The following is a 144,179-nucleotide window of genomic DNA, read 5'->3' on the forward strand; positions in this document are numbered from 1 at the left end:
GGAAAGCCCTGACCACTTTCAAGGGAATTGCACCGAGTCATTGGTTCAGATATGTGAATGACACTTGGGTTAAAATTCATAAACAAGAGTTACAGGCTTTCACCGACCACATCAACTCAGTGGATCATAACATCAATTTTTTGACGCGGGAAGATATGCAGAACAACAAACTGGCGTTTCTGGACTGTCTTATAACAGTGGAAGAGGGAAGGAAGCTGGGAATAGAGGTCTATCGAAAACCAACACACACAGACCAGTACCTGCTATTTGATTCCCACCATCCTCTAGACCACAAACTGGGAGTCATCGAGACCGGGCAGAGAAAATCCCCACCAGCACAGAGGCCAAGGAACTCAAACACCTCAGAGGGGCACTTAAAACTTGTGGGTATCCAGTTTGGGCCTTTGTCAAAACAGAAGGAAGGAGAAGAAAGACCACCAAGACTACCAGTGAGGGCGAGAAGCATGACAGACGCAAGAATATGGTTATCCCATATGTAGCTGGGGTGTCTGAGAAACCCAAAAGGATTTTTAATAAACATCACATTCCTGTTTGCTTTAAACCCAGCAACACACTGAGGCAACAACTGGTTCACCCCAAAGACCCAACGCCTAAACACAAGATGGACAACATTGTGTACGCTGTCCAGTGCAACGAGGAATGCTCAGAACTGTATATCGGCGAAACAAAACAACAACTACATCAGCGTATGGCTCAGCATAGAAGAGCCAAAACCTCTGGTCAAGATTCAGCCGCGTACTTACATCTAAAAGGAACAGGTCACACCTTTGAAGACAGTCAAGTACGTGTTTTGGATAAGGAGGCCGATTGGTACAAACGAGGCGTGAAGGAGGCCATCTACGTAAAAATGGAGAAGCCAAGCTTGAATAGAGGTGGGGGGGTTAGACATCTATTGTCTGCCACATAAAATGCTGTCTTGACACCTTTTTCTGGGAAGTCTTTATCACCTACTGACTCTAATTAGGATAATGGAATCAACACCTTTCACATAATGCTGGGTATAATTACCAGATGTGGATTCAGTTACATATTTATTCCCAGAATTTTTGTACAATCACTCAGAATTGAGAAAGCTCGTTGGAAGAACGAGTGAAACGCTTTCAAGAAATCTACAATACGTCCAGTTGCCTTGATTTGTTCTTTACAGATATATCCTCAATAAGAGTATCATTTAAGCGCCACGTCCATGATTTAGAAGGGAGGTCCCTTAGTCGTCTATTACAGAGGAATATATAGTCCAGGCATCTGTATGAGCCATGAACTGATGAGTAGTAAGGGTAATCTCTTCCCTCAGGATGGAATATTCTCCAAACATCCGATACACTCAGTTCTGACAGCGCAATTTGTAGCTTGCGTATCTGCGCTTGGGGAACGAGAGAGGCAGAGGAAGTAGAATCCATTGTATGATCTAATGTCAGGTTAAGATCTCCCCCCAAAATTAACATACCTTCTGTGAAGGTTTTCAGTAGATCCAACCTCTTCAATAGCCACTGGACTTTTTTAATGTTGGGGACATATACATTAGCAAAAGTGACTGAGGTATTTTAAATTTTCCCCTTAAGGAATATGTACCTTCCTTCCGGGTCAATCAGTTGAGATCCCAATGTAAATGGGACATTCTTACCGATACCAATAGAAACTCCCCTGGCCGCAGAAGAGCAAGAGGCATGATACCACTTTGGGAAACATTTACTTATCGTATTAGGTATGTGTCTGTGCCTGAAATGGGTTTTTTGAAGAAAGGTGATATCTGCCCTCTCTCTCCTCAGTGTATGGTATATCTGACTGTGTTTCTGTGGGATATTCATACCATTAACATTAAGGGATATGAGGGTAATCTCAGCCATATTGCATCTGTTGGGTGGGCCTACCAAGCCACCATGAAAAATCAACTGGGTTCAAGGGTTGCATAAGGGACACTGAATGGTTAAAGAGAAATATAAACAAGTAGAGGGAGCTCATCAGCCCCACGCACAGAGGCGTAATGCTACATAACAAAACATGAGATAAAGATGCGGGGGGGGGGGGGGGGGGAGTGAAGTTATCCAAATGAGATCAGGATCTGCACCCGCTCAGTCCTTTCAATGTAAGACATAATCTATCTAAAGCGACTAATATAGGACTGGAAGGAGAGGAGTCAGAGGCGGGCAGCCGCCACCAAGAACCAGGAGTGAGCCCCTGTTCCCTCTCAGCAAGGGTAATCGTAACATCTTTCAACCTGAAAAGATAAAGGCAAGTTATACATCAACATCTGAGAACATTCAAGGTATACAACCTGTTGTTTAAACTTTTAGTGGTTTAAAAAGAAAACCTTCATACTTGAAATTAACCAGTCTCAGGATAACTATGTGGGTGCCTTCAGTCCTTGGAGGAGGGCTTCAGCCTAGGAGATTCGAATCTAGTCAAGGAGTGCAATCTCTGGGGAAAGGCCATAGATGGTAAGTCCTCCATGGAAGCGGAAGGTAGCCAAGAAGGTATATCCAACGGGGACATCTCCAAAGCCTCCCATATCTTGGTCAGGTCATCAGGGTGTCTCATCGCCATCTGTCTGCCATTCATGGTAGTACTGAGTCCGAATGAGAATAGCCACCTTATGGGCAGTTTCTTTGATCTTAACACATCTGATAATGGCCTAAGCGCTCTACGTTTGGCTAATGTGCTGGCTGCCAGATCCTGGAATATCAAAATGGGATGAGAGTCCAGCAATATTTCATCCTTCACAAACTGCTTTAATGATCGCTGTGGTATTTAAGTAATTAAGCAGAGCACAAACCGTATCCCTAGGAGGGTAGCCTCCAGGGGGTTTCGGTGTAAGTGCCCTGTGAGCGCGCTCAATGATAACAGCGGCTGCTCGCTCCGGCCCTATTTGCAGAGCAAAAAATGTTCTTACTGTATCCGGCAAGGCATCAGGCGATATTGCTTCAGGGATTCCCCACAGCCGAATGTTCTTCCTCCTACTGCGATTCTCCTGGTCTTCTAGATATAGGTATGCATTATCAATCTGGGTGCGCAGAGACCGCAATTGAGTTTGCATCCCCTTACTGTGTTGTATTACTGAGGTCTGTCCTTCTTCAAGCGCCTCCACTCTGTGCCCCATTTGCTTCATCTCTACCCTAATGTCTGCCAGTTCTCGCATCACCGGTGACAAGGCTTGAGTCAGAGAGTGCTTCAGAAAGGATCTTGTTATTGGCATAGGGTCTTGTTCACCCTGTGTATCAGAGAAGGCACAGACGCTGTCACCATCGGACTCTTCATCCTGTGTGGGCGCATGGGATTCCACCAACCCCATTTTCCCTCTGCTGACCGAGGACGAATCTTTCTTGTGGATGTACTTATTCAAGTCCCCTTGGGATTTTTTCGGTCTGGGAGTATGCTCTAGCTCCCTTCCCTTCTCCTTGGACAGTTTACCAATTTTTAGCCGGTGATAGTCGCTATTTCAGCAGTCGACCGAGCGGTATGGTGAGGAGCTCTAGCTTCACACGTCCTGCACCATGCTCTGCAAGCTCCGCCCCCCCGGATGAAATTAATGGATCCGCATCTGTTCTGCAAAAAATGTGGATCAGATGCAGAGCAATACAGATGTCCATTCCGCATCTCCACAAAAAGGATAGAACATGTCCTATTTTTGTCCAATTTGCGGACAAAGATAGGCATTGCTACAATGGGTCTGCAAAAAAAACAAAAAAACGGATGCAACACGGACGTATAAAGCAAAAAATACTGTAAATGGCCCGTGTGCAATCTGCAAAAAAAGGGATCGGACACACATACAAAATATCGTTGTGTGCATGAGGTCTAGATCTGTGTGCACAAACCCTAAGTATGGGCTTATAGCCCTGTGCACCGCTGTCTTATAGGTGCGGTATGCTAACGTCAATGCTCATTCACACATGTAAGATACATACAGTATGTGCACAATTATTTCCTGTTGGATACGTACTGGTGCATGAGCTCTCTACTCACTTCTGTATGCCTCCATTTTATACTGGTGAATTATGTTTTTCCCCTTCAGATTCCTTACATAGCATTCTACATTTGGCATAGCAATGTTTCTATGGGACAATGAGGGTCATTTTTGAAGGCCCTATTCCAGAAAACTAGCGTAAAAAAGTAGGAAACAGCGGGTTTGTGCACCTTTCAGTTTTACGCTGTCCTCATCACTTTCCGTTAAGAAGGCATGGTGTGGGCAGATTTATTATCATTTACCTCAGTTTTCTGAGGTAGATTTCATTCTAGGCACATGGAGTCCCTGAGGATGAGCTTAAAGGGGTTGTCTCATCGCTAGGATATGCCATTGTTTTATAGGTGCGGGTCCCGCACCTCTATCGAGAACGGAGCCCCACAAGGTGGTGGCTGGAGGACTCTGGTCTGGCCACCTCCAAGCCTGATCCCCATAGAAGTGAATGGGAGCTTACCGCGCATTCGCGGACCCCGCTCCCATTCATTTCTATGGGGCTGATGGAAATAGCCGAGCCAGCACTCGACTATTTTTGCTGGCCCCATGGAAAATGAATGGAGGGCGGCTGCACATGTGCAGTTCACCCTCCTTCACTTGCGGGGCTCTGTTCTAGCTGGGACCCGCACCTATAAGACAATGGGGGCATATCCTAGCGATATGCATCCATTATCCATGATGAGACAACCCCATTAACTTATGAGAAGGCCTGCACTTTATCATACATTAAGTCGGGCGGATTGGCCATAGACTCCACAGGGAAATATTCCTGTTTGCCAATGCCCAGGGGGCCCGCCTCATGGTGGCCAGCCATGTACATAAAAAAAGGATGCACTTGGCCAGCGGTCGCAGAAGCCCTCCTGAACTCAACTGTATAGCCATCCTCAGAACGATGATACAGTTTCATACTGCGGTGCAGATGGCAGTATTTTGTGCTGCACTGTGGTATTTGGTTCTGCTGGGGCGGTATTTTATTCTGCAGTCCCTGCCTACATGTCCCCGCCTTCAGTCAACTTGTATCCACCCACAACATGGGGCGCAGAGGATATCAAGACACTGTAGGAAACACAGGACCCCCCCCCCCCCCCCCCGAATATCTCCGCACACATTTGGGGAAGTATCAATTTGTAGCAAACTACACCAAAAAGTGCACCAAATCATAATGTGCGCTAATTGCAACAACAAAAAATTAAATTTTTGCACCGATCTCGCCAAAAGTTGAAAATGCAAGTTTCTCGATGAAGTAGACTTCGTCTGAGCGTCTCACAATTAAAGGCGGATTTATCAAAAAGCCATTAAATGATGCAATTCCATTTTCTTGCAGTTCGAAATTCACAAAAATGTAAGGAGGCGGGAACTGTGCAATACATTTCTAGTGCCCATCACAGCCTGTGTGGCAGGGCACTGAGGCTTCCTCTGCCACAGACACCCTATGCCCTAGTCAGGCACCCACCTCCTCCACGATACCCCTCCCTGTACCCAGAAGGAGCAGTGCAGAGTCACGTGACCCTGGGCGATACCACATGACTCCTGCGTTATGGCAGCTCCCCTGTAGCCCGGTCTGTAGTCCTGCGGGGGGCCCGGCAGTGGCCCATAGAAGCGGTCACAGAGAAGTTACAGGCCGCCGGGGCAGACGGCACACGCCGGCCGCAGTGCAATTCTCACGTCTGTTGCACGGAACGTCTGAACAAGGAACCTGCGTCCGTTCCGCCATGTTTCCGGTCGGCTCCTTTTCGATGTAGCACAGCGGCGGGCGGAGCGCTTTCCCGGTGACCCTGCTGCGGCTGTCAAGGGCCGAGCTCCGGTTCATCATGGCGACGGTGGAGGAGGGCGGATGGACGTACTGATGACAGTCCGTAAGATCGCCTCGATCTGTACGATGGTGAGTGCCGGATGCGGGAGCTGCGAGGCCCGGGGAGGAAGATGTGAGCTGCTGGGGGAGATGCATAGGGGTGTACCCGCATAGCGATAGCCTGCAGCTGCTGTGGCACTACACTTCCCAGCATGCCCTGAGTGTCATGTGAGGACCCGTTGCTTAGTGACAGTGTCTCTCATTTGCACTATAGTGAGGTGTCGGATCACTTGTGTCACATCCCATGTGACCTCTGACCACGCCCCTCTTTGACTACAGAAAACTCCTGGCATAGTTTATTTTTTTGTAGTTGTCAGCCCATTATCCTCAGGTCCTGGCACTTTGTGGGGGGGTCATGAGGTGTAAAGACTACCCCCTCAGATCCCTGGGCACACTGTTATTTACCACCTTCACTCCAGCTGGCACACAGTGAAGGTGCGCTGGTATCTGTAGTGCCCGCTGTGATATCACCGGCAGTCCTGGATATTGGGCTATGAAACGACTACAGGGCCCGTAAAACTGATCCTGCAGAGGGTAACCTGGGGAAGTTCACTGGATCCGACGATGCTGCCATTCGCCTCTGAACCACACAGTTTCTTTTTGTCTTACCAAAATGCGCACACAGCGGCCGGATCCCATTATAGTCAGTGGGGTCTGGTGGTGGACGGCAGTATCTGGCCGGGCCGGATCCCATTATAGTCAGTGGGGTCTGGTGGTGGACGGCAGTATCTGGCCGGGCCGGATCCCATTATAGTCAGTGGGGTCTGGTGGTGGACGGCAGTATCTGGCCGGATCCCATTATAGTCAGTGGGGTCTGGTGGTGGACGGCAGTATCTGTCCGGATCCCATTATAGTCAGTGGGGTCTGGTGGTGGACGGCAGTATCTGGCCGGATCCTATTATAGTCAGTGGGGTCTGGTGGTGGACGGCAGTATCTGGCTGGATCCCATTATAGTCAGTGGGGTCTGGTGGTGGACGGCAGTATCTGTCCGGGCCGGATCCCATTATAGTCAGTGGGGTCTGGTGGTGGACGGCAGTATCTGTCCGGATCCCATTATAGTCAGTGGGGTCTGGTGGTGGACGGCAGTATCTGGCCGGGCCGGATCCCATTATAGTCAGTGGGGTCTGGTGGTGGACGGCAGTATCTGTCCGGGCCGGATCCCATTATAGTCAGTGGGGTCTGGTGGTGGACGGCAGTATCTGTCCGGATCCCATTATAGTCAGTGGGGTCTGGTGGTGGACGGCAGTATCTGGCCGGATCCCATTATAGTCAGTGGGGTCTGGTGGTGGACGGCAGTATCTGGCCGGATCCCATTATAGTCAGTGGGGTCTGGTGGTGGACGGCAGTATCTGGCCAGATCCGGCGAATTCCAGCAGGCTGCCGGAGGTGAAAGCAGTAGCCCAATTGGTTGCCATGGGCAACCACTCAACTTTTCCTCTGCACCAGTTTTTATACCTTTCCCCCAGTAAGAAATAGTGTAGGTTACACCCCAGTACACCTACTGGGAGAGATGTATGTAAACTGGTACAAAGTGGAGTGGTTGGCAACTAATTGGGCTCCTGCTGTCACTTGGCAGATGGTTTCTGAAAAATGAAAGGTGGAATTTGATAGGCGGCCATTTGCCTTTTCTTTTGCGCCATTTACACACCGCCGTTGGTACGGTCACTATTAGGGATGAGCAAACTTGTGTTTTTAGTCCGGTGTACCAGGTTCGGGTTAGCTAGGTTTTCCGTTATGGATTCTGCTCCCATCTACCATGAGGTATGCTCCGTGGTAGCGGAATCCATAACGGAATTCTTAGATAACCTGAACTTGAAACGCGCTCAACACGAGTCACTATGTCTCCATGTTAATGATGATTAGGTGTGTCCCGCACGTGTAAGAGATGCCCAGTGCTGCCACTAATGGGAATGCCCGCGCCCAGCACCTAGTTCGGAGAGCCGAGAAGCCAACACGAGAGTCCTGAAACCATCCATCAATCATGGTGGACGCCCGCTGTGTTCTCCACGGACAGCACACGTACCCGTTGCCTTCAATGTGTGTAGTCACACGTGGGTTGCTTTCCACGGACCGCGGTTCTGTTTTGAGTGACGCCATGGAAGCATGCCCTATTTATGTCTGTGATTATGGATCCTTAGGTTTATAATCTACGGTTCTGTAAAAACCTCTTACACAACACAGATGACGTCCATGGTTTTCATGGACCATTTCTAGGAGATTTTCTGGAAATGACTTTTTATCTGAGCAGTGACCATAGAATATGGATGACACACGGATGTGCCGTCCGTTTTTTTTTTTTTCCCCCTTTCTTCCAGCTATAGACCATGTTGGGATTTTCTCGGCATGGACTGACTGTTTGTTCATGTCAATGTGTGTAGGAGTTTTGTCTTTTGTAGTGTGCATGACATTCTCAGGATATTTACAAATATTGAGGTGTTTCCTTACTGTGCCCAGTAGGGTGGGCACTGCTGGCGCGCTGTGTCATACACCCTGAGACTACAGGGGCCACTGAGCGGACAGAATCCCACATTTTATCACGTTGGATCCCTTCTTCATCACCATGAGAGAAGAGTGCTGTGTCATTGAGTAGCGCCTCTATTAGGGTCCATTCACACGTCTGTGAATGTGTCCGCACCCGTTCTGCAATTCTGTGGAACGGGTGCGGACCCATTCATTCTCTATGGGGCAGGAATGGATGCATCTGCATTTCCGGAGCGCCCCCCCCCCCCCCCCCCCCCCGATCTTCAGGTCCGCAGCTCCCGAAAAAAAAAAAAAATAGAACATGTCCTATTCTTGTCCGCAATTGCGGGCAAGAATAGGCAGTTCTATGGGGGTGCCGGCCGGGTGTATTGCGGATCTGCAATTCACTACGGACTTGTGAATGGTAGGGATGAGCGAAGCAAGCTTTGGACCCTAGATCTGAAGTCGCTTCGCTCAAAACTTCTCTTTAATGCTGCACGGAGATCAATCGCCGTACGACCTGCGACAAGTCTCGCAAGATCTCGGTGAATAACTTCGGTATTTGATTTTTAAACTGAGAAACCATTTTAAAACTTGGATCCGATGAAAACTGGATCCGAAAACTTGGAGAGGAGAACTACTGAGTTTGAGCATAGGGTGATTTTTATTTTCTTTTTTTATACACATACCCGGCTCTGTTTATTTTTGGTTGGACGACTTCTTGGGCACAGGAATTTTTAAAGGGAATTTTTTATCAGAAAATATCCTATTGTTTAAATCACATTTTTATGTTAAATATATAGGATTTGGTGGTGTTTTTTTATTTTTTTATTTTTCTATGTGACCACCAACACCACAATATAGGAAAAAGCACCAGCCTATGTGCGCTCCCACGGTCCCATTCACCAGAGAGGCTGACGCTTTTTTCTAAAGTGTGCAAGCACGACCACCACTGATGGATTGCAGGGTGGTCTGTAACCATGGAAACGAGCAGTGTATAATGTGATGGAAAAGGAAGCAATATGGACAATCGCGCTCGCTCCGTACAGTATTGAAACTGTTTCATCCGAAGTTGATTGGCTCATCCCTAGTCCAGAGCATGCCTAGAAAACTCCCCCATAGACGTCAGTGGGGTCCCCTCCAAACCATTGTGTCTGTGTAGTTGCTCTCAAAAGTCTTAACGTATTCTAGTGTGAAAACTGTAGGATTCTAATAATTTTTAATATAGATAATGACATATGTTTAACATAAAAACATAATTTAAATAATAGGTCATTTTCTGATTAAACTTTCACCTTTTAAAATAAAAATTAAATAAATGTCCATTCTCCCAATATTACCAGCAACAGGGTGGCTAACCTTCCCCCCAGCAGTAGTGTTAGCAGCAGGGGCCCCTTTTCCCCCATGTGACAGCAGTCCCCCTTTTCCTCCAGTAGTAGGAGCTGCAGCTATGAGCGATGCTCTGCCCTCTGATTCCTGCATCAGTCCATGCTTTCAAAGGCTTGTCCTGGAGGAGCTGGCAGCAGCGGTCATTATCGCTGTCCCCACTTTGCAGGAGTGGTCCATGACGCAGGTGGAGCTGGCACCGTACATTTGGCAGTGGATGGCAGCATCAGGCTGTGGCATGCATGTTGTTCAGGAAGGAAAATCTGTTGCAGTGTAGAATATGTTGGCACCATGGTGATGAAAAGTTTTAGGCCCCTTTAACACGGGCGAGTGCGCACTGAATCCTGACCCATTCATTTCAATGGGGCTGTGTACATGAGCAGTGGTTTTCAGGCATCACTTGTGCGTTGTGTGAAAATCGCAGCATGTTGTATATTCTGCGATTTTTCACGCAACGCTGGCCCCATAGAAGTGAAAGGGGCTGCGTGAAAATCGCCTTGCATCCGCGAGCAAGTGCGAGATGCGATGTGTTCTTCACGGATGGTTGCTAAGAGATGTTGTTTGTATACTGTGGCGAAACCAACCTCGCCACTGGGTTTTGGAGGGGCCTGGCTACTAGCCTCTTGCCCCAGGATTATGGGCCCTCTCATCAGCCAGGCCTCTTTTGTTCACAAAGGACTTGGACTAACTTGAACCCCTGGTCTAATTCATGCCATTTTGGGATGTTAAATGTCTGTGTATTGTAAAGGGTGGGACATTGTATACGTTGAGTAGGGAGGTCTGTTCCATTGTCTCTCTGTGTGTATTGGCGATGTCCTTTGTCCTGAGAGATAATTGAATTACTTCTCGGTTGTCTCCAGGACAGAGGATATTGTGTATTCTCCTGCCTGTGATGATTGCATTAACCCAGTGTGAGGTAATTGTATCACCGGCAGAGGGGAGGATTTTGTGTGGGAGTGTCTGAGTGTATTGTACGTGGTTATTGGCTGTTTTTACAAAACCCTGTGGGCGGTAATCTTGTTGGAAGATGTGTATAAAATGCTTGTGTGTTAAAATAAAGAGGCTGCTTTATACCTTCATGAAGTTTTGGCTCATGTTTGGGGAATGGGATAACTACTCTCTTGGGGATTGCTATATCACAATACTCCCCTGAGTATAAGCTCTTGTAAGAGCTTGTTCATGGTTCCTGCTCTCTGGATTTAGGAGAGGTTCACCCACTGGAAGCTGAAGCCTTGTCGTAGGCCCAGGGTGGGTAGGAGACGGTGAGACCCCAACCAAGCTTCGGCGGTTCGTGGGGTCTGCAGTGCGTACGGTGTCAATTGGAGTGCTTGGAGTCCTCGGGAAGCACTAGGAGCATCTATCGACGGAGGTACCCGGTCGGGGTGCCAGGAGATCTGTTACATATACCTTCAGTTTTTTATCATGCGTGTGCAAAACACATTAAATCGCGCTGCACCCGTGCGATAAAAACTGAACGCAATCGCATACTAAACTGAATGAACTTGCTTGCGAAATCACGCATTTTTCAGTGAACTCATCCAGACCTAATCCGCTCACGCTTGTCTGTAAAGGGGCCTTAGAAAACCGCCTGCTACATTGCGGTTACTGGTTCTTGTATTGCTACTTTGTTTTATTTGCGCAGCTCGTAGGCAGAAATCCGATCTTCCTCTCGTTTACTCTTTGTTTCTCTACATCTAGACTTCATGCTGATCTTGTCTTTTTTCTGATGTTTGCCAGTGTGCAATGTCTTTGAGCAGACATCTATCTGATGGTCCTTTCCGTAAAAAGATTTCATGTGTTTTTGATCACATTTTTACTTTCTGTCATTTAACTGGGTTTGTACTGGGACATATAGAGCAATCTGTGGTCAGTTACGTGCTGAGCTTGTGGAAGGCAAGGACCAGAGGTCGCACTACATTTTTTCCGGCAGAGTAACAATACTCCTCTTAGCATTTTTGAGGAGTATGAAAGTTGCAGCAATTCAAATAAACCATACGTAGGCATACTTAAAACGGTTATCCGAGACTGAAAAATGCCCCCTATACGGCCAGGCCTCTCATACTGAATGTACTTACCTTGCTCCCCACTCCCTGCACTCCGCACCGCCACTGCTTCTTCTCCCCCTGTGTGCATAAAAACATCCAGTGTCGGGGGGAACAGCCAATGGCAGGCAGTGACAGGGACAAGCCTACCTAGCTTAGCGGGTGATGCTAAGGAGACTCGTCCCCGTCTGCCATTGGCTGCTCCCCCTTTAACATTAAAGGGGTTGACTGCCTTTTTCTTACTGATCTATCTCTTGGACAGGTCATCAGTATCTGATTGGTGGGGGTTGGACCCCTGGGACCCCCACTGATCAGCTGTTTGAGAAGGCAGCCACGCCCGTAGTGGCGCCACAGCCTTCTCGCAGCTTCCCACAGGGGAGTGATGTCACGACTATTTTACTGGCCTGGGCACAGCTTAGCCCCATTCTTTTCACTGGGGCTAAGCCCAGCCCATGCCCCATGACCAGCGTGCACTGCTGCCTTCTCAAACAGCTGATCAGCGGGGGTCTCGCAGAAGATGAGACTGAATCTCTACCGTGATCTGGTGGCAGTGGCTAGGGTTAATAAGCCCCTGCATGGGATCTGGGGTGAATGCACAGGAGGCGGGTATAGTCCAGACTCCTTAACAATATATTGGACTGTGGCACAGTGTAGTGTCTGACTCCTCTGTACTTTATATCATTGAGCACTGTGGCTGTCGCCATAAGGCCTCATGCACACGACCATGTTGTTTTTGTGGTCTACAAATCACGGATGCAGTCCTCGTGTGATCCACGCATGTTTGTGGACCCATTGACTTCAGTGGGTGGGCGGTCTTTTGAGGCACAGAGATACGGATCCGCGATTTGCAGACTTCAAAATGAATGTGGTCATTTGCATGAAGCCTAACATGGCCAACATGGCTGTCACTATATCTGGGACAACCGATTGCCTGTTTCCAACCCTCCTTGGTTATTCTGGAGTCTCCTTAAAAATGGATGCACTCTTGGACTCCAGCAGGATATATAGGTAGCTTTTTCTGGGCCAGCACTATAGGGGTCCACTGTCTAGCCATAGGTCAATGTGAACTCACTCTTATGTGAACCTTTGTAAACCACTGTTATTTACCCCTGAATGGTGGCACTAATACTGTGGTGTACTTGGGGATGGGGCGGCGGGGGGTGTACACAAGTGACATTGGAGGTGGACAATGCCACTATTGGACCCCAAACCCTGTGGGAACTTGTGGTCTTACATCACCTGGGCCAGTTTCTTCTCTCCACCAGCCTTTTAGGGTGCCAAGCAGAGGCTCCTTTCCTGCCATGATCTCTGACCCTTCCGTCAATGGCCGGCAAGGATATCAAAGGTCCCGCACTGGTGCCAGGGTAGGGCGTGCTCGCCTTCTTCATAAAATGAGCTAATTCATAAAAAATAATAAAATGAAAAGTGCTGCTATAAGTTCAGTGCGCATAGGAAGGGGGTTCGAGAGATGCGCTGAATGGTCTGGTAGCCCACCAAAACTGCAAAATCGTCAGCCTCCTTACTGCACGGATCTTGGTTACTGGATCTGTCAGGCACCAGAGGTATTGCTGTGCTCCCGGTGTGTAGTCATACTCATTAGACATTTTTCAGAGCGTACAATTGTCTGTACAGGAGTCTATGACGCTTGTACAGGCATTATTGCGCCCTCTGGCAATGACCCTCCGTTCATTAGTTTACATTAGAGAAAGACTTGTTATATTCAGGCAGGACTTGAAATTAAAATGGTTCTCCGGGAATTTGATATTGATGGCCTGTGCTCAGGATAAGTCATCAATATCGGATCAGCGAGGCTCCGACTCCTGGGACCCCGCCGATCAGCTGTTGGCAGAGGCTGCAGGGGTCTGTGACTAGGCCAGTGACTTCACTGGACATTGGCCATGTGTCCTGTTCCAGTGCGTGGGGCTGAGCTGCATCACCAAGCACAGCCGCTGGACAATGGACGGCACTATGGTAAGCTGTGAAGAGACCGCAGGAGTCAGGAGGGTAGGCCATCCATACCATATGGATAACCCCTTTAATGGATGTAGGAGACTGCCAAGGCTTTGGCTATGGTAATATACAGGACAGTCTAACGTGTTCCTTCTACTGGTTTACTACATTATAATGGTTTATTTTGGTTGTCAGAATTGGTTTATTAAATAAGGGTTGCACAGTTAGGAACCTCTGCCCCACCAGTGGGACGGCTTCTCCATGTAGAGGGGGTATCGAAGCCGATTTATGTTCATATGTGTGTATGGTAATGCTCCTTACCCTTTGCATTGAGAAAGTTTGCATGAGTTACTGTAGTTTTGGTTTAGATTTAATATTAGTTAATATTATGTTCTTCAGAAAACCAGAGACCAAAGAAATGGAAAAGAGGGTGGAACATTGTAAGATGAGGATGATTTACTGTTTACTGTTAGAACAGTAAAACTTCAAGGTAAGGCCTCCTGCACGCCAATGTGGGGCAGCCGCAGAGGATCGTGGACCCATTCACTTTAAAGGGTCCCTGATCTGCAAAAAGATAGGACATGTTCTATCTTTTTGCGGAACAGAAGTACGGGACGAAACCCCACGGAAGCACTCCGTACTGCTTCCGTAGGGTTCCGTGCTTCCATTCCGCATCTCCGTATTTGTGGACCCATTGAAGTGTATGGGTCTGCATCCGTGATGTGGAATGCACACAGAATGGTGCCTTTGTATTGCGCATCCGCAATACGGCAACGGGCAGCACACCTTCGTGTGCAGGAGGCCTTAAGTAGCCCCTTCATTAGGAAACGCGCATAGCGAGTAAAAGATGTTGTAAGAATAACCGCTTAGTCAAAAACAAAGTCTTTGTGGGCCTTACTAGACCAAAGAGGATATTAGAAATGACAGGTAGGTTAGCAGCAGATCTGTGTACCCGTATGGTTAGAGCAGGCACCCTCAACCTGTGGCCCTCCAGCTGTTGTAAAACTACAACTCCCACAATGCCCTGCTGTAGGCTGTTCAGGCATGCTGGGAGTTGTAGTTTTGCAGCAGTTGGAGGGCCGCAGTTTGAGCATGCCTGGGTTAGAGGGGCTGTGCAGGCGTACTTTCCTTCCTGATCTGACGCCTGTTGTGGACAGACACAGCTGCACACCGCATTGGCTGAGGCATCTGTATGGCGCCCAGCAAGTATCATGCAAGTCCTGTCAGATCAGCGGGAAGAAATGCTTTCACAGCCCCTTAGTTAAATAATAGGGTAGGCGGGGAGGATGAAGGGACCCCCTGACTGTATACTTCACCCTAGATACCCTAAAGTTGCAAGGGGAAACCCTATAACTCTGGAACTTATCCCTAGTGTAGCACCCTAATAAATACCTATACAGTCCCCAAGTTGAACCCCCCCCCCCCTCCAAAAGGCGGTTTATCAAAGGACTCAACTTAGGCGAGAAGGGGATTAGTTAGACAACAAGTAAGATCCACAAAGATCTAGAAGTGGTCCATCAATTGAAACACAGTTGGTAACAATAGCCAAGCTCACAATTGGGCAATGTGCCAGGATCAGCAGCAGAATCCTACCCTTGGGTTAGGCCATCAGTCTATGATTGTAGTCCTCTGAGCCCAAGACATCCACCGTTTTGCAGAAGGAAGGGGCCACAACCAATTGCTGTGTGATCAGATGTGGCCATACATGTTACTGCATCTCCGCCCATTCATTTTAAAGCATATTTCCAGGTCCAGCTAACTGCTGACATGTCATCATTATAACCTTCACTGACTACTACCACACTCCACCATTATATTTAGGGCTCATGCACACGACTAGGGATGTCCCGATACCGGACATTTGCACGAATACTTGCACTCGTGCAAATGTCGCCGATACCACTGCCGATACCTGATGGCCATGCAGCAGTGTGTCCCAGATGATCAGCGGTGGGGATGGCGGCTGCGGCGGCGGGTCCAGTGTTTGCTTGCGCGCGGTGGCGCTCCCAGCCGGTCAGCGCGGGGACGGCAGTGTGTCCCAGCTGATCGGCGCGGGGGCGGGACTTCTGTGCGGCGGCTCCCAAGTCCCATGCGGTTGCCTAGCACTGGGAGAAGTTAAAGCCACCTCCTCCCAGTACTCTGGTGATCCGCATGGGAAGGATTACAGCAGGGCAGGTGGGTACAGTGCATGAAATGGAGGAGAAATTCAGTTAATTTCTCTCAATTTCATGTTCAAACAGCGAATATAAAATAAGGTGGGGGGGCATATAATAATGTTTCCCAACCAGTGTGCCTCCAGCTGATGGCATGCTGGGAGGTGTAGTTTTGCACAGCTGGAGGCACACTGGTTGGGAAACACTGTTATATGCCCATTTATTAACCCTTGTACAAAGGAAAAGTAAAGCAGTTGTCCATAGCAACCAAATTCCAGCTTACATTTTCTTCATTGCTATCAGCAACTGCCCCGCTGTTTCTTTGGTCAGTGGTCACAAAATAAATGTGTTATTTATATTATTGTTGTAATTGGTATCAGTAAATACTTAAATAAAAGTATCGGTACTTGTACTCGGTCTTAAAAAAAAAAAAATGGTATCAGGACATCCCTACACACGACCATTGGCCGTTTTGCAGTCCGCAAAACACGGATACTGGCCGTGTGCATTCCGCATTTTGCAGAACGTAAAGGCTGGCCCCTAATAGAACTATCCTTTCCTTGTCCGTAATGCGGACAATAATAGGACATGTTCTATATTTTTGCAGAACGGTCATGCGGACATATGCACACAGTCATTTCGTTATTTTTTTGCAGCCCCATTGAAGTGAATGGTTACACATACGGGCCGCAAGAGGTAAGGACTGGCCATTAGCGTGCGTTACACTATCTCCTGTGTTGGAAGCTGATGACCCTTCTTCCTCACTTCAGTAATGCTTGAAGTTCATAGTTACTTGTGTTACACTTTAACAGAATTGCAGAGTCAGTGGGGACATGTTAGGGAGGTTGTTCTTGTCATCCGGATCGTTCTCTCCTCATTTTGCTGATGATACATTGTTATCGCTCCAACAAACCACAAAATGAAACAAATCAATACTGCGGCTGATCCTGAGGCTGCTGATCCCAGAGACCTGCCAGTGCCAGCATTAAAGAGTTAAAGGGGTTGTCTTGGTTCAGAGCTGAACCCGGACATACCTCCATTTCCACCCAGGCAGCCCCCCTGACTATAGCATCGGAGCAGTTCATGCTCCGATGCTCTCCTTTGCCCTGCGCTAAATCGCGCAGAGCAAAGGCATTTTCTGGAGTTCTGGTGACAAACCGGACTCTCCATAGGGCTGCCAGGAAGCCCGGTGACATCACTGCCACTGATTGGTGGCTTTAGCGCTGCCCTAGCCTGTAAAACGGCTAGGGAAGCGCTAAAGCCCGCCCATCAAAGCCGGTGACGTCACCGAACACACTGCCGGGCGAAACGTGTTATTGTAAATAAGAGCCCTTGCCCTGCTCGATCCAGCGCAGGGCAAGGGAGCGCATCATGCTAACATCAGGGGGGCTGCCTTCAGCTCTGAACCCGGACAACCCCTTTAACTAGCTCTGCATGTACTTCACAGGGGCATTCATGTAAGCGTGGTGGCGGGTTTCAAATATACATTTCCCTTAATCGCCAAAGTAATTCTCTGTGTAGCAACTTGCTGACACGGCGAGAATGCGCAAGGGGTGTATTTGTCAGGAACCTGCCTGGTGCGAAATGCTTTACAGTATATGGAAAACAAAAGTATATGCATACCCCTGCTAGATACTGAGTAACGTATGTGCATACCCCTGCTAGATACTGAGTAACGTATGTGCATACCCCTGCTAGATACTGAGTAACGTATGTGCATACCCCTGCTAGATACTGAGTAACGTATGTGCATACCCCTGCTAGATACTGAGTAACGTATGTGCATACCCCTGCTAGATACTGAGTAACGTATGTGCATACCCCTGCTAGATACTGAGTAACGTATGTGCATACCCCTGCTAGATACTGAGTAACGTATGTGCATACCCCTGCTAGATACTGAGTAACGTATGTGCATACCCCTGCTAGATACTGAGTAACGTATGTGCATACCCCTGCTAGATACTGAGTAACGTATGTGCATACCCCTGCTAGATACTGAGTAACGTATGTGCATACCCCTGCTAGATACTGAGTAACGTATGTGCATACCCCTGCTAGATACTGAGTAACGTATGTGCATACCCCTGCTAGATGCTGAGTAACGTATGTGCATACCCCTGCTAGATGCTGAGCAACGTATGTGCATACCCCTGCTAGATGCTGAGCAACGTATGTGCATACCCCTGCTAGATACGGAGTATAGCCTCATTCACACACCAGTGTTTAGTCAGTGATTGTGAGCCAAAACCAGGATTGGAGCCTCTACAGAGATAAGTTATTTGCGGAACGGAACTGGCGCCGGCAATGTAAATGCCTATTCTTGTCCGCAAAACGTGGACAAGAATAGGACATGTTTTATATTTTTTTAACGGGGCCGCAGAATGGGGCCACGGATGCGGACAGCACACTGAGTGCTGTCTGCATCTTTTGCGGCCCCGTTGAAGTCAATGGGTCCGCATCCGAGCCGCCAAAACGGCGGCTCGGATGCGGACCCAAACAACAGCCGTGTGCATGAGGCCTTAAAGAGGACCTTTCATGAGTCCAGACTTTCTAAACGAAGTACCAGGGTATGTAGAGCATAGAGCAGGAATCTAATAGCGCTTACTATTTTTACTGGGCGCCGCTCCATTCACCCGATGTGGCTCCCGTTGTATTCTCCCGCCCTGTATGCTAATTTTCGCATCGGTACAGGGAGGAGGAGACTGCCCTGTTTCTCAATGGGCATCTCCTTCTCCGTGGCTGTAGCGCTGTCCAATAGCAGCGCAGAGCGTCACAGCCAGGGAGAAGAAAAACCTCACCTTCTTCCTGGCTGCGATTGGACAGCGCTACAGCCAGGGAGAAGGAGACTCCCATTGATAAACAGGGCAGTCTCCTCCTCCCTGTACCGATGCGAAGATTAGCATACAGGGCGGGAGAATACAACGGGGGCCACAGTGGCGAACGATGGCGATCCCCGTTCTATGCTCTACATACCCTGATACTTAGTTTATAAAGTCTGGACCCATGAAAGGTCCTCTACAACATGTGCCCACACCCCTGCAAATTATTGAGTTCCCATGTTTCAACCCTACTCATTGAAACAGATGAATAAAATAAAGCATACAGCCATGTAATCTCCCTAGACAAACATTGCCAGTAGTAGGGGTCATCGCAAAGAGCTTAGTACCTATACATGTTAATTGTATTCTGGTAGGTAAAAGTTATCCCCTATCCATAGGGACGCTCACCAGTCATGAGAATGGGGGCCCCTTGCTGCTCCTCTGAAATGACTGGAGCGGATGGTCACAAAAGCACGCAGCTGCTCTATTCATTTCTATGGGAGTTCCGAAGATTGCCAGAGGGGTTAAAAAAAAATAAAAAATAATTTAACTCACCTTAGTCCACTTGCTCGCGAAGCTGGCATCTCCTTGTGTCTCCGCTGCTGATGAACAGGACCTGGGGTGAGCTGCTCCATTAAATAGAGCTTAAGGACCTTCGATGACGTCACTCCGGTCATCACATGGTCTTTTACCATGGTGAATCACCATGGTAAAAGATCATGTGACGTACCATGTGATGACCGGAGTGACGTCATCGAAGGTCCTTAACCTGTATTTAATGGAGCAGCCCACCCCAGGTCCTGTTCATCAGCAGCGGAGACACAAGGAGATGCCAGCTTCGCGAGCAAGTGGACTAAGGTGAGTTAAATTTTTTTTTATTTTTTTTTAACCCCTCTAGCGCTGGTTTACTATGCATTCTGTATTCAGAATGCTATTATTTTCCCTTATAACCATGTTATAAGGGAAAATAATACAATCTTCAGAACATCAATCCCAAGCCCGAACTTCTATGAAGAAGTTCGGGTTTGGGTACCAAACATGCGCGATTTTTCTCACGCGAGTGCAACTCATGACAATGTTTTGCACTTGCGCAGAAAAAAGCGCGCATTTTCCCGCAACGCACCCGTCTCTTATCCGGGCAAAAAAACTCACGCCCGTGTGAAAGAGGCCTAAAAGAACTTTTCCCATTTATTTTTATGCAAAGTTGTCATTTTAGAGAGATATTTCTCTCACCCAGCATGGGTATATGTAAAAATACACCACAAAACACATTGCCCTACTTCTTCTGAGTACGGCGATACCACATGTGTGACACTTTTTTGCATCCTAGTTGCGCAAAGGGGCCCAAATTCCTTTTAGGAGGGCATTTTTAGACATTTGGATTCCAGACTTCTTCTCACGCTTTAGGGCCACTAAAATGCCAGGGCAGTATAAATACCCCACATGTGACCCCATTTTGCAAAGAAGACACCCCAAAGTATTCCATGAGGGGCATGGCGAGTTCATAGAAGATTTTTTTTTTTTTGGCACAAGTTAGCGGAAATTGATTATTTATTTTTTTTCTCACAAAGACTCCCTTTCCGCTAACTTGGGACAAAAAGTTAAATCTTTCATGGACTCACTTTGCCCCTCAGCGAATACCTTGGGGTGTCTTCTTTCCAAAATGGGGCCATTTGTGGGGTGTTTGTACTGCCCTGGCATTTGAAGGTCTCCGCAATCATTACATGTATGGCCAGCATTAGAAGTTTCTGCTATTCTCCTTATATTGAGCATACGGGTAATGAGATATTATTTTTTTTTTTTTCGTTCAGCCTCTGGGCTGAAAGAAAAAATGAACGGCACAGATTTCTTAATTCGCATCGACCAATGTGGATGAAAAAAATCTCTGTGCCAAAAAAAAAAAAGGAGGGGGAAGGCATCTGCCAGGACATAGGAGCTCCGCCCAACATCCAAACCCACTCACCTCGTATGCCCTGGCAAACCAGATTTCTCCATTCACATCAATTGATGTGGATGAATAAATCATTCCCGGGATTTTATTTTATTTTATTTTATTATGATATACAAAGTGTTTGCCAAAGCATATGAACCACGCCCCTCAGCTCATAAGCCTCGGCAAACGTATCTTTTTTTTTTACTGCAGAGGAGAAATCTTGTCTTGCAGCGCCGCATACACTGACTTTTGTGTAATCTGACAGCAGCGCAATGCTTCTATCAGAATGCACATTAACTTTATATAACATTTGAACAGAACATTAACTTTTATGACCTTTATTGAACTTTTGGAATAGAACATTAACTTCTTTGCTTACCAGTGATTTTTTTTTTTTTTTTTGTTTGTTGCTTTTTTTACCTTTTATAGGACAAACCTCTCCTTCCCCATGGGACAATGTGCAAAGCGCAAATCGCCCAGAGATGTGGCGAAGTACATTATGCACTTTGTCCCAGGTGAAAGGAGAGGTTTGCAGCAGCTGTGAGTGAAAGGGCCCTAAGAGCCCTGTGTGCCTGTCCTGTGAGATGTGATCCCTATGCTAGGTGTACCTGTGTGTGGTACTTCCGGAAACACTCTCCAAAGCATAGGGCAGGGTGGTCAGGGCAGTCAGGGCGGTCAGGACAGAAATAGTGGGTGTCACGCCTTATTCCACTCCTGCTACAGACACAACATTTTTTTTCGGGGTGGTGGTTGGTTTTGAGGTACCAGCAACGACATTGGGGAAATGTCACTCGTGTAGACGGCTCACTACACTGGTGGTTGGGGCCACGGAACCTCCTGGATACAGGAGGTTCTCGATGATCTCTTCCTGAAATTTGAGGAAGGATCCTGTTCTCCCAGCCTTACTGTAGAGAACAAAACTATTATATACAGCCAATTGAATTAAATATACAGACGCCTTCTTATACCAGCGTCTGGTTCTGCGGAAAAGTAAATAGGGAGCCAACATCTGGTCATTGAAGTCCACCCCTCCCATGAGCAAATTATAGTCGTGGACACAGAGGGGCTTTTCAATGACACTGGTTGCTCGCTCAATTTGGATTGTCGTGTCTGCGTGAATGGAGGAGAGCATGTAAACGTCATGCTTGTCTCTCCATTTCACCGCAAGCAGTTCTTCGTTACACAATGCAGCCCTCTCCCCCCTTGCAAGACGGGTGGTAACGGGCCGTTGGGGGAAGCCCCGGCGACTAGGTCGCGCGGAGCCACAGCAGCCAATCTGTTCTAAAAACAAATGCCTGAAGAGGGGCACACTTTTGTGTAGAAATTGTCCACATAAAGATGGTACCCCTTGCCAAATAAGGGTGACACCAAGTCCCAGACTGTCTTCCCACTGCTCCCCAGGTAGTCAGGGCAACCGACCGGCTCCAGGGTCTGATCTTTACCCTCATAGACCCGAAATTTGTGCGTATAGCCTGTGGCCCTTTCACAGAGCTTATACCGGGCTCGCTTGCTTGGGATGTATTGTTTGAAGCCAAGGCGCCCGGTAAAATGTATAAGGGACTCATCTATGCAGATGTTTTGCTCAGGGGTATACAAATCAGCAAATTTGGTGTTAAAGTGGTCTATGAGGGGCCGAATTTTGTGGAGCCGGTCAAAAGCTGGGTGGCCTCTGGGACGGGAGGTGGTGTTGTCGCTGAAGTGCAGGAAACGCAGGATGGTCTCATATCGTGCCCTGGACATGGCAGCAGAGAACATGGGCATGTGATGAATTGGGTTCGTGGACCAATATGACCGCAATTCATGCTTTTTGGTTAGACCCATGTTGAGGAGAAGGCCCAGAAAAGTTTTAAATTTGGAAACTTGGACGGGTTTTCACCGGAAAGACTGGGCATAAAAGCTTCCCGGCTTGGCGGCTATAAATTGAGTGGCATACCGGTATGTTTCTGCCACGACTAAGTCCAAGAGCTCTGCAGTCTAGAACAGCTCAAAAAACCCCAGCGCTGATCTGATCTGAGCTGTCTCAACCCAAACTCCAGACTGGGCGGTGAAAGGGGGAACTACTGGTGCGGCTGAAGTTGGGGACTGCCAATCTGGGTTTGCCAGCACCTCAGGGATTCTAGGGGCTCTACGGGCCTGTCTGTGCGGTGGCTGCGACGGGGTAACTAATGCACGTGCCACTGTACCAGCTTCAACTGCCCTTCTGGTGCTCGCCACTTCACCATGTTGTACGGCAGTGCTGGTACTAGGTCCAGGATGGGCTGCGCTGCTGGGGTATGCCTCACCACGTAATCCGACAGCACCAGCCCCACTCTGCTGCCCTTGAAGCGGATCCTGCGCAACCTGTGGTCTAGCAACACGGGGCCGGGTACGCCTGATGCTATCAGGGACCTCAGCCTCCTCATCCGAACTTTGGGTCAGACTGCCACTGCTTTCTACAGGTTCGTATTCTGACCCGCTGGATTCGTCAGATGAGGGTTCCCATTCCTCATCCGACTGGGTCAGAAGCCTGTAGGCCTCTTCAGAAGAATACCCCTTACTTGCCATTTGGTCAACTAAATTTAGGGGGTATTCCCTGAGACTACCCAAGAAAAAAAGCAAGCCTGTCTTACAAATGGGAGGCTAGCGAAGTACCGGAGGCCGCTGCGATTGATAAAAAATATCAAAACTGATTTTTTATATTGCTGCAGCGCTTGTAAAGTGATTGTGCAGTGATAAAAAAATAATAATAATTTTTGTCACTGCGTGGGGCGGGCGTGGGTGAACGCACGTGTGGGCGACCGATCAGGCCTGATCGGGCAAACACTGCGTTTTGGCTGGAGGGCGAGCTAAGGTGACACTAATACAATTATAGATCTGACTGTGATCGGTTCTGATCACTTACAGATACTATAAAAGTACCAATGCTGATTAGCGATACGCTAATAAGCGAATCAGTGAGTGCGGTGCGGTGGGCTGGGCGCTAACTGACGCTAACTACCTACCAAAGGGGCCTAAACTATCCTAAAACCTAACCGTCAATACTAGTGGGAAAAAAAAGTTACAGTTTACACTGATCACTTTTTCCCTTTCACTAGTGATTGACAGGGGTGATCAAGGGGTTAATTGGGGTGATGGGAGGTGATCTGGGGGCTAAGTCTTGTGTTTGGTATACTCACTGTGATGTGTGCTCCTCTGCTGGGACCAACCGACGAAAAGGACCAGCAGAGGAGCACAGAAGCCATTTAACCAATCCTGTGTGCAGCGGTCCTGAGGCGGTTAAAGTTGTTATCCAATACTATAAACTGCCCCTCCCCATATGCCGGGCCCCTTACAGGGAATATACTTACCCCGCTCTCCGCGCCTCTCCTGATCCCCTTACTGCCCCTGCTGCTTCTCTCTGTGCTCGGATGAAAACATCCGGTGTCGGGGTTAGCCATTGGCAGACGGGGACGAGCCTCCCTAGCATCACCCGGGTCCTGTCTGTTAGAAGCCGCCTCGTCACTGGGAGATGGGCACGACACAATTTTGATAAATAAATACAAATTCCCATATAATAAGACAGTTTAGATTTCTTCATTTTTCAGTGTTTGCCCTTGAGAGAGCAGTGTGACACTAGGGCTGGGTCAATTATGACAAAAATGTAAATCGTGATTAATTGAACATGTAGCTTCCATATTGATTATAGAACGATCATTTGGGGCATGGCTTAGCATGGGGCATTATATGACGCCAATGGTTTGATCATATTTTGAGTTCAGCATTTAAAAAAATAAAAATAAAGGCCACCCCCCCCCCTCTCTCACTCTGTTGGGGATACTCCTGTGTACTCGTACAAATGCTTAAAGGGGTTGTCCAAGTTATATTTATTGATGACCTATCCTCAGGATAGGTCATCAATATCAGATCGGAGGGGGTCCGGCACCCCCTCCGATCAGCTGTTTGAAGAGAAGGCGTGTGCGGTGTCAGCGCTGCCTCCTCTTCACTGTTTACCTTCTAGCCGTTGCATCTGCAGTGGTGAGCAGGTGTAATTACACCCAAGCCGTCCCATTCATTTCAATAGGAAGGCTTGGGTGTAATTACACCTTGCCACCACTGCAGATGCAACGGCTAGAAGGTAAACAGTGAAGAGGAGGCAGCGCTGACACCGCACACGCCTTCTCTTCAAACAGCTGATCGGACCCCCGCCAACCTGATATTGATGACCTATCCTGAGGATAGGTCATCAATAAATATAACTTGGACAACCCCTTTAAGCATGAAATCCCAATTCAAAATATTATCACAGCACAATGTGCTACCTATTTTCTCCTGAATACAGTAACACCCCATTTGTGGTCATAAACTACTGTTTGGGGATCGGCCAGGGCTGAGAAGGGAAGGAGCTGCATCTAGATTTTCTAACATGGAATTTACTGAAATGGTTTTTAAGAGCCATGACTTTTTTACTTTTTCGTTGACTGAGCGGTGTGGCGATACCGAATTCCTTTTTTTAAAATATTTTTTCAATGATTTAATTGGAGAAAAAGAGTTTATTTTTTTTTTCCTGTGAAACTTTTATTTTTTATTTTTATAAAAACACTTTTTTTTTATTTTACACTTTGTGCCCCCCATCAGGTCATACAAGACCTCTAGGGAACATTTAACATCACATATTTTTTATTTTTTTATATTGATTTCTCCTATAACTGACCCTGACATAGTAGCCCCAGTTACAGGGGAAATACACCCCCCAGAGAGGCTGTATAGCCTCATTGCAGGGCTGACCGAGGTCTCCTGAAGTCTCCCGCCCCAGTGGTCATATCACCACGGGGTATGCACGGGAAGAGGCACATCGCTTCCTTGCTGTATATACAGGGATCAAGAAGACAAGGACACAGACAAACGGCCCCTGCCTTCTCCCTGGGGAGCCCTGCTGTCATTGACCCCCTTCTCAGCAGCTGTACGATTAGCGTGCAGCTGCAATCTCTGAATGGACGTTCTATAAATGTCACAAAACCAAACTGAATAAACAGACAGGCAAAGTACCATTGTTTTTGTTTGTGAGTATATTAAATGCTTTCGCCTTTATACCCCTGTCCAGCAATACTTCATTATAGGTTTTTCTGCTTACGTCCTTGGAGGGATTTAGGAGCAGGCGGGAGTGGGAGTGAGACCCGGGGTAGTGAAGTGCAATGTCTGTGGAGCTTGCGGTTATTGGGACAGCTGTGAAAGATTACATTGAATGTTTCCGTTATCCCATCTATTCCTGAAATAATACAGTACAATACATTGCAGCTGATGTTGGCCAGAGACACGCAGCATTAAGGCTCATGCACACGACCGTATGTACGGTATTTTGCGGTCTGCAAAAAATACGGATAACGTCCCCCACGACAGCACCACACAGAGAGAGGATCCGCCCCAGGAAACCTGCAGCATAAAAAGGGGCCCTCTGTCTGTTTCTTGCGGCAGTTGCGTTTGCCCCTCAGTGGAGTAAGGCCACGCAACGTTTGAAGCCCAGATCCATGGGTAAGAAGAAGCAGCCCAGAGGGGTATTGCATTCCACCGCATGCAGCACGGATCCATGGAGGGTCTGCCTCATGGGAACATTTATTCCTGTGCCTTCTCCGGCATGCGGCTCAGACGAGGAAGGAGGAGCCTAGATCATGCAGCTCCCATAGCTGTGAAATAAGGTACTCCCTATAATGACTCTACTTAAGTTACACAGCAAATATTTTGCTTGTCTGACTGATGGCTTTTGGGGCCTGGTTGTCTGCCTCATGGCTTTTGGGGCCTGGTTGTCTGCCTCGTGGCTTTTGGGGCCTGGTTGTCTGCCTCGTGGCTTTTGGGGCCTGGTTGTCTGCCTCGTGGCTTTTGGGGCCTGGTTGTCTGCCTCGTGGCTTTTGGGGCCTGGTTGTCTGCCTCGTGGCTTTTGGGGCCTGCCGTTGAGCCGGTGCCCGCCTGGCGGCCTGCCGTTGAGCTGGCGGCCTGCCGTTGAGCCGGTGCCCGCCTTGCTGGTGGCCTCATGTACCTAGGGAGCTGTTTGCTTCAGTGTTTATGCTTGCTGGGATGACTGCTCTTGCTGTCTCCTTCTGCTGCTGAGTTTATCTAGTGTGTTGATTAGCGGACAGCTCCACATGGCCGACGGCTTCTACGGCTGTGTCGGCATGAGGGACGGCCACTAGCGGCCGTTTCTGCATGGCTGGTGTCTTCTGTTGCCATGTCTTAATAGTGGACCACTCATGCAGCAGTGTCTGGGTGAATGAACTTGGCTCTGAGTGAGTATCTATGTGTCCAGGGGTGCCGCCAAGTCTTTGTGGCGGTCTATCTTGGTGGCTATGCATGCAGGGTGAACTAGTTCTGTGCCTATATTTAGTTGTCAATTTGTAGTTGATTAGTCTACAATAAGCATAGCACTCCAACAAAGCCCTATAATGCTCCTGATGAGGAGTGAGAAAATGGGCTGGACCATATTGCTTGAATGGCCTACAGTATTTATAGCGTTTCAACAGAGCCCTATATGGCTCCTGGTGGGGAGTAATAGTCGAAGTAGTCGAGTATACACTTTAGTTGCAAATTTGAATGTTTGTGAAATTTTTGCCAATAATCACTTTGCTGCAAAGTTGCACGAAGGTTTGTCACAAAGTTACATGATGATGGACATGGTTGTCAACAGTCTGTCAAGGCAACCAATTTCTAAGAGGTGTGGTCCATATGCCTTTCTGACTGGGTTACACTTTTACCCACTAATGTTAACTTTTAAACAATTTTTAGGAAAAATGACACTTTGACTCAAAGGTGCATGAAGGCCTGTGTGTATAAAGTGCTAGGTGCTGTTTTGACTGTGTCAGGTGTCGACTTGTAAAATATTTATGGGTTTGGGGGTTAGTATGTTGTTGTTTTTTTTTTTTTTTTTTTTTAATTCCCTGTTGTATCCCATTATAGTAAATGAGGATCTGCTGGTGCCTGGCTGTACTGGGTATGGTAACTGTTGGTGTGCTCCTCTGCCTGAACAGTCTACCGGATTTACCTGCTGTAGTTGTGAACTTACCATGAGTCCTCCTTCCTGCATGTCTCACACCCTGGTCAACAAAGATGTGAACTGTGAATACTGTGTGAAATGAGGTTCTGTGGAGCGCTCCAGAACTGGTGTAGGGAGACTCATAGGACATGTGAAAAGGGCAGACATTGACTATAGGGAAGTCACCTCCAGTAGGTGGCACTACATAGACAGCTTTCTTTCTCTTGGAATTGAGCTAATCTGCATATCTCCAGGGAGCATTTTTTGGCTTTTAAGACTCCCTACACCAATTCAGTTTTCTTCGGGAAGAGAAATAGCACCCTCAACATCTACCACAAAGGACCCAGCCAACCAAGCATGCCCGCTTACTCACAACAAGCAAAATATCTAAAATGGCTGTCTGTACATGGGTCTTCTTTTTCTTTTGGAGAAGGCGTCTGGTACAGCCGATAGTCTTAGTTTTGTTTCAAAGCCTGTGAAAAGGTCCGACATGGACTACAGGTTAGCTACCCCAGTAGGAGGCAAGAGACAGCTTTCTTTATACTGGGAGTGAACCACTCTGCATATTTGTTTTTGGTGGAATTTCCTTTGAGGGACAAGATGTCCTTCACAGTTCTCTGGGTACAAATGAATGAATCTTGTGGCAGTGGTTGTGCTGTCTTTTATGTCTCCATTTCAATGAAATAGTGATGTCTTTTATGACTGCTACTACATTAAGCATAACTACTACTTGTCCTAACATCCAGCCTTGTGTTTATCATATATACGTCATTTAGATTCCACCATCTTTCTCTAAAGCCGTTCCACGACGTGAGATCTCTATTGGTTTAGCTTTTGCTAATAAGGTTTGATTGAGCATCCTTTCCATTGACTGGAGAAGCTGGTTAAGATCAGAATGTTAATGTGGAAAAAACGCCTCCGTAGAAGAGAGCGGGGAAGCAGCAGAGCTGTCTGCTCTCTATCTACTTAGTGTCACATCTTGTGTGAGAGAGCAATGGTATGTGTATTCTGAGCATTATATTACCTTAGATTGCCGCCAGGTACTTTCATGGAATAAATAAAATGTCATTGTATAAGAACTCTGTAAATGTATGCTGCAGTCTATGTCGTCCAGTCGCATGACTGTGAGCCTCCCCATAGGATCAATTATGTGTTGGTGGGCTTAGGAAAATAATAAAATACTTAGCCCCCATTACCCCACAACTTCTCTTCCAGTCTGCTGCTGCTTCTTTTCAATTTATCATCTCCCCTAAACCAGTTTTTTTAATGTGACTTTTTAAGTCACAGCTTTCATTTTGCGCCAACCCCTTGCCAGTGTCTTAAAATGGGGCATGGCAAGGGTGGAGTGTGGGCAGGGCCATTGGCTCCACCACATTTATCATTATTTATGCCTGAAACTGACATAAATAATGACTGACGTGTACACCAGCTTGTACATTTGAATTATGATGAGTCCTGCGATTCGTCATAAATGACATATCTCCTTCGGTGGCTCAAGTTCCATTGAGTCCGAAGTAGCACACGAGAGTCTTGATAAATCAGGGCCCTAGACTTTTGTAGGCATCAACATAGTAGTAAGTTGGCCATACATTAGAGATTTTAGGTTGCCACTTTATGAACGGCTTGTTGTTCATGGTTGGTCTGTGAAAGTTGTCATCTTGGACAGCAATTCAGCTACAAAACAACCGACCAACAATGATCTTTGAGCTAGTCTGGGTTTCCGTTAATGGGATGCAGATTTGGTGCTCAGCATGAAAGACTTTTCAACGACAGCGCCCAACAATGACTGATAAATCCAACAGCGGCAGGTGAGCTTTTTGAAAGGTACCTGGCATTGGTCTTCTTCTGTCATGTTAGTTCTTCACAAAATGGTGCTGTTCACCAGAAAATGGTCTAAATCACCCCTTAAAAAAAGAAAGAAAGAAAATTAAGTAGTAGACTAAGCGAAGGTTATTTAAAGGGGTTCTCTGGGAATTAAGAAAATAAAATTACTGAAAATATTTCAATATTACTTAAAAATATATTCCATTTTGTCTGGGGATCAATCATTAGAAGAAATAAAATGACTGCCTTCCTAGTAGTGCACACAAAACCTGTCCTATTCACACAGCAGGACAAGTTACGTCAGAACACTGAGGTAAAGAGTTGCCTCAGCCTCCTTTCCTACTTGTCAGGGATTATGTTCGTGAATACAGTTTTTAATAAGGTCTTCAGCTGAATCTCTGTAGGAATGGAGTTCATCAGGAGGCATGTAGTACAGAGAGGAGGTGGGGATGTAGTAATGAGCAGCAGCACTTGTATGCAGTCTCCATTACCACAGTCTGTCTTGTCCGTCCTCTCTGTACTTAATGTCTCCTCATGAACTCCATTCCCACAGAGATTCATCTGAAGATCTTGTCAGCTGTATTCAGGATCATAATCTCTGACAAGTAGGAGAGGAAGATGAGGCAGCTCTGTAGCTCAGTGCTGTGAAGTAACTTGTCCTGCTGTGTGATTAGGACAGGTTTTGTGTGTTCTAATAGGATGGCGGCCATTTTATTTCTCCTAATGATTCCTCCCTAGACAAAAGAAGCCATTATAACTAATGAAAGATATTTGGGAATATATTTATAATAAAGTAATATTTAAGTAGTTCTTTCTTAATTCCTGAAGAACTCCTTTAAGTTACTTTTGGCAGTTCTGAAAAAAAAAATAACTTTCCCTTAGCTTCATTTCCATGGGATAGGATCTGTTATCTTAATTTATAGTGGTAAACACTGATTATTTGAGGGAAGTACATATGCTGTTATGATAAAATAGTATTTTCCCACCCTTTGAATACACTTTCCATAATGGCTCATTTCATTTAAAGGGGTTGTCCGAAATAATTAAAAATCTCTGAGAAGCCCTCGTAAGTAATATTATACTCGCCCCTTTCTCCAGTACCGTCCTCCGTGGCATTGGTCAGTCCTCCTGCTGCTGCTTGTTTACGGACTGAGAGTTTTTTCCCTTTAGCACCAGAAAAACAATACTGTGCAGCTAGCCTGCCCCACACTTAGACACATTCAGATGACCATAGTGTTTTGCGGATCCAGCTGTGTGTTCCGCAATTTGTGGACCGCACATGGCTGCTACAATAATAGAAAATGTCTATTCTTGTATGCAATTGCAGACAAAAAATAGGACATGCTCTATCTTTTCTACGGAGCTGTGGGACGGAACCACGGATGCGGACAGCACACGGAGTGCTTTTCACATCCTTTGTGGCCCCATAGAAATGAATGGGTCCGCACCCGTTCCGCAAAATTGCGGAATGGATGCGGACTCATTCATACGACTGTCTCAACGAGCCCATATGCATATGCTTGATGCAGGGCTTCATCTGATATTTTTTATTTTTCCATATTTGGGCAGTGTTTTGACTGCCAAAAAAAAGGAACAACACCGTTGCTTCTCCTGCTTCCTCTACCAGCCCTTCCCTCTCCTTTACTGACAGGACCAAGTTTCTGCATAGTCCTCTTGTCTGGTCCTGTCAGCCAGGAAGGGGAGGGGCTGGCAGGGGTGCACAACGTGATTAGGCCCACCCTCAGTGCACTTAGCTGCTCATTTGCATATGGATGAAACGTACTTAATCTCCTGAATGAAGCAGCAGACCGCCAAGTGAAAGGTATCATTACATTCCGCTGAGCCTACAAGGAATCGTACGGTGGTTTACCAGGGAATTTCCTGGTGATATGTACAGTCATGTGAAAAAATTAGGACACCCTTTGAAAGCATGTGGTTTTTTGTAACATTTTTAATAAAAGGTTATTTCATCTCCGTTTCAACAATACAGAGAGATTAAAGTAATCCGACTAAACAAAGAAAACTGAAGAAAAGTCTTTTCAAGATCTTCTGTAAATGTCATTCTACAAAAATGCCTATTCTAACTGAGGAAAAAGATAGGACACCCTTGCCCCTAATAGCGAGTGTTACCTCCTTTGGCTGAAATAACTGCAGTGAGACGGTTCTTGTAGCCATCTACCAGTCTTCGACATCGGTCTGAGGAAATTTTACCCCACTCCTCAATGCAGAACTTTTTCAGCTGTGAGATGTTTGAGGGGTTTCTTGCACGTGCAGCCCTTTTCAAGTCACCCCACAGCATCTCAATGGGATTCAAATCTGGACTTTGACTTGGCCATTCCAGGACTCTCCATTTCTTCTTTTTCAGCCAATCTTTGGTTGATTTACTAGTATGTTTTGGGTCATTGTCATGTTGCATGGTCCAGTTCCGCTTCAGCTTTAATTTTCTAACTGATGGTCTCACATGTTCTTCAAGCACCTTCTGATACACAGTAGAATTCATCGTGGATTCTATGATGGTGAGCTGACCAGGTCCTGCTGCAGCAAAGCAGCCCCAAACCATGACACTTCTACCTCCATGCTTCACAGTTGGTATGAGGTTCTTTTCTTGGAATGCTGTGTTTGGTTTACGCCAAACATGTCCTCTGCTGTTGTGTCCAAATAATTCAATTTTGGACTCATCTGTCCAAAGAACATTATTCCAGAAGTCCTGGTCTTTGTCAACTTTATCTCTGGCAAATGTCAGTCTGGCCTCGATGTTTCTCTTGGAAAGCAAAGGTTTCCTCCTTGCACACCTCCCATGCAAGTTAAACTTGTACAGTCTCTTTCTGATTGTAGAGGCATGTACTTCTACATCAACAGTAGCCAGAGCCTGCTGTAGTTCTCGAGATGACACTTTAGGGTTTTTGGAGACCTCTTTTAGCATCTTGCGGTCTGCTCTTGGGGTGAACTTGCTGGGGCGACCAGTCCTGGGCATGTTGGCAGTTGTTTTGAAAGCCCTCCACTTGTAGACTATCTTCCGGACAGTGGAATGGCTGATTTCAAAATCTTTTGAGATCTTTTTAAATCCCTTCCCAGACTCATAGGCTGCTACAATCTTTTTTCTGAAGTCCTCTGACAGCTCTTTTGCTCTCACCATGGTGCTCACTCTCACTTCAACAGTCAGGAGCACACCAAACTAAATGTCTGAGGTTTAAATAGGGCAAGCCTCATTCAACATGCAGAGTAACGATCTACTAATTATGTGCACCTGGTGTGATATACCTGTGTGAGATCTGAGCCAATTTAAGAGGGAATACATGTGAGGGTGTCCTATCTTTTTCCTCAGTTAGAATAGGCATTTTTGTAGAATGACATTTTCAGAAGATCTTGAAAAGACTTTTCTTCAGTTTTCTTTGTTTAGTTGGATTACTTTAATCTCTCTGTATTGTTGAAACGGAGATGAAATAACCTTTTATTAAAAATGTTACAAAAAACCACATGCTTTCAAAGGGTGTCCTAATTTTTTCACATGACTGTACCTGATTAAGGGATTTTCCGGTAATATTGATATTTTATGTATGAAGTCTGCCTCCTGAATAAGATTTATACTTATCGCGCTGTTCCAGTCCATCGATGTCTCTATCTTCCTGTCCCCGCACTGTTTATACCCGGCTGGCCATGGGCATGGTCATGTGTACCGCCGAAGCCAGTCATTACCTGGAGCACCATGCACCACCGCATGAAAACAGTGCGGGAACCGGAGAATAAAGGTAACGCGGAGGACTAGAGCGGCGGGTAGCAGGTAAGTATGAATATTGTTTTTCAAGAGGTGGTCTGCGGGCATTAGAGGCGGTCTGCCATGTACCTATACAACTGGCTGACCCAGCTGAAGACATCTGTGTTGGTCCCGTGTTCATATTTGCCTGCATTACTGAGAAAAATGAAGTTTTAATATATGCAAATGAGTCTCCAGGACCAACGGGGGCATTGCCGTTACACCTAGAGGCTCTACTCTCAGCAATGTGGGCACATATGTACATGGGGCCAAGACAGATGTCTTCAGCTGCCAGGTGCACATATAACAGGTCAGCCAGGGCCATAGGCACAAACTGCTGATGCCCTTTTATGTAATGAGCACGAATCTCGTACGTGTTGCTAGATGTCTGTGTTTATATCCTAGTAGATGTAGAATGTAATTGCAGAATGGCAAATAGCAGATCCAGATTTATTATCCCTGTGGATGTTTCCTCTACTCCTCTCTCAGGGCACAGAACGGGGTAATAATTATCTCTAAGCTTTATGCCTTTTATATTCCCATCTTAGGCAATTATATTGTGTCCACACAGCATAAATGGCTCTCGTCTCTGGAATGGTGACCTGTCTGACGAACAGGGGTCCAGTCACCCTGATCTCTGAATCCCAGGGTGCTGCACGGGCTCAGCCGGGGGTTGGCACGTGGAGAGTTGGTCTGCTGGATTGTAGGGTGGTTGTAACATGGATACGAGAAGTGCATAATGTGATGGAAAAATGAATCCAGCCAGCAAAAGAAACAATATGGACAATCGCAATACATTAGGCAGTGCCTTGTATTAACTTTTTCTCTCTCTACATGAGACCTGCCACGTGCTGAAGTGAGACATCCCCTAGTGTCAGGTTCCTTTTAAATGTAATTCTATTGGATAATAAGTCCTTGCCACCATGCCTCTTCTCCCCAGTTTGCTGATAATATTCAGATGTTGATAATGATTTTATGATTAATAATTGCATTTTTGTTCCTGTAGGGCACCAATGCCTCAACATTGGAAAAAGAAATCGGCCCAGAGCAATTTCCTGTAAATGAACATTATTTTGGACTGGTCAATGTAAGTTTTAGTTCCTTTTTGCATTACTTCCTTATGAATTATGGTTTCTCCTCCTCTTAGATGTAAATGTAGACGATATGTCAGACTGACAAAGCGGTGGGGATATCCTCGGGACCTAACATTCAGAAGATTGCCCAGTTACTGCAGATAAATCACTGAACAGTGGGGGTGAACACAGAAGGCTTGCAGGAGAATGTATGCTCAGAAAATGACTTATTTATTCAATCAAATTTTTATTTGCATTTTAAAAACATCTTTTATTTACTTACCGTAATTGTGTAAAACTGCTAATAATGCTACTTAAAAAAAAAAAGCTTTACTACCCCCATGGATCCCCTGCTGCTTTCATGCTGATGCTGCCATTCTCCTTCCTGGTTCAGCAATGATATGCCCCTGCACTGGGATGTGACCAGAACAACCAATCACTGGTGACCTGTATCAGGACATCACCGGCGGGGGACCTGGCAACGTCTGTATGGAAGCAGCAGGGGATCTGGGAGGTTAGTATTGCCTTTTGTGTTTTAAACAACACTATTAGCAGTTTTTTAAACATTTTTTGCCCTCAAAACCCCTTTAAGTTTTATGTGGATTCACTCTGGTAGGCAGGGTGAGCGGTTGCGGTACAGCGGCACCTTGTGGCAGGTTACCAGAAAACAAACCAAATAAATTTAGTTTTAAATCCTGGTGTTCAGGTTGACACCATTTCGCGGGTACCGCATATAGAGTTCAAGTTCTGGTGTGTGTTCACACCTTGCAGCAGATCCGCATATAAAGTTCAGGTCCTGGATATAGTCAGCCTCTCCTCCCAGATAGCTCGCAAGCATGCATCCAGCCAGAAGCAACTCCGACACTTACTGCACTCTAGCTGTTTTTTTTAAGACCATTTGGCGTCCGCAAAGCCTGGACTGGAATGTGAGATTCGGTCCTTGCTGCAATCAGTCTCAGCAGCACATGCTGGGAGGAGGAAAATATCTCCCATCCACCAACTGACCCTTCACACTGTCACAGTAAGTAGTCAATGATGGGGAAAAAAAAAAAAAAAACACCATAAAAACTTTCAAAAAATTATGAAAAAAAATAAAAATTGAAACATTGCAGTTTTTCATACTGGCCCCTAAAGCGGTCAAAATAAGTTGATATTTCCTGTTCCTTATAGCTCACCTGCTTTGCTGTGTAGACTGGGACATACCAGCTAGATAAACCTTTATTAGTGGTGTTCAAATCCCAGCTCTGTTAGAGTCCATTAACACTAATGTAGGGGTGCTATACCTTATGCACACATATAAGGCTCATTTGGAGAGCGCGGCTGTATGCTATGAGGCATTCTTTCATACTTGAGTTAAGCTTTTCCGGCAGGCTGTACCAGCTGGGAAGCAGCCTGCCGGATCTGTACTACGGTTTGCACACGCATGCACGCTGACATTTTTGTCCGGCCGCCTCTCGGCATGTTTGCTGTGCTAAGGCTGGATCTCCAGCCCATCCCCATTATAGTGAATGGGGTCAGGCAGATTTCCGGCAGCACACATAATCAACCGGTAGTACAGATCCGGCCGGCTGTTCCGGAAAAGCTTAACACGAGTGTGAAAGTAGCCTTATGGGGGTGGCAGAGCGTGTTTGGTCAACTCTTTTATAAAGGAAAAAGGCCTGAAAAAGACGTTGTTGTTGTTGTTGAAACGTGGCACTATTTTGGCACTTTTTCTGTGCTTTGTACATTTTTTGTGTACCCATTTTGGAGAGCTTGGAGGACATGCTGCCGTCTACTTTGTTTGGGGCTGTTTAAATGGAGCGATCGCTATGGATGCTGATAGGCTGAGACATTCCTGAACTAGGTCTGAAAGGGACATTGGTGCTGCGTTCATATTTGTATTTTTTCTTCCCTTCATAAAGAAAGTCATAACCCCCACTGTCCAACTACATGTTTACTGGATATAAAATAGTCACTGATTCTGTATTTTCAGACCATACACCCACACAGTTTTTATCTGAAAGCTGGAGACTGCAAAGAGTGATGGTTCTCATTGGACTATGAATAGAGCTGCTAAAATTACCAGCGCCCGTCTATTTCCACTACAGACTATTGAGGGGACACTTAGATGCCCTTTGCCATTTCGAGCATATTTTCTAACTATTAAAAACATTTATTTTTAGAAATGCATTATTAAAGCTTTGCAGGGTGATACTGTCATCTCCGTCATGACCGTTTTCAGTAGACATAGAAATAGATTTTTATTTTTATTTTCAAATTAGAATTTACTAGTTTTATTTTGCCATAACTCCAGAAGATAGCCCTACGTCTTCAATAATGGTCGGTCAAACGAAAGTTCTACCGACAGCTATCTCTCCCTCCCAACTCTTCTATACACATAGACGTTAGTTTTGACGAAATAGGTCTGTGTATTCAGTGGGGAGGAAGGAAAAAGACACCTCAAGCGGCAGCTTACCACCTGGATAAGGCAAAAATATTCATTTCGCCAATTCCTTCTTCCCTCCGACATCCCAAGAGTCTGGAGCTTCCCATACACATTAGACCAGGCATGTCCAAACTGCGGCCCTCCAGCTGTTCCAAAACTACAACTCCCAGCATGCCTGGATAGCTTACAGCTATTAGAGCATGCTGGGAGTTGTAGTTTTGCAACAGCTGGAGGGCCACAGTTTGGACATGCCTGCATTAGACATTCGGCCGAACCTGACGTTCTCAACAGGTTTGCCCAACAACAATACAATAGACGTTCTTTAGTCCTAACAGCTCCAGCACATGCTCGTGAGTCCTACTATTCATGAGCTCCCTGGTCTCTCCGCCCCCCTGCCACCGTGATTAACAGTTTTTTGTTTTGTTTTTCTACTGCAGTCAGTAGGTGTTGGATGGTCAAAGCCACGAGTTCATGAATATGAGGACTCCTCAGCGGTCACTGGAGCTGTTAAACACACATTTTTAGTAAAACAGCTGGGGCAAGTAACCCATTAAGTACATAGCCAATTTTTGTTTTTTACTCCCTACCATTGAAAACCATAATTTTTTTTTTCCCATTCACATAGCCATATGAATTTTTTATTTTTTTTGCTGAGCAAGTTGTATTTTTTTTTTTATAACAGGCACTTGATGAGAAGACTGTTTAGACAAAGAAGATGAGAAAAAATATTTTTGATCAGGTGACCCAACGTTGTGCTAAGGGGATCTGTCATTAGTTTATGCTGCCCTTAAAGGGATTCTGTCACCTCCCCTAACCCAAAATCCGATTTTAAAGCAGCCATGCAGCACAGCTTACCTTGATTAGGCTGTGCTCTTTTATCTTGTAATCCGTCCAGTAGTTTCTGTAAAAAACGACTTTTATGGTTATGCAAATGAGTCCTGAATGGGGAAGAGCAGAGCATCGGACGTCACTGGGCTCGACGCATGCCCAGTGACGAGGATGAAGCTCCTGCCCTCAGTCTCCTGCAGATCGCACAGGCGCAGCCCTCAGTGGGTACTGCGCCTGTGCGAGAGTTCGTTCGGCCGTGAGGGAGGGGGAGGAGAGGGAGGAGAGGCTGTGGCAGGCTGGGGGCGGATAGACAGTCGCAAGGAAGGCAGGCTGGGCACTGTAAGAGGGGCGGTACTGGGCTCTCTAAGGGGAACAAAACGCCCCTCTGGGCACATTCAGGACTCATTTGCATAACCATAAAAGTCATTTTTTACAGAAACTACTGGACGGATAACAAGATAAAAGAGCACAGCCTAATCTAGGTAAGCTGTGCTGCATGGCTGCTTTAAAATCGGATTTTGGGTTAGGGGAGGTGACAGAATCCCTTTAAGATACCATAATATCCAATGTAGGCAAAGGGTCACTGTACTAACAGAGACAAAAGACGCACCATCGGGTACGTAAGTACGTCCTAGGAAAATAATATTACTCCAAATAATGAAGGCTTACCTTGTATGGTTGTGCTGGATTAGGCACAACGCTATTGTCGGCTTGATGGGATGAAAAAAAAAACTGGTTGTTAGGTGTGCTGCCAAGGTGGGTGGCCTTGAGGCAGAGGTACCCAAATTCCCAGAAGCACAGATACAGCTTCCGATAAATTCACCTTTTCCCTTATGCGCATGACAGCACCCTTGAGATAGGAATAAATAGTTTATTTATTCCTAGAATACTAAAAAGAGCCCTAGGAAGGCGACTTCTAAGACACGTGGAAAAGAGTGCGCAACTTGTAGGAAAAAGTTAACCCCCTCCTGGCCAAAGTTGCTTTTCCAGCACTGTATTAATAAGACGGTAGAAGAAGAGTCCCCATCGTTTATGCAAAGTATCAAGAACATGGTGAAATCCGAAATTGCGGATTCTATTAAAGAATTTAAGAAATTCCTTCCATCTTTCCCCCCCCCCCCCCCCCACCCCCCGGCAAGCAGGCTCTTTCTAGTCGCTTCTCAGATTCAGATTCTTCTGAGGCTGAGGCAGAACGGGAGATCCGGGGTAGTTCGGATTCATCATCAGAAGAGGAGTCAGTGGGTAAACCATTATTTTCCCATGAGGACACGGACTCTTAGGGCTACAATGAAGGTGGACGAGTCTAAAGAGCAAAATACAATCCAGCAGATTATGTTCGGTGACCTGGGTCATAAAAAAAACAGGTATTTTTCCTATAAATAAGAACATAAAATTCCTAATTCAAAAAGAATGGAAAAGACCAGACAAAAAATTCTTCATCCCCCAAATTTTTTTAAAAGAAAGTATCCTTTTGATGAGGGGGGATGCTCTTCCTGGGATAGGCCTCCTAAGATAGATGCTCCTATTGCCAATATCTCCAAAAAATCAGCCTTACCATTTGAAGATTTAGGGGCTTTAAAAGATCCAATGGACAGAAGAGCTGAAGTATACCTTAGGAACGCCTGGAAAGCCTCTACTCAGGCATTCAAACCTAATATTGCCGCTACTTCCACAGCAAGATCCCTTAAATTTTGGTTACAGGACAGAATCCCACATAGAAAACAAAACTCCAAGAGAGCAATTACTAGAGGTTTTCCCGATCATGAAAGCGGTCGACTTTATATCAGATGCCTCTGCAGATGCCTTAAAACTGAGTGCTATATTTGCGGCCTTAGCTAATTCTGCAAAAGAGCCGTTTGGTTGAAAGGGTGGTCAGAGATACAGGATCCAAAAATAAATTGTGTGCTATTCCCTGCCAGGGAGATTTCCTTTTTGGATCGGTTCTAGATGATTTATTGGAGAAAGCGGCAGACGACAAAAAAGGCTTTCCATCCTCCAAACCTACAAAAAAGCATCAGTTTTTTTATAAAACGAGGGATTATAATCAAGATATAAGACAAAAATACTGGAGAAGTTACAAGGCTACGAAAGAAAAAGGTTTCCTTTTCAGCTCTCAGTCCAGTAACTGTTCTAAAAACAGTCAGAAATAACGGTTCCGGTCCGGTGGGAGGAAGGTTGTCTCTTTTTTTCAGGCTTGGGATTTTGGGTGTTCTAAGAGACGGGTTCAGTCTACAGTTCGCCCCTCCCCCACTGGAAAGGATGATGGTTACAAGGCTGGACCAAAACTCTATAAAAAACGAGGCCTTAAAACAGGCATCCTCAAACTGCGGCCCTCCAGCTGTTGCAAAACTACAACTCCCAGCATGCCCGGACAGCCTACAGGTATCAGCCTACAGCACGGCATTGTGGGAGTTGTAGTTTTACAACAGCTGGAGGGCCGCAGTTTGAGGATGCCTGCCTTAAAACAAGAGTTACTTTCCCTCTTAAAAAAGAAAGTCGTAATAGGTTCCAGAATCAGAAAGAGGGAGAGTACTTTATTCTTCCCCTTTTCTGGTCCCCAAACCAGATTGGGCTTTCAGGATGATAATAAACCTGAGATGCCTAAACCAATTCCTAAAGTACAAAAAGTTTAAGATGGAATCTGTACAATCAGCAGTAAATCAGCTGTTTCTGGAATGCGTAATGTCAACCCTAGACATTAAAAGATGCATATTATCACATCCCAATCCATGCAGACTCCCAGACGTTCCTAAGGGTAGCAGTATCCATGGAGGGGCAGATCCACCACTTTCAATACAGAGCGCTCCCATTCGGAGTATCCCAAGCTCCCAGGCTTTTCACCAAGCTAATGGCCGAAGTGATGGCTCATGTAAGGGAAAAGGGTATCCTAACGATACCCTATCTGGACGACTTACTGGTCGTGGCAGAATCCGAAAACACACTGTCCTCCCACCTCTCAGAAATAATCAGGCTATTGGAAGAGTTGGGATGGTGGATAAATTGGGAGAAATCAAACTTGATCCCATCAAAGAGTTGTCCGTTTTGGGGTCTAATTTTAGACTTCGTAAAACAATGCTGCTTTCTTCCTCATCTCCAAAATTCTGAAAGAAATACAGTCTTTAATTTCATCAAAACGCAGAACCATCAGACAGGGGATGGCGGTATTAGGCAGGATGACGTCCACAATTCCTGCAGTCAAGTGGGCGTTGCTGCGTTCTCTGAAGCTTTAATGGCAGATTCTGAGAGAGTGGCAGGGGTCTCTATCCCCTTTGGATGCCCCACTTCCTCTTCCATCCCAGGTCATTCAATCCATGCAGTGGTGCTTAGACCCAGTAAACCTGTCTCGGGGACTCCCCTGGAATATGCAAGAGCAGATTTCAATCACCACGGATGCAAGTCCGACAGGTTGGGGGACATACTGTCAGGAAGATGTTGTTCAGGGAAGATGGTCTCTTCTAGAAAGAAGAGATTCGTAGAATGGAAGATAATTTAGGGCAGAACTCCTCACTCTAATAGCTTTCCTTCAAAAATTAAGGGGAAAAAATAGTGAAGTTCTTTTCAGACAACACCACGGTAGTGTCTTATTTGAACAGGCAAGGCGAGACAAGATCAAAGGACCTTATGTCTCTGGCAGAAAAGATCTTTTCCATAATCATTCCCTCATTCTCCTTCATAAACGCGGTGCATTTGAAAGGTTCAGAAAACAGAAAAGCGGATTTTCTAAGCAGAAATTGTCTAGATCAGGGAGAATGGTGTTGTCATTTTATTTTTATTTTTTAATCCAGAAGATTCTCCAACTGGCACTCCCTACCTTGGCCAAACGATCTTCTATACGCCTTTCCACCCATAAGACTAATTCTAAGGGTTCTACAGAAACTGAGGCAATACAGGACAAGACTAATTCTGATCGCCCCCTTCTGGCCCAGAAGGTCATGGTTCACCTGGCTACGCAAACTATCAATAACAGAACCATGGATTCTGCCAGACAGACAAGACCTGCTGTATCAAGGACCAGTTCACTATCCAGAGGTAACCAACCTACACCTAGCAGCATGGTATCTGAGAGGTCTATACTAAGGAAGAAGGGCCTTTCCAGAGATGTGATTAATACCCTTCTGTCATGTAGGAAAGACATCACTTCTTCTATATACTTAAGAATATGGAAAAACTTCTTAACTTTTTCCACAGTTCCAATAGACCCTTTAGGTCCCCCTCCTATGCCCATAATCCTCGATTTTCTTCAGAGTGGCCTAGACAAAAGACTAAGGGTTAGTACACTTAAAGTGCATATTTCTGCGTATTTTGACTTCACCTTAGCCAACCATCCTTGGGTGAGAAGATTTTTTTTTAAGCTGTCAGTCATACCAGACCAATTTCCAGAATGTCTGCTCCTCCGTGGGACCTCAACTTAGTATTGTCCAGTATGATGGAGCCTCCGTTTAAACCCATACAGGATTTGTCGACTTTAAATTACTTTCCTTTTAAGACTGCTTTCCTTATGGCTATCACCTCGGCCAGACGTGTAAATTAAATTTATGCCCTTTGCACCTCTCCTCCCTATACTAAGATCCTGGAGGACAGAGTATTAATCAAGCCGGACCCTTCTTTTCTCCCCAAAGTAGTTTCCTTTTTTCACAGATCTCAGGACATCGTCCTACCTTCATTATGCCAAACTCTGAATAATGAAAAAGAAAGGAAATTACACTGTCTTGATGTCAGGAGATGTCTCCTAAAGTATCTGGAGATGACTGAATCCTGGAGGAGATCCTCTAGACTTTTGTGCAGTTTACCGGGAAGAACAAAGGTGATAGTCACATCCAGAACACTATCTAGATGGATTGTCGCAGCCATTGCTTTGGCCTATTCCTCGGCAGGGGAGCCTTGCCCCTTAGGATTCAGGGCACATTCAACCAGATCCATTTTTACCTCGTGGGCAGAAAGAGCTGAATCTTCCCTGGAGCAGATCTGTAGGGCTGCTACTTGGAAATCCCCTTGTACTTTCTTTCGCCATTACAAGCTAGATCTAGACTCCAAGGATCAGCTATCCTTTGGTAGGAAAGTTTTACAGGCTGTAATCCCTCCCTAGACTACTTTTGTTTCCTGTCCTGGATGGAGGCGGAGTGCTGTCATGGACGCATGGAAAAGTGATTACCGGTGAGTGTAATCTTATATTTTTGGCGCAAGAAACCTTAACAACTGGCATAGGAAAAAATCTTCTTTTATTTTCTTAGTTGAAAAACATATAAATAAAATAAAAAATGACAACGCGTTTCGGGGCTCAACAGGTCCACTTCATCAGGTCGGGGTTGCATACAAAGTCATGTGTGGATTGTGGAAATAAATATCCTAATGCAGAAGGCGCCAAAATACAAGGGGGGGGGGGGGGGGGGGTGTCCATGTAAGAATAGAAATGGTCAAAATGATGGACTTTGTAGTAAAAGTAAAGAAGTCATATTATTACAGGGCAAACTGTAATAATGTGATATTTACAGGGTGGATAAAAATCAATAATTTAAAAAAACAAAAAAAAAAGATTTTTTTTAAATATAAAATGCTTTTTGAGGAAAATATATTACCATCCAAAGGTTATTCCATCATGAAATAAAGATTTTGTTTTTTAATTATGTAGAATAAGGCTGTACGTGAACTCCTATATTGTTGAATGGATTAGGCAGTGGCTGAAGGACAGACATGCTCTTGTTACCAGTGGGGTACCTCAGAGATCTGTTCTGGGACATATATTGTTTATTATCTTTATCAGCGAAATTGCAGAAGGCCTCGATGGTAAGGTGTGTCTTTTTGCTGATGACACAAAGATTTGTAACAGGGTTGATGTTCCTGGAGGGATACACCAAATGGAAGAGGATTTACGAAAACTAGAGGAATGGTCAAAAATCTTGCAGAATATGAAATCAGTGATCCAGTCCTAACCTCAGTATCTGAGGAAAGGGATTTAGGGGTCATTATTTCAGAAGACTTAGGCCCCTTTCACACGGGTGAGTATTCCATGCGGATGCGATGCGTGAAAATCACCGCTCGTGTGCACAGCCCCATTAAAATGAATGGGTCAGGATTCAGTGCGGGTGCAATGCGTTGACTTGTGCGTTGCGTGAAAATCGCAGCATGCTCCTATTTGTGCGTTTTTCACGTAACACAGGCCCCATAGAAATAAATGGGGTTGCGTGAAAATTGCAAGCATCCGCAAGCAAGTGTGGATGCGGTGCGATTTTCACTCACTGTTGCTAGGTGACAATCGGGATGGAGACCCGATCATTATTATTTTCCCTTATAACATGGTTATAAGGGAAAATAATAGCATTCTGAATACAGAATGCATAGTACGATAGCGCTGGAGGGGTTAAAAAAAAAGAAAAAGAAAAACATTTTTTTACTCACCTTAATCCACTTGATTGCGCATCCCGGCTTCTCTTCTGTCTTCTTCTTTGCTGTGTGCAGGAAAAGGACCTGTGGTGACGTCACTCCGGTCATCACATGATCCATCACCGTGGTAAAAGATCATGTGATGGACCATGTGATGACCGGAGTGATGTCACCACAGGTCCTTTTCCTGCACACAGCAAAGAAGACGACAGAAGAGATGCCGGCTGCGCGATCAAGTGGATTAAGGTGAGGTAAATTATTTATCTATATATTTTTTTTTTTTTTTTTTTTACCCCTCCAGCACTATTGTACTATGCATTCTGTATTCAGAATGCTATTATTTTCCCTTATCTCCATGTTATAAGAGAAAATAACACAATCTACAGAACACCGATCCCAAGCCCGAACTTCTGTGAAGAAGTTCAGGTTTGGGTACCAAACATGCCGATTTTTCTCACGCGCGTTTTGCACTCGTGCATGTTCCCGCAACGCACCCGCACCTTTTCCCGCAAAGCCCGTGTGAAAGAGGCCTTAAAGGTAGAGCAGCAGGAAATGCAAGCAGAATGCTTGGGTGTATAGGGAGAGAGGCATTACCAGTAGACAGAGGGAGGTGCTCATGCCGCTCTACAGAGCACTAGTGAGACCTCATTCGGAGTATTGTGCTCAGTACGGGAGACCATATCTCCAGAAGGATATTGATACTTTGGAGATAGTTCAGAGAAGAGCTACTAAACAAGTACATGGATTGCAGGATAGAAAGATTAAAGGACCTTAACATGTATAGCATGGAAGAAAGACGAGACAGAGGGGATATGATCATTGTCATGCTCTTCCAGTGGTTTTTGTAAGATTATTGGGCAGTTTCTCTGCCTACAAGATATTATCACAGATGCTTGGTTTACTTTTGCAGTTCTCAAAACTGAATTTGACTCAGCAGAGATCACATGCCTCTTCACAGAAAAGAATGTTATAACCTGAACAAAGTTGATAAAAATACCTTAATCCTAACTTCTACAAACCTATGAATGTAGAATCAACCTAATCAAACTAATATGAAAAGTTGTTATTCTGAAAATCTTCATCTACTTGCATATTATAAATTATACCAGCAAGAATTAGTCTTTATGTAGAAAACTATGATTTAAATCAAGCCTTACTGATTTATATACATGACGCCCGCTACGCGTGTGAGCAGGCGCCATCTTTGCACTTCGCTCCAGTGCCGTAGATGTATGGCGCTGGTAGCGAAGGTGTTAACAGTTTTTTAAAGAGATTTTCTCATAATGCAATAGTTAAAGGGCATCTGTCTGCAGAGCCTCTAGGTGTAACGGCGACACTTTTTGCTCCTAGCAGCTCATTCGCATATATTAAATAGATATAGATTCGCATAGATACAAATCTGCTGACAGATGCCCTGTACATTTTTTTTTTTTTATTTGTTCCCCCCCCCTCATTTTCCACTCCCATAGCCAAATATAACGTTACTTTCATTATTGTGGCCTGAACCTCCCTGACATAAGCCAGTTTGGAGGCCAGACAAAATAGGGAGAAGGAAGGCACTGATATTCCACCACTTTCCTCTTTTAGGGCTCTTTCACACTTGCATTGTTCTTTTCCGGCATAGAGTTCCGTCGTCGGGGATCTATGCCGGAAAAATCCTGATTATCCCAATGCATTCTGAATGGAGAGAAATCCGTTCAGATTGTCTTCAGTTCAGGACTGGAACGTTTTTTGGCCGGAGAAAATACTGCAGCATGCTGCGCTTTTTGCTCCGGCCAAAAATCCTGAACACTTGCCGCAAGGCCGGATCCGGCCTTAAGCTAAACGTCATTTCGGCGCATTACCGGATCCGACGTTTAGCTTTTTTTGAATAGTTACCATGGCTGCCAGGACGCTAAAGTCCTGTTTGCCATGGTAAAGTGTAGTGGGGAGTGGGGGAGCAGGGGAGCAGTATACTTACCGTCCGTGCGGCTCCCGGGGCGCTTCAGAGTGACGTCAGGGCGCCGCACGCGCATGGATGGCGTGATCGCATGGATCACGTCATCCATTCGCATGGGGCGCTCTGACGTCGTTCTGGAGCGCCTCGGGAGCCGCACGGACTGTAAGTATACCGCTCCCCGCTCCTACTATGGCAACCAGGACTTTAATAGCGTCCTGGCTGCCATAGTAACACTGAACGCGTTTTGAAGACGGATCAGTCTTCAAATGCTTTCAGTTCACTTGCGGTGTTACGGATCCGGCGTGTAATTCCGGCAAGTGGAGTACACGACTGATCCGGACAACGCAAGTGTGAAAGAGACCTTAAAATACATTTTGTGTCTAATTCAGGGAGCTTTCATGTTCCATATGAGATTATCAATGACCCATGAGATCTGATCAACATTTTTATAAATGTCTGAGAATGCTGAGCACATACAAAAGTTCGGAGAGTACATCATTGCTATCTGCCTTGTTCTAGCTCCTTCTTAACCATACTTTGATTTGAACTTTCATTTTCCATTTTTAAAATTCGATCTTATAGGTTTAAACTTGTTTAATCAGCACCGCTGCTCCACACTTCTGTCCTGGAAATGCTAGGAAAGTTCGTTTTAGCCAATCACTGGCTAAGACAGGTCACTCCTAAGGCCAGTGATTATCTTTGGACTGCACACCCTATTCAACCTACCAGTCTCACATTTGAATCATTGGTAGGCCTTTTTATACCTGAAAAGAGTAATAATGTTCAAAGCTGAGCATAAAGTGTAATTTGTATTCTAAGAGTAATAGGTCATTGTCTGCTTGTAATAATATATGCTGGAACCCCTAGTGAGGACAGAGCTTCCAGAGTGCTTCTTGGGAATGGAGTAGTGAAGTGCGTGTGTGACCACTTCTTAATTTACTTCAATGAGACTGCTAAGTTCAACCATTGGCCCCATCTCCTGTAGTATCATTGAGGTGAGTGGAGAAGAGGTTAAACATGTGCACAACTCGGGACCTCCGTTTTCATGGTTGCTATGGATGGGAGATAAGTATTGTTAGTGGTAAACCCCCTTTAAAGGGATTATTCAGCTTTTTTATTTTGCCCCTAGCTAGTACCTGTAGAGAAATCCACAGTCACTTGCTCCCTGCCTTTCTTGGACTAATGGTTCCAGACACATTTAATAGGTGGTATTTTTGTCTGTTTCCTTGATGTAGAGCAGGGTTTCTCAACTCCGATCCTCGGGACCCACCTACCATTCATGTTTTCAGGATTTCCTTAATATTGAACAAGTGATATAATTAGTGTCCATGCATCAGGACTTACCACAGGTATTCATTCTGTGGCATATTCTCAAATCCTGACCAGTAGGTGGGTCTCTAGGACCGGAGTTGAGAAACCCTGATGTAGAGGGATTGTCTCTCACGATAAAGCAAACTCTTCCTACTGCTGTTTCACGTTCTTCTGATGCTTTCTCAAGACTTCATGGGCGCTAGCGCATGGTCACTTAGATCACCTACCATACACAAATGATTTTACCATTCAGTAGAAAAGACATAAGACCAATTAAAAAACAAAAAGTCAAAAAATCTATATACCAATGTAGGTTATAAAAATGGAGACAGAGGTTCAAGGGCCAATTCGATTCACACCTTAATAAGGTCTTGTGTCTATTTTGATCACTTAAAGTTGAAAAAGCGTGCATATTGGATTCTGTCTCGTTTGGTGCCGACTTGTATTTGTTCTTCTCCTTGGGTTTGAATTCTGTTTCTTTGCTTTTAAGTCTGAGCACATTCGTGGGCGCATTTGTGAATAATGGAGAATGTCAGTATGGATGATCCTGAAAAGTTGGTGGTAGGAGCTTCAACAAGTGCTGTAGATGCAGGACGGGAAGATATTGGTAACTTCTTTTCACTATGCGATACAAATATTGGCGTGAAAGTGATGAGCGCTCGAGCATTGGAATATCGTATAATATTCTTGTCGCATAAAGAAGTTAAGATATTCTGGACTAATAAAGCATTCCAGTCATATAATGCGGGGGGGGGGGGGGGGGCAGTGTATGAAGAGGAAGTAGGGGCATCTGTTCCTTGTGATACCCCATCACAAAGTAATGTAAGTAATGTGGTTCATTTGTCAGATATAGCCCTTAGGAAGGGCTGTATGTCCTTTATTTATTATATGGGTTTGAGCTAAAAAATAATTTTATATATATCTCTCTCATATATTAATGAATCTAAAATATATGAAAGTCTGATGTTTATCAGTACATTACAGAAAATAATGAACTTTATCACAATATGCTAATTTTTTTAGAAGGACCTGTGTGTGTGTGTGTGTATATATATTATATATAATTGCAGAATTTTGAGGAGAGTCCGTTGATTTAGGATTTGTTCACATCTGGGTTGGAACAACTGGTCCTCTGTCACAGATTCCGTCAAAAAGACCAGACCAAAAAGTCTTGCATGCAGGACTTTTTTTTTTTTTGTCTGGTAAAAAAAAAAAGGTTTCTGAACAGAATTGTAGTCAGTGGAGTCTATTCAGCTCCGTTTGTGTCAAGATCCAGCACTTCTGTTCTTTGTTGTTCTGCTGCGTTATAATGCTAGTGGTGATGTGAACTCACCCTAAATTATTACGCCGGATAAGTTTATGAAGCATTATAAAATCAAGTCTCTTCCTACTGGGTGGTGAAGTTCCAGCTTCGGTAGGGCACGTTGGCTGTATGTTGGGTGATAGTGTTTACCCTGGTGATCGGCAAGCTGTGTGTGACCTTTGTAGAATTGGCTTCTGATGCTGATATGATTGATGCAACTGGGTTTAAAAGTGGGGAAGAATTCAGGGGTGGTATCAGGTCCACTGTGTTTCCACCCTTGTCACCAGGCAGTTCATTGTACAATTTCTCCATGGCTGTGACTAATGATATAAAGGCTCAGATATATCCTGTGGCTTCTGAAAATCTTACTGCAGGTGAGGTACGAGCTCTGGAATGGGTAAAAACACACAAGCAGGTGGTAGGTAAAGGGGTTTTCCAAGACATTATAACTGATGTCGCTGCAATTTAGGACAAGTCCCAAACTAGGGGACTACACTCGCTTGTCTGTGGGATTCAAATCGGTTAATAAGTTTTCCCCAGGTGCCAGGGGATGCAGGTTTGCTGGTTATAGCATTCTCTGCCGGGCAGCGCCCAACGAGCCAATTTCATTAGATGTACATTGTGGATCTAGCCACCCCCCTCTAGCCGTTAATTTTAATATGTCCAATCACAAGTAATTATTAAAGCAACCAATCAGAAACATGATAGTATGAAAAATGACACATAGACACACACAGGCATTACAGATATATATCATGGACATAAGTCATCTATCTGCAGAAGTCCCCCTGTCCGTATATATCACATTCTGCCAAGCAGTTCCCTATTTGTGGTGTCCGTCCAACTTCCTTTAACGAATCAAGTGACTATATGGTGACTCATATTTCTCAATTGTAGGTTTTAGACATAAAACTCAGAAAATGGAGATTTGACAATTTAACCGCTTGCCGCCACGCTAACGCCGAAAGGCGTCATTGCGGCGGCTCTCCCAGGCTACGCTAACTTTGGCGTCATCTCGCGTGAGCCGAGATTTCCTGTGAACGCACGCACACAGGCGCGCGCGTTCACAGGAACGGAAGGTAAGCGAGTGGATCTCCAGCCTGCCAGCGGCGATCGCTCGCTGGCAGGCTGGAGATGTGATTTTTTTTTAACCCCTAACAGGTATATTAGACGCTGTTTTGATAACAGCGTCTAATATACCTGCTACTTGGTCCTCTGGTGGTCCCTTTTGTTTGGATCGACCACCAGAGGACACAGGTAGCTGTGTAAAGTAGCACCAAACACCACTACACTACACTACACCCCCCCCCCCCGTCACTTATTAACCCTTTATGAACCACTGATCACCCCTGATCACCCCATACAGACTCCCTGATCACCCCCCTGTCATTGATCACCCCCCTGTAAGGCTCCATTCAGAGGTCCGTATGATTTTTACGGATCCACGGATACATGGATCGGATCCGCAAAACACATACGGACGTCTGAATGGAGCCTTACAGGGGGGTGATCACGCATATAGACTTCCTGATCACCCCCCTGTCATTGATCACCCCCCTGTAAGGCTCCATTCAGACGCCCGTATGTGTTTTACGCATCCACGCATCTATGGATCGGATCCGCAAAACACATACGGACGTCTGAATGGAGCCTTACAGGGGGGTGATCAGTGACAGGGGGGTGATCACCCCATATACACTCCCTGATCACCCCCCTGTAAGGCTCCATTCAGACGCCCGTATGTGTTTTACGGATCCACGCATCCATGGATCGGATCCGCAAAACGCATACAGACGTCTGAATGGAGCCTTACAGGGGGGTGATCAATGACAGGGGGGTGATCACCCCATATACACTCCCTGATCACCCCCCTGTCAGGCTCCATTCAGACGTCCGTATGTGTTTTGCGGATCCGATCCATGTATCCGTGGATCCGTAAAAAACATATGGACGTCTGAATGGAGCCTTTCAGAGGGGTGATCAGTGACAGGGGGGGTGATCACCCCATATACACTCCCTGATCACCCCCCTGTCATTGATCACCCCCCTGTAAGGCTCCATTCAGACATTTTTTTGGCCCAAGTTAGCGGAAATATATATATATATTTTTTTTCTTACAAAGTCTCATATTCCACTAACTTGTCAAAAAATAAAATCTCACATGAACTCACCATACCCCTCACGGAATCCAAATGCGTAAAATTTTTTAGACATTTATATTCCAGACTTCGTCTCACGCTTTAGGGCCCCTAAAATGCCAGGGCAGTATAAATACCCCACATGTGACCCCATTTCGGACACCCCAAGGTATTCCGTGAGGGGCATATTGAGTCCATGAAAGATTGACATTTTTGTCCCAAGTTAGCGGAAAGGGAGACTTTGTGAGAAAAAACAAAAATTTCCGCTAACTTGTGCCCAAATTTTTTTTTTAGATGAACTCGCCATGCCCCTCATTGAATACCTTGGGGTGTCTTCTTTCCAAAGTGGGGTCACATGTGGGGTATTTATTAGGGATCGACCGATATTGATTTTTTAGGGCCGATACCGATAATTTGTGAACTTTCAGGCCGATAGCCGATAATTTATACCGATATTCTGGGAATTTTCATTTTTGAAAAAAAAATTAAAATTCCCACAAATCTGCTGAAAATTAATGTTTATTGTTAATGTGTATTTTTATTTTTTTTGTAAATCTTTCTTTTTCATTTATATTTAATATTTTGGTGTTTTTATTTTTATTAATTACTTTCTTTTTTTTTTTTAACTAACTTTTAGCCCCCTTAGGGACTAGAACCCTTGTCCTATTCACCCTGATAGAGCTCTATCAGGGTGAATAGGAGCTCACACTGTCCCTGCTGCTGTGTGCTTTGTGCACACAGTAGCATGGAGCTTATCATGGCAGCCAGGGCTTCAATAGCGTCCTGGCTGCCATGGTAACCGATCGGAGCCCCAGCATTACACTGCTGGGGCTCCGATCGGAGGAGCAGGGGAGAGGGAATCCTGTGGGGGGCGCACTGCGACTGGGGTGGGGTGGGGCGCACCACTGTTTAATACTGGGGGGGAGGGGGGGCGCACTGCGCCACCAATGCTTAATACTCTGGGGGCTTGGGGGGGAGGCGCACTGCGCCACCAATGTCTGATACTGGGGGGCTTGGGGGGGCGCACTGCGCCATGAATGTCTGATTTGGGGGGGCGCACTGCGCCACCAATGAAGCTTAATCTCTAATTTATTCATATACAGGAGGCGGGAGCTGGCTGCAGGATCACATAGCCGGCTCCCGACCTCTATGAGCAGTAGCTGCGATCCGCGGCACCTGAGGAGTTAACTACCGCAGATCGCAGCTACAGCTCATAGAGGTCGGGAGCCGGCTATGTGATTCTGCAGCTCCCGCCTCCTGTATATGAATTAATGTGAGATTAAGCTTCATTGGTGGCGCAGTGGCCATAGCTCCTCCCCCCCTCTTGTCCCCTGTCCTCCCATTGGCTGGAGCGGCAGCAGCAGCACAGGGGGAGGAGACACTGCTCCTTCTCCCCTGTGCTGCTGCTGAGGGAACACGGAGAGCGCTGTCAGCAGCGCGATCTGTGTTCCCAGGACGTTATCGGAATATCGGCAAAATAAATGCCGATACCGATAACGTTCAAAATCCTGAATATCGGCCGATAATATCGGGGGCCCGAAAGCGTGAGAAGAAGTCTGGGATCCAAATGTCAAAAAATGCCCTCCTAAAAGGAATTTGGGTTGCTTTGCGCATCTAGGCTGCAAAAAAAGTGTCACACATGTGGTATCGCCGTACTCAGGAGAAGTTGGGCAATGTGTTTTGGTGTGTCATTTTACATATACCCATGCTGGGTGAGATAAATATCTTGGTCAAATGCCAACTTTGTATAAAAAAATGGGAAAAGTTGTCTTTTGCAGAGATATTTCTCTCACCCAGCATGGGTATATGTAAAATGACACCCCAAAACACATTCCCCAACTTCTCCTTAGTACGGCGATACCACATGTGTGACACTTTTTTGCAGCCTAGGTGGGCAAAGGGGCACACATTCCAAAGAGCACCTTTCGGATTTTACCGGCCATTTTTTTTACAGATTTTGATTTCAAACTTGTTCTCACGCATCTGGGCCCCTAGAATGCCAGGGCAGTATAACTACCCCACAAGTGACCCCATTTTGGAAAGAAGACACCCCAAGGTATTTTGTGATGGGCATAGTGAGTTCATGGAAGTTTTTGTTTTTTGTCACAAGTTAGTGGAATATGAGACTTTGTAAGAAAAAATAAATATATATAAAAAAATCATCATTTTCCGCTAGCTTGTGACAAAAAATAAAAAGTTCTATGAACTCACTATGCCCATCAGCGAATACCTTAGGGTGTCTACTTTCCGAAATGGGGTCATTTGTGGGGGTTTTCTACTGTCTGGGCATTGTAGAACCTCAGGAAACATGACAGGTGCTCAGAAAGTCAGAGCTGCTTCAAAAAGCGGAAATTCACATTTTTGTACCATAGTTTGTAAACGCTATAACTTTTACCCAAACCATTTTTTTTTTTTTTTTACCCAAACATTTTTTTTAAATCAAAGACACGTAGAACAATAAATTTAGCGAAACATTTATATATGGATGTCTTTTTTTTGCTAAATTTTACAACTGAAAGTGAAAAATGTCATTTTTTTGCAAAAAAATCGTCAGATTTCGATTAATAACAAAAAAAGTTAAAATTTCAGCAGCAATGAAATACCACCAAATGAAAGCTCTATTAGTGAGAAGAAAAGGAGGTAAAATTCATTTGGGTGATAAGTTGCATGACCGAGCAATAAACCGCTAATGTTGTGGAGTGCCAATTTGTAAAAAAGGGCCTGGTCACTAGGGGGGTATAAACCTGTGGTCCTTAAGTGGTTAAGTACAATTAGCACCATTCATTGACCACTTAATTTCTTTCACACTGATGACCTATCCTGGTGATGGTGATATAGCACCCAGACGGAAAACTCTCTAATGTGAAAGAGACTTAACGCGGATGCATCAGGACCTCTGGGCTAAATGATCGGTCTGTTTTTATCATGTAAATTGGTGTATAGATTTTTTTTTTCCACCTCATCACCACGACGGCCACAAGGAGATTGACCCCCTGACCTCTGTAGGGGCAGAAACAGAGAGAGTGTTTAGATCTCCCCCCCCCCCACCACCACCACCAGTGTTTCCTGTCCCTACAGAGGACAGGGGCAGAGAGAGTCTCCCTGCCCAGGGAGATGAAGCTGATGCCGTTCCAAAACACCTGGTGTTCCGCTGCCCTCCTGCGGTCCTCGTACTAATGCTGGGCAGGGGTGATGTGGGAGGCCTCGCTCTGTTACTGTACGTGAGACTGCTCCCTGGTCGCGATCTCCCGCCGGGACTCCGGGGCTGTAGCCGGGTGTGCGCCATAGCGCTTCAGGTATGCGGCAGACGTCTCTTCCGGTGGACGGAGGAAGTGACGTCTTTTATGATGCTTCTCCTTTTAAAATATCGGCACATGGAAGTGCCGAGCAACAAGCTGTTGTATGTGCCGTCATGTCTGCGGAACCCCGCTCCCCAGGAGACCCCTCCGTGCCGCCTGCCGTAAGTTCCCCTGTGGTGAAAGCGCTTTTTTGCCCTGTTACTGTGTCTGGTTACCTGCCTTTTCATCCTCCTCCACTCTTCTGGCTTGGGGCTTACACGCTTTTGTACTTTTTGTATATGTTCAGCTAGCCTGACGGGCTATTTTCCTCCAGGTCCCTGAGGATCCTCAGAAGAAGTTCAGGAAGCCGGCGAAATGTGTGTCCTGTCTTAAGCGACTTCCGGATGATTGCCGCAAGAGATTATGCAAAGATTGTATCTCTAGCGTTATATGTGAAGAACAGCCTTCATTTATTGAGGAGTTAAGAGCTATGATACACGAGGAAGTAAAATCCTCCTTATCCCAGCTATCCTCCTTACCCAGGGACCTGCCTCCATCTAAAAGACAGAGGAATTTTCTTCATCTCCCCCAGACCGCTTCATTGTAACCAACCCAAGCTCTTTCAACGTACACAAGAAGATCCTGCAGGGAATTCAGAACCTTCTGGATATGGATGTGGTAATCCAGGTACCATCAACACAGCTAGGACAGGGGTTCTACTCGAATCTCTTCCTGGTAGAAAAGAAAGAAGGTTCATTTCGCACCATCATAAATCTAAAGACCCTGAACAGGTTTATAGTATATCGGAAATTCAGGCTGGAATCCCTAAAATCCCTGATACCATTAATAGAGAGAGACGCTCTGATGTGTACAGTAGACCTACAGGATACTTACTATCACGTCCCAATCCATCCGGATTCTCAGAAGTTTTTAAGATTCGCCATTCAAGATCACAAGGGAGTAACCCTTCACTTCCAGTTTACGGCCCTTCCCTTTGGGATGATATCTGCTCCCAGAGTCTTCACGGAACTGGTGGTTGAGATGGTGGCTTTCCTGAGAAGCAAGGGCCTGGTGATCGTACCATACCTGGACGACTTTCTCCTGATTGGAAACTCTGAGAACCAGCTCAAAATAGACCTACTAACCTTCCTGTCTCTCATTCAGGATCCAGGGTGGTTGGTGAACCAGAAGAGATCAAATTTGCTACCTTCCAGCGCAATCCAGTTTCTAGGGGTCATCCTGGATTCCTGGGTTCAACATACTTTTCTCCCACCAGACAAAATCAGAAACCTTCAGTTAAAGATTCGACGGTTTCAGAACAGGAGTTCTTGTCCCATAAGGGAAGCCATGAGCCTTCTGGGTCTCGTCTTGCATTCCTTCTGTCCCCTGGAGTCAATCGCACTTCCGATCCCTCCAGTCGTGGATTCTCAGAATCTGGAACAGGCAGCAGACTTCTTTAAACCACAAGGTGCTTATCCCTCCAACATTAAAAGCCTCCCTAGACTGGTGGACGAGCGCAAACAACCTGTCCTTAGGAGCTCCTACTTGGGAGAAGACTCCCTACATACAAGTCCTTACAGACGCAAGCAAAAAAGGATGGGGAGCGAAAGTGGGAGATCATTACTTTTCAGGGTTCCTGGCCATCAACAACTCGCTCTCAATCCTCCAACTTCAGAGAGCTCAAAGCGGTTTGGAAAACGTTGAAAGCAGCAGAGGACCTACTCGGGCCTGCATGTGAAGGTCCTTTCCAACAACACTACAACAGTAGCGTACCTCTCTCACCAAGGAGGGACGAGATCAGGAAAGCTGATGTTCGTGGCAGGGAAGATCTTCAATTGGGCGGAGTCCCACGTAAGATCAATATCCGCGATTCACCTGAAGGGAGCACTAAACTCTATTTCCCAAGATAATCCAGAAGCTCAACCAAGAAGATACAACCCTAATATTAATAGCCCCTTATTGGCCGAAGAGGAGATGGTTCCCTTGGAACCCGTGGCCTCTCCCTTCCAGGAGGGACCTGCTTCACCAGGGGCCAATCTTACACCCAAACCCGGGTTTCCTCAAATTATCAGCTTGGATACTGAGGTCCAGATGTTGAAATCACAGGGTCTCTCTGATCGGGTAATCTCTACCCTGAAAGCAAGTAGAAAGAAGGTCACCTTCTTGATCTATCTGAAGATTTGGAAGAGTTTTTGCTCCTGGATCAGTAACCCTGCCCCGAACTTAGAGCCTCCTAACTTTCAGAAAATCCTAGAGTTCCTCCAGAAAGGTCTCGAGCTAGGTCTTAGACCTTCCACCTTGAAGGTACAAGTCTCGGCCCTAGCTTGTTTCTTCGATCAAGATCTAGCCAACCACTGCTGGATTAGAAGATTTATGAAAGCAGGTTCTCAGCTCCGCCCTTCTCTAAAATCCCGGATTCCTAACTGGGACCTCAATACAGTGCTCACAGGCCTGACACTCGCCCCTTTCGAGCCCTTGTCAAATTGTTCCATTGAGCACCTATCCCTAAAAACTGCTTTTCTTGTTGCCATCACAGCAAGAAGGCTAGGCGAAATTCAAGCCCCATCAATACAAGAACCCTATCTCCGTATCACCGATAGAATTATTCTTAGGCTAGATCCCGGTTTTCTTCCTAAAATGGTATCCGATTTCCACCGAAACCAGGAGATAATTTTGCCTTTTTGTTTTAATCACTCTAACAGTAGAGAATCCAGTTTCCATTCACTAGATGTGAGACGCTCGGTTCTACGGTACCTTGAGGTTACAAAAGAATTCCGTAAAACCAATAACCTGTTTGTCTTATTCTCAGGTAAGAATAAGGGTCTAAAAGCCTCCAGGTCTTCTCTAGCATGATGGATTAGAGATTCTATTTCTCTTTGTTATGAAATCCAGGGCCTTCCTTGCCCCTCAAACCTAAGAGCCCACTCTACCCGAGCTATATCCTCCTCCCAGGCCGAGAGGGCTGGAGCTTCTCTAGAGGACATCTGTAAAGCTGCCACATGGTCCAGCATTCACACCTTTATGAAACACTATAGACTAGACTTATGTAGTAGTTCAGACTTGTCTTTTGGACGTAAAGTCCTTCAGGCGGTCGCCCCCGTCGTGGTGATGAGGTGGAAAGCCGGAATTAGACTTACCAGTAATTCAGTTTCCATGAAATCACCACGACGGCACATATATTCCCTACCCTTAATTTGGTCCTTAGCTTGGAGGTTATGAAGTAATATCCTCTTGACTTTTCTCACCACCTTTTGTTTCTGTCTCTGTAATTTTGGACACACTGGTGGTGGGAGGGGGGGGGGGGATTTAAACCCTTTCTCTGTTCCTGCCCCATACAGAGGTCAGGGGTCAATCTCCTCGTGGCTGCCGTGGTGATTTCGTATAAACTGAATTACCGGTAAGTCTAATTCCTTTTTTTATTTTTTTTTATTAATGTTTTCTACTTAATGGTGATATTGTTATCATATGTGCTTGGGGAGTAATCTAAGGGAACCTGTGCTAGCTCCCATGAATCCTTGGGAAAACCCCTGAAGGAAACGAAAGGTCCGTAGGCCACCTGCTATGCTGTTTTTATCTCCTCTACTGCACTTCCATAAAGGAAGAGTTTGCTTTATTGTGAGTGCCATGCCATCTTTTTTCATTTTTTTGATGCTACATGGACAATTTGCTTTGTTTCGAGCACCACTGTTTATACTGTATGGCATTAACTACTAACTTGATTATTGAATTCTGTCTCCGTTTGGATGGTGCCATCTTGTATTTATTCTTCTTGTTTGGGTTGAATTTCATTTATTAATGTGCTTACAAATGGTTTAATGTACTTTTTTTTTGTAGCCAGGTACAGCCCAAGAGACTTTTACAACTAATTTGTGCTATGTTGGGATGTTAAATGTCTGTGTATTGTAAAGGGTGGGACATTGTATACGTTGAGTAGGTAGTGAGGTCTGTTCCATTGTCTCTCTGTGTGTATTGGCGATTGCCCTCTGTCCTGAGAGATAATTGAATTACAACTCGGTTGTCTCCAGGACAGAGGACATTGTGTACTCTCCTGCCTGTGATGATTATGTTAACCATGGTGTACCATGATTATATCGCAGAGGGGAGGATTCTATGTGGGTTGTAGCCTTTGTGTTATTGGTAATTGTATTTTGTTGATTGCGTTACAGACAGAGGGAAAAGAGTTTGTGTACAATTGCTGGGAAGGTTTCAATACTGTAAATGCATGTTATTGGCTAAAATATAAACTGTCAGTCTTCTACAAGGGCTCCAGGGGGGAGTGTCCCTTGCTAGGAGACCTGCATACAAGGCTGAAAAATAACCCATTAAAGAGTTGCTGTTTTACATTCAACATAGAGCCTCATCTCATGTGTGTGGGGATTGCTATACGCTGAAGATTTGCTATACTTCCCTGGCTATAACTACTAGCTCTTGTAAGAGCTGTTTCTGGCTCCTCTGGTGGTTTTGGTGTAGAGCAGAGTGCTTGGATTCCTCGGGAAGAACTGGGAGCATACATCGACGGAGGTACCCGGTCGGGGTGCCAGGAGATCCGTTACAGAGGAGTTGTTGGATATATTACAGTAACAGCTTCACCCTGGAAATGTTGGGGTGACTACTGGTGTTTAAATCAGTCTTTAACTTACAAATGGTAAATGAGCCATAGGCTGTTCTTAACAGAAAGTGATCTGCTGATGAGTAACAGAGAAGCACTATACTTTTAATATCTTGTCTTTAATATTAGCAGGTTCCTGCTAGTAGCATAAATAGGGCCTTTAAAGCTAGTTTCACACTAGTGGGACACAGACCTCCGGTAGCCTGTTCTTGCCAGTGAACAGCCTGTCGGATTCGTGCTGCCGCTAGTGCACGTGTTCCCCCTGGACTACCACTCAGGCCCCATTGTCTATAATGGGGGCAAGCCGGAGTTCCGGTGGCTGCACGGCATTCATGCCAACAGACGGCCGGAATAAAACTATGAAATGTCGTTCTTTTATTCCAGCCGCCTCTCGGCATTTTTGGCGTGCTGCCGGCGGAACTCCGCCCCGCCCCCATTATAGTCAATGGGGCCGGAGCGCTAGTCCAGGGTCATGCGCACACTAGCGGCATCGTGGATCCGACAAGCTGTTCACCTGCCGGAACAGCCTGCCGGAGTTCCTTGCCGCTAGTGTGAAAGTAGCCTAAGAGATCAGGGATACAAGACATAGGCATATGTACCGAAATTCAGACCCTCTCCCCCAAACTTCAAAGACACTTACATGTTAGGTCTAGATACATTGTCCCTGTTTTAATTCAATCTAGTCCTAGAAAACACACATGGGAAGAATACAATTATATACAGTACGCTTAACTTATTGGAGTCATTCTTTTTCCTCGTCTTCTCCATTCATCCCAGACCACCATTATGACATCTTCCAGCCTTAGGTAATCTCTCCTGCAGGTACATATTAGGCTCCTCGCTTTTTCATTATCCTCCCCACCTTCTCAATGCAAACTCCCTATTCTCATTACCTAAAATTGTCATCCTGCTGATACACCTAATGCTGTTTTGCCAAGTGCCACCAAATACTGTACTGCAGAGAAAAGGGACTTAGACGGTGCCCACTACTGTAACTTGTGCCACACCATGTCCTTCCTCAAAAATAATTGTGCCCAGCAGTAATAATGTTCCATGCAGATACTGCCCCTGACACTAATAATTTGTAGTGCTCTGAAAAATAAGTTGTGCAAGTAGTGCATCTAAAAAACAAAACGTGAGTGCTTTCAACAGTAATAGTCTTCTCCTACAGCTACCTAAAAGTAACTGTGCCAACCAGAATGCCTTCAGTATTCATAGTACTTCCCCATAGTTCCCCAAAAGCTTCTGTGCAATGGTGCCCCCAATAGTAATAATGCTCCTATAGTGTGCCCTTGTTAGTAAGTGCTCCCCATAGTAACAATGTAACCCCACAGTGCCCACATTAGTGTTAACGCTTCTCTGTAGTATAACACAAAGAGATAATTGAAAAAAGAAGCCAATACTCGCCTCACTCCCGTTCTCTTGCTGTCAGTGGTGCGGTTCAGGCCAAAGGTTTCTTCCATCCTCCACTGTAAATCTGCCCATTCATAAGAGGTGGAACGGGTGGTCAGCCATAGGCTCCCATGCCCTGCTGCAGTATACAACTGTATCGCTGCCTGGTGTTAGTGACACCACTGATTACTGCAGAGAATCCAAGCATTGCCAGAGCTGCAGTCATCAGGTGACTAGATCTTATTTTTGTGGAGACCAGTGTAGTCAACTGTTGGACTTCTGATGTACTTGTGGTATGCATGTATGAATAGCTTCTTCCTCAAAAGTTACTGATTCCAATTGCTGGTGATTGGAATATCAGTTAAGTGTTTGTTGTTCTTCTCCAAGGAAGAATTGGTCATAACTTGACGCGCTCCAATTAAAATGCGAAATAATATTTTAATTATTTTTAGTTTTTATTCATACTGTGTTTTTACTTTATTGTACTCTGTCTGCAGAAAATGTACTTGCCATACTTTTATATACTTTTTTTTTTTTTTTGTAGCTTGTTCATTTATTTATCATTTTGTTTTTCTGTTTGTTCGTCTTCTAGTTCGGCAACACTTGCTACTGCAACTCTGTTCTACAAGCACTTTATTTTTGTCGTCCGTTTCGGGAAAAAGTTCTGGCATACAAGGTCCAGCCACGGAAGAAGGAAAGCTTACTCACATGCTTGGCGGACCTGTTTAACAGCATTGCCACCCAAAAGAAGAAAGTGGGGGTCATACCTCCCAAGAAATTCATCTCCAGATTGAGGAAAGAAAATGGTATGCTAATAAATCCAAAGTGCGTTATTGTCCTCAGTAATGTAAGACAAACTGTTTCTTAGTTCACAGGTCACCAACCATAGTCACCACCCCAAATAATCAAGTAGATAATGCTACATTAATATTTCAGAGAGTTCCCTAATCTATACCTATTATCTAAATGTATTACCAGTGCAGATGTGACAGTAATAGTTACCAGGGAACAGGTAGTGAAGGTTGGGCAGCCGCTTTCCTGTCAAGGTTTTCCAGGTAATGGCTGCATGCATGGGATCTTCTACTAACATCAGGTGGTATCGCTAGTGGAACATACCTGGCGCTGAAGAGAGAAAAAAAAAAATCTCCATAATCCAGGTGCTGCAGGACATACAGTATCTTACAAAAGTGAGTACACTTTTCTCATTTTTGTAAAAAAAAATATTTTATTAATTTTTTTCATGATACAACACTTTGATACAATGTGTAGTCCGTCTACAGTTTGTATAACAGTGTAAATTTGGGGTGCCCTGAACATAACTCAACACACAGCCATTAATGTCTAAACCGCTGGCAACAAAAGTGAGTACATCCCTAAGTGAAAATGGCCAAATTGTACCCAGCGTGTCAGTATTTTGTGTGGCCACCATTATGTTCCAGCACTGCCTTAACTCTCTTTTGGGTATGGAGTTTCACAGGTTGATACTGGAATCCTCTTCCACTCCTCCATGACGACATCACAGAGTTGGCGGATGTTAGAGACCTTGCACTCCTCCACCTTCCATTTGAGGATGCCCCACAGATGCTCAATAGGGTTTAGGTCTGGAGACATGCTTAGCCAGTCCAGCACCTTTACCCTTAGTTTCTTTAGCAAGGCAGTGGTCTTCTTTGAGGTGTGTTTAGGGTCATTATCATGTTGGAATACTGTCCTGTGGCCCATTTTCCGAAGGGAGGGGATCATGCTCTGCTTCAGTATGTCACAGTACATGTTGGCATTCATGGTTCCCTCAATGAACAGTTTCTCCCCACAGCCGGCAGCAGTCATGCAGCCCCAAACTATGACACTTTCACCACCATGCTTGACTGTAGACAACATACATACAGTCTTTGTATTCCTCCTCACCTGTTGCCGCCACACATGCTTGACACCATCTGAACCAAACAAGGACATGGTTCTAGTAATCCATGTTCTTAGTCTGCTTGTCTTCAGCAAATTGTTTGCAGGCTTTCTTGTGCATCACCTTTAGAAGAGGCTTCCTTCTGGGATGACAGCCATGCAGACCAATTTGATGTAGTGTGCGGCGTATGGTGTGAGCATTGACAGGCTGATTTCCCCCCCCCCCCCCCCCCCACCCCTATAACCTATGCAGCAATGCTGGCAGCACTCATACATCTATTTTGAAAAGACAACCTCTGGATATGACGCTGAGCACGTCCACTCAATTTCGTTGGTCGACATGGTGAGGCCTGTTCTGAGTGGAACCTGTCTTGTTAAACTGCTGTATGGTCTTGGCCACCGTGCTGCTGCTCGGTTTCAGTGTGTTGGCAATCCTATAACTTAGGCCATCTTTATGTAGAGCAAAAATTCTTTTTTTCAGATCCTCAGAGAGTTATTTGCCATGAGGTGCCATGTTAAACTTCCAGGGAACAGTATGAGAGAGTATTAAGCGATAACACCAAATTTACCACACCTGCTCACCAATCCCACCTGAGACCTTGTAACACTAACGAGTCACATGACAACTGGGATGGAAAATTGCTAATTGGGCACAATTTGGCCATTTTCACTTAGGGGTGTACTCGCTTTTGTTGCCAGCGGTTTAGACATTATTGGCTGTGTGTTAAATTATGTTGAGGGCACTCCAAATTTACACTGTTATACAAGATGTACACTGACTACTTTACATTGTATCAAAGTGTTGTCCCATGAAGAGATGTAATAAAATATTTACAAAAAATGTCATGGGTGTACACACTTATGTGAGATACTGAAGTTAGATGGGCATGCTGATATATTCACTGATGGTAGTAGTTAATGATGAAGACCCCTCTACCTATTTGACCCATGGCATCAGATGAGGATGCAGTCCCTGATTAAACTTAGCCTACTCATATGGTAGAATGTGGAGCTGTAATCTCCATCCTCCGACTACTGTGACCTGTTTTCCATGACTCACTTTTCCTGCTGCATTATCACAGGTGCTTAACTCCCCATGCAGTAATAGGCAACATTTTACTTGAACCTTCATTTCAGAATTGGTTCCTTGCCGTTCTCCTGTAAACCCCAAAAAACACATTTTAGGCACTATTAACCATCTCCGTAGTCATTTTCCTGGCTCCACATCTGCCGCAGCACACGGGATCTGCATTTACATAAGATATGTGTCTGACGTGAAAAAAACAGTAAAGAGGTATTACAGTTTTAGTAAATTAAAGGCTATAGACAGCTTTGGAGCATTGTTCTATTTAAATTAATGTATTTGCCTTCAGTGTGTAGGTGCCCAGGCTGCTCTGCCTTTTTAACCGTTACTCCTCCTCCAGCCTCTTCCTTTGCCCACCCTCCTATTCTTTTGTATCATCCCTAGGTCCGGCCGAGATCCCGCGCCTGCGCACTGCTTCGCCGGGCCGGGACATGCACACTGCAATGCCCATTTTGGGTAGGGCATCAATTCAACTAGTGCGCAGGTGCAGGATCTCGGCCAGACCTAGGGAGGATACAAGGGAATAGGAGGGCGGGCAAAGGAAGAGGCTGGGGAGGAGTAACGGTTAAAAAGGCAGAGCAGCCTGGGCACCTACACACAGAACGCCGCCCCTGGGCACTTGCGAGTGCTCATTTGCATATGAAATGTCGTTTTTCTTGCTTCTGGATGTCTAAAGAATATAACAAAGGTACCATTAGAATCCTGTATAGGTCTGCTACAGCGCCATGTAAGTGCTGTATATGGTCATACAGTGGTGACAGACTCCCTTTAAACTTAAAGGGGTTTTCTGGGATTTTTATATGCTGATCGGCAAAGGTGCCCGAGTTGGACCCCCTACCGATCTGATATTGATGACCTAGGATGTCCTGAGAATAGGTCATCAATATCAAAATCCCAGAGAACCCCTTTAAAGGGACACTTCCATTTTTTTTTCTATCACATATTAACAGCGTATATTATACATACAGGGAGTGCAGAATTATTAGGCAAGTTGTATTTTTGAGGATTAATTTTATTATTGAACAACAACCATGTTCTCAATGAACCCAAAAAACTCATTAATATCAAAGCTGAATATTTTTGGAAGTAGTTTTTAGTTTGTTTTTAGTTTGAGCTATTTTAGGGGGATATCTGTGTGTGCAGGTGACTATTACTGTACATAATTATTAGGCAACTTAACAAAAAACAAATATATACCCATTTCAATTATTTATTTTTACCAGTGAAACCAATATAACATCTCAACATTCACAAATATACATTTCTGACATTCAAAAACAAAACAAAAACAAATCAGTGACCAATATAGCCACCTTTCTTTGCAAGGACACTCAAAAGCCTGCCATCCATGGATTCTGTCAGTGTTTTGATCTGTTCACCATCAACATTGCGTGCAGCAGCAACCACAGCCTCCCAGACACTGTTCAGAGAGGTGTACTGTTTTCCCTCCTTGTAAATCTCACATTTGATGATGGACCACAGGTTCTCAATGGGGTTCAGATCAGGTGAACAAGGCCATGTCATTAGATTTTCTTCTTTTATACCCTTTCTTGCCAGCCACGTTGTGGAGTACTTGGACGCGTGTGATGGAGCATTGTCCTGCATGAAAATCATGTTTTTCTTACCTTGCAGACTTCTTCCTGTACCACTGCTTGAAGAAGGTGTCTTCCAGAAACTGGCAGTAGGACTGGGAGTTGAGCTTGACTCCACCCTCAACCCAAAAAGGCCCCACAAGCTCAACTTTGATGATACCAGCCCAAACCAGTACTCCACCTCCACCTTGCTGGCGTCTGAGTCGGACTGGAGCTCTCTGCCCTTTACCAATCCAGCCATCTGGCCCATCAAGACTCACTCTCATTTCATCAGTCCATAAAACCTTAGAAAAATCAGTCTTGAGATATTTCTTGGCCCAGTCTTGACGTTTCAGCTTGTGTGTCTTGTTCAGTGGTGGTCGTCTTTCAGCCTTTCTTACCTTGGCCATGTCTCTGAGTATTGCACACCTTGTGCTTTTGGGCACTCCAGTGATGTTGCAGCTCTGAAATATGGCCAAACTGGTGGCAAGTGGCATCTTGGCAGCTGCACGCTTGACTTTTCTCAGTTCATGGGCAGTTATTTTGCGCCTTGGTTTTTCCACACGCTTCTTGCGACCCTGTTGACTATTTTGAATGAAACGCTTGATTGTTCGATGATCACGCTTCAGAAGCTTTGCAATTTTAAGAGTGCTGCATCCCTCTGCAAGATATCTCACTATTTTTGACTTTTCTGAGCCTGTCAAGTCGTTCTTTTGACCCATTTTGCCAAAGGAAAGGAAGTTGCCTAATAATTATGCACACCTGATATAGGGTGTTGATGTCATTAGACCACACCCCTTCTCATTACAGAGATGCACATCACCTAATATGCTTAATTGGTAGTAGGCTTTCGAGCCTATACAGCTTGGAGTAAGACAACATGCATAAAGAGGATGATGTGGTCAAAATACTCATTTGCCTAATAATTCTGCACGTAGTGTATATATGTGTGTGTGTGTGTGTGTGTATATGTGTGTGTGTGTTTATATATATATATATATATATATATATATATATATATATATGTATGTATGTGTGTGTATATATATATATATATATATATATATATATATATATATATATATATATTACTTGACTCCCCTCACTCAGACCCTTCAATCCGACCAAAGAGGGAAAGGGGATATGCAACTCAATTAGAGCATCACACATACATTACACTGCTCTTCTGTGGACACCTTTATACAGCCCCATCAGGAGAACACTAGACCTGTCATGCCGTTGTCCTAATTCTATTAGTCTACTATTTCACTGGTAGATAGGTAATCCTATCTGCTACTGTAAAGGAAAGATGCTATCTATATAGACGTGCTGACTGCTAAAGAAGGACAGTGTTTCGTAATTTTCGCTGACCTAGTACTGCTGAAATGAAAAATAAAAACAGCCAAATATTTTAAAAAATTATGAATATGTAGTTTGATAGAAATGTCCCGTAAAGATCTGTGGGGTGATGACATATCCTCGTGATAGTCTATCTTTCTGTGTTGGAGAAAACCCCTTTAATAGCCACAGCATAATTCAGTATGTCAGTTAAGCAGTTTTCAAAATCATGACTGAATTTGGCCATGGGGAACCACGGGGTTCAGAGTTCAGGCTGGGGGGTGTGAGACTGAATAATGTTGAGAAACATGGATTTGATTCAGCAGAATGAGCAACACTGCCATCTTGTGGAGAATCGTGTGTACATCTGTTAGGCGCTATACAAAATACTTGTATGTGTGCCTGATCAGCCGTAACATTAAATCCCACTTAACAGATGACAGGAATAACGTTGATTTGTCTTGTGGCACTGATACCTGCACCAAGCAGAAGACTGCCCAGAGGTTACTAAATATTGTCTTGTAGACCTGGAAAAATAATGATTTTTGATAATTTGGGCCCTGTCATGTCATATGAAATTTACCAGTTACAGGAAAATTAATGCAGTTATAAAAAAATAAGTTATCCTAATGCAAGGCAGATAAGATTAAAGGGTTTTTCCACTTTTTTTTTATATATGTATTTTTTTAAATCCTCTGAATAGGTCATCAGAATCTGATTGGTGGGGCTCTAATACCTGGAACTCTCGCAGATGCGCCATGTGAGAATGCAGCTGCATTCGCAGAACCGCCGCAACCTTCTCATAACTTTCTCTAGGCCAGTAACAACACGTTCATCAGTCACGTGGCCCAGGTGCAGCTCAGCCCCATAGAAGTGAATGAGGCTGAGCGCGATACCAAGCACAGCCGCTATACAATGTACAGCGCTGTGCATGGTAAGCAAGGAGGCGGCTGTGCTCATTGTAGCTCCGATGGCTGCCGTGGCTTCCTCACACAACTGATTGGTAGGGGTTCCCAGTGCCAGACCCTCACCATTCAGATTCTGATGACCTAAGGTCAGAAAACCCCTCTGACGGTCTGGTTAATGCACCTTGGCTTCTATAAATGGGGTAAACCATATGTCGGCTCAGTATGTGGTTTATGTTGCAGGGAGCTATTAGGACAGCTGAAGATCCCAGAACATTTCCCTATTCCCCTTTCAATTTGTCTATGGGGGAGAGTAGGGTATTGGGGCTAGGTTTTGTGTAATTCTGTTTTAATGTCTTTTTGCAGAACTGTTTGACAACTACATGCAACAGGATGCCCATGAGTTCTTAAACTACCTTCTCAACACTATTGCTGACCTGCTGCAAGAAGAAAAGAAACAGGAGAACCAGAATGGCAAGCTGCAGAACGGGAGCTTAGATCTTCAGGAGCCCGATAAGCCCGACCTCACCTGGGTTCATGAGATCTTCCAGGGGACTTTAACCAATGAAACCAGATGTCTTAACTGTGAAACTGTGAGTTGCGTGTACTAGACCAAGAACTGGTTCTAAAGATATCCTCTACAGCTTCCTAGTAATCCAGGCTGTAATAATGTGATCATTGGTCTCCTCTAGGAGAACTACTCAACAAATATTCATTCCCTCTGTAGCGACCCTGATTCATGCTTTGTAAAGCTTCCACTAAAATCTGTGGGTGTCTGTAGACCTCAGGAGATGACAATGGTCCCTCAGAGTAAGAGCTACTGTTTGCTGCGGCTCGTTGCTCTGGCTTAGAGATGAGGGACCTGTTTAGAGGACTTGCCTCTGTTGCTTGAAAAGGGACCTGTCACGTTGAATCAGCTGCTCTACCGGCATGGAGGAGCTAAGCAGACTTATATTTAGTTTGTGGGAAAGGTTTAAATTTAATTTGGAATTTAATGATTTAATTCTCCGCTCGTTCATTAAAACTTCATAAAAATCAATTGTACAAGCGAATGCAAGAAACTTTATAATATAGCTCGGAGAAAATACTTATTTCTGATCCGCTTTTCTTTACTCTTTTCCTGTACTGATCATGCGCCCTCAGTTTACTGGTAAAATCAGTCTTCAGAGAGATCAGGTTACATAGGTGCTGGAAGGAGAGAGGCAGAGTTACAGAGATGCTGAGTCTGGCTGTGGCTCTAGTAAGTTTTCTGTTTTATCACTCGCAGTGCTGGATTCACAGCTACACTGCTCAGTACTGCTGTATAATGTCCTCCATGCTGGTGCTTATGAGGGTGTGCTAAGAACAGATAGGGGAGAAAGAACTACTCCCGTGTGCTGCGTATGAGAGACATCATAGCTGATAGTATACAGCTACTAGCTATGGGGAAACTGCTAATTAGAGGTAGAGTCTGCTCAGGGGAAAAGTGCCAAAATATAATGTTATTCCTTATACATACACATGACTACTGTTTCTGTAGTCACCTAAACTGATCATTGGACTGAATGTATCCCACAAAAGTCTCACTCTACTTAGCTTCTCTTGCTCTCTAACATTCTGTCCGCAATGTGAGATTCCTCATAAAGAAGCAGTCCTACAAAATGTAAATTCTCTGCCATTAGAAAGGTACATGATGTAAACTGTAGTGAAAGTCATTGTTTTACCAGTGACTGTATTTGTGAATTATAACCTCTCTTCTGATCCTCAGCTGTGTCTTGTGACCAACACTCTGACTTTCCAAATAACGTAGCATATTATGTGTGGACAAGCAAGAAGTCAGTTTCTCGAAGTATTTCTATGGGAGCCTGAATGCATAGATAAGTAACTGACTTCCTGCCCTGCTAAGCATCAGAAGGGAGGTATAACTCACAAATACAGTCCCCGCCAAGAAGTTTGACTACTCTCACACTCGTGTTTTGTGCAGATCCGTCATAGATCTGTTCAGATAATACAACCGTCTGCATCCGTTCAGAACGGATCCGTTTGTATTATCTCTAACATAGCCAAGACGGATCTGTCATGAACACCATTGAAAGTCAATGGAGGACGGATCCGTTTTCTATTGTGACTGATTGTGTCAGTGAAAACTGATCTGTCCCCATTGACTTACATTGTGTGCCAGGACGGATCCGTTTGGGTCAGTTTCATCATGCAAGCAGTGTTTTGGTGTCCGTCTCCAGAGTGGAATGGAGACGGAAGAGAGGCAAACTGATGCATTCTGAGCGGATCCTTTTCCATTCAGAATGCATTAGGGCAAAACTGATCCGTTTTGGACCGCTTGTGAGAGCCCTGAACGGATCCCACAAACTGAAAGCCAAAACGCGAGTGTGAAAGTAGACTTACCTTCACTACATTTTGCATCATGTACATTTCTAACAGGTCAGAGAATTGACATTTTTGCGGGAGTGCTTCTTTAAAGGGGTTGAGTTATTCTATTAAAGTTTTTTTTTTTTAAAGACAGGAAAGCTATTAGAATCATAAAAACAAGTCCTACTTTATTACCCTGAACCCCCGTTGGTGGTATGCACATACACAGGCATGTCATCACTGCAGCCAAAAACATAGCCATGGCGGTGCTAGAATGGAGGGGTCTCAGGACGTTATGTGTAACATTTTTATATTTTGAATTGGTTCCCTGCCTCTTTAAAAAAATAATAATAATAAATAGAGTCTCTTTAAATGTTCAAGTAGAGCATATGGAATGTGTAGTCCATATTAGGGTAAGGCACACATGACGGGGCAGGTCCAGCCGTGGCAGCGATGTTGCAGCGAAGTCGTACAGCCATTGGCTGCCATGTGTAGACGTGGCATACTGCACCATCTGGCATAACTCTAAGGGTGGGTTCCCACTGAGGTTTTGAGGCAGATGCTATACCCTGCACACAAACATACTGTACTTGACTTGGTGTTCTGACCTTGAGTTGCATCCTGTATTATAGCCAAGAGCCTCTAAGCTCATCTCTCGGGATTGAAGGTTTGTCCAGTGTCTGGAAATTTCATGATTTGACTTCTGAGGATTATCATCCTTGTACACAGAAATGATCTGATAAAGGAAAAAAAAAAAGAATTCTCAAAGAATGTACTAAATGCTAGAATAGGGCCTAATAGCAGCTATACCTATACCTAGCTCTACTGAATGGACTTCTCAGGTATAATAGAAGTCAAGATTAGTATACAAAGTAAATCAATGCAAAGTTACACAATTTTAAATCGGTAATTAGATAAGCAGCTACTTCACCATTTTCTACAAAGCAATATAACCGTTACTCAGCGCCCCCTGTAGGCCGCAGACTGGACCACATGTAACGTATGCATTATAATTTAGGCCCAAACCTCCAGGCAGGAGGTCACTTTTCTTTATATGATCAGCGGTGACCATCACTTTTGATTACCCCTCAGAAGTATGGAGGAGCAAATTGCATGTTGTTTTTGGTTGTGGACTTGTGGGTCAGAGTAACTTGTAGTTGCCATCTGTTCCAGATTGTAGTATTAGTCATAAAGCTTCCAAAAATAAAACTTTGATAAACATACAGTTAGATGTTTCTATGGCATTTTACAACTTTTGTGGCGCTCTTGTGAATGAGTCACAGTTGTTTTGGTAGCATATGTCCAATAATGATGATAAAAAAAAAGCTCTATTAGGGGCCTTCACACGCGGCAGGTTTTGTTGGAGAAATTTCTGCAGCTAAAAATCCGTTCCATTCACCTGGATGGGGCTTACAGAAATCCATGTTCTTGCCGCCTCATTCAAATGAATGGAACTGATTTTCATTGCGGAAATTTCTGCAAAGCGCGTGAAGGCCCCTTACGGGGCAGTTCTGTCGGCAGATTTTCTGTTGGTAACGTGCAGTGATCAGTGTTTGTTTAGCTCCCATTTACATGGAGCAATTGCCAGTACTGTGGTTTGTACGATCATTCATCCCCATTCAGTTTCATTGATTATGCAAGGTGGTCTGAAGATGACACCCGATGATCATGTTCACATAGAAGATGTAATGGACAACAGAGGAGTGTTTGCTCGGTCTCTGGGCATGTTTACGTCTGAGATTGATTGGGAACTTGCGTCTAAAATGCGATCAGTTGCCCAATCACTGATCCATATAAACAGTCCTTTACTGTGATCTTTAACATCCATTATCCGATCATCTGCTTTCTAATACAGAGTTTGACGTTCCTTTAAATGTTTATGGATCTTTCAATCTGCCCCTAAAGATAATGTGGAACTTTTAGGGGGATTCCTGAATTTTGGCTTTCACTCTATTAGGGTACTTTCACACTAGCTTTTTTTCTTTCCGACATAGAGTTCCGTCCTAGGGGCTCAATACCGGAAAATAACTGATCAGTTGTATCTCCATGCATCCTGAATGGAGAGTAATGCGTTCAGGATGCATCAGGATGTCTTCAGTTCAGTCTTTTTGACTTTTCAGGGCGGAGATAATACCGCACCATGCTACAGTTTTATCTCCAGCCCAAAAAACTGAACACTTGCCGGAATGCCGGATCCGGCATTTTTTTTAACATAAGAATGTATTAGTGCCGGATCTGTCCTTCTTCCTTTCTTTTTTTTTTTTTTTTTTAAAGAAATCTACTTCAGGATAACAGGGTAACTGTTGAATTACACGCAATTCATTTTTTACAGTAAATGCCTACAGTCCTGGAAGCCTCCACACCTACAGAATGTAATTATATATGTAGAGTAACACGGCTCTGTGTTCAGCCCTGGTTTTACATAGGGTTGTCAGCATACAAAAATTTTGATTTGATTTCGATACCATAAAAAAGTATTGCAATACTCAATACCACGCAAAAAAATAAAACCACAAAAAAGCCATGTGCATTCCGCATTTTATGGAACGTCTGGCAAATAATAGAACAGTCCCACCCACAGTTTTTTGGGGGGCACAAGATGACAAAAAATGGCGAAATGGCGTTCACCGCATAAAGATATTTTTATAGTTGTGATATGTAATATGTTTGTTTATTGTTTATACATTTTATATGTAAAATTGGGAAAGGGGGTGATTTATACTTAATAATTTTTTTATTTTATTTTTCACTTTTTATTTTATAACCATTTCCCCCTTAGGGGCTAGAACCTGGGATCTTTTAATCCCTTGTCCTGTTCACCCTAATAGATCTGAGGGTGAATAGTGCTTTGTGCACACTGCAGCAGGGAGCTCACCATGGCAGCCGGGGCTTCAGTAGCGTCCTAGCTGCCATGGTAACCGATCGGAGCCCTGCGATTACACTGCTGGGGCTCTGATCACAACTGCCACTGCACCACCAATGACAAGGGGAGGGGACCCTGTGGCCACTGCCACCAATGCTTTTAATGCTGGGTGGGGTTGGAGGGGTCACACTGCGCCACCAATTTTTTTAAACAATTAATACAATTACAAATACAGGAAGTGGGTGCCGGCAGCAGAATCGCATAGCCGGCACCGGACCGATATGACAGGGAGCTGCTTCACCTGAGGGGTTAACTGCCGCTGATCGCAGATCCCTGTCATAGAGGTTGGGTGCTGGCTATGTGATTCTGCCGCCGGCACCCACCTCCTGTATTTGTATTAATGGTTTAGTTATCATTTGTGGTACAGTGGCCACAACCCCTCCCCTCTTCCGCCCCTCTCTCTCCTCATTGGTGGCAGCTGCACAGGTGGGAGGGAGAGAGTGACTCCTTCTCCCCTGTGCTGCTGAGGGAACATGGCGCGCGCTGAGAGCAGTAGCGCAGCCTAGTATCGGTAAATGGCAAATCCCGGTATAGAATCGATACCAGTACAAAAGTATCGATAATTCGATACCCGGTGCATCCCTAGTTTTACAGTCCTATAAATCTCCTCTAGAACTGGAAATGCCACTATCCTTCCAGTGCTTTACAGTCACACTGTTCTATTTCTTTCTGCTTTTCAAGGTTAGTAGCAAAGATGAAGATTTCTTGGATCTCTCAGTGGATGTGGAGCAGAATACTTCCATTACACACTGCTTAAGGTGAGGCCCATTCACAAGTCATGAAGAACAAATATTTGATCCTTTTTTTTTCTTCATTTGATTCATTTTTTTGCATGCGATAATTAAAGGGGTTCTCCAGGAATAATGAGTTTTTAGCAAGTGCCTGCACCCTGTCTCATACTTGCCTGTCCCCGGCACTCCAGTCCTCCGTGCTGCCTCCTCTGTGTCCATGTTCTGGTCCCTACAGTGCTGACATCTGGTGCAGCATGGCCCTGGTCACATATGCTCCTCTGCAGCCAGTAACTAGTTTCAGTGATGAAGCCCTGTTTGTGGCCATGTCACCGCTGATGGCAGTCTGTGACCATGGCCATACTGCGGGGATTGGAACATGGGCACATCGGAGGCTGTGCAGCGGGTAGTAGGGAAGTGTGAATCTGCATGGAAACAATATGGAGCAGTATGGATGGCAGCATGAACTCCAGTTGATGACGGGGGACAAACGTGATTAAGCCCTTCTGCTAATCGTTTTGGTGACTCGAACAAGTGAGACAACTGAAAGCAGATATCAGTGGAAATGTCTGCTGTATTGTAACTTTTGTTTTTCTCCCATTAGAGCGCTACGTTCCGTTAATCACTTATTCCTAGCCGACAGGTCCTCATTACTGCACCACGTGGGGAGTTCATGGGTCCTCTTTAATAAAATAAGAGCATCTGTTAGCATGATCATCCCTATTAAACCATTCATAATGCCTGATGGGGTTGATCATGCTGAGTAAAATGATTGATTCTTTTTTTCTATAGGTTGAACTGCTGCAGTGATATCTTTGTTTTTATGTATCAATTTATGCAAATTGTCAATTTAATGCACCAAGGATCTGGTCTGAGCCCTTGGAGCACTGCTAACACAACACCCCTGTGCTCTGTGCACTCCCCCTACCCTATGATTGACACCTCGTCTAGCCCTGCATTATCACACCTGTGCTGAGCCGAGTCGGCTTTTGTGCAATGGATCTGCAGTTGCTTCCCAAGTTCGGGAAGCAGCATTTGATCCACTGTACAAGCACTAAGTCACTGAGCTGATGCAGGCGCTAGAATCCAGGGTTAGTCATGTCAAAGGGGAGGGTGGAGTGCACACAGCACAGGGGCATTGTTTTAGAAGTGCTCCAAGGGCTCAGACCAGCCCCTTGGTGCGCAAAATTACTAAATTGCATAAATATAAAAACAGAGACCTCTCTGCAGCATTTCAACCTACATAAAAATGAAAGGTATCATTTTACTCGGCATGATCAACCCTACCAGGTAATATGCCTAGTTTCATAGGGTTGATCATGCTGACAGATGCTCTTTTAGCCAAAGCAGAACATGTGCTTAGGTTTTATAAAAGAGGACCCATGAACTCTCCACGTGGTGCAGTAATGAGGACCTGTCAGCTAGGAGTAAGTGATGAATAGAACAACGTAGTGATCTAAGAAAAGGTGCTCCAGCATTGCTGCCTAGGCAAGGGAAACTGTGGCTGATTTTACCTTTACCAATATCGTGTACCAGATTTTTCTGGCTATTAGATTCATGTTTTCTGCTGGAAACTGTGCTGCAATTTTCTGATGGTCTCAGTAGTCTGAATGCAGGTAAAGGCCTGTATGTATTACTATTTAAAGGATAACTGTCACATTTAGACCCTAATTTCAATTTTCATATATGTAGTTACTAATAACATGATATTCCAGAATCAGTTACTATTAGACTGACTTACCCCATATTTAATAAGATTCAGCCCTTAGCAACCAGTCTGCATAAAACTGCAATTTCACTATTCAGTTAAGATGCCTGCCCTCACCGCCTGCCCTCACTAGCCAGTAACAATAGCCCCCCAAAAGTGTCAGTAACCAGAGCCTTCCCCCTAAAGGGTTAATCTCCTGTAGCACAAAGGGGTCCTCTTACCACATGTTGCTGTCATTTATACACTGAGCAGGCGGCAGATCTCCCTTCCCTGTTGTGCGCTGCTCCAACTCTGCATTGTCCCAGTCTGCTGAGTGAGGGAGCGTCTGCCAAGTGCAGGGACAGGGAGAAGTGCACACAGCCCAGGCACTGTTATCAGCTGCTGGGGAGGACCTGGCTTTAATCATTTACTTACAGTCCCTTGCTGTCAGTAATCTGACCTTGCAGGCTGCGTGCTTCTGCGTCCTCCGTCCTTCAACACATAGACGGACCATGCCTAGCAACTCTATTTTAAGCACAGGAAAAAGTAGGCAGTACAGGGAACAAAACTGTGGAATTAAGGGGTAATTGAATACACAGTGAAAAGTTGAAATAGGGCCACCAGGGTGATATTAATCACCACAATCCAATACTCCCAAAAAATAAAAAAATACGACAGTTATACTTTCAGTGTCTGAACATTTGGAATTACAATGTCCATTTTACAGAATAATGCGCAGTAAACTCTTCTGTAATCTGCACATTTGAGGAAGAATCAACATAAACACGAATACAGACTTTTCAGCAGGCACTCCTTTTATTGAACACTATCAAGTACATTCTCATAATGCTTAAAAGCTAAAATACAGGTCCATAAAAAAAATAAAGTTTATATGACTTGTTTTGTCACATCCTCCACTGTTTATGCATATGTGCCGAGGTGTACAGCAGACTGTGTAGTTATATAGCCTTGTGTGTGTTCCTGCAGGGGGTTCAGTAATACAGAAACACTATGCAGTGAATACAAATATTACTGTGAGCAGTGTCGAAGCAAACAGGAAGGACAGAAGAGGTAAGAAGAATGTTTAGATATTTGGCGTGCTACTGTCTGTTGTGGCGTTAACAGATTATGTCCTGACATTGAGAAGTTTACTGTAATGTATCTGCTTGTGCAAGGCTGGTCCCCATAGTGAGAGATACCATAAGTAGCACTTTTTAATGCACGCTGATATAGGAGGACTTCCTTCTCTGATGCTCCCTTTACACAGGCCGACTATCTAGCCCAGGGATGCTCAACCTGCTGCCCTCCAGCTGTTGTAAAACTACAACTCCCACCATGCCCTGCTGTAGGCTGATAGCTGTAAGCTGTTCAGGCATGCTGGGAGTTGTAGTTTTGCAACAGCTGGAGGGCCGCAGGTTGAGCATCCCTGATCTAGCCAATTGTCGGGAAGGAATCTTCCCTGTCACTCTGTTTCCCACTGTGCACTTACTCTGGGAGGCAAAGTGATGTAGATTTCATCAGAGCTTCTCCTAAGGTCGGAGCTTCTTTATGATATCAGTCGCACCACAATGGGGTGCTCATAGCCGGACTGCATGACCATTCCCGGGCACAGCACCACCCAGATGACCGGTAGGAAGCACTTTCTTTTTGCTGGAATAGAGCTTCTTTTACTATCAGTCAGCTTATGTAAAAGTGTATTGCTAGTACTGTTAACCAGTTGGTGCTGTAGGGGAGGGAAACCAAGTGACAGGTTCTCTTGTGGTTGACAACTGAGTAAACTGTTGGGCCTGGTTCAAGCTTCGTGTGTAGAAACTATTCACATTGGAAAATGCGTTGCCCTTTAGCTATAATCCTGATTGTCAGTACTACATATTAGGGCTCATTCAGACGGCCGTATGCTATCAGCAAAAATGCGGATCCGTTTTTTTGCGGATTAGATGCTGACCTATTCACTTCTATGGGGCCCTTTTCTATTCCAAGGTTCCGCAAAATAAATGAAACATGTCCTATACTTGTCCGTGAAAATCAGGACATGGCCCTATTGAAGTCTATGGGTCAGCAAAAATACTGAATGCTATCCGTTTTTTTGCGGATCAGTTTTTTTGCAGATCCGCAAAAAAAGGATAGCATTCAGTATTTTTGCGGACAGCATACGGCCGTCTGAATGAGCCCTAAGTCTGAGATTGCTGACCGTTAGGCCTCATGCACATGGCCGTTGTGCGGCTGTTCCGTGCATTGGGGACCGCAATTGCGGTCCCCAATACACAGGCAACATCCATGCAGCGGCCGGACCCATTCAACTTGAATGGGTCCGTGGTATGTCTGCACTGCAAAGTGCTTCCGGTGTTCCGTTCCGTTCCACATCTCTGGAATTGCAGACCCATTCAAGTGAATGTGTCCGCATCCATAATGCGGGGTGCACACAGCTGGCGGCCGTGGATTGCCAACCCGCCGTTTGCGGTCCGCAATACGGCCACGGCCGCCCCAACTGCTGTGTGCATGAAGCCTTAGTCTTTGTCAGTCAGTACATATTTCATGTTTTTCTCCTCCCTGGGAGCAGACAAGCCACACAGCAGGTAGTGTATTACAGCACCGTACTAGTACTTGGTGCTTGAGGAGGATTAAATTCTGTTGCCGTTAATTTCTTTTCAAGTTGTGTGTCGTTGCCTTTCCCTTTTGCCAAAAACTGTTGTTATTGAGTAATTCCATGAAGTGTTTGCTAAGTGTGTTTCCTATGCGTTGGCAGGATGAGAGTGAAGAAGTTGCCTATGATATTAGCCCTGCACTTGAAACGGTTTAAGTACATGGACCAGCTGCACCGATATACCAAACTTTCCTACCGCGTGGTGTTTCCACTTGAGCTTCGGCTCTTCAACACTTCCGGGGATGCCACTAACCCTGAGCGAATGTATGACCTCGTAGCGGTGGTTGTTCACTGTGGGAGGTGGGTAAACATCGGGGTATTTCCGCAGTAATGTATCACCCGAAGTCTATGGCATACGTTATAAGACTGTGATTTGTTCTTAGTAATATTTTATGATTAAGGGAGTTCTTGCTTCATCTTCAGTCTCGTTACTATATTACCGGCCCATAATTACAGGTCAGAGTCACAAATCCAGCTGTATTTCTGGATGGTGAATCTGAACACAGTTATGCGACAAGTCTTCAAAAGGGTTAAGCAAGACTTTAGAACTGTGACCTGTTCTCAGGGTAGGTCATCAGTATGTGATCGGCTGGAGTCTGACACCCAGACCCCCGCAATCAGCTGTTTGAGAAGGCACTGGCGCTCTTGTGAGAACCGCATCCTTCTCTGTTCTTACACAGGGCCGTACATTGTATAGTGGCGTATCGTTGTATATCGTATCGCGCTCAGCCCCATTCACTTCTATGGAACTGAGCTGCCCCTAGGCCATGGATACCAATGAATGTATTGTCAACTGGCCTGTGACTCTACTGTGCCGCTGCCTTCTCAAACAACAGATCAGTGGGGGTCATGGGTGTCAGTTCTAAAGCCTCGGAAAACCCATGTTCTGTGGTCCACAAAATGCGAATCCGCAAGGCACGGATACCGGTCGTGTTCGCTCTGTGGAACAGAACGTTTGGCTTATCCTATCTTTGTCCATAATTTGGCACACGGTGTTCTGTCAGCATCCTTTGTGGCCTCATTGAAATGAATGGGTCTGCATTCAACCCGCCCCAAAAAATGCAGGTCGGATGCGGACAAAAATACGTTTGTGTGCATGAGCCCTAAGTGTAATTTAGGGCTGTAACTTTGTAAGGGGGCCTTTGGAAGTACTATCCCATTTCAGAGAATCAAAAAACAATTTATCAAGCCTCCTGCACTAGTTTCCTGGCATTGAAAGTTGCAGATCCCCTATGATGATGTGAGTTCCGGTCGGTTATATCCATGTTTCAGGCCTTGACACATAAGAGTAGTACGGACATAAAAGGGCAAACTTAGCAAAACTAGTGTAAAGTAGAACTGGCTTAGTTGCCCATAGCAACCAATCAGATTCCACCTTTCATTTTCCAAAGCAGCTCTGAAAAATGAAAGGTAAAATCTGATTGGTTGCTAAGGGCAACTAAGCCAGTTTTTTTTACACCAGTTTTGATAATCCCCCCCCATAGTGCATCCAGCACATGGACATGTGAATGCAGCCTTGGGGTCCATTCACACATCCGCAACTTGGGTCCTGATCCGTTCCGTAATTTTAGAGAACGGGTGCGGACCCATTCATTTTCAGGGGGGCCGGAACAGATGAGGACAGCACATGTGCTGTCCGCATTTCCGTATCTGCAATTCCATTCCCGTAAAAAATAGAACATGTCCTATTCTTGTCTGCAAGGCATTTTCTATTCTAGTGCTGGCGATGTGCAGTCCGCAAAATGCGGAACGCACATTGCCCGTGTCCGTGTTTTGCAGATCCGCAATTTTGCAGACCGCAAAACGCCTACAGACGTCTGAATGGACCCCTATACAGCATTCTCTCTGAAACTTTACATTGATTTAAAGGGGTTGTGCTGGATGGTCATCAATATCTGCTTGGTGGGGATCCGACTCCCCGCACCCTGGCCGATCAGCTGTTCGAAAAGGAGGAAGCTCTTCTAGAATTCTGGAAAGCCATCTCCTCTTCAAACAGTTGATCTGCAGGGGTGACCAGTGTCTGACCCCCACTGATCAGATACTGATGACCTATCCTGAGGGTAGGTCATCAGTATGTACTTGCTGCACAACCTCTTTAAGGTGATCATACAGCACTAGCTTGTACCATGTAATTAAGGGATGTGCAGGCAGCTGTAAATAAGAACAAGTCTGTGACGGAGGAGAGGAGTTGTGGAATGCTTTTCACACTAGTGATCCAAATGAGCTCTTAACAAGCTCTGCCTCTAATGTCACCAGATGTAAGGCAGATATCCTATAAGTCAATGTTCAACCCTTTAAAAGACCTTTACCTTACATCTGGTGGCAGAGGCAGAGCTTGTGAAGAGCTCATTTGAATACCCCCTTCCTAGAAATCCAGAGGAGCGTTGCGCCTTGGCTATAAGACTCCTCACTCCGCTTAAGGACCTCTCCATAAGGTAATCCCACACACAGAAAGCTTTGGCAGCACTGGACAAGATCAGTAACAAAAAGACTAGTTCCTTCTGAGCTATGGTAGCATCCTCTAGTGAGTATTCTGAAAGATTTATGTTCATTTATTTTAGTTCCTTTTTTATTGTAATTTTTAATGTATTACATTTGTATTCATCAAATGGAGGTTATTGACTGCATAACAAAAAGTTATGATTTCTCCATTTGTATGGGTTTGAAGATCTCTGCTTGCTGGTATTCAGTAGGAACCCTCATTGTTTGCTTTCAGTGGATTTGTCCTGGTCATGAGGCGTGCTCCTGTGTGTCCAGTGCATGTAAAGAGCTGAGCACCTGTGTTTCCTTTATATGATCCAAACAAATTTTGGCCATATGAAATTAAAAAAATAAAATAAAATTAAGGAATCCTATTGAATGACTGACTGCAAACGGAGATCTTCAACACTGTGAAATATTGACACAGAAAGTATAGTGTGAAATTCTATAACTTTATATCATGCTAAGAATACATTTTGTTAGAAAATGCGCAGTATCAAAACTGAGTAACATTTTACAATTTCCGTTTTACACAGTGGCCCAAACCGTGGACACTACATCACCATTGTAAAGAGTCATGGATTCTGGCTGCTGTTTGATGATGACATTGTAGAGGTAGTTTGTATTTTATTTATTCCCATACAGCATGCCTACTGTTATTATCCCTATAACAATTGTTCTACACATTGATTATCCCTTGACATGACTTTTTCAGCATTTGTTTCATGTCGTCCGTTTCCTCTGGTGTCCAGTATGCTATAGTTGAATTGTTTTCTTATCGTAAACTATAACTGTCTTATTATTTTTTTAAGAGTTGTCCTGTAATTCACGCTTATCACCTATTCACAGGATAAGTGTCTGATTGCTAGGGGTCTCTTGCTTGTGGTCCCAGACTTTCTTAATAACACAGCATCTTATGTGTGGACAGGAAGCCAGTTTCTCCATGTATTCCTATGGGAGCATCAACGTCAATCTTATAGGAATGAATAAAGAAGTAACTGACTTACTGTCCTGTGTCATTTGGAGATCAGAGAGTTGGTCACATGACACGGCTGAGAATCTGAAAGGAGGATATAACTCACAAATATAGTCACTGGTGAGAAGATTACTACATTTTACATCGTGCACCTTTTTTACAGGCCAGAGAATAACTATCAAATAATTAGAACCATTTTCCGTTCACATGGCCACTTGGCAGCTTCTTTTTTTGCGGGACAAGATGCATTTTTAATACATCATATTGGAAAACGGGGAAAAAAAATTATTTGCATCTTCTACTGGCCAAGCACCAGTACAGAGATCTCCATCTTGAGTAGATTTCTGGTGTGCATGTTTTTAAATGAGTCCCCGCCTGCAGCCCATGTTCTCCAGCCCACACCCCACCCACTTTTTGTAAAAATGGTGAGGGTGTCGTAAAAAGATAAAACGTCTCAAATTTTGTCTCGAAATGACACTTCCAGTTTGGGGTGGATTTGTACTTAGATTTTACCATAAAGTAACTTAGAAGATCATTCAAGAGATGTCAGATCTGAGAGCGTCAGGAAAATAAGGTGTCATTGTCAAACATGCTTTCTTATCACAGAATGGCTTTCTACAGCTTCTATGTACTGTAAAACAGAAGCTGCAGAAGCCAAACAGTGCAGTTTTGTAATTTTTTTTATTGACAAACCTAGTGCCAAATCAGACCCCCCAATCCTTATCAGACCTGAAATCGGGCCCCTATTCCTCATCATACACCCATTCCTCATTAGACCTCAGCTCAGACCCCCATTTCTCATTGGATATCAGATCAGGCCACCATTCCTCATCAGAAATTAATTCCAAATTTTATGCAAGATCCGGTCCCCATTCTTCATTAGACCTGAGATCAGAACCCCCATGCCTCATTATCAAATCCCCTAAATCAGAACCCCATTCCTCATTAGACCCAAGATAAGAGCAGCATGAGACTTATAGATAAATGAACTTACCTCTACTGCTCCAGGCCACGCCTCTGCTCTTCCTGCAATGACCACTCCCTGGTTTTCTCGGAGTGCCTCACTTAGTACAGCCCGCAGCAGGAGCGCTGTATTCACCTCTCCCCGGTCCTACTGTTGCTCACTAGTATTCGCTACATAAGACACATTGTCATTTTTCCCCCACTTGCTGAGCAAAAAAATATAGTAATTTAGTATGTAATTTCAAACTTCCATTAACACCTAAAATTCCACAATGTTTTACAGTTCTGCAACTCAAATTAACCCTTTCCTGCCCACTCCATGTCAGTTAAGAGGCTGATGGCGCAGAACCTGGGCTGAGCCTCTTGGCACTGCACACCGTGCCATCAGCAGGATGAGGTTGACTCACTGACGGCTTGATCCTGTACTCTGCCAGGAAACCAAAATAATCAACTCCCTGTAACTAAAACCCCTGAACGCGACACTCAGTTTGAGCACTGTGTCTTGAATGCACGACTAAAATATTACACTGAGGTTTTAATTGGGGAAATAATATCTAAACTGTTTTTAATTTCATTTATTTTTTTTCAACAGAAAATTGACGCCCAAGCCATTGAAGAGTTCTACGGTTTAACATCAGACATTTCCAAAAACTCTGAATCGGGATATATCCTGTTCTACCAATCAAGAGACTAAATCCCATGGTTGGGTTAAAGTAAATTCCTATTTGTGAACTGTTGGACAGTGAATAAGGGATCAAAGTCCTGTATTGACTACAGAGGAGATGCTCATGACTGCTGCCACAAATATCTGCTTTCAGTTCCCGGATGGACCGTTTCACATTCAGCTCTTATTGCTATCAGCCGTACAAAGTGGATCTTTTGCAATAAGCCACTTCAGTCTGTTTTCTCATAAGCAGGTGCAGGTTTTTCCATTTTCCTAAAAAGTTGTATACTGAAGTGACCCTTGAAAGAACAGGGACCACCGCTGAGACTTAATCTAAGAAGATAGCACTTTGTAAGACAGATCAGCTGTGGTTTGGTGCTCAGTTCATCAAATGTTTTAACATTTGAGAAATCTGATTTCATTAGCAATCCTTAAATCATATTACGTACATATCCTATAACCACGACTGTACCTGCACCTTCTTCGGTGTTTCCTACCTTCCATTTTTTTGCTTTAACACTCCTTGTAGTGAGTGTTAAGAGGCTGCTGTTCTGCACACTAAGTAATGGGATCACTTGTTATCTTTTATTTTTGTTATTTAATTTTTCTTTCAATGTCTTTTGGAATATTAGCACCTTTTCTAATTGTTCAAGTTGGCCTCTGAAAATACTACTGCAGAGATGGGTATAGTCTGAAGAGAGGGCAAAACTTTTGGAAAGTTTCTGTCTGCAATCATGAACTCTTTTCAGGATCTGGTCACAAGCTGCGATAAATATAGTGGTTTGCCAGGGTAACTTACCTAGTTTTGAGCCAGTTTATTGCATCTGTCATTTGGTCCTGAAAAGTGTTTACTGCTGGATTCCAGAGTCCTTGCTCTCTAGGCTTTTTGCTATTGTTTTCCAAAAAACTCAGTTATAAGAGGTGATGAAGGTTTATAGTGTAAAATCCCATAAATAAAGTAACCCATTTATCCTTACTCGTAGCAGGGTTTAATACTTTGCCTGTTTACCTTGTGTTTGCTATGCCTGTGCATTGTTTTTATACTGATACGATATGAAGAGCAACCCCTACAGAAACAGAAGGCTCACACTAACCTTCCAGTTACACCTTGGGATCCATACCTGCATCTTCTGTTTTTGTAATGGTAAAAAAAAAAAATCTCTTAAAAAGTTTGAGAGTTTGGTGTTTAACATGAAGGCTGTTACCCCCGCACCAGTCAGATATGCATCACCTATTCTGCGGAGAGGGGTTACATTTATATCTTTGCACTGTAAAATGTGTACTAAAACCTTACATTGCCAATTGCAGGTCAATAATCAGAAGTCAAATTGTACTTCTAATTTTAGGAACAAATCTTGGGAGAACATGCCAAAAACTATTGAAATTATTCCTTTCCTATATATAAAATAAACTAAACCTTAAAGCTTTATTAAAGCTGCTTAGTTTGAGTTAAAGAAAGGCCTGTAAGCTTTAGAATACAAGAGAAGGTCTATATGGATTAAATAGTGGCCGTAGTTTCACTGAAGTAAGCTACACAGGCATGAAATAGTCTAAAATACGGTGCTAGCGCCGCTTTGGCTTGCTGTAAGGTCCCATCCACCTCATGGAAGACAATCAGCATGTATGGGTGTGCGTGACCTGCAAGGATGGATTTATACCCAAATCGGTAGAAAGTGCCTTCCACATGGATGAGTTGGCCCAGAAAATGCCAGGAAAACATTCCCCAGACCATAACGCTGCCACCACGAGCTTGTGTTATTCCAGCAATGGTTGCAGAGTGTTTGTTCTTTAATGATTCTCAGTCTGACACGCTAATGACCATCTCATGGATGAACCTGATAACGTGACTTATCGGAGAAGGCCACCCTCTACCAATCAGCGGAGGTCCAGTTCCGATACTGCCACGAAAATGGAAGCCTTTTCTTCGTTAGCAGAGGTGCAGTGACCATTTGTCTGCTTCGGAGCCCCATATACAGTAGGGTTCACTGAACTGTTGTTTTAGGGCCAAGTCTTGTAGCCCCTTGTTTCATTCTGGCGGTGAGCTGCTCCACTGTAGCGTATCGGTTGCCCTCGTGCACCTCAGTAGCTCACGTTCACCTCTCACATCAATGGCACGTGGTGCTCCACAGTTTTGGTTTGCCATTTTAGTTACCGGTTTATGTTCTCTCTATTTACAGAGATATTGCTCCTATTAATATTAGATGGCTATGTTGATTGTCATTATAAGTACCTTTGGCAGTCACTGTGTCTGATTTAAGGCATGTTCACATCTGCGTATGTCTGGTATAAAAACTGAGCAATCTCCATGAGAGTGATGCTCCTCTAACGGAAAAGAACAACAGAAAAAATAGCTGCGATTTGCTCCTGGTCCAACTAGTATATTGCCTTTTTAGGTTTTGGGTGGGAGTGCTTTACATTACTACCCTTTGGCTAACGCTTGCCTACTGTTGGTTTCATATCGGCCTTTTTGGTTTTTGGTGCATTTTTTACTCTTAGTTTCATATCTGCGTCATTAAAGAGATTGTCACTACCAAAAACCCAGTAAACTAGAGGAACCAGTGAATACTATAAAAGAGGCTGGTTCTGAATGTGTCATTTTTATGTTTTTTACTTTCTTGCACTCCCCCACTATTTAACTGCAAATGTGCTGCATGCTGAGAGGGAGTCCTGGAGTCCTCTTCATTTTACCTTGCAAGCTTAGGAGTCTTGGCTTTGCATCATTTGGCCCATTTGTAGACTTACCGCGGGAAATGCAAGTGAGTAGAAACTTATAAAGGTCTTCTAAGGCCCCTTTCACACGAGCGTGACGGATTAGGTCCGGATGCGTTCAGGGAAACTCGCACCATTTTAAAATCAAGTTAAATCAGTTTTGTCTGCGATTGCGTTGAGTTGTTCAGTTTTTTTTCCGCACGAGTGCAATGCGTTTTGATGCGTTTTTCACGCGCATGATAAAAAACTGAAGGTTTACAAACAACATCTGTTAGCAACCATCAGTGAAAAACGCATCGCACCCGCACTTGTTGCGGATGAAATGTGTTTTTCCCGCAGCCCCATTCACTTCTACGGGGCCAGGGCTGCGTGAAAAACGCAGACTATAGAACACGCTACGATTTTCACACAACGCAGAAGTGATGTGTGAAAAACAACGCTCATGTACACAGACCCCTTCGACATGAATGGGTCAGGATTCAGTGCAGGTGCTATTAGTTCACGTCACGCATTGCACCCGCACGGAAAACTCGCTCGTGTGAAAGGGGCCTAATAGTTCTCCTCACTTGTTTTCCTTTCTGTACACCCACAATTATACAGAGGACTCCTAAACTCTTGTATAATTTAGGCTACTTTCACACTAGCGTTTGATCGGATCCGTTCTGAACGGATCCGATCATATTAATGCAGACGGAGGCTCCGTTCAGTACGGATCCGTCTGCATTAATAACTTAGAAAAAAAATCTAAGTGTGAAAGCAGCCTGAGCGGATCCGTTCAGACTTTCAATGTAAAGTCAATGGGGGACGGATCCGCTTGAAGATTTAGCCATATGGTGACATCTTCAAGCGGATCCGTTCCCATTGACTTACATTGTAAGTCTGAACGGATCTGCTCGCCTCCGCACGGCCAGGCGGACAGCAGAACGCTGCAAGCAGCGTTCAGCTGTCCGCCTGTCCGTGCGGAGGCGAGCGGAGCGGAGGCTGAACGCCGCCAGACTGATGCAGTCTGAGCGGATCCGCTCCATTCAGACTGCATCAGGGCTGGACGGAGGCGTTCGGGTCCGCTCGTGAGCTCCTTCAAACGGAGCTCACGAGCGGACCGACGAGCGCAAGTGTGAAAGGAGCCTTACAGATTCAGAATCGGTGTTTTATTTTATTTATTTTTTTAATTTATTTTTTTAATTACTGTAGTTGTGTTTTTTTTTTGTTTTGTTTTTTGGAAGTGACAATCTTTTTAATTGAGCTTAATTTTACCTGTTGAAAAATCCGAGGTTCTAGGGTTTGTGCTTTCTCTGCCCATGCAGAGCTCTCTGCTCTTCTGTATTAGCTGTAATGTAAAAGCTGAAGTGAAAAAATCCCTCAAGAGCTTCATGAGATGGATTTCCATGGACGAGCAACAACATGCGCAATGCCAAGAGTGACAGCTGAAATAGTGTCTTCCACTGGACATTTGAGCAGTGGAAACGTAACCTCTGGAGTGGTGAATCATGTTTTACTAGTTAGCCTTTTCATGGACTAATTAGAGCTCGGCTAATACCCAGAGAATATGACCTTATGGAATGCACAGTGCTTACTATAAAATTTGATGGAGAAAGCGGGTTTCATAAAGAACAATTTGAGTTTTTTTTTTTTTTTTGTAGGAATAGTAATGTTCTGCACAGAACCTTTTAGTTGAATCGGAAAGCTAACATGCCGGACTCTCAACACAAGTTTTGGCTAAATGGGCACTAAGGGGGGGGGGGGGGGGGGCGGATTGATTCCAGACCGGCGTAACTCTGATATGCCTGGTGCGGCCGAAGATGCACCAATTTAATGGCAAGGTGCAGGCCTCGCTCAAAAAAAAAAAAAAAGTTGCAGCACTTATGAATCTATAGCAAAAAGTCTCTATGGTTGTGGTGCCCGCAGTGTTGGATACCAGTCTGTAGTAACCCCAAATCATCTGGAATAAATAAAAAATAAACTGCAGCACTCGCCGGTCTTCAATTCATGTTTATTCACTCAAAAGTTTTGGTGTGTGCATGAATTTCGGCGAGTGCTGCAGTTTATTTTTTATTTATTCTGGAAGGTGCAGGCATCGTCATGTATTAGACTGAGCCAATGGTTTTGGAATGGGATATCCATTTAGTATACTTTAGAGCCTTTAAGTGTCATCTCAGACGTACATATAACCTGTGCTGTGTTTCTACTTTCTCAAGGTGTTGGCCCATGAACAACATTGATCATCCTTCATAATGGTATTTAATCCCGTTAAAGAAGACATGACCGCACAATGCAGTGCAATCTGTAGGCTGCATGCTATATAGCAAGAGACGCTGAGCAGATTGATATATCGTTTCGTGGTCAGTTGTACAGGGAGAGGTTTTATCAGTGATTGATTGCATTCTATTTTCAAATGATTTTATTTAAGATTGACATAAGAAAAAAAAAATGACATACATTTTAATAAGAGCAGTAATATTGATCAGTATTATTTATGGCACGTCTCTGGTGATGGTCCCAATACAAGCAAATAGAGCAGTATATTAAAGTCATTTTGTCAACCTTCCGACATATGCTGTTTTTTTAGGAGGGAAATGAGGGATAGGGGGGAGGGATAGGGGGAGGGATAGGGGGAGGGAAGGGGAAAGGATGGACATGGGGGGGAAAAAGTGGTGAAAGAACCATTACAGAATTCTCTGCAGAGAAAGTAAAACATAACATTAGCCCGACTCATTCATCTCCTCTCCATATTCAGTACATGTAAAGTCTAAACATACAGGGACCCCATTGAGCCCTCAGATTAGATCATGTCCCTGATATAGGCGGCTCATTCAAAAAGATTCATGTCTGGTACCAGGAGGTGAGCTGGAGACATTCCTGAACACATCGGCTAACCTGGAGAGGCAATATGTCTATAAAACTCTCCTAGCATGCAAAAAAAAAAATGTGTGTCCTTTTTTTTTAAGACGCCTCTACCTAATCCATCTTCATTAATCCCATAATGCAAAACGCTGTGCATGTACGGCGGGGGATGCATTGCCAGAATCGGGCATCGGAGCAGTGCGCGTCCGATCACTGCAGGGGCTCTGCAGTCCCTGGTAGTATCCGCCGACATCGCTGTAAAAGCCGATGCCGGCGGATGAACCCCTTCTATACCACAGTTCACGCTGACCGCGACATAGAATGGGTTTGTGTCGGGTGAAGGAGTGCATCGGGTCCCTGCGCTGCTGTGGTGGGGACTCGGATGTGTCAGAAGGCAGTCCGTTGCTGTGCAGAGGCTGCCCAATACCTTGCACGGCATCGGGACCTGCCTTCTACGGGTGCCCAGGAGATCCAGCCTCAGGCTGGGTCTCCTTGGCAACCTGTTAGTGTATGACTCAGTGTCATACACTAACAGGCAATGCATTACAATACAGATGAATTGTAATGCATTGCAGAGGGGATCAGAACCCCAAAAGTTGAAGTCCCAGAGTAAGGCTCCTTTCACACGGGCGAGATTTCCGCGCGGGTGCAATGCGTGAGGTGAACGCATTGCGCCCGCACTGAATCCGGACCCATTCATTTCTATGGGGCTGTGCACATGAGCGGTGATTTTTTCACGCATCACTTGTGCGTTGCGTGAAAATAGCAGCATGCTCCTCTTTGTGCGTTTTTCACGTAACGCAGGCCCCATAGAAATGAATGGGGTTGTGTGAAAATCGCAAGCAAGTACGGATGCGGTGCGATTTTCACGCACGGTTGCTAGGTGACGATCGGGATGGGGACCTGATCATTATTATTTTCCCTTATAACATGGTTATAAGCTAAAATAATAGCATTCTGTATACAGAATACATAGTTCAATAGGGCTGGAGGGGTTAAAAAAATATATAAAAATAAAAATTTAACTCTCCTTAATCCACTTGCTCGCCAGCCGGCATCTCTTCTGTCTTCTTCTTTGCTGTGTACAGGAAAAGGACCTGTGGTGACGTCACTCCGGTCATCACATGGTCCATCACCATGGTAAAATATCATGTGATGGACCATGTGATGACCGGAGTGACGTCACCACAGGTCCTTTTCCTGTACACAGCAAAGAAGAAGACACTGAGAAGCCGGGCTGTGCGAGCAAGTGGATTAAGGTGAGTTACATTTTTATTTTATTTTTTAACCCCTCCAGCCCTATTGTACTATGCATTCTCTATTAAGAATGCTATTTTCCCTTATAACTATGTTATAAGGGAAAATAATACAATCTACACAATCCCAAACCCGAACTTCTGTGAAGAAGTTCGGGTCTGGGTACCAAACATGCCATTTTTTCTCACGCGTGCAAAACGCATTACAATGTTTTGCACTTGCGTGGAAAAATCGCGAAATTTCCCACAATGCACCTTTTCCCGCAACGCCCGTGTAAAACCAGCCTAAGTGTTTTCAATAAAAAAATGTAGTTTCAAGTTAAAAAAAGAAAAAAACTTCCCTTTCCCCTCATTTTATAATAAAAGTAGAAAAAGAAAAACCGCACATATTGGGTATCGCTGCGTCCGTAACAACCGGCTCTATAAATATATCACATTATTCACCCCGTCCGATAGACACCATAAAAAATAAAAACTGTGTGAAAAAGCCATTTTGTCACCTTACATCACAAATAGTGTAATAACACCCCAAAATTGTACCAATCAAACCATCATCTCATCCTGCAAAAATTATGCCCTACCTAAGAGAATAGCCCAAAAAAATATATATATATTATGGCTCTCATACTATGTTGACACTAAAACATGATTTGTTTTGTTTCAAAAATATTAGTGTATAAAACTTACCTAATATGTATACTTTTTTCTTTATTTATTTATCTCCACGTCCATAACAACCTGCTATATACTAATATCGCATGAGTTAATCCCTCAGGTGAACATCGTAAAAAAAAAAAAAGGTATAAAAATGCCATTTTGTCACTTTACATCACAAAAAGTGTAATAGAAAGCGATCAGTCCATATGCACCCCAAAATAGTACCAATCAAACCGTCCATTTCATACTGAAAAAAATGAGCCCCTACATAGGACAGTCAGCCCAAAAAAATTATATTGCTTTTAGATTCTATTTGATTCTAAACTTTATAATTTTTGTAACATCCCCAAAAAATAAAATGGCATTCACAAAAGGATCCAAACATGAAGTAGACATATGGGAAATGTAAAGTAATAACTATTATATGAGGTATCGCTATCTGTTTTAAAAGCAGAGAAAGTGAAAGTTGGAAAGTTGCAAATTTTTCTAAATTTTTGGTAAGGCTATTTTCACACTTGCGGCAGTGTGAATCGGCAAGCAATTCCGTCATCGGAACTGCCTGCCGGATCCGCCCATCTGGATGTGACTGAAAGCATTTGTGAGACGGATCCGTCTCACAAATGCTTTGCGAGAACGGATCAGTCTCTCCGTTTGTCATGCGGACAGACGGATCCGTCTTGTATCTTTTTTCACATTTTTATCCGGTCTGCACATGCCGGATCCGGCGCTAATACATTCCTATGGGGAAAAATGCCAGATCCGGCATTCAGCCAAGTCTTTAGTTTCTTTTAGCCTGAGATAAAACCGTAGCATGCTACGGTTTTCTCTTTTGCTTGATCAGTCAAAATGACTGAACTAAAGACATGCTGATGCATCCTGAATGGATTACTCTCCATTCAGAATGCATGGGGATATGCCTGATCAGTTCTTTTCCGGTATAGAGCCCCTGTGACGGAACTCTATGCCGGAAAAGAAAAACGCTTGTGTGAGAGTACCCTAAATTTGGTATATTTTTTATTTTTTTTTATAAATAAAAATGAAATATTTTGATTCAAATTTACCATGAAGTACAATATGTGACGATAATCCAATCTCAGAATGGCCTGGATAAGTAAAAACGTTTTAAAGTAATCAGCACATAAAGTGACGCATGTCAGATTTGCAAAAATCTGTCTGGTCCTTAAGGTGAAAAATGACCCAGTCCTTAAAGGGTTAATAAGCAGAGTTTCTCGAGAAATAACTTAAATGGTGGGGGTGTAGGATCGATCCATGTATGGAGGATGGTCTTGACCCCTGCTGCTGCTATTAGACATAGTAGTTTCCGGCTACCAGGGGTGCACCGCGTTGTGGTCGAGTCAATGTATCAGAAAATGGGCCACATAGGCTCCAAAGGTGCTGCTGACGTCAGATGGGTGGTGGTAAATGTATGTATTTTGCCCCAAAAGGATTGCATCACCAGGCATAACCACAAGCAATGAAAAATGTCTGCTCCTGCCTCACCACAACGCGAATCAGCCATCTGACTCGAAGACGCCCATACGATGGCCCCATACCGGATAAATATATGCCTGGTGATAAATCTGTAGGGTCATCTCCTGGTAGCGACTGGCCGGGAAATAGCGGAGATTGCGTTCCAGAGCATGATACAAAGGAGACATCGTTAGTTGCGGGATATCACTGAGTCACTTAGTTATTGCCCATTTCCCTTGACTATAATCTAGAGGGGCATTTAGAAATTTGTAGTAACTGGTGGTATGTCCCCTTAAAGTAGGAGTATGTTTGAGGGAGGCCTGTAAAGCCAGACTCCATTCTCGAGGTGTTAGGTGGGGTAGTAACTTCTGGAAATAGCTGCTGGCTTGTAAATAAGGGAAGAAACTTAACTTAATGGTGGGGAATTTAGTTTTGAGAGTTTTAAAAGACAGAATCTTGTGTGGTGTGGTCCACCAAGTGGCCGAGCAGAGTTATACCTCCCTTATGCCAGTCAAAAAAATCTCTATGTGGTGACCCAATTTGGAAATGTGGGTTAGCTAAGAGGGTCATATGTAATGAGTTGTGGGGGTGTACATTTTTTTAGAATTCTCATTTTTTGCCACGTGCGCCAAGTCGACTTTTTAGAATGTTTTCCCTGGCTCGTTCCGGGATCTCTCCCATTGGGGTATGGAGAAGGTTAGGGAGGGTAGTCCGGGTATAAAGGCCGGTTTCTGACCCCTATTTGAGAATATGGACGTATGGTATATCCAGTCTATAGCAATTCTCATGAGAGCTGCGATGATATAAGCCCTTATACTAGGAAAGTTCATCCCCCAATTCAGTCTAGGCTGTTGTAGGACAATATAAGGTATCCTGGGGCGGCGACCCTGACAGATAAAGGTACGGTATAGACATTTGATTTTCTTCTCATCCCTAGGGCGTAAATAGATTGGTAGCGAATGTAAAAGGTATAACAGGCGAGGGAATTCCACCATCTTGAGGAAGGTGTCGCCAGCCTGCCAATGTATCCTCAAGCGCACGTATATAGGGAGCGATGTTTGCATTGTATAATTTGCTCAGTGACTTGGTGATCTGTACCCCCTGGTATGATATAGAGTGCGAGCGCCATTGATATGGGAAGTGAGCAGTCCACCTCGGTCTTGTGTGGCCTTTTAATAAGCCTGGTTTATCCAAATTTAGAGTATATCCTGAGAGTTGTCCAATATCCGTAAGATTCTGTAATGTTTGTGGGAGTGTAATTTCAGTTTTTATTTATAATCAACAGAATATCATCTGCAAATGCGGCCAGAGCGACTGAATTATGACTATGTTGTATGGAGGTGTGGAGTGGCTGTAAGTGATGTAAGAGGGGGTCCAAAGAATAGAGAGGACAGTCCTGTCTAGTGCCCCTAAAAATACCCAACTAGGGGGTGTTATAGCCATTTATTGTTAGCGTAGTGCGGACATCCGATTGGAGATGGCAGACAAAATCTGAGAATATCTGGCCAAATCCTCTGTGGGATAGAGCAGCATTCAGAAAGGGCCATGACACTTTATCAAACGCCTTTTCGGCATCTAGACTTAATAATAGTGTGGGGGGCATTACCATCTCGTGTCTCAAGGGTGGCGGCTACAGCTGCCCTCATGTTTTTGACAGATTGTCTAGATTTGATGAAACTTCTTTGTGAGGGGTGTATGATGTTGGGGAGGATGTCTTGTAATCTAATAGGATTTTCACCAGGAATTTGTAATCGTTATTCAAAAGGGATATGGATAGCATTCTATATGTAAGTGTGTATACAGAGAGAGCTGTCAGTCACTGATAATTGTACACGGGGAGGGGTTTTATCAGTGATAGTATTCTTTGTGTTAGGGCTCAAGCACACAAACGCATTTTCTTTCCGCCTCTGTTCCGTTTAGGTTTTTTAGGTTTTTTTTGTGGACCGTATGCGGAACCATTCACTTCAATGGGTCCGCAAAAACAACGGAAGGTACTCCGTGTGCATTCTGTATTTCCGTTCCGCAAAAAAGTAGTGCATGTTCTATTATTGTCCGCAAACCACGGTCCGATGCCCCATTCAAGTCATCTGTATTTTGGGGATCCATACTGTAGAAATGCTATGCCCAGCCCATATTGCTCATGTGTTTGGTGATTTAATAAACCAAACAAAAAACGTATCGCATGCGGAAACCATACGGATATGTTTTGTGGAATAACGGAACGGAAGAGGACTTAAAACAGAGGAAAAAAAACAGACTACAAAACAACGGTCATGTGTATACGGATATAGCTGTCAGTCACTGATAATTGTACAGGGGGAAAGTGTTATCAGTGATTGATAGCATTCCCTGTGTAAGTGTATGTACAGAGATAGCTGTCAGTCACTGATAACACCTCCCCTGTGTACAGCTATCAGTGATGGCATTGTGTAAGTGTATGTACAGAGATGGCTGTCAGTCACTGATAGCTGTATACAGGGGAGGTGTTATCAGTGATGGCATTGTGTAAGTGTGTATACAGAGATAGCTGTCAGTCACTAATAGCTGTACACGGGGGAGGTGTTATCAGTGATGGCATTGTGTAAGTGTGTATACAGAGATAGCTGTCAGTCACTGATAATACCTCCCCTGTAAACAAACAAACCAGAAATAACATAGATTTAAATGAGTAAGGGCTCTGTCAGACGAGCGGATGCCGTGCGTGTCATCCGCTGCGTGAGAGACAGCCAAGCCTCACTCTGACACGGAGCAGTCACATGACTGATAATGCTCCGTGTCTCCCTGTGATCTTTTTGCTACAACATCACAGTGACAACTTTACCTCACTGTCATTTTGTAGTAAAAAGATCACAGAGAGGCACGGAGCATTATCAGTCATGTTACTGCTCTGTGTCTCTGCTGTCCGGAACTGGGCTTGGCTGTCATTCATGCAGCGGATTCCACGCACAGCATCCGCTCATGTGAAAGAGCCCTAAGTTACAAGTTTTACTAAATCTTTTCCCATAAAACTATATATCGGTCTGCTCAGCTCCTCCTGCTCTATAGCATGCTGCATTTTATAGGACAGACAGATAATCCTTATAGTTGCCATAACCTGGCTAAAGTAGTAATGAGAGCTGCTATATGGCACAGGACTCGGGCTTCACACGTTATTTATTTTTTCTATACCTCTATGACTATTCAGTATACATCTGATACACTGGAGAGTCCTGAAAATGTAACCAATTATTTATTTGACACGTTTAACCTCTTGCTAACCAAGAGTGACAATGTACATAAGCCTTATTACTGTTGGCCAGACGATTAATGTGTTATCTACGTTATAGGGCAGGGATCAGCAACCTCCGTCACTCCAGCTGTTGTGAAACTACAACTCCCATAATCCTCCTGTCACTTCTGTGGGAGTTACAAGAACAGCCGAGTAAGTGTGCATGCTGGGAGTTGTAGTTTTTACAGCAGCTGGAGTGCCGAAGGTTGCTGATCCCTGTTATAGGGCTTAGCGTGGAAATGGCTGTTGTCCATAACTAAAATCTGTCCTTGTGTGTTCTGATCTGAATACTGCGTATGTAATGGACAAGCTACTGAATTCATGTTGGCCTTCACGCCATGTTAGCGCGTTCTTCTGTGCCGACCAGCCATGGGTAAACTTCAGAACACGTCTGCTTGCCTCATTATTTTAATAGGTCATCGATGCTTGCCATCAGGAGCAGATCTGCGCCGTTGCGGCAGATGGCGGCCTTTACGTCTCATCATCGCGGTGTGTTTGTGTTTGGCCACATCATCTGAGTACTGCAGATCTGACTGGTTGGGCTGCATGCTAAAGATGTTCTTGAGCTTTATCTTCAGTGCCACAAACACTTAACCTTCCCACTTCTTACAATAGGAATTCATTACTCCTCTTCTCCTATTGAACTCACATCCCACACAATGCTTTCATTTGTCCACCGAGAGGAGCCTCACGTTAACCCCTGACTGCTGCTTGCGTGTTTCAGGCACAAGGCGGCCCATATGCAATGGTCTCCTTACAATGCAGGCGGCATGGTATAGAGCAGAAGGAACTAAGCAGATTGATATGTTTATGTAGGAAAAGATTACAGCTAAACTTATAATTTATACAATTAAAGGTACACTACCATCTAAGTTGTTTATAACATATTATTAGCCTTTATATGAATATTGTATGTTTTTTTGTTTGTTTCCTTAACAAAAATTTGGTGGAGGGTTTTGTGGATATAAACATCCAAACGTTTAGCACAGCAAACAGCCTCATTTGACTTTCTCAGTCAGACCATTCACTCCCACCAGAGACGGAAGGAAAGGAGAAGCTCAATTCGAGCATCGCAGTTTATAGCAGTCACCAAGCACCGTGGTTGGACTACTGGTCTAAGTTGAAAGAGTTTGGAATGACATGCCACAGGAGGATATCCAGCATCTATATGACTGTCACCATGCCAGAGCGGCAGATTGCATCGCCATAAGGTGAGATACCACCCGGTATTAATGTGACCCTGCATCAACATAAACCCTACTACAAAACACAAAATAAAGGGTGCACCATCTTGGTTGTATGATCTTTGACCAAGCAACACCAGTACATTATACTTATTATACAGTCTCGGCTCAATTGCATTGAGTTTTCAGGGTTTTTTTGGTTTGTTTTTTCCAGTAGAGTAGAATCGCCTATAGCCCATATACAATAGTGCCAGCCATTAGGGGGCGCCTTCACATTGCGGGTTTTGTTGCACAAAATTCCACGACTGAATATCAATTCCATTCACCTGAATGGGGCTTGCAGAAATCCATGTGCTAGCCGCCCCATTCAAATGAATGGAACTGATTTTCAGTTGCGGAAAATTCTGCAACAAAATCTGCAGCGTATGAAGGTGCCCTACCATTTAGATCAGGCAATTTTTTACATGGTCAGCATTCGTAAAGCCAAGACTGGGGGTAGATTTTACAGTACGTACATGCAGATTTTCCTACAGGGTACACACTTTGCTGTGGCAAATCCACATACAGGAGATGCTGTATATTTGAAAATTGGAATCATGCCCTATAGTCACTAAAAATGTATTATTTATTTTTTACGCATTTTGAGATTAGGGCTTTGTGAACCCAGTCTTATTGAGAAATTAATTGTTTCTACCGAACTTACGTAGTTACTCATTAAAAAGACGACTTGTCTGTCCAGTTCAACTCTTCTCAGATCAATTATACATCATTCAGGTTCCTTTATTGAATACGGTACAAAAATTTGTTTGTGCAGCAAGAGAATCCCAACCTCCTAACGTGGGTCTGCAGAGGATCGTCTACGCGTTTCGAGCACACCTGCTCCTAATCATGACTCCATGTTGGACCCTGACTCGCTCAGTTTTAAATGCTCCCAGAGTTCGGACTCCACCCTCAGAGGAGGAGAAAGAACTCAGGTGCACTACAGGTGTACTACTGGGCTCAGCCAGGGACCAGCATATTATCTGCAGTGTTCAATGAATAGTGCACCACCCAAGTGACAAATACATGTATAAATATATACACAATAGACTAACAAATGTCTTATTGGTAACATTTTTGACATATACAAAAACATTCTAATAATAAAAGAAAAAAAACACAATGTGTGAACACACAGTTGTTTCCATGCCAAACATAGCCACTAACTTCAGGAGAGTGTGGAGAGGCCTACAGAGAGGCCTGCACACGCTTTATATTTTCAGTTGACATGAATCCCGCTAATAAAAATACATGAGCTCTTTTTTGTAATTCATCCCTTTTGGGAAACGTGTTTTTAGGCAAAAGGTCCAATACGCTTCCCTTTGTCGGACTTTGCGTTCTGTATCTCCCCCTCTGGGTGGAGTTTTCACCCTTTCAATGCCAAAAGCTTGAAACATACTGACATTCCTATTGTGCTTTTCTATCAAATGTTTAGCCGCTCCGGATACGTCTATGCTGGATTCATTGCTGACATAGTTGAGATGTTCTAAAATTCTATTGTTCAGTTTTCTAGTTGTGCTTCCTACGTATAGTAAATCACATTCTGTGCACTTAATAATATATACCACATTTGTGCTATTGCAATTAATATAAGATTTGACAGCATAACTAGAACTATGGTCCGCGTCCTGAAAAACCTTAGTGGGAGTGACATACCTGCATGTCTTGCATGGATGTCCTCCACAGCGGACAAAGCCCACATGGTTTAACCATGTGCAGCTATTGTTCGCTGGTTTTGAACTAAACCGGGAGGGGGACATAATAGACGACAACGTAGATGCTTTCCTTGGAACTATTCTTATATCTCCTTTCAATATCTTATACATCTGTTCATTTTCATATAAGGTAGGAATACTCTGCATTATAATATGTTTAATTCTATCATATTGTCGGCTGTACGTCAAAACCATGGTGGGAATGTTTTCAACCTTATTGGACTTTTTCCAGAGCAAATCTTTGCGATTTTTTTTTTTCTTTTAGTAGCTATATTTTTGCCGCGTGAGATCATCCACCTAGGGTAACTCCGCTCCCATAATCTAGAGGAAATAATATCACATTCTCAGAACTGCAGTAACTTCTTGCCCTGATGAATTCTCCAACTGGAATTGATTTAATTACATGGGCTGGGTGATGACTGTTCACCCTTAAGATTGTGTTACCTGAGATGGGTTTACAGTAGGTGGACGTCTCAATAATTTGACATGCAATTCCCGTTAGGGTTAGATCCAAGAAATTAATAGGAATGGGGTCTGAGTAATAGGTAAATTTACATGGATTACTGTTCAGATACTCCATGAAAGAGGGTATGGCAGGCACATCGCCGCTTCAAATAAGGAGCAGATCATTGATGTACCTGCCATACCACTCAATCTGTGCAGCAAAGGAGTTCGAGGGGGCGGAAATATAATGTTCCTCCCAGTATGCCATGACTAAATTGGCAAAGGAGGGGGAGAATTTCACCCCCTTTGACACCCCTTGCACCTGCAAATGATAGCTACAATCAAAGTAAAAATAATTATGTGACAGTAGGTATTGCGTGATCTCCAAGATGAATTAAATCTCCTCCTCCTTATTCTTGCTATATTCATGTAAATGATATTCTAATGAAAGCAGCGCCACCGTATGCGGGATGGAGGGGTAAAGAGAGATGACATCTGTGGAAACCCAGACAAAGCCCGGTTGCCATTTTTTCTGGAAAAAAAGTTTTAATACCGCATTGGTGTCCTTCAAATATCCTGGTATTCTAACTACCAAAGGTTGCAAAACCGAGTCCAACCACTCCCCCAATCTTTCCAGGAGTGACCCTATTCCGGGCACTATGGGGAGCAGTGGTGGTGGCACCACGCCTTTATGGACTTTCGGCAGTGCATGCTACAGAAGATAAAAAAATAAGTTATTTCTGGTGAAAGCGTATTTCAGTAAAATAAAAATATATACACACTGCACTATTTAATTATTTTCTGGTTAAAGCATATAGGAGCCTATTTCATTCTAACAAGAAAAATATATATTCTCAGGTCACTTCTGCAGTTATTTCTGGTAAAAGCGTATAGGGGCGTATTTCATTAAGCACCTCCCGTCTGCCTGTTGACTATAAAGGTCCAGGAGGTAGATCTCTAGACGTTTCTGAACATCCATTCAGAGATGGCAGCTGCACGCTAAATGTGCAGCTGCAGAGCGGGTTGCCCGCTGTCGGTGACAGCAGGGCAACCCAGAGAGAAGGCAGGGACAGTTTACAGGTGTCCCTGCCTTTTAGATCGCTGTATACACACACTATGCTCTTCCTGTCCCGGCCCAGCCCGGCAGTCATGTGACCGCTGGAGCGGGAAGAGTGCAGGAGCGGTCAGGTGTTCTACAGACCTCGATCAGCCCTGCACGGAGGCTGTACAGCATTGTACAGGGAGTGCAGAATTATTAGGCAAATTAGTATTTTGACCACATCATCCTCTTTATGCATGTTGTCTTACTCCAAGCTGTATAGGCTTGAAAGCCTACTACCAATTAAGCATATTAGGTGATGTGCATCTCTGTAATGAGAAGGGGTGTGGTCTAATGACATCAACACCCTATATCAGGTGTGCATAATTATTAGGCAACTTCCTTTCCTTTGGCAAAATGGGTTAAAAGAAGGACTTGACAGGCTCAGAAAAGGCAAAAATTGTGAGATATCTTGCAGAGGGATGTAGCACTCTTAAAATTGCAAAGCTTCTGAAGCGTGATCATCGAACAATCAAGCGTTTCATTCAAAATAGTCAACAGGGTCGCAAGAAGCGTGTGGAAAAACCAAGGCGCAAAATAACTGCCCATGAACTGAGAAAAGTCAAGCGTGCAGCTGCCAAGATGCCACTTGCCACCAGTTTGGCCATATTTCAGAGCTGCAACATCACTGGAGTGCCCAAAAGCACAAGGTGTGCAATACTCAGAGACATGGCCAAGGTAAGAAAGGCTGAAAGACGACCACCACTGAACAAGACACACAAGCTGAAACGTCAAGACTGGGCCAAGAAATATCTCAAGACTGATTTTTCAAAGGTTTTATGGACTGATGAAATGAGAGTGAGTCTTGATGGGCCAGATGGATGAGCCCGTGGCTGGATTGGTAAAGGGCAGAGAGCTCCAGTCCGACTCGGACGCCAGCAAGGTGGAGGTGGAGTACTGGTTTGGGCTGGTATCATCAAAGATGAGCTTGTGGGGCCTTTTCGGGTTGAGGATGGAGTCAAGCTCAACTCCCAGTCCTACTGCCAGTTTCTGGAAGACACCTTCTTCAAGCAGTGGTACAGGAAGAAGTCTGCATCCTTCAAGAAAAACATGATTTTCATGCAGGACAATGCTCCATCACACGCGTCCAAGTACTCCACAGCGTGGCTGGCAAGAAAGGGTATAAAAGAAGAAAATCTAATGACATGGCCTCCTTGTTCACCTGATCTGAACCCCATTGAGAACCTGTGGTCCATCATCAAATGTGAGATTTACAAGGAGGGAAAACAGTACACCTCTCTGAACAGTGTCTGGGAGGCTGTGGTTGCTGCTGCACGCAATGTTGATGGTGAACAGATCAAAACACTGACAGAATCCATGGATGGCAGGCTTTTGAGTGTCCTTGCAAAGAAAGGTGGCTATATTGGTCACTGATTTGTTTTGGTTTTGTTTTTGAATGTCAGAAATGTATATTTGTGAATGTTGAGATGTTATATTGGTTTCACTGGAAAAAATAAATAATTGAAATGGGTATATATTTGTTTTTTGTAAGTTGCCTAATAATTATGCACAGTAATAGTCACCTGCACACACAGATATCCCCCTAAAATAGCTAAAACTAAAAACAAACTAAAAACTACTTCCAAAAATATTCAGCTTTGATATTAATGAGTTTTTTGGGTTCATTGAGAACATGGTTGTTGTTCAATAATAAAATTAATCCTCAAAAATACAACTTGCCTAATAATTCTGCACTCCCTGTATATGTGACAAATGACTAGAGGCCATCAACGTGGCAATTTAAGAGCCTATTGTGCAGGACAAGCATTCACAGAATGAGATGTGCTGTGAGTGACAGATACAGGGAACACGGATGAAGAATAAATTGTGGAATGGGTTATTGGAAAAACTCTAGAGTAGCCTAAGTAGTACGTTATTGATTTCCACGGAAAAGATTCCATGAGAATGTATGCGCCATTATAATAAAATCATAACAATAATATAATAACACTTGACACCAATTTTGCATAAATAGGCCACAGTGCTTTATTAAGGGTTAAATTATAATAAATATTACGTAAACCACAAGGCTCATCCTTCTTGGCTTGAGCCAATAACCAATCAGTAATCAATAACTGATGAATAGATCTATAATATATAAATATTATAGTAATAGACCTTACAGCTGAGTGACCGATCCTTCAACGCTAAGGGGAGGGGCTCCTTAGCTCTTTTATAGGTAAATAGGCACCGCCCCTGGACTTTAAGGCCATATGTGGGGCATTTTCCTGCCTTTCAACTCCATCAGTCAATCAGGTATGAAAGTCCAGCATTAGGATAATCCCTCTGGAATTTTCCTTGTAAGCTTGTGCCAGTCAGGCACAGTTAACCCTTAAATGTAACCCTAAAAATGGAACTGTATTTAAAGGGTTCTCCGGGCTTTTAATATTGATGACCTATCCTCAGGATAGGTCATCAACATCAGATCGGCGGGGAACCAACACCCAGCACCCCTGCCAAACAGCTGTATGAAGAGAAGGCACACGCCGTGCGTTCATGCTATCTCCCGTCTCTCTTCCTGTTCACCGCTGTTATGTAGACAGTGAGCAGGAAGAGAGACAGGAGACCACACATGCGCATGGTGCGTGCCTTTCCTTCATACAGCTGATTGGCGGGGGTGTGGGATCCCCACCAATCTGATATTAATGACCTATCCTGGGGATAAGTCATCAATAGTAAAAGCCTGGAAACCCCTTTAATAACATAGACACGAACCAAACCTTTTAATCAAATACTGTAAATTCAGGTCTGATTCTCATGGGCTCCTTATGTCTAACAATCCCAGGGGCCCCCACACTAATTAGGAGAACATTGATTGTGCCATATTGTGTTGCGTGTGTGGATGTTTATGTGCATACTTTACATATAACCTGCACCGCTGGTTACCATTAGGATATTTACCAGGTTTAGATTAGTGGCAGGAAGAAGTAATGGGGCTATAGGCAGCGTGGGTGGCAATGCAGCACAAGGGATGGTACATTAACATATCTCTCCCCTGTCCCTACGTAGTTTCCAGTGATGTTAACTCACAAATGACTCATGTAAGACTTGCAGTAGAAGCTGTTTAGATGAGGAAGCTTTATTTTTTTCATATTTTGTCTGCCATTATCAGGAATATTTAAGGCAGCTTTCTCCATTTTACAACCTGCACAGACTGAGCAGAACAGATTCTCTGCAGTCTGGGAGAACGTTAGGGGTTAAGTCGCTGTGGTAGCTGGAGATTCCCTGGCAGCCCCTCGCTGCGCCTGTGTGTAGGCGGAGGACAGAGGCTGTTAACATATCATTATATTGGCCTGAATCCTCCGAAATGTCAAGGTGTGAGGTGTGCAGAGCTCCTGATAAGGCTACCTATCGGGCTGGTGGATGACTCACAAAGCACATCTGATGGCGCATGTAGTGATGAGCTGTGGTTGTCACTGTGGGGAACTAAACGTATAAGGACAGGGCGCAGCTGGCACACCAGACTCATCTTACTGGGTAACAGGTACATCGTATTACACAGCAGAAAGGACCTTATTTGTCCATCTTTTCTCCCTCACCTAATGTCTATTTCATTGTTATGTGTTTTTCTAAATTCTTACATTATCGGTTCCCCTCAGAAATATGTCTGCAGGTAATTCAATTTAATGCATCAACTTAAAAGGGTTGTCCGAGCATTTAAAATTGACAACCTACCTTCAGGATAAATCATTGGTATGTTATTGGTTTGAGTCCAACTCTTGGCACCCCCAACAATCAGAAGGCATGCTGGACGTGGGACCCTCACCTGATGACTTACATACCTCCCAACTTTTGGATGGTCAAAGAGGGACACTTTGCGTTTATTGTGTGAAAGATCAATTTTCCTTCATATTTATTCACTTCAGTTACACAATAGCTCAAAAATAGACATTTCTAAGATCCAAATTGCATCAAATAATGGGATAATTTACAAGGTGGGCTTTAATATACAGATAGGAACCAGGCAAACACATTACATTTTAAATGTAATCATGTAAATCTATACCTCAGATCAAAAAGAGGGACAGGGTCAAAAGTAAGGGCTGTCCATCCAAAAGAGAGACACTTGGGAGGTCTGGACCTACCCTGAGGATAGGTCATCATAATTAAAGACTAGCACAACGGCTTTCAAGGGAATTTGTCTTTACTATGGCCTCCAACACCACTCTTTTGGATCTGGTCCCCCCTCCCATCTTCAAGGTAGTAGGAAATCTGTGTGCGTGCCTGGTGGTACATCCAGGAAGCAGGATTATTTTTACTAAGCGGTGTTTGAGCAGTGTGACGCAAGTGTATAAAACAAGCAAGTATTCATACTGTTTCAAAAGTCTATAACAGTCCCCCCTTGGAAACTTGATTGTAGGCTATCCTTTAAGCCTGGCAAATCCACTGGGCATACCCTTCGTATCCTCTTCATCTGCAGTGGCGACAACTTATCTCTAAAACTTAAGCTCCCGGTTTCACAGTTTATAGTAGTACCCCGGGATTCATCTTACTCTTTCTCTGCACAGCATCATAGCTGGGAGGGGGAACCATGTTACATTGCGCTTCCTTTTTTTCTTGATCATCGTAGAGAAGCATGATAGGTTGCTCATCAGTTTTCTTCATTCTTTTTGAAAGGCGGGTCACGTAAGGACAAGCTTAATTACTATATAGATCACCAATAGTAGAGCTACCTGTAATATTCCCATGAGCCAACCCCCAATACCTTTAAACCAGTTGGCGGGGTTAAGGAAGGAGAAGGTATCAGACCACCATGTATCTTTATCAGCTTTATGTGCATCCAGCTGTTTATCCCTTAGATACGCCATTTTCTCTAGACCCACCTTAGGCCTCCTGCACACGACCGTTGTGTGCACCCGTGGCCGTTGTCCCGTTTTCCGTTTTTTTTCGCGGACCCATTGACTTTCAATGGGTCCGTGGAAAAATCGGAAAATGCACCGTTTTGCAGCCGAGGCTGTGATCCGTGTATCCTGTCCGTCAAAAAAATATGACCTGTCCTATTTTTTTGACGGACAACGGTTCACGGACCCATTCAAGTCAATGGGTCCGTGAAAGAACACGGATGCACACAAGATTGGCATCCGTGTCCGTGATCCGTGGCCGTAGGTTTCTTTCATACAGACGGATCCGAAGCTTTTTCTGATCTAAGTTTTCACTTCGTGAAAACTCATTTCCGACAGTATATTCTAACACAGAAGCGTTCCCATGGTGAAGGGGACGCTTCTAGTTAGAATACACTACAAACTTTGTACAAGACTGCCCCCTGCTGCCTGGCAGCACCCGATCTCTTACAGGGGGATATGATAGCACAATTAACCCCTTCAGGTGCGGCACCTAAAGGGGTTAATTGTACTATCATATTCCCCTGTAAGAGATCAGGGCTGCCAGGCAGCAGGGGGCAAACCCCCCTCCCCAGTTTGAATATCGTTGGTGGCACAGTGTGCACCCACCATCGCCCCCCCTCCCTCCCTCTATTGTAATAAATCGTTGGTGGCACAGTGTGCCCCCACCATCGCCCCCCCCTCCCTCCCTCTATTGTAATAAATCGTTGGTTGCACAGTGTGCCAACCACCATCGGCCCCCCCTTCCTCCCTCTATAGCAGTAACAACATTGGTGGCAGTGTGCGGCCTTCCATTCCCCCCCCCCCTATCATTGGTGGCAGCGGAGTTCCGATCGGAGTCCCAGTTTAATCGCTGGGGCTCCGATCGGTAACCATGGCAACCAGGAAGCTACTGCAGCCCTGGTTGCCATGGTTACTTAGCAATAGTACAACAGTATAAGATTTATACTTACCTGCTTGCTGCTGATGTCTGTGAACGGCCGGGAGCTCCTCCTACTGGTAAGTGACAGTTCTTTAGCAATGCGCCGCACAGACCTTTCACTTACCAGTAGGAGGAGCTCCCGGCCGTTCACAGACATCGCAGCAGCAAGCAGGTAAGTATGAATCTTCTACTGTTGTACTATTGCTAAGTAACCATGGCAACCAGGACTGCAGTAGCGTCCTGGTTGCCATGGTTACCGATCGGAGCCCCAGCGATTAAACTGGGACTCCGATCGGAACTCCGCTGCCACCAATGATGGGGGGGGGGGGGAATGGGAGGCCGCACACTGCCACCAATGTTGTTACTGCTATAGAGGGAGGGGCCGATGGTGGTTGGCACACTGTGCCACCAACGATTTAATACAATAGAGGGAGGGGGGGGGCGATGGTGGGCGCACACTGTGCCACCAACGATTTAATACAATAGAGGGAGGGGGGGGCGATGGTGGGCGCACACTGTGCCACCAACGATATTCAAACTGGGGAGGGGGGGGGTCTGCCCCCTGCTGCCTGGCAGCCCTGATCTCTTACAGGGGGATATGATAGTACGATTAACCCCTTTAGGTGCCGCAGGGGCGGTTTGTGGGCGGTGTGGGCTGCGGCTGACAGTTGCGGGAGGCGGGCGGTGCGGCAGGCGGGATTGCGATCCCCTGCCCGCCTCCCGCTAAATTTTTATTGGTGGTCAGTGGTACCAGAGTGTCAGCACATTGCTGACACTCTGGTATAAATGGCTGACATCGCTGCGATGTCAGCCGTTTAGACGTTTCACCCTTTCCATACCGCAGTGCGTACGGACCGTGGTATGGAAAGGGTTAAGTCAGGGAGCTCCCCCCCTCTGCCATCGGGGGGCTGCTGTGCCTTTGCAGCCCCCAGATGGATGGGGGGACAGAGGGAGGGAGCTCCCCTCCTTCCCCTTCCCCGTCTGCTCAGGCGTCCTGCTGTCCATGGTGCTGAACAGATCTATGCTAAAAGAATAGATCTGTTCAGTGTAAGTAAAATACAGTACAGTACAATATATATTGTACTGTACTGTATTATACAGACATCAGACCCACTGGATCTTCAAGAACCAACTGGGTCTGGGTCCAAAAAATGTAAAAAAAAAAGTGAAAAAAAGATAATAAAAACACATTTATCACTGAATAAAAAATAAAAATAAAAATACACTACACATATTAGGTATCGCCGCGTCCGTAACGACCTGATCTATAAAACGGTCATGTTACTTTCCCCGCACGGTGATCGCTATAAAAATAAAAAAAATTAAAACTATCAGGAAACTGAAATTTTGCCCACCTTACTTCCCAAAAAAGGTAATAAAAGTGATCAAAAGAGTCGCATGTACGCCGAAATAGTACCAATCAAACAGTCACCTCATCCCGCAAAAAAATGAGCCCCTACATGAGACAATGGCCCAAAAAATAAAAAAACGATGGGGACACTATAACATGATTATTTTTTTTGTTTCAAAAATGATATTATTGTGTAAAACTTACATAAAATAAAAAAAGTATACATATTAGGTATCGCCGCGTCCGTATCGACCAGCTCTATAATAATATCACATGAGCTAACCCCTCAGATGAACACCTTAAAAAATAAAAAATAAAAACTGTGCTAAATAAACAATTTTTTGACACCTTACATCACAAAAAGTGTAATAGCAAGCGATCAAAAAGTCATATGCACCCCAAAATAGCGCCAATAAAACCATCATCTCATCCCGCAAAAATCATACCCTACCCAAGATAATGGCCCAAAAACTGAAAAAACTATGGCTCTTAGACTATAGAAACACTAAAACATGATTTTTTTTGTTTCAATAATGAAATCATTGTGTAAAACTTACATAAATAAAAAAAAAGTATACATATTAGGTATTGCCGCGTCCGTATCGACCGACTCTATAAAAATATCACATGACCTAACCCCTCAGATGAACACCGTAAAAAAAATAAAAATTTAAACGGTTTAAAAAAAGCAATTTTTTGTCATCTTATGTCATAAAAAGTGTAATAGCAAGCGATAAAGTCATATGCACCCCAAAATAGTGCCAATAAAATCATCATCTCATCCCACAAAAAATGAGACCCTACTTTAGATATTCGCCCAAAAACTGAAAAAACTATGGCTCTCAGACTATGGAGACACTAAAACATATTTCTTTTGTTTCAAAAATGAAATCATTGTGTAAAACTTACATAAATTATTTTTTTTTATACATATTAGGTATCGCCACGTCCATGACAACCTGCTCTATAAAAATACCACATGATCTACCCTGTCAGATGAATGTTGTAAATAACAAAAAAAAGGTGCCAAAAAAGCTATTTCTTGTTACCTTGCCTCACAAAAAGTGTAATATAGAGCAACCAAAAATCATATGTACCCTAAACTAGTACCAACAAAACTTCCACCCTATCCCGTAGTTTCTAAAATGGGGTCACTTTTTTGGAGTTTTTACTCTAGGGGTGCATCAGGGGGGCTTCAAATGGGACATGGTGTCCAACAAAACTGTCTAGCAAAATCTGCCTTCCAAAAACCGTATGGCATTCCTTTCCTTCTGCACCCGTGTGCCCGTACAGTGGTTTACGACCACATATGGGGTGTTTCTGTAAACTACAGAATCAGGGCCATAAATAATGAGTTTTGTTTGGCTGTTAACCCTTGCTTTGTAAGTGGAAAAAAAATTGTAAAATGGAAAATTTGCCCAAAAATTAAAATTCAGAAATCTAATCTCTATTTGCCAATAACTCTTGTGGAACACCTAAAGGGTTAACAACGTTTGTAAAATCAGTTTTGAATACCTTGAGGGGTGTAGTTTCTTAGATGGAGTCACTTTTATGGAGTTTCTTTTCTAGGGGTGCATCAGGGGGGCTTCAAATGGGACATGGTGTCCCCAAAAAACTGTCTAGCAAAATCTGCCTTCCAAAAACCGTATGGCATTCCTTTCCTTCTGAGCCCTGCCATGTGCCCGTACAGTGGTTTACGACCACATATGGGGCGTTTCGGTAAACTACAGAATCAGGGCCATAAATAATGAGTTTTGTTTGGCTGTTAACCCTTGCTTTGTAACTGGAAAAAAAAATATTAAAATGGAAAATATGCCAAAAAAGTGAAATTTTGAAATTGTACCTCTATTTTCCATTAATTCTTGTGGAACACCTAAAGAGTTAAAAAGGTTTGTCAAATCAGTTTTGAATACCTTGAGGGGTGTAGTTTCTAGAATGGTGTCATTTTTGGGTGGTTTCTATTATATAAGCCTCACAAAGTGACTTCAGACCTGAACTGGTCCCTAAAAATTGGGTTTTTGAAAAGTTCAGAACAATTTCAAGATTTGCTTCCAAACTTCTAAGCCTTGTAACATCCCCAAAATATATAATATAATTCCCAAAATGATGCAAACATGAAGTAGACATATGGGGAATGTAAAGTAATAAATATCTTTGGAGGTATTACTATGTATTATAGAAGTAGAGAAATTGAAACGTGGAAATTTGCAATTTTTTAAAAAATTTTGGTAAATTTGGTATTTTTTTATGAATAAAAATTTATTTTTTTTACTTCATTTTACCAGTGTCATGAAGTACAATATGTGCCGAAAAAACAATCTCAGAATGGCCTGGATAAGTTAAAGAATTTTTAAGTGATCACCACTTAAAGTGACACTGGTCAGATTTGCAAAAAATGGCCTGGTCCTTAAGGTGAAAAGGTGAAAATGAGCCGGGTCCTTAAGGTGTTAACTGCAGACTGTCAGCTTTAATTTGAGGATATTTACATCCAAATCAGGTGAACAGTGTAGGAATTACAACAGTTTGCATATGTGCCTCCCACTTGTTAAGGGACCCAAAGTAATGGGACAATTGGCTTCTCAGCTGTTCCGTGGCCAGGTGTGTATTATTCCCTCATTATCTAAATTACAATGAGCAGATAAAAGGTCCAGAGTTCATTTCAAGTGTGCTATTTGCATTTGGAATCTGTTGCTGTCAACTCTCAAGAGGAGCTCAAAAGAGCTGATACTATCAGTGAAGCAAGCCATGATTAGGCTGAAAAAACTAAACAAACCCATAAGAGAGATAGCAAAAACATTAGGCATGGCCAAAATAACTGTTTGGAACATTCTTTAAAAGAGGCAACGCATCGGTGAGCTCAGCAACACCAAAAGACCTGGAAGACCAAGGAAAACAACTTTCCCTGGTGAAGAAAGAACCCTTCACAACAGTTGGCCAGATCAAGAACACGCTCCAGGAGTTAGGTGTATGTGTGTCGAAGTCAACCATCAAGAGAAGACTTCACCAGAGTGAATACAGAGGGTTCACCACAAGATGAAAACCATTAGTGAGCCTCAAAAACAGGAAGGCCAGATTAGAGTTTGCCAATCAACATCTAAAAAAGCATTTACAGTTCTGGAACAACATCCTATGGACAGATGAGACCAAAATCAACTTGTACCAGAGTGATGGGAAGAGAAGAGTATGGAGAAGGAAAGGAACTGCTCATGATCCTAAGCATACCACCTCATCAGTGAAGCATGGTGGTGGTAGTGTAATGGCATGGGCATGTATGGCTGAACTGGTTCTCTTCTATTTATTGATGATGTGACTGCTGACAAAAGTAGTAGGATGAATTCTGAAGTGTTTTGGGCAATATTATCTTCTCATATTCAGCCAAATGCTTCAGAACTCATTGGACAGAGCTTTACAGTGCAGATGGACAATGACCCAAAGCATACTGCAAAAGCAACCAAGGAGTTTTTTAAGGGAAAGAAGTGGAATATTATGCAATGACCAAGTCAATCACCTGACCTGAATTCGATTGAGCATGCATTTTACTTGCTTAAGACAAAACTGAAGGGAAAATGCCACAAGAACAAGCAGGAACTGAAGACAGTTGCAGTAGAGGCCTGGCAGAGCATCACCAGGGATGAAACCCAGCGTCTGCAAAGGATTTGCAACCAAGTATTAAAAAGTGAAAGTTTGATTTATGATTATTATTATGTCCCATTACTTTTGGTCCCTTAACAAGTGGGAGGCACATATGCAAACTGTTGTAATTCCTACACCGTTCACCTGATTTGGATGTAAATACCCTCAAATTAAAGCTGACAGTCTGCAGTTTGTTTCATTTCAAATCCATTGTGGTGTTGTATAGAGCCAAAAATGTTAGAATTGTGTCGATATCCCAATATTTATGGACCTGACTGTATGTCCTCTGGTACTGCCACTGCTGTGCTATTGAATAATTGGGTAATTAATTTGGATAATTTTATCCCTTTCGCCAGCTCATATCCTTTTAACTGACCTTCGGTGTTGTTAACTAATGTGCCTGTCAGGAGATCCTGTACAGTAAGGTGGTAACTGGGTGGGTCTTTTCTGTTCTTGGCATCTACACCAATACACTGCATGTGGCTGGTTGTTTTTGAGTCATTACAACCTGAGAGTATGTGTGGATTAAATGTCATGCCTTTGGTTTGTACTTGGAGACAATAACAGTGTGTCCAGCTAGGAAAACATGTGACATTAGCCCATTATCCCTCTTGCCAGGGGGTAGAGCTATAATCTATCGAGGGTCCTGATTTGTTTATCATGAGTCATGGGGCATCTGCCCACTCTGCGACAGGCAAGGGCACTTCCCCGTCCTTGTCTCTACTGGATTTAAATTGGTATATGTTAGTGAGAAAGATAGTAGAGTTAGACAGGTCAATGAGTTCAGAAAGGTCTAGGGGTATTGCAAAATAAGGCATACTGGCTGAGCTCACAGGACTGTGGGTACAGATCCAACAATCTCTGAGTTTCAGTCTCCTTCAACCCCTGGACTAGAATTCAATGGTGCCGTATCAGTGAATTGTCCCATTCATCACAAAGTGGCGTGAACACTGTGGATATGTCCAAAGTCATGATAAGTAGGTGGATCCTCATGGCTTATTATTCCGGGGTCGTCAGGACGGCCTTTACTCTTTTACAGTGTGAGGCGTAGATCCAGGTGGGTTTCACTTCGAGTTTCACGGAAGTTGCGGTAGTCAACAGCACTTGGTAGGGTCCCTCGTATCGTGGTCCAAGGGTGCTTCTGACATGTTTCTTGACTACCACCCACTCTCCAGGTTTCAGAGTGTGGCTTCATTCTAGGGAGTGGAATGGAAGAGAGAACTTGTGCATGTATGTGTCACGATGCACTCTGTGCATGGTTCCAGGAGGCGGGGATGGCCGTGGGAACCACACTGGGGCTGAGTGCCGAGCTGATCACTCGGCGCTTGGCTGTATGGGTTGTAATGGAACTCAGGAGTCATGTGACGCTGGCCACGTCACATGACTCCACTAGCACCCTATTTAAACAGGCAATCTGCTGGCCACAGATTGCCTGTTATTGAGGTCCTTCCTGCAAGTTACTCACCTGGTTTGTGTTCCTGCTTGGCTTCCGATTTCCCGTCCGTCTCATCCTTTGGTCTTGCTGTTCCCTCCTGGTTTTGACTTCGGCTTGTCCTGACGATTCTCAGCCTGCTGGTCCGGTACCTTTCTGCTCTCTTGGTTATTGACGTGGCTTGTTTGACTTTCCTGTTACTTGTGGTGTTTGTCTTCCCTGCACTATCCTAGCTAAGGGTTTGTCAACCAGTTGTCCCTTGTCGCTAGGACTTGTGAGGCAAGTAGGCAGGGACAAGAGTGCGGGTGAAGTTCAGTGATCACTACCCCACCCACTGTGTGTGTGACAGTATGTTAGACAATTGTTTGCTCAATGCTATCACATATTTTGCAACGGATTCATAATGCATTTGTAACTGCTGCGTAAAATACTGTCCCATTCTTGGCCCTGTCCCAAATAGGATTTCATATGGGGTCAGTTTGTGTGGGGGCCTTGGTGTGTGCCTAACTGAAAAGAGTGTTATAGGCAAGCACTGAACCCAATTAAGCCCTGTCTCCCTGGTCATCTTCAGCATTTTTTAGTTCAACACCCCGTTCAGTCTTTCAACTTTGCCACTGCTTTGGGGTCAGTAAGGGGTGTGAAAGTCAGGTGTGACCCTACCATCTTCCAGACCTCTTGGGTTAGACTAGCAGTGAATGCTGGGCCCTGATCACTCTCAATGACCTCAGGTACCCCGAACCTACAAGCAGTTTCCTGCATTAGTTTCTTTGCAGTGGTGGTTGCTGTCTGGTTTTGGATGGGATAGTCTTCTGGCCACCCAGAGAACAAGTCTATCACTACTAGCACATATTGAAACCCTTGGCACATTGGCATCTGGATGTGGCCAATTTGGATCCTTTGGGATGGGTACAAAGCTATGGAAAGGCACTTGGTGGACGTGGGTTAAGTCCTGCTTGGGTTGCACTAATGAGGCAAGACTGGGTATGTCTTACCAGGACCGGGGTGATTTCTGGGGCCACTCATATTTTGTCAATTAGTTCTTTCATGATGGTTTTGGATTGGTGGGTGGGCCCATGGGCCACTGAGGCTATCAAGGGATAGAGGGCTCTGGGTAGGCACAATCTCATTCCTTGTGTCCAGAGTCCAGATTCTTCTTCGAGGGCTGACTCTTTCACCAGGTTTCCTTTTTCATGGGAGTGGCCTATTCCAGTAGGTCACATGTAACTTCTTTTTGTTCCAGGTCTTCCTGTGCTACCATAATCTAGTCTAACTGTACTATTTCCTCTTCCACTGCTGCTTTCTTGGCTACTTGGTCAGCTAGGGCATTTCCTCTGGCCTCAGAGGTGTCAGCTCGAGTATGGGCCTTTATCTTGATCACTGCCACTTGGGTGAGCAGGAGTACTGCTACCATTAGACCCGCTACTGCTCAAGCATTCTTGATTGGGGTTCCTGCGGCTGTGATGTAATCCCGGACTTTCCAAATTACTCCAAAGTCATGAACCACTCCAAAGGCATATCTAGAGTCTGTGTAGATATTGGCAGTAGAGTCTTTTGCCATGAGGCAGGCTTCAGTGAGGGCAATTAGTTCAGCACCTCATGCTCACTAGAGACCGCCATGCCTGTATGGAACATTTCTTTGTCAAAGGCATACCTTGAGCCATCCACATAGAGAGTCCAATGTGGGTTTGTCAGAGGAGTGTCTTTGACTGATGGTGGTGTCCCTACTTCAGCTTCCATCATTTTGATGCAATGTAAAGAGAGTCGGTTGAGGCCTATAGTTCATCTTCTTGAAGACCCTCTTCGGCATGTAGATCAATAAAATCTTCAGGATCTCCAGTATACTCCCCCTTGGAAGATGAAGGAGTGCAGCAGGGTTGAGGATGTGGCATCTCCGAATGGTAACATTATCTCACAGGAGAAGACTACACTGGAGCCGGAGGTGGCGCTATGCAGTGAGGTGTTTAGGCTGAGTCTTCTGGAGGATGGCAGAAATGTCATGGGGAGCCAGAATAGTGAAGGGGTGACCAAACACAACATCAGATGTAACGTCCAGAAGAGAGCTGGAAGCATGGACGGCTCCGACACAGGAAGGGGCAGCTCTGGCTATGGGATCAAGGCGCATAGAATAGTAACCCAGGAGTCTATTGCGGCCACCATGAGTTTGAGTAAGGACTCCAGTAACGTGGCCCTGTCATAAAGGAAGGTTGTAGTTGGGGATGCGCAGTGTGGCCTTCAATGTCTGAAAGGCTTCTCCGGCCTCCATTGTCATCTGGAAAGGAGTAGTAACATTGCGGGGTATACAGTCATATAGGGGCTGCATTAGGACTGAAGCAGCAGGGATCCAGGGTCTGCAGTAGGAAATGAGTCCCAGAAAGGTTTGCAGCTGATGAGGGGTGTCCGGGAGTTGGATGTTAGAGATGGCCTTTTTCCTGGCATCAGTGAGGTGCTTGCTACCTTGAGAGATGCAATAACCTAGGAAGACAACTTTGGGGAGACTTAGCTGCAATTTGGCTTGTGAGACTCGACAGCCAGCAGAAGCCAGGAACTGGAGAAGTGCAACAGACATGGATAGACAGACTTGCAGAGAAACGGCACAGAGAAGTAGGGCATCCACATATTGTAGAGTTCCACTTCTGGGTGGTCAGACTGCCACTATTGTACTATTCGCCAGCATGAGTGAAAGCAAAAAGAAATTGACAGTCCTCATGTAAGGGAACAGAAAATAATGCATTGGCCAGATCAATGACGGTGAAAGTAGTGGTGGTGGGTGGGATGCCAGCGAGGAGTGTGTGTGGGTTGGGGACAATAGGTGTCCCAAGGACAGTGGCCTCATTGACAGCTCGGAGATCCTGAACCATGTAGTAAATAGGAGGTTGTCCCTTCTCCCTCTTCTTCCGGACTGAGTAAAGGGGTGAGTTACAGGGAAAGGTAGTGATTTTGATTGCCCCATTCTGCAGGAGAAACTGCACTTAGAGTTTAATAGCATCCTGTTGTGAGACAGAAAGCGGATATTTTTGAATATAGTATTAGGGTGGCTCACCCCCTATGAGTGGATAGGTGCTAAAACCCTGAATTTGAATCATCCTATTCAATATATGCAAAATAGATACAATAAAACTAAATGGGCAAGCACTCAAAACATCATGAGACAGGCACAATATTTAATACTGGTAAAAATAGACATCGGTAAAAAAAGACAACAATAGTAAAATAAGCAGCAATAATAAAAACAAATGACACAACAATAAAATATCATAAATATCACTATGGAATAAGGTGCAAGGTAAGTTCCTGTAGGAATGAATAGGTGTTCCAAATTGTGTCCTTATTAGCGCATCTGATGTTACCGCTGAATTGGTAGCAGCCTATATGTTGTGCACGCTTTGGTCTAGCTTTGTATCAGAACCGCAAGCTAAAAAGTTTTTGTGACCGCAGTATGGTGTCAATATGCAGATAAATGGTTGCTCACTGAGCACTCACCCCACCTAATGGTAAAGATCTTCACACTGGCTGGTGTGCGCTCAGGTGTGCACATTTGGAGCGGATCGATACCTGTGGCGGTGTTCGACTTTCATGCAGTTGTTCGGACTGCTTCTGTGTCTTGCTCCGTGTGTAGTTCCCGCGAGAGTTTGGGTGCGCGGTCACGGGTCAGATCTCTTCTTGCATTAGATTCTAGTATTGCTGAAGGATCGTCTCACAGGTCACTGAATTAATTCATAGAGTTTTAAAATCGCATGGCCATGCTTAGACTAATTGTGGAATCTTTCAGAGCATCGGTATACGGCACCAGACGCGTTTCGAGGTCTTGCTGACCTCTTCCTCAGTGGTTATACTCCATATGCTTAGACTCCACTATTTATGCTCTACTCGGTGATAAGTAAATCCTGGAGAAACTAATCTCAAGGTGGACCAGATGGTAATAGATAAGTCCTGGAGCAGCGGATTTCAAAAGGACAAAATGTATCTAATGCTTTTTTTTGATTATGCAATTTTTTTCAGCAGATACGTTTTTATGACCAAAGCTGCTGAATTGGAATTATAATTCATTTCAATGTACCGAAAGTTAGAAAATTCATTCTTATTGCTTAAAAATATACAAAATGAATAAACAATGCAATATACAAATAGATAATGTTAAAAGTGCTTGAATGGTTAAAACATTTTTTTTATAAAAAAAAAGTGCACATAAGGGTGGGGATATAGAAACTTTATTTAAGTGACTTAGTAAAAGTGTGGGATATCTTGCAGGTGTATTGGGATGGGGGCCTGCCGTGTCTATAATATACCAACACCACGATCTTCCGTCAGAGGCAGGCGCCCACCCCCACTCACAAGAAGCCGAAGATCTCTAGTTCAGAATTGAGACCGGCTGGAAGTAAACTCCTGCATTCGTAGATTCATCTAGATTCAATCCTAGGCATTCGGTGAATATGATCACCACCCCTCCAGTGTCGATCCACTTTCTCCAGTGCCACAAAATGTCAGTTTAGTAGGGTCTGAAATTCCCTAAAATGTCTCGACAAAGAATGTTTGTCAAACCCATTTTTGATCTTCGTCATATATTTGTACGTCTAATATATTGTTTCTGAAATGGGCACTGGATGATGTAGATGACACTCTAGGAGTTACATGATAGACTAGCATCCTGTTGTGAGACAGAAAGCGGATATTATGCTTTATATGGGAGGACCTTGGGGTTCTTCAGGGTCACAGTGACTGGTGGGACATTGAGGCGTTCGATATCCTGGGGTCCGTTGGCCCAGAGGGTATCGGGGATGAGGTGCAATATGGTTTGCAGCGAATCCCCTTGCTCATATGAATCAGTGAACTGAAGAGTGGTTAATTCCATGAGGAGGCAAGTTTCTTCCATACATAGGGCTGTACTGAGGGTAACTGTCCCATCCTCTCTGAATTGTATGTTAGCTTGGATTTTCTGAAGAAGATCAGAGCCTAACAGATTGAAGGGGCATGTTTGGCTGACAACAAATTGCAACATGACTCCTGCTGGAAGGTGGAGCCGATGGGTTTTGGTCTGGGAGAATCCAGGGGAAGTGAATGAGAGTGGCTTGGTAACGGGGTTATGCTGCACGACCCCTTCTAGTCCAGAACTGGGTAATTGAATGTCAGTGAGCCAAGAAGAAGGTTTTGGCAGTCTCGCATAAAACACTGCGGGCTGCACCAGTGTCTATAAGGAATGAGAGGGTGACTCAAGGGGAGGGACCGACAGGAGGGATGGAGACTGCCATACATGGAGTGTCCCCTGCCTGCCCTGGTTTGCCAGCATCCTATTGTGATGAGGGAGGCAGAGTGCCTCCCTGTCGATGTTGATTGGTTGGCCACAGATGTCTGCTACGGCAGTTCCATTTTATGTGTTCTGGTCTTGCCACACCCATAACAGACATGAGGTGGTGGGCATTCTCCACCATCTTCTCCTGACATTACGACTATCACAACCGCCTGAGTTGTCTTAGTGTTACTTTACAAGCCCTTTGCAATTTGCTCCAAGACTTCCAGGGTCAGGGATTTCCACTCAGGACGACAGGTCACAAGGGCTTTGTTTATCTCTGGTTGCGGACCATTGACAAACGAGCGGGCCAGAAGTCTGAGGTGTACAGCTTCATTCTGACTGAAACCCATGTCCTTGTAATTCTGCTTGACTCTCGGTTTTCTCCTTAGCCATGTCCTGCAATGTGGTAGATTTATCATCTAACTTTGCTTTTGCCATTTGTGTAACCTCTCTATGAAGTATTCCCCAGACTCATGATCCCGAGGGTTGAAGGTCAGACCCCTTAGGATAGGGGTGGGGATATAGTCCATTATTAGTGAATAATACTCCCCTGTCTTGTTTTCCACAATACTCTGTAGATCTGACTATGTACATCCATACGTTTGATGTACCTGTGACAGTTTCCTTAAAAAGGGCATGGGTTTCAGCATCAGCATCAGGTTCACTATGATGAATAACTGCTGCGGGGTAAAGGAAACATATTTTGGAGGTCCTTGTGGTCGGGTAAGAGCTAGGGCTTCTTTTACAACTTCGAAATTGCCCCTTTCTAAAGTTTGCATATTCCTTTGTAATTCATTAATCTGTTCCTGGAGCAGAGTTGGTCTGGGGAGGCTCAAGGGTTGGGTGCCGGAGTCACTATAGTCTATTGGGGGTGGTCGCTTAGGGGTCTGTATGTTTGAGTCTACAGGACCAGCAACACTGTCCTGATTCTCTTGTTCAGGTACTTCTGACTGTCCCAATATGATCGAGGCAGGAGGTGGATTGCTAGGGGCCATAAACGTGCCGTCTGAATTTATCATGGGATATAACGGAGCCACTGGTGAGATTACAGGGGCGACAGGAGGATCAGGACTGAAGGAGATTAATGGTCCAGCCATGGGAATAAGATGGTGCCGTAGCAGAGGGAGGACATGCTTGGGGCTAACATGGGTGTGACTATGTGGGCGTGGAGCACCACAGGCAAAACACATCTCTCGGGAGGTGGGATTTTGCTGACAACATACATTACAGACCCACCCACTTCATTTCTTCTCAGCGCCATTATAGGGCGGTGGCTGGCCCAGCCCAACAAGATTACCAGGTTTACAATAATATCTGCCACTAGCTTAATCAAGATTTTACTCTTCTCCCGTCTTTACAAATTCCTTGCTACAGTCCAGCCACACTCTGACTGTATCCACTAACTTCTCATCTTCTAATCTACCTTTCTTTTCTGTGAGCCAAGTTTGCCTTGTTGTACAACAAGTACCATCTTTACATATACCTTATCCTTTCTCTAGCTTGCTCAGACTTTTCACAAATCGTCTCCCTCTGCTGTCCGCGACGTACTGCTCAGGTGAGCAGTAACCCTTTGGGCAGGGGCGTAGCTAGAAATGCATGGGCCCCATAGCAAAAAAAAATTATGCCCCCCCCCCCACATATCTATCGTGCCTCCTACCACCCCTTCCAGAGCTCCCACCCAGTCAGGCAAGCAACTGAGCAGAGACCAGAGCAGCGGAGCGGCCGAGCCAGGAGGCAGAGCGGGGAGGGAGCACGTAAGTCAGTGTCAAGTGCTCACTACTCCCTCCATCCTCCAGTGCGGCCGGCAGGCGCGGCAGTAGCAGCGACGTGGCCAGTGCAGTGGTGTATCTTGGTTTTGTGCTGCCTTAGGCAAGACTAAACCTGGGCACCCCCCTAATATAAATTTGACCCACCCCTTCCTGTCAAGGCCAAACCCCTTTCTCTCAAAATCCCACCCCTTCCTATGTGCCATCCACAGATCCCCCTCCCCTAAACAGTGCCATCCACAGATCCCCCTCTTCTAAACAGTGCCATCCACAGATCCCCCTCTTCTAAACAGTGCCATCCACAGATCCCCCTCCCCTAAACAGTGCCATCCACAGATCCCCCTCCCCGACGCTCACAGGAGTACATTTATAAATGAATCAGTAACTTTAACTTTAATCATTGACATTGCTGATCTCTTTACTTGAATACCTTACTCTGTCTTAGCTCCGGTAACAGCAGGCAGTGCGGGCGGCGCTCACTCACTGACGTCACGCGCCTGCGCCGCCTAGTGGGAGGAACAGGCGCGTGACATCAGTGAGTGAGCGCCACCCGCACTGCCTGCTGTTACCGGAGCTAAGACAGAGTAAGGTATCCAAGTAAAGAGATCAGCAATGTCAATGATTAAAGTTACTGATTAGTTTATAAATGTACTCCTGTGAGCGGCGTGGCCCTGTATGTTCTAACCCCCAGGCAAGCGTCCCTGTCACCATGGGAACGCCTGGGGGTTAGAATATACCATCGCATCTTCTGAGTTACTCAGTGGCCTGCCTGCCGCCCAGAGGCTGGAGCCTCCCCATCCTCTGTGTTGGCCCGGCCCTGCGTGCGCCCTGCTCCAGTCCTGACTCCTTCTCCCGAGCCAGGCCCAAGCCGCGGACCGCCCTCGCCCCGCCCACTACACTAGTCTAGTGTAGTGGGCGGGCGGTCCGCGGCTCGGGCCTGGCTGCCTGTGTGTAGTGTGTGTGTGTGTGTGTGTGTGTGTAAATAAAAAAATAAAATCAACAGAAGGCGGCCCGGACAGGCCCCATAGCCACTGCTATGGTTGCTATGGCGATCCCTACGCCACTGCCTTTGGGACACTTGCGTAGAGTAATCACTGGACCTGATGAAACTTTGAGTCCAAGACAAGCACGGTCTGGGCTGCTGCGGACCACTTTCCCCCTTCTGTGATTGAGTCAGACAACCGGGCTGCACTCCGATACAGGCAAATAGGAGAACTCTCTGTGTCTCAGTCAGTGATACTTGTCAACAGAGTCTTCACAGTTTTTAAACACAGTACATCAAGACTTTAAAACACATGGGGTTCTTACTTTCATGCCCTCGAGGACGCCCCAAGCTGACACGGCGAGGCAAGATAACACGTTGTCCTACCTCTTTTCACGGGCCTGCAGTCCCAGTGTCTGTTTTAAAAGCATACCTAGGTTTCGTATATAAATGGGAGCATAACTGAGAAAATGAAGTTTTAATCAAGCACCATGTGCCAATTAGATGTCCATAGTTCTGAAAATTGTGGCACTCATATTATTTGTTTGTAATTTTGGTTATTTTTTGATACAATATCATATAAAATTCATGATCCAGTTACATGTAAGCCAAAATGGATAACCATAACTCTTAATAATAATGGTGACCGGACATTTCGGACCTTCCTCAGCGGTCTTATTTATCTGTCTTTAGTGGTGGAGGTACAGCGGACTGGATCACAAGTGCCGCAATTTTCAGAATGATTGACTACAACTGCCCAGCCCTTGCAGGCACCAGTAATTACAGTGTGCGGTGCTCCACTTTCACCCAATTAGATGTCCAGTGAGCTTTCAAGTGTCTTGGGCTCTCGACTGTAAACCTTCTCCAACCCCTGGTATCTGGTCTTGAGAGATGGCTCTAGCACTAGTCCTCTCCATCATTGGATGTATATGATTCTGGGAATCACTAGAACCATTACTCAAGACTGGGAAGGATTTATGGCTGAGAGCCCAGAACATTTAGCACTTACTTATCACACAGTGTGCGATACTTCATTTTCTCCTAAATGTTCCCATTTAGGTGAACAGTACAGGTGTATTTAATTGCCTATATCAGCAGTTGGAGGGGTAAACAGTATAACATCCCTGCAGGTGTCTTTGTACCTAGTGGCTCCCAGAGAGTCCGCTCACTGCCTTTGTGTAGTGTCCCCACCACTGACTGAAAGGGCTAGGCAGTGAAGACGTACTCACACCTGGCCCTGAAGTCTGACTGGAGCTCTTTCAGCACATGCGCTGTACAGGGATGGAGCACCCAGTTTGTCTTTTAGACAGCACATGTAGGGGAGATGAGAGGCAGTGAGAAGCAGTGCCTCAGCAGTTACAGTTACATCAATGTATACATTTTAATATACACTGCTTCAAAAACATATCACTTTATTAGAAGTTCCAAAACCCTGTTGGCTGGACATGACAACCCTCTGATATTTTAGGTTGGATCATGAAGAGTACGTGTACACTGTACCAAGTTTGGTTGCAATCCATCAAGACAGGTAGGAGACTATAGAGAACAAAGTAGCCAACCCAAAAACTTTCAGAGACATATATACCGTATATACACTGAAGGATTTGCTCTGGTAGGGAGGGTAAGCGGACGCAACACAGAGGCAAGACCACGGTTCAAAAACAAAAGTTCAGTGTTTATTCACACCAAAACAAGCAGAAAAAGGAAAAACAACACATTATAGGGTCTTGGTGTTAATTCACACAGCAAGATTCCAAAAATCACCTGGCAGTCCACAGCAGGCTGCTCTCATGCGGCTCTCAGCCTGGCAGCGTGGCGAGTCTCCTCAGCTCCAGTATCACTTGGAGAATCACACCACACCCAGCTGAGCTGCTGGCTGGGTTTTTAAACCCCAGCTCAAAACCTGGCCTGGACGTGGGGAACAGCCACCCACCCTGCTCTTTGGCTGCTCCCAAAAAGAACCGGCCCGGATCGGCTCTACAGCCATACTAAGTACAACTAGCTGCCGCTGACACACAAAATTACTGGTTCTTATTTCACCGAGGCCAGGAACCTCGGTGACACGTACCTTCTGTCAACGACGGACCCCTGCGCCTTCCTACAACACACACTTTTTGCTGTAGATAAGTAAAAAGGGAACTTTTTTACATATGAATTTACACCTTGTAATTGTTTTGCTAATGCCTTCTGGATCAACAGAGCAAGAAAATAAGTGCTTGATCCATTAAAATACTTCTGATTATGTCCTTCATTTAAGATAATATAGATTTACAGGCAAATCCCTATTCTAGTTTTTATGGTCTAAAATGGTAGCACTATGGTTGCTTAGAGGGGTTATCCCCCAGAGAATATTACTAATAAATGCAGATACATGATAAAAATATTCATCAGTTGAAATACATTACAAATATTGGGTCTTTGTTGAGATAACCTACATTGGGGGCAGTGTTATCGCCCCCAAATATTCTTTTTTACAGTCCACATCTTGTGTCCGCCTAGTGAATCAAGCTCAGGGCTGCTTATTAATCTAACCTGCTGATTACTGTTGAGCGAATTCCCTCCTGCTTCGTGGCAACGAATCAATTTTCCCTGAAATGGTGGTAAAAAAACAAAAACATACTCACCTCATCCCTTTGAGCGTGAAGAGCTGCCACATGGGCCAGGGTGATGACATCATCACACACTGCGCAAGATTTGGCGTAGAGTCTTTAATCAAGATGGCCGCAGAGGCCTCTTCGAACTCAAATGGATAAGGTGAGCATTATTATTATTATGATTATTTTTTTTACGGATTCACCCCTGAAAGCCCTCACTATCATGCTCAGATGCCACGATCAGCGATGAACGCGGCATCTGATGGGGGGGGGGGGGGCGACGCAATCACCATTCCCCATCATTGGGCCCGCTACTTGCATAGAAATGCGTTTTGTGACAAAGTAGTTTGTCACGAAGCTAAAAAAAAATTGTAAAGCAGCTGAATTGAATTTTTCAAAACTTTGCTCATCTCTACTGCTGATGCTTCTTCTCTACTTATCAAAAGGGGAGTATGCACCAATGGTCTCTCCCCCAGTGACATTGTATCTTGTTGGTTTACTGGTAGCACCGCAGATCTCACGTTTGGCTATTTCTTCTGGCTTTCTATGAATCACGCCTTTACCTGCTGTTTCCTGTAGTTATTTGGGGGCCACGATCTAAAGAGTGCCTGGTAGCAAAGAGCTTATCTCAAATGGGTTAAGGGTGAAGACTCCACACCCCAGGTTAGTTGGTGCCGGTGCAATTGTGATATGGGGGTTCTGTTACCCATTCTTTTAACATTGTGTGAATCAGAAAAGAGAGAAAATGATTTTACATTTCTATTCTTTATACATATAAACACTTTGTACTGAGCTCATATCAGAAGGTCCGGTAATAGAATCTTGTCACAATTATGGATATGCCTGGCCACATACAAATTATTCTTTAAGACTACATTGTAATCGTAGAGGGTATGAAACTGCACAAGGAACACTTCAGGTAATCTCATACAGTTACAATAAAGGGTTAGTATTCCCTATACAGCATCCTATTGTTTATTGCCATCTCGTGAATGACACAGGTTGACGAAGAATAGGCTGTAGGCTGGTAGCCAGCAAGTAGTTTCTTTGTCTGTAGAAATGTGAATTCTCCCAGGAATCAGTGGTTTTTATTTCATTCTTCCTCAGCTGACGTGAATGATGTCACTTTATTGTGACAGAACGCAGCAATTTAGTGGGAGGAACAATTCTGCTAAGAGTCTAATAGGTGTAGTGCCCAAGACATGGAGAGGAGGTATATGCTTGACAGGGAACAAGAGTAGAGTGTTGTAGGTGGGAGAAGAAAAACAAGAACATGAAAATGACTGATTCACATGACTGTATGTAGTCTCTTGAGATTTTACTAGACGTCATGAAGATGCATATTATAGTGTTTATAGGTCTCTAGTAACTGCATGAGAACACCTGTTCGCAGTCCTGCAGATTATTACCTGATTGCCTTTCCCTCCCCATCCACTACATATGCATGCTTGGCCGAGAAGGCAAATGTATAGTATTATCAAAAGAGATAGCTGTTGGCCAAATGAGTGTTCATCTCATGTGTATGGTGGATTTTTATGACTACATTTATTTGTTTAGAAAATAGGACATTAAACAATTTTCTAATATACATTTATTTAACGTTTTGCTCAAAGCCCATTGCTATATCCATGCGGTAGGCTGTCTCTAAAGCAAACAAATGGTGCAGACCATTTTAGTCCTGTCTAATGGATCTGTAGGAAAGCTGAATAGGACTAAACATGGTGTCAGTCATGTGACCTCTGGCATTCAGTAGGTATCTAACAGGTGAATAGTAGTGTATTGTGGAGCAGAATATATACACTATATTCAGTATTACTACCTGCAGCAAAACCTCATCATGTCTGCCAGTGTCTGTGTATAGAGATGAGCGAACTTCATAAAATTTGAATCGGTTGCTTCGCTGAATTTTACAAAAAAAATTAGCTTTGTGATGAGTTACTTCGTCACAAAGCGCAGTTCTTTAAAAATAGTGGGTGCAATGACAGGGAACAGTGATTGCACCGCCCCCCCATCATTGAACCCCTCAGATGCAGCGGTCATTGCTGATCGTGGTATCTGAGATCCATATAAAGCATTTTACTGTAAATTTTAAAAAAAGAGGCCGCAGTGGCCCTTTTGCTTGAACATTCTGCGCAAAATCTCACGCGGCGCGTGATGACATCATCACGTCGGCTGGTGTAGTTACTGCACACAAGTTTTCACTCAGGATCTTAAAGCAAGATGGCCTTGGCAACCTCTTCACGTATGTTTTTTTTTTACTGCCATTTCAGGGAAAATCGATTTGTTACCACAAAGCACAAGGCAATTTTTGGACATGCTGCAATTTGTGGACATGCTGATGAAAATAAAGGGCATGATTATGTTAATACCACCACAGAGTGACCATATAGTGTTATATACCATGTCTGCATAGGCACAGAACAATGAAAATAACAGAAGTGGTGCATCTGGCACGTAACCAAAACTCAACCGATCCCACTGATTACAACTGGTGCCTACTGTTTTAGCAGAAAAAAATCCTGCATGCAGGACTTATTTGTGTGTGCTTCATGGTGGACTCTGCGATGGACGCTCCAGAAGGAGCCTCCAATGCAAGTATGAACAAGCCCAAAAGTGATTGTGCGTATCAGTATATTGATAATCTATGCTCAATATAGATGATCAGATCTGTGGGGGTCCGACTTCTGGAACCCCTTCCATATCAGGCTACTTTCACACTAGCGTTCGGGGCTCCGCTTGTGAGTTCCGTTTGAAGGCTCTCACAAGCGGCCCCGAACGGATCCGTCCAGCCCCAATGCATTCTGAGTGGATGCGGATCCGCTCAGAATGCATCAGTCTGGCAGCGTTTGGCCTCCGCTCCGCTCAGCAGGCGGACACCTGAACGCTGCTTTCAGCGTTTTCGTGTCCGCCTGGCCGTGCGGAGCCAAACGGATCCGTCCAGACTTACAATGCAAGTCAATGGGGAAGGATCCGTTTGACGTTGACACAATATGGTGAAATTTCAAACGGATCCGTCCCCCATTGACTTTCAATGTAAAGTCAGGAGTCCCTATTAATATACCATCAGATCTGAGTTTTCTCCAATCCGATGGTATATTTTAACTTGAAGCGTCCCCATCACCATGGGAACGCCTCTATGTTAGAATATACCATTGGATTTGAGTTACATCGTGAATCTCAGATCCGACAGTATATTCTAACACAGAGGCGATCCCATGGTGATGGGGATGCTTCAAGTTAGAATATACTGAGAACTGTGTACTTGGCTGCCATGGTTACTTGGCAATCTTAGCATTATACTTACCTGAAGAGCTGCGATGTCTGACTGGCCGGGCGCTCCTCCTACTGGTAAGTGACAGGTCTGTGCTATAGGCAATGCGCCGCACAGACCTTTCACTTACCAGTAGGAGGAGCTCCCAGCCGGACACAGACATCGCAGCTCTTCAGGTAAGTATAATGCTAAGATTGCTAAGTAACCATGGCAGCCAAGACTGCAATAGCGTCTTGGCTGCCATGGTAACCGATCGGAGCCCCAGCGATTTAAACTGGGACTCCGATCGGTACTCTCCGCTGCCACCAATAATGGGGGGGATTTTAATTGGGGGGGGGGGAGGGGAGGCCGCACTGGTCACAATACTTGGAATCCGCACTGGCCACCAATGAATATAGAGGGAGGGGGAGGCCGCACTGGTCATATTTAATACTGGGAATCCGCACTGGCCACAGATGAATATAGAGGGAGGGGGGCCGCACTGGTTACAATTAATACTGGGGAGGGAGGGGGGGGCCGCACTGGCCACCAATAAGTTAAATACAGGAGGGGGGGTCTGCCCCCTGCTGCCTGGCAGCATCTGCCAGGCAGCAGGGGGCAGCCATGTACACAGTTCTCAGTATATTCTAACTTGAGACGTCCCCATCACCATGGGAACGCTTCTGTGTTTAGAATATACTGTCGGATCTGAGTTTTCCGAAGTGAAAAATCAGATCTGAAATAAACAGTTATGCAGACGGATCCGTTCTGAACGGATGCAAGCGTTTGCATTATAGGAGCGGATCCGTCTGTGCAGACACCAGACGGCTCCGCTCCTAACGCAAGTGTGAAAGTAGCCTCAGCTGGCTGGATCGGCTGTGGCTCTTGTGGAATGCGATGTCCTGCTTGTAGCAGGGATGCAGTGTAATTGCATCTTCCTCTCCCATTCAAGTTAATGGAAGAGAAAGGTGTAATTACACTCCACCACTGCTACAAAGGATACAGCATGCAGGTAAACATTGAAGAAGACACAGCACCCACACAAGCACCATGGCCTCTTTAACCAGCTGATTAGCGATGGTGATGGGAGTTGGACCCCTTCGATCTGATATTGATGATCTACCCTGAGGATAGTTCATCAATATACGGACATCTCTGATTGTAGACATTTTATTTCCTTTTCTACTCCATCTGACCCAGACTACTATGACTACTTTTCCTGATAACTGCAGAATTTGCTGTTGAGACATTATTGCCCCCTCAATTCTGCAGCAACCCCCTATAGCAGTGGTGGGCAACCTTATTAGTAAAATGAGCCAAATATCGACAAAACAGCGATTTTAATTTTTTTGAGAGCCAAATTTTTTAAACTTCAAATATATAGGAAGGTACATTATTATTTTCTTCATAAGGGTATTCCTAACCATCTGAACATACCTTTCTCAATCCTCGACACTACATCTTCTTTCACTCCACAACGTTTTACCCTATAAGACGCACATAGGTTTTAGAGGAGGACAATATGGAAAAAAATATTTTTCATTACACCTCAGGTCAGACCACTAATCAGAACCTCAATGTTTTAAATCTCTTTTGAAATTTGAAAAAAAGGAACTCGGGGGTTCTGTACCAACGCAACGCTGTCTTAACAGAGTTTTCTTGAATTTTTATGCACTTGGAAAAGCCGTGCGAAGATTTCTGAATCCATTTACTGTCAGTGTCACTAAATTCAAGGTGGAGTTCTTTTCCCCACTCAGCAACCCAGGGCGGTACGCTAGAATAGCTCTCACTTAGAATCTGCCTATAAATGAGGGTGGTGCATTTATGAGGTAAATTTGGCAGCAGAACATAATTCTCCAACCATGATGGATCAGGGAGAGGGGTAAATTTGGAAATCATAAACTGCCTACAAGCATTCTCAAAGTAATTTCTTTGAATGAAATCTTTACCAAGGGCAGGTACACCCGAGAGGGCAGTATAGAAGTCGGAAGTGATCTGTAACCCTTTCAAATCTCCTAATCTGTGATGTGACATTGATAGCCAAATGTCTGATGGAGATTTAATTTGTGGGAACAGTAGTGTGGGGATAACTGAGATAGGAGCTAAGGGAGAAATCTTGTCCTGAGCAGATGTTAAGACCAAAGACTTATGGCAAATATGCAGCATTCCTCTGGTGAGTACGCTATCTACTTTGGTCCCTTCTCCTGTCCTCTCAGGTGTCCATAACCTATGGAACATTTCCTTACCCAACAGGGCCAATTTTAAATCTACATGCATACAGAATGTCTCTTGTCTGGCCAGTTTAAGCCACCTTTCCAAACTAATAGCCTGTATATAGGTTGATAGGTCAGGGAGGGAGATACCCCCATGTTTCTTTCTTCGGGAAAGAAGGCGAAAGGACATTCTAGTGCGCTTCTTATCCCACAAATAACTGCTCATGATGGATTGTAGTTTATTAATGAAACTAACAGGTACCGATATGGTTAGGGCTCTCAAGGTGTACATTATCAGCGGCAGGATGTAGGTGGTGAGAACATTTTTCCTGCCTAGCCAGGTTAGGAAAGGAGAGCTGCTCTTAGAGAGAATAGAGGTGACTTTGGAGAGTAGCGGGGGGAAATTAAGACTAAACAACAACTTGGGGTCCATCGGGATCGTCACCCCCAAATATTTTATTGCTTGTGTAAGCCACTTGAATGGTGTGAGGGCTTTGACCTTAGTACGCAGGACAGCTGGGAGGGAAACGCCAAGGGCCTCCGACTTATCAAAATTAATCTTAAAATTTGAGATAACCCCAAAAGTTTCGAAAATCTGCATAACCTCCAGCAAAGCCTCTTCAGGATTTGACAACAGGAGCAGTAAATCATCAGGAGCAGTAAATCTGCCTAGTTTCACTCCTTTGATTGTGGGGGATTGGCGGAACTTAAGAAGAAGCGTCTCTAGGGTGGGGGATAATGGGCATCCTTGACGAGTACCGTTTCTAATTTAGAAGGCGTTCGATCGGGTGCCGTTGACTAGTACTCTCGCAGCTGGTGCAGAGTATAGAGTATAGATAGCTCTGATGAGGCCTTCAGGGAAGCCAAAGGCTTGTAGTACTTTCTCCATATAGGCCCAGCTAACCCTATTGAACGCCTTCTCCGCATCTGTGCCCAGGAGTACAAGAGGGGACTTAGATTTGATGGCGTGGGTGATCGCATGTATGACTCTACTGATATTATGCCTACCCTCTCTACCTGCAACGAAAACTACCTGTTCTTCACCCACAAGCCCAGGGAGCAACCCTGACATCCTTCTGTTAAGCAGTTTAGCCCACCACTTCAAATCGGTGTTCAGCAGTGAAATCGGCCTGTAACTTCCACATGCTTCCTTATCCTTCCCTTCTTTATGGATAATCGTTATGTGCGCTTCCTAGGCTTGTGGAGTCAGAGAGCCACCTGTAAGGAGGAGATTGCATGCTGTGACAAAATGTGGGACTAAAATATCTTTATACTTTTTGTAATATGAGCTTGGAAAACCGTCAGGTCCGGGACTCCTGCCTGAAGGGATAGACATTAGAACCTTTTCTACCTCTTCTGTTGTAAACAGTTGAAGCAGCTGATGTATATCGACCTCAGAAATTCTTGGGCTGTTAATAGAGCTAAGGAACTCCGACGTGCGTGTCTCGATTTGCTGGCTGGTGAGGGGTATTGGGAGGTTATACAGATTTGAATAAAAGGAGCAAAACTCCTGAGCTATCGCTGGAGTATTAATAAGTCGGGGGCCTGAGGCTGATTTGATGGCTTGAATAAAGGATTTATTTCTTTGGTTCTTAATAAGGTTGGAGACTAACTTAGAACCCCTATTCCCATGAAGGTATTGTTTGAAGCGCAATACGAACATTCAAAAAGTCAGTGACCTTATGCCTCAAGCACTTAAGCAGAACCTCAATGTTAATAAGACCTCCCTGAGATCAGATGTCAGCTCAGACCCCAAAGTAAATGACCCCCTCAATCAGACCTCAGATAAGAGCCCCATGCCTCTCATCATCCCCATTATCAACCATGATGCCTCTCATCATGACCATTATCATCCATGATGCCTCTCATATCCCCCATTATGATTCTCATCACCTCATTGCCTCAGATCAGCCCCAAGTTTCATAAAATAAAAAAGCACTTACCTCTCTGGCTCCTGGATGCCGCTGCTCCTCACCACCCGCGCTCTGTGTTCCTCCTGCTGTCGGCTGTGCTGTGAACTGGCGTGCACAGAGTGACGTCACAGAGCGCCTCACACTGTGCGCAGCCCTGCACAGCCTACAACCAAGGACCAGGAAGCGGTGAGTACAGAGCCTTCACCGCTTCCTGGTCTTCACCCTCCTACCTATTTTTGCTACAGGCAACAAAAATGCTATCGCACTGTACATGTGAGCCCGCACCTGGAAGAGCCAATATCAGGGGGCTAAAGAGCCGCATGTGGCTCTAGAGCCGCAGGTTGCTGACCACTGCCCTATAGCAACACAGATAAATTCAGACAAATCTATATTACAGTGACCTTTAATGCTCTGTGATAATCCTAGTGCTAGAGAGGCCCACTTTAAATACAGGACAAATTTTCACCAGGCCGCATAGGTAGCATCCTGTGACTGTGACATTTCTGTCAAGTTACCTGGCACTCAACACTGTTCCCCCATCCCAAAGATATAAAACTATCTTATTAGGGGACAGCCAGGCAGTTTTAAGTGCAGCATGCAGTGACAGTCACTGCATGCTGATGTGAGGTCCCCATCAAGCAAAGCACCGCTCAACACTGTGTCGGACTCAGCCTTCCTGAATGGACCAGCTTTCCTCTACCTGTTTGCCTGAGGTTTTTGTGTCACAGTGAGTGATTTCTGGGCAGTAGCTATATAGACAGTAACCACAGCACTCAAAGGTTGCTTGAAAATAATCTGCATCCAATTTTATAGCCCATAAGTGTGATGGCTGAAGATATCAATAACATTGGATGCATATTATTTTTAGGCAACCTTTGAGTGTCATGTCTACTATCTGTTGAATTGTTGTAGATAAATACCTACCACCTACAGTAACTTACCAGTGAGCCGACCAGAATTTGCTAGTCTTCTAGGCAGTAGCAGTGCAGCCTGGTTTCATGGTGATGTTGAACTTGTCCTACACGCTATGGGGGAAATTTATCATGAGGGAAATTTTTAAGTCAGTTTTGCAGGAGTCTATGTAGCTATAATTTATCAAATGTCACACAATGAGAAATTTAAGTCTAACACTTCTTGTCACGATCACATTGGTGTTTGACCGTGATGTGGTTGCCATGCAGACTGGTTGCCGGTGGCAACGTGTTGTTGGCAGTTTGCATGTGCACTTCCCCTTTAAGGTTTGCCTCCCTGCTGTTTGGTCAGAAAGGGGTTAATCTTCTTGCTAGTGGGGATTAAGGTGTTTCCTGGGTGTGGACGCGGGCTTGATCTATACCTGTGGCTTGCTGGCTGGGGGCAGTTGTACTACAGCCTTGCTTGGTTTTGGAGCTTTGCTCCTTGCCTGGGTGTTTCTGCCCAGTCCTTGAGGGCCACCTTATGGAACATAAATTGTCCTCCCTTATGTACCCTCCATGTACCTTTACCCTCACTTGTTGTATGTGTGGTGTGGGTTTATGTTCTGGGTGTGTAAAGCTTTTTGTTGGTTGTTACATGTCTGGGCTGTTGTTGGCGTTGGTCACTGCATGTATGCTATTCATCACCCGGTATGTTGATACCTCCGGAAGGGGGCTGGTTTCCAGGAGGGGTGAACCATAAGTCTGGATGCAGTGCTGCCTGTGGCTGCGGTGCACCTTGCTGTATGGGGCCCAGGCAGTATTAGGGGTGCTGGATTCCGGTGTGTGGTGTGAGTTTGTACGGTGTCCTATTTGGTGTCTGGGTACTTATGAACGGGTTCCAGCCGTGGTGGCTGCGGCAGGTAAGTGTGTTTTTGGTGTTCTTACGTGCCGACTCTGTTTCTGTATTCAATCGTTCCTTTTTCCTGTGGAGACTCTGGTTCATCCGTGTCTTGGATGAACCTGGTTGTTTCTTGTCCCTGTCTCCTAACCTCAGGGATATTCAGGGATTTCAGGGTTCTGAGGTTCCAGTGTATGGGCCCTCCTACCTTAAGGTTCGGCTCATACAGTTAGGAGAACAGGGCCAGATTTAGGGATGCTATAGGAGGTGACCAGTTCCCCTTTTCTTGGCAGCCTGGTCCAGCTGCTACCCCTATCCCTTTTACATTGTACGGTGGGGGGTTTCCCCCTCTCACCCACCACGACACTTCTGTGGTGAGATGTTACTTCACTTTCTATGCCACCCCTTTGAAGCAATGTTTGCAACTTTTCACAAGGTTGCAGTTGACCGTTCTGGCCTAAATCCAGTTGAAAAGCTAAACACATATTCACTTTCCCACTTTTGTCCAAAAAATCTCAAAGCACTATTTTGAGACTTTTTGAAGCAAACATTCTGGAGTTCAAGGGCTTAATAAATTCACCATTGCGTGTTTCCCGAATCATTCAAACATGCTCCCAGTGTTGAATAAAAATCTACATGTACCAGGGCCTCACACTATGCACAAAACAAAGGTACACAGTGACTAAAGAATAATGACTGTATCAATATTTTCAACATTCATTCTTATATAGTGCCCAAAAGGATTGGGGCAGGCAGCATGGCACAGTGATGGAATCTTGCTGCCTGCGCCAGGTTTAGAGTTTGCACCTGCTTAATGTAAGACAGTCAACCCAGTTAGCTGCAATGCACAAGATTTCATACAATGGGTTTGGACCACTTGTTACGGATTTAGTGGAACCACTGTGCCTCGAACTAGAAAACACCACAAGGGTGGAATCCAGCTTAATGGCAGCTGACCTACAAGGCAGAACATATCGACTGAACAGGAGACTGAACGTGTTCACAGTGAATTAACCCATAAGGAACCAGATTGGAGAGAGCATGCGTCAAAATTGAGCTATTCACACCCAGAAGTAATCAACGGCCAGTATACATCAAACAGAGGTAGATGTGCGCTGCCACAGCGACACATGGCCCTAGATACATTTTCACAAATATTTAGAAACCAGGAAATTGTGATCTGTGAACAGATCTGTAATTTAGCTTAAAGGGAACCTGTCACCGGGATTTTGTGTATAGAGCTGAGGACATGGGTTGCTAGATGGCCGCTAGCACATCTGCAATGCCCAGTCCCCATAGCTCTGTGTGCTTTTATTGTGTAAAAAAAAACAAAAAACGATTTGATACATATGCAAATTACCCTGAGATGAGTCCTGTACGTGAGATGAGTCAGGGACAGGACACATCTCAGGTTAATTTGCATAAGTATCAAATCGTTTTTTTTACATAATAAAAGCACACAGAGCTATGGGGACTGGGTATTGCGGATGTGCTAGCGGCCGTCTAGCAACCCATGTCCTCAGCTCTATACACAAAATCCCGATGACAGGTTCCCTTTAATAGTTAAAATCATTCAAAAGCGCTACAAAAAGTGTAGGTGTAGTTCCTCACATGACATTATGGTCACCATGCCCGTGTTGCGGACCGCAATCTGCAAAATACAGCAAAACATAGGACAAGTCCCATCTTTTGCAGCGCAGAGGCATGGATCCGAAAGCCCATGTAAGCGCTGACTAAAATAAAAATGACACTGCACCGACATACAGTTATGTTGAGATGCATGTAAGAGTTAAAACGCAAGCTGTTGTACCTATTATGTCTTTTATTGAACCCCTTTCATAAATATCCACTGTGCAGGAAGAAAAAGAGAAGTGAACCCTTATAATTAATAACCTGTATGTAGCCTATTAGCAACAATCACCTCCATCAAACATTTTCTGTAGAGGCAAAAAAAAGCTACACAATATTGATTGCAAATGTGTTTCAGGTCATCAATATTCCTATGCAAGGTTAAGAAATCTGCATGGCTGAACATTGGAGTCAGTTTGCTGTCTTTGGACGCACTACATCCCCATTTTGCCCTACAATAAAGAGAGACATTTATTCTGACCTGGTTACTGACTCCTCTACCATATGCCTTGCACCCATACACATATTTAACATCACAGACACCCCGACTACCATCAGGCAGGAGCCCCAAAATCATTGTCTTCCCTGGGGGAAGAGATGGTGTCTCCTCCTTTCACTGCACAGCCCTAGGGAGCAATGGTGTGAGGAAAGCCACAGCGTAAGCATTGATCTGGCAGGCTGTTCCAGCAAGAATAGCCTGCCAACTCACTCTGTATTCCAGTATTGCTAGAAGCTTGTAAGGCTCCATCTGGCCCCGTTCACTATATTGGAGACCGGACGCATTCCGGCAAATATGCTGAGGATCGGCATGAAGAAAATTGCTGCATGCAATGCCAGAATGCAGAGATGCGGCAGGCTGTTCCCTGCCGGAACAGCCTGCCAGATCGCCGCCGCTAGTGTGAAACTAGCCTTAGAGTTTCTACAGCCAGAGCCACTACCACTACCATCCTCTGCTCTGGCTCCTCCTTGTCTCGCTGAAATTGTCTTTATGTATTACCTCATGTCTCTTCAGCTTGAGCTCATGGACTGCTGCCCCTACATTCTCCGGTTCTTTTTCCCGCCACTGGGTTATACTTGTTTTGTGAGATAAATTAATTCATAAAGGATTTTGACATCATTTTAGACCTAAGTTCTGAAGTACATGTCAACAGCCATTTCCATTGTCTTGGAGTATTCCAATTTTAAATATTTATAAATGCCTGATTTCAGGTCTCATTTTTGAGACCCTCACCTATCAGAATAATGAGGGACTTGTTTGACTCTTAAGGGGGTTCTGTCACCCCACTAAACTCATTTTTTTTTTTTGTGTACTTATAATCCCTATCCTGCGATATTGCCATACATTGTTATTAATCATTTTCGTTCAGCAGATTTAGCAAAAAACATACTTTTATAATATGCTAATTAACTGTCTACCAGCAAGTAGGGCGTCTACTTGCTGGTAGCAGCCGCAGAAAACCGCCCCCTCCTTCTGTTGATTGACAGGGCCAGCCGCGATCTCCTCCTCCGTCTGGCCCTGTCAGCATTTCAAAGTGACATTTCAAAAATCGCACGCCTGTGTTGATTCGGCGCAGGCGCTCTGAGATAAGGAGGCTCGCCTCCTCAGCACTCCCTCGGTGCGCCTGCGCCGATGACGTCTTTCCTTTTGGTGACGTCATCGGCGCAGGCGCACTGAGGGAGTGCTGAGGAGGCGAGCCTTCTTATCTTAGAGCGCCTGCAACGAATCAACACAGGCGCGCAATTTTTGAAATGCTGACAGGGCCGGCCGGAGGAGGAGATCGCGGCTGGCCCTGTCAATCAACAGAAGGAGGGGGCGTTTTTTTTCTGCGGCTGCTACCAGCAAGTAGACGCCCTACTTGCTGGTAGACAGGTAATTAGCATATCTTAAAAGTATGTTTTTTGCTAAATCTAATGAACGAAAATTATTAATAACATAATGTATGGCAATATCGCAGGATAGGGATTATAAGTACACAAAAAAAATAATTGTTTAGTGGGGTGACAGAAGCCTTTTAACTTCTATAGACCTCAATAGACAGGAACGGGCTCAGGCGAGGACACTTCTCCGATATGCTGCTTCTGCAAATAAATATGGGTCACAGGTCCTTATTCACATGATACCAGTAACATTTATGGCAGATCCTGTTGATATATCATAAATGTTTAAAAGTGGAATTCCTCATTTAAAATGAGATGTACTCAAGTCACAAGTAGGGATGAGCGAACTCGAACTGTATAGTTCGGGTTCGTACCGAATTTTGGGGTGTCCGTGACACGGACCCGAACCCGGACATTTTCGTAAAAGTCCGGGTTCGGGTTCGGTGTTCGTCGCTTTCTTCGCGCTTTTGTGACGCTTTCTTGGCGCTTTTTGAAAGGCTGCAAAGCAGCCAATCAACAAGCGTCATACTACTTGCCCCAAGAGGCCATCACAGCCATGCCTACTATTGGCATGGCTGTGATTGGCCAGAGCACCATGTGACCCAGCCTCTATTTAAGCTGGAGTCACATAGCGCCGCCCGTCACTCTGCTCTGATTAGCGTAGGGAGAGGTTGCGGCTGCGACAGTAGGGCGAGATTAGGCAGATTAACTCCTCCAAAGGACTTGATTAACTGATCGATCTGCAGCTGTGGATCATTGAGCTGCTGATCCTCAATTGCTCACTGTTTTTAGGCTGCACAGACCGTTTGTCAGTCACATTTTTCTGGGGTGATCGGCGGCCATTTTGTGTCTTGTGGTGCGCCAGCACAAGCTGCGACCAAGTGCATTTAACCCTCAATGGTGTGGTTGTTTTTTGGCTAAAGCCTACATCAGGGTGAAGCTGTCACACCAAGTGCATTTAACCAGCAATAGTCTGTTCATTTTTTGGCCATATACAAAATCAGGGGCAAGCTGCGCCTGTCACCAAGTGCATTTAACCCTCAATGGTGTGGTTGTTTTTTGGCTAAAGCCTACATCAGGGTGAAGCTGTCACACCAAGTGCATTTAACCAGCAATAGTCTGTTCATTTTTTGGCCATATACTAAATCAGGGGCAAGCTGCGCCTGTCACCAAGTGCATTTAACCCTCAATGGTGTGGTTGTTTTTTGGCTAAAGCCTACATCAGGGTGAAGCTGTCACACCAAGTGCATTTAACCAGCAATAGTCTGTTTATTTTTTGGCCATATCCCAGTCTAATTCTGTCACTAAATCCATACCGGTCACCCAGCGCCTAAATACTAGGCCTCAAATTTATATCCAGCTAAATCTGTCCCTAGTGCTGTAGCTGGGCGAGTTATTTAGTGTCCGTTCAAGCACATTTCTTGTTCTGGGTTGAAATACAATTCCCAATTTAGCAATTTCATAATTTAGTGGTTTCTGCTATATCAGAGCTATTTGAAATCTATCCCTAAAAGGGTATATAATATTCAAGGTGCACATTGGGTCATTCAGAATAACTTCACACACACCCGCTACTGTGTATTTCCAAGTCTAATTCTGTCACTAAACCCATACCTGTCACGCAGCGCCTAAATACTAGGCCTCAAATTTATATCCAGCTAAATCTGTCCCTAGTGCTGTAGCTGGGCGAGTTATTTAGTGTCCGTTCAAGCACATTTCTTGTTCTGGGTTGAAATACAATTCCCAATTTAGCAATTTCATAATTTAGTGGTTTCTGCTATATCAGAGCTATTTGAAATCTATCCCTAAAAGGGTATATAATATTCAAGGTGCACATTGGGTCATTCAGAATAACTTCACACACACCCGCTACTGTGTATTTCCAAGTCTAATTCTGGCACTAAACCCATACCTGTCACCCAGCGCCTAAATACTAGGTCTCAAATTTATATCCCGCTAAATCTGTCCTTAGTGCTGTAGCTGGGCGAGTTATTTAGTGTCCGTTCAAGCACATTTCTTGTTCTGGGTTGAAATACAATTCCCAATTTAGCAATTTCATAATTTAGTGGTTTCTGCTATATCAGAGCTATTTGAAATCTATCCCTAAAAGGGTATATAATATTCAAGGTGCACATTGGGTCATTCAGAATAACTTCACACACACCCGCTACTGTGTATTTCCAAGTCTAATTCTGGCACTAAACCCATACCTGTCACCCAGCGCCTAAATACTAGGCCTCAAATTTATATCCCGCTAAATCTGTCCTTAGTGCTGTAGCTGGGCGAGTTATTTAGTGTCCGTTCAAGCACATTTCTTGTTCTGGGTTGAAATACAATTCCCAATTTAGCAATTTCATAATTTAGTGGTTTCTGCTATATCAGAGCTATTTGAAATCTATCCCTAAAAGGGTAGATCATATTGAAGGTGCACATAGGGTCATTCAGAATAACTTCACACACACGCTTCTGTGCATTTCCAAGTCTAATTCTGTCACTAAATCCATACCGGTCACCCAGCGCCTAAATACTAGGCCTCAAATTTATATCCAGCTAAATCTGTCCCTAGTGCTGTAGCTGGGCGAGTTATTTAGTGTCCGTTCAAGCACATTTCTTGTTCTGGGTTGAAATACAATTCCCAATTTAGCAATTTCATAATTTAGTGGTTTCTGCTATATCAGAGCTATTTGAAATCTATCCCTAAAAGGGTATATAATATTCAAGGTGCACATTGGGTCATTCAGAATAACTTCACACACACCCGCTACTGTGTATTTCCAAGTCTAATTCTGGCACTAAACCCATACCTGTCACCCAGCGCCTAAATACTAGGCCTCAAATTTATATCCCGCTAAATCTGTCCTTAGTGCTGTAGCTGGGCGAGTTATTTAGTGTCCGTTCAAGCACATTTCTTGTTCTGGGTTGAAATACAATTCCCAATTTAGCAATTTCATAATTTAGTGGTTTCTGCTATATCAGAGCTATTTGAAATCTATCCCTAAAAGGGTATATAATATTCAAGGTGCACATTGGGTCATTCAGAATAACTTCACACACACCCGCTACTGTGTATTTCCAAGTCTAATTCTGGCACTAAACCCATACCTGTCACCCAGCGCCTAAATACTAGGCCTCAAATTTATATCCCGCTAAATCTGTCCTTAGTGCTGTAGCTGGGCAAATTATTTAGTGTCCGTTCAAGCACATTTCTTGTTCTGGGTTGAAATACAATTCCCAATTTAGCAATTTCATAATTTAGTGGTTTCTGCTATATCAGAGCTATTTGAAATCTATCCCTAAAAGGGTAGATCATATTGAAGGTGCACATAGGGTCATTCAGAATAACTTCACACACACGCTTCTGTGCATTTCCAAGTCTAATTCTGTCACTAAATCCATACCGGTCACCCAGCGCCTAAATACTAGGCCTCAAATTTATATCCAGCTAAATTTGTCCCTAGTGCTGTAGCTGGGCGAGTTATTTAGTGTCCGTTCAAGCACATTTCTTGTTCTGGGTTGAAATACAATTCCCAATTTAGCAATTTCATAATTTAGTGGTTTCTGCTATATCAGAGCTATTTGAAATCTATCCCTAAAAGGGTATATAATATTCAAGGTGCACATAGGGTCATTCAGAATAACTTCACACACACGCTTCTGTGCATTTCCAAGTCTAATTCTGTCACTAAATCCATACCGGTCACCCAGCGCCTAAATACTAGGCCTCAAATTTATATCCAGCTAAATCTGTCCCTAGTGCTGTAGCTGGGCGAGTTATTTAGTGTCCGTTCAAGCACATTTCTTGTTCTGGGTTGAAATACAATTCCCAATTTAGCAATTTCATAATTTAGTGGTTTCTGCTATATCAGAGCTATTTGAAATCTATCCCTAAAAGGGTATATAATATTCAAGGTGCACATAGGGTCATTCAGAATAACTTCACACACCCGCTACTGTGCATTTCCAAATCTAATTCTGTCACTAAACCCATACCTGTCACCCAGCGCCTAAATACTAGGCCTCAAATTTATATCCCGCTAAATCTCTCGTTACCGCTGTCCTGTTGTGGCTGGGAAAGTTATTTAGTGTCCGTCAAAGCACATTTTTTGTTCTGGGTTGAAATACAATTCCCAATTTAGCAATTTCATAATTTAGTCGTTTATGCTATATCAGAGCTATTTGAAATCTATCCCTAAAAGGGTAGATCATATTGAAGGTGCACATAGGGTCATTCAGAATAACTTCACACACACGCTTCTGTGCATTTCCAAGTCTAATTCTGTCACTAAATCCATACCGGTCACCCAGCGCCTAAATACTAGGCCTCAAATTTATATCCCGCTGAATTTGAATACAATACATTGGGCCAAATAATATATTTGTTGTTGTGGTGAACCATAACAATGAGAAAAACATCTAGTAAGGGACGCGGACGTGGACATGGTCGTGGTGGTGTTAGTGGACCCTCTGGTGCTGGGAGAGGACGTGGCCGTTCTGCCACATCCACACGTCCTAGTGTACCAACTACCTCAGGTCCCAGTAGCCGCCAGAATTTACAGCGATATATGGTGGGGCCCAATGCCGTTCTAAGGATGGTAAGGCCTGAGCAGGTACAGGCATTAGTCAATTGGGTGGCCGACAGTGGATCCAGCACGTTCACATTATCTCCCACCCAGTCTTCTGCAGAAAGCGCACAGATGGCGCCTGAAAACCAACCCCATCAGTCTGTCACATCACCCCCATGCATACCAGGGAAACTGTCTCAGCCTCAAGTTATGCAGCAGTCTCTTATGCTGTTTGAAGACTCCGCTGGCAGGGTTTCCCAAGGGCATCCACCTAGCCCTTCCCCAGCGGTGAAAGACATAGAATGCACTGACGCACAACCACTTATGTTTCCTGATGATGAGGACATGGGAATACCACCTCAGCATGTCTCTGATGATGACGAAACACAGGTGCCAACTGCTGCGTCTTTCTGCAGTGTGCAGACTGAACAGGAGGTCAGGGATCAAGACTGGGTGGAAGACGATGCAGGGGACGATGAGGTCCTAGACCCCACATGGAATGAAGGTCGTGCCACTGACTTTCACAGTTCGGAGGAAGAGGCAGTGGTGAGACCGAGCCAACAGCGTAGCAAAAGAGGGAGCAGTGGGCAAAAGCAGAACACCCGCCGCCAAGAGACTCCGCCTGCTACTGACCGCCGCCATCTGGGACCGAGCACCCCAAAGGCAGCTTCAAGGAGTTCCCTGGCATGGCACTTCTTCAAACAATGTGCTGACGACAAGACCCGAGTGGTTTGCACGCTGTGCCATCAGAGCCTGAAGCGAGGCATTAACGTTCTGAACCTGAGCACAACCTGCATGACCAGGCACCTGCATGCAAAGCATGAACTGCAGTGGAGTAAACACCTTAAAACCAAGGAAGTCACTCAGGCTCCCCCTGCTACCTCTTCTGCTGCTGCCGCCTCGGCCTATTCTGCTGCTGCCGCCTCGGCCTCTTCCTCCGCCTCTGGAGGAACGTTGGCACCTGCCGCCCAGCAAACAGGGGATGTACCACCAACACCACCACCACCACCTCCGTCACCAAGCGTCTCAACCATGTCACACGCCAGCGTTCAGCTCTCCATCTCACAAACATTTGATAGAAAGCGTAAATTCCCACCTAGCCACCCTCGATCCCTGGCCCTGAATGCCAGCATTTCTAAACTACTGGCCTATGAAATGCTGTCATTTAGGCTGGTGGACACAGACAGCTTCAAACAGCTCATGTCGCTTGCTGTCCCACAGTATGTTGTTCCCAGCCGGCACTACTTCTCCAAGAGAGCCGTGCCTTCCCTGCACAACCAAGTATCCGATAAAATCAAGTGTGCACTGCGCAACGCCATCTGTGGCAAGGTCCACCTAACCACAGATACGTGGACCAGTAAGCACGGCCAGGGACGCTATATCTCCCTAACTGCACACTGGGTAAATGTAGTGGCAGCTGGGCCCCAGGCGGAGAGCTGTTTGGCGCACGTCCTTCCGCCGCCAAGGATCGCAGGGCAACATTCTTTGCCTCCTGTTGCCACCTCCTCCTTCTCGGCTTCCTCCTCCTCTTCTTCCACCTGCTCATCCAGTCAGCCACACACCTTCACCACCAACTTCAGCACAGCCCGGGGTAAACGTCAGCAGGCCATTCTGAAACTCATATGTTTGGGGGACAGGCCCCACACCGCACAGGAGTTGTGGCGGGGTATAGAACAACAGACCGACGAGTGGTTGCTGCCGGTGAGCCTCAAGCCCGGCCTGGTGGTGTGTGATAATGGGCGAAATCTCGTTGCAGCTCTGGGACTAGCCAATTTGACGCACATCCCTTGCTTGGCGCATGTGCTGAATTTGGTGGTGCAGAAGTTCATTCACAACTACCCCGACATGTCAGAGCTGCTGCATAAAGTGCGGGCCGTCTGTTCGCGCTTCCGGCGTTCACATCCTGCTGCTGCTCGCCTGTCTGCGCTACAGCGTAACTTCGGCCTTCCCGCTCACCGCCTCATATGCGACGTGCCCACCAGGTGGAACTCCACCTTGCACATGCTGGACAGACTGTGCGAGCAGCAGCAGGCCATAGTGGAGTTTCAGCTGCAGCACGCACGGGTCAGTCGCACTACAGAACAGCACCACTTCACCACCAATGACTGGGCCTCCATGCGAGACCTGTGTGCCCTGTTGCGCTGTTTCGAGTACTCCACCAACATGGCCAGTGGCGATGACACCGTTATCAGCGTTACAATACCACTTCTATGTCTCCTTGAGAAAACACTTAGGGCGATGATGGAAGAGGAGGTGGCCCAGGAGGAGGAGGAGGAGGAGGAGGAAGAGGGGTCATTTTTAGCACTTTCAGGCCAGTCTCTTCGAAGTGACTCAGAGGGAGGTTTTTGGCAACAGCAGAGGCCAGGTACAAATGTGGCCAGCCAGGGCCCACTACTGGAGGACGAGGAGGACGAGGATGAGGAGGAGGTGGAGGAGGATGAGGATGAAGCATGGTCACAGCGGGGTGGCACCCAACGCAGCTCGGGTCCATCACTGGTGCGTGGCTGGGGGGAAAGGCAGGACGATGACGATACGCCTCCCACAGAGGACAGCTTGTACTTATCCCTGGGCAGCCTGGCACACATGAGCGACTACATGCTGCAGTGCCTGCGCAACGACAGCAGAGTTGCCCACATTTTAACCTGTGCGGACTACTGGGTTGCCACCCTGCTGGATCCACGCTACAAAGACAATGTGCCCACCTTACTTCCTGCACTGGAGCGTGATAGGAAGATGCGCGAGTACAAGCGCACGTTGGTAGACGCGCTACTGAGAGCATTCCCAAATGTCACAGGGGAACAAGTGGAAGCCCAAGGCCAAGGCAGAGGAGGAGCAAGAGGTCGCCAAGGCAGCTGTGTCACGGCCAGCTCCTCTGAGGGCAGGGTTAGCATGGCAGAGATGTGGAAAACTTTTGTCAACACGCCACAGCTAACTGCACCACCACCTGATACGCAACGTGTTAGCAGGAGGCAACATTTCACTAACATGGTGGAACAGTACGTGTGCACACCCCTCCACGTACTGACTGATGGTTCGGCCCCATTCAACTTCTGGGTCTCTAAATTGTCCACGTGGCCAGAGCTAGCCTTTTATGCCTTGGAGGTGCTGGCCTGCCCGGCAGCCAGCGTTTTGTCTGAACGTGTATTCAGCACGGCAGGGGGCGTCATTACAGACAAACGCAGCCGCCTGTCTACAGCCAATGTGGACAAGCTGACGTTCATAAAAATGAACCAGGCATGGATCCCACAGGACCTGTCCGTCCCTTGTCCAGATTAGACATTAACTACCTCCCCATAACCATATATTATTGGACTCCAGGGCACTTCCTCATTCAATCCTATTTTTATTTTCATTTTACCATTATATTGCGATGCTACCCAAAGTTGAATGAACCTCTCCTCTGCCTGTGTGCTAGGCCTAAATATATGCCAATGGACTGTTGCAGTGGTGGCTGACATGAAGCCTGATTCTCTGCTATGACATGCAGACTAATTCTCTGCTGACATGAAGCCAGATTGTCTGTTACGGGACCTCCCTCCTCTGCCTGGGTGCTGGGCCTAAATTTATGACAATGGACTGTTGCAGTGGTGGCTGACGTGAAGCCTCATTCTCTGCTATGACATGCAGACTGATTCTCTGCTGACATGAAGCCAGATTGTCTGTTACGGGACCTCTCTCCTCTGCCTGTGTGCTAGGCCTAAATATATGCCAATGGACTGTTGCAGTGGTGGCTGACGTGAAGCCTGATTCTCTGCTATGACATGCAGACTGATTCTCTGCTGACATGAAGCCAGATCCTCTGTTACGGGACCTCTCTCCTCTGCCTGTGTGTGTGCTGGGCCTAAATATATGCCAATGGACTGTTGCAGTGGTGGCTGACGTGAAGCCTCATTCTCTGCTATGACATGCAGACTGATTCTCTGCTGACATGAAGCCAGATCGTCTGTTACGGGACCTCTCTGCTCTGCCTGTGTGCTAGGCCTAAATATATGCCAATGGACTGTTGCAGTGGTGGGTGACGTGAAGCCTCATTCTCTGCTATGACATGCAGACTAATTCTCTGCTGACATGAAGACAGATTCTCTGTTACGGGACCTCCCTCCTCTGCCTGGGTGCTGGGCCTAAATATATGCCAATGGACTGTTGCAGTGGTGGGTGACGTGAAGCCTGATTCTCTGCTATGACATGCAGACTAATTCTCTGCTGACATGAAGACAGATTCTCTGTTACGGGACCTCTCTCCTCTGCCTGTGTGGGTGCTGGGCCTAAATATATGCCAATGGACTGTTGCAGTGGTGGCTGACGTGAAGCCTCATTCTCTGCTATGACATGCAGACTAATTCTCTGCTGACATGAAGACAGATTCTCTGTTACGGGACCTCCCTCCTCTGCCTGGGTGCTGGGCCTAAATATATGCCAATGGACTGTTGCAGTGGTGGCTGACGTGAAGCCTCATTCTCTGCTATGACATGCAGACTGATTCTCTGCTGACATGAAGCCAGATCGTCTGTTACGGGACCTCTCTGCTCTGCCTGTGTGCTAGGCCTAAATATATGCCAATGGACTGTTGCAGTGGTGGGTGACGTGAAGCCTCATTCTCTGCTATGACATGCAGACTGATTCTCTGCTGTCATGAAGCCAGATTGTCTGTTACGGGACCTCTCTGCTCTGCCTGTGTGCTAGGCCTAAATATATGCCAATGGACTGTTGCAGTGGTGGGTGACGTGAAGCCTCATTCTCTGCTATGACATGCAGACTGATTCTCTGCTGTCATGAAGCCAGATTGTCTGTTACGGGACCTCTCTGCTCTGCCTGTGTGCTAGGCCTAAATATATGCCAATGGACTGTTGCAGTGGTGGGTGACGTGAAGCCTCATTCTCTGCTATGACATGCAGACTGATTCTCTGCTGACATGAAGCCAGATTGTCTGTTACGGGACCTCTCTCCTCTGCCTGTGTGCTAGGCCTAAATATATGCCAATGGACTGTTGCAGTGGTGGCTGACGTGAAGCCTGATTCTCTGCTATGACATGTAGACTAATTCTCTGCTGACATGAAGACAGATTCTCTGTTACGGGACCTCTCTCCTCTGCCTGTGTGTGTGCTGGGCCTAAATATATGCCAATGGACTGTTGCAGTGGTGGCCGACGTGAAGCCTCATTCTCTGCTATGACATGCAGACTAATTCTCTGCTGACATGAAGACAGATTCTCTGTTACGGGACCTCCCTCCTCTGCCTGGGTGCTGGGCCTAAATATATGCCAATGGACTGTTGCAGTGGTGGCTGACGTGAAGCCTCATTCTCTGCTATGACATGCAGACTGATTCTCTGCTGACATGAAGCCAGATCGTCTGTTACGGGACCTCTCTGCTCTGCCTGTGTGCTAGGCCTAAATATATGCCAATGGACTGTTGCAGTGGTGGCTGACGTGAAGCCTCA

General features: G+C 44.9%; 1 protein-coding gene across 3 annotated transcripts; it reads left to right on the plus strand.

The window, feature by feature from the left end:
• Positions 1 to 5,467: 5,467 nt before the first annotated feature.
• LOC122946774 (ubiquitin carboxyl-terminal hydrolase 12-like) lies at positions 5,468 to 82,990 on the plus strand. Of its 3 annotated transcripts, XM_044306579.1 has the most exons (10): positions 5,468 to 5,858; positions 34,138 to 34,188; positions 34,279 to 34,413; positions 60,401 to 60,614; positions 66,969 to 67,195; positions 72,553 to 72,629; positions 75,274 to 75,357; positions 77,033 to 77,230; positions 79,948 to 80,029; positions 81,943 to 82,990. In XM_044306579.1, the coding sequence occupies exons 5-10, from the start codon at positions 66,986 to 66,988 to the stop codon at positions 82,042 to 82,044; spliced, it is 753 nt and encodes a 250-aa protein (XP_044162514.1). In that variant the 5' UTR covers positions 5,468 to 5,858; positions 34,138 to 34,188; positions 34,279 to 34,413; positions 60,401 to 60,614; positions 66,969 to 66,985; the 3' UTR covers positions 82,045 to 82,990. The 3 variants fall into 3 exon arrangements, with proteins under 3 accessions (XP_044162514.1, XP_044162512.1, XP_044162513.1); XM_044306577.1 differs by lacking the exon at positions 34,279 to 34,413 and having other exon boundaries at positions 5,469 to 5,858; positions 34,138 to 34,218; XM_044306578.1 differs by lacking the exon at positions 34,279 to 34,413 and having other exon boundaries at positions 5,471 to 5,858; positions 34,138 to 34,218; positions 79,948 to 80,026.
• The last annotated feature ends 61,189 nt before the right edge of the window (positions 82,991 to 144,179 follow it).

This window comes from Bufo gargarizans, chromosome 9, assembly GCF_014858855.1.
Source record: "Bufo gargarizans isolate SCDJY-AF-19 chromosome 9, ASM1485885v1, whole genome shotgun sequence".
Taxonomy (NCBI): Eukaryota; Metazoa; Chordata; class Amphibia; order Anura; family Bufonidae; genus Bufo; species Bufo gargarizans.

Bases quoted from the DNA above. Each gene is read 5' to 3' on its own strand.
- LOC122946774 (XM_044306577.1), top strand. From the start codon at position 5,811: ATGGACGTACTGATGACAGTCCGTAAGATCGCCTCGATCTGTACGATG. The intron at 34,219-60,400 runs GTAAGTTTTAGT...TTCGTCTTCTAG, and splicing joins ATTATTTTGGACTGGTCAAT to TTCGGCAACACTTGCTACTG. The intron at 67,196-72,552 runs GTGAGTTGCGTG...CTGCTTTTCAAG, and splicing joins GATGTCTTAACTGTGAAACT to GTTAGTAGCAAAGATGAAGA.